The sequence below is a fragment of the Staurois parvus genome, unplaced genomic scaffold, assembly GCF_062004578.1.
Source record: "Staurois parvus isolate SC_StPar_1 unplaced genomic scaffold, SC_StPar_1.0 ptg000151l, whole genome shotgun sequence".
Taxonomy (NCBI): Eukaryota; Metazoa; Chordata; class Amphibia; order Anura; family Ranidae; genus Staurois; species Staurois parvus.
Window position 1 is genome coordinate 13921585 of NW_028317947.1, and position 115916 is coordinate 14037500.

Below are 115916 nucleotides of genomic sequence, written 5' to 3' on the forward strand. Positions count from 1 at the left end.
TCCAGTGTCATTAGCAGAGTATTAGCACTGATCATTGTATTACCAACCGCTCGGTGTCAGATGCCCCTCTCTGCCAATTCCTCTACTGGCTTCCAATTGCCCAGTGAATTAAATTCAAAATGCTAACATACAAAGCTATTCACGACTCTGCCCTGAGTGACATCACCAATCTTGTCTCCAAATATCACCCAACCCGTCCTCTCTGCTACTTTCATGATCTCCCTTTTCTCCTCCTCTCATGCTCATCTCCAGGTCTTCACCAGACTCTCTCCCATCCTCTGGAACTCTCTACCTCAATGTGTCCTACTATTGCAGGCCATAGACAGGTCGAAAATCTGAGGGTTTTTTTTAAAAAAAAAAATCGGTAGTTCGATCAGCCGATGTTACCACCAGCGGTAAAAAAAATTGGCCGATTTTCATCCCGTCTATGGCATTTAACCCCATAATTGCTTCTGTCCCTTGCAGAGACAGGGGAGAAATACATAAGAATAAGAAAAGAAGAATAAAAAGAATTCCAGTCCGCTATTAAATTTTAGATGAAAAGTCTTGTGGTTGCAACAATGTATCCATTTGTATGTTGTAGATGGGTTTATTCGGATACAAATGGATACATTGTTGCAACCGTAAGACTTTTCATATAAAATATAATAGCGGACTGGAATTCTTCTTCTTGCAGGTCACGGCTCATGCGCAGATTTTTTATCGGTAAAACGATCGGCTGATTTGCCCATCATTGCCGGGAAAATCAGGTGATTGTCAAAATCGGCCGCAAATTTTCCAAGATACCCGATACAAAAAATGTGCAAAAAGCCCAAAAAACTGCCAACCAATTAACCCACTAACGGTGCCAAAATCAGCAGATTTTCGACCCGTCTATGGGCGGCATAGCTTCTACTCTGGCTGCCTTTAGGCAAGCCCTGAAAACTGAACTCTTCAGGGAGCCTATCATGCCTCCAATTAAACATTTATTGCTTTAATCAGCTCATCCACAGTTCTAACCTTTTGTACCACTTGCCCCACCCTATTAGATTGTAAGCTCTTTTGAGCAGGGCCCTCTTAATCCTTGTTTTTTTATTGTCTCTCTTTATATTGTAAAGCGCTGTGCAAACTGTTGGCGCTATATAAATCCTGTATAATAACAATAGTGTCACTAGAGACAACAGTGTCAGTTATTATTATTATTATTATTATACAGTATTTATAAAGCGCCAATAGTTCGCTCAGCGCTGTACATTACAAGGGGGGACAGAACATGTGACAGAACAATACCAATACAATGCAAAACATGAGGGGATCGAGGGCCCTGCTCTTTTGAGCTTACAATCTAGGAGGGAGGGGGTGGTGGCACAGGAGGAGATAGCTGTGGGGGATGGAGTGGTAGGAAGAGTGAAGGAGGGAGGCAAGTTAGCAGGGGGTGGGGTAGGCTTCCCTGAAGAGGTGGGTTTTCAGGGTGCGCCTAAAGGAGAGGAGAGTAGGTGATAATCTGATGGGTTGGGGCAGGGAGTTCCAGAGGATGGGTGACACCCTGGAGAAGTCCTGGAGGCGGGCATGGGAGGAGGAGACCAGGGAACTAGAGAGAAGGAGGTCTTGTGAGGAGCGGAGTGTGCGTGTTGGGCGGTACTTGGATATTAGGTCAGTGATGTAGTTTGGGGCAGTATGGTGGACAGCTTTGTACGTCAGCGTTAGGATTTTGAATTTGATCCGTTGCGCAATCGGAAGCCAGTGGAGGGATTGGCAGAGGGGGGTGGCGGAGACAGAGCGGTTGGAAAGGTGAATGAGTCTGGCAGCCGTGTTCAGGATGGACTGAAGAGGGGATAGCCAGCGGCGAGGCAGGCCAGTGAGGAGGGAGTTGCAGTAGTCGAGTCGTGATATGATGAGGGAGTGGATGAGCTGTTTAGTGGTTTCTGGGGTTAGGAACGTGCGGATTTTGGCGATGTTGCGGAGGTGGAGTCTGCACGAGTTTGTTAAAGATTGGACTTGGGGCTGGAAGGATAGGTTGGAGTCCAGAATGACACCCAGTACTCTGGCCTGCAGGGCGGGTTTGATGGTAGCGTTGTTGGATGTGACGGAGAAATCAATGGGGGGTGGTGTCCGGGCTGGGGGGAAGACAAGAAACTCGGTTTTGGAGAGGTTCAATTTAAGGAAGTGGAGCGACATCCAGTCTGATATGTCGCTCAGTAGGTGTGTGATTCGGGCTGAGACCAAGGGGGTGAGGTGGGGGGTTGAGAGATAGATTTGTGTGTCGTCGGCATAGAGGTGGTAGTTGAAGCCGTGAGAGTGTATGAGTTGGCCAAGGGAGGAGGTATAGATGGAGAAGAGAAGGGGCCCGAGGACAGAGCCTTGAGGGACCCCAACAGAGAGGGGGAGTGAGGGGGAGGTGGTAGCATTATAGGTAACGCTGAAAGAGCGTTGTGACAGGTAGGATGAGATCCAGGAGAGAGCAGAATCTCTGAGGCCGAGGGAGTGTAGTTTTTTGAGGAGGAGGGGGTGGTCGACTGTGTCGAAGGCCGCAGAGAGGTCAAGGAGTAGGAGCACTGAATAGTGTCCATTAGCTTTGGCGGTTAGCAGGTCGTTGGAGAGTTTGAGTAAGGCAGTTTCGGTGGAGTGTAGGGGACGGAAGCCGGACTGTAGGGGATCGAGGAGGTTGTTGTCGTTGAGGTGAGAGCATAGGCGGGTGTAGACTAGGCGCTCGAGGAGTTTAGATGTAAATGGGAGCAGGGAGATGGGTCTGAGGTTGTTCGGGTCATTGGGGTCCAGGGAGGGCTTTTTAAGTATGGGGGTGATGTGTGCATGTTTCAGAGGGGAGGGGAAAGTGCCTGAGGAGAGGGAGAGATTGAAGATGTGGGTGAGGGAGCGTAGGATGGAGTTATGAAGTAATTACATAGTCTGGCTGAAAAAAAGACAAAAGTCCATCCAGTTCAACTATAAAAAAGAAAAAAAAGTTATAATCCTACACCCACGGTTGATTCGGAGGAAGGCAAAAAACCCAGCAAAGCATGATCCAATTTGCTCCTGCAGGGGAAAAAATTCCTTCCTGATCCCCCAATAGGCAATTGGATATTCCCTGGATCAACTTTACCTATAAATCACTGTGATTGCCGCTGGTTACCGCCTTTACAGCTGTGGAAATTCCCACATATACTGTATACCATAGTTTGTAGATTCAAACCAATTATTACACACTTATTCAGATTTCTTTTTGTTACCAAAGACGTAGCAGAATACATTTTAGCCTAAATGTATGAAAATATTTGATTTTGTTTTTTTATTTTTTTATTGGATATGGTTTATAAAGTAGAAATTTTTTTTTTTTTTTAAATTTTCAGTATTTTTTTATTTATATACTAAAAAAAACCCAGTGGTGATCAAATGGCACTAAAACTCAATTTTTGTGAAAAAAAAAATTATAAATTTAATTTGGGTACAGCGTTGCATGACTGTGCAATTGCCTGTTAAGCACACCAATGGAAAGTAACACACATCCATTTTTTGAGCATTTTAATGCGTGTTGATGCGTGAACAGACCCTTATCACATGTATGGCTACCGTCAGATAACACCTATTATTAGATTCTGCGATGTATCATTTGATCCGATCGTTACCTGTACGACCACCGTCAGATAACCCCTATTATTCGATTCTGTGACAAATAACACTGTTCAACAAATTTTTATTTTTTGCCAGTTTTGGAAACAAAAGGATCCATTTCTTAATGAATTTCACATTCTGAGTTCAAATATAACAATGAAATTTGTCAATTGGCTCTAGTTTTTCTGTAAACGGAAAGTTTTCTACTATAGGCGTAATGACTACATAATGCACAATAATTATATAGATAGATGTCTTTCCACAAATATAAAGCAAGTGATATTGACTACATAACAAAGCCTAAATGGCATAATATATTGCATAGGATTACCAAGAAAAATTATAGCCATAAGCTAAGTTGAATCATTTTAATACTTAGGATTCTCACTAGTTTTGTCTTCAGTTTGTGTCGGTTTTGCTTCTCTTGGCTTTTCTCTTGTATTCGAGGAAAGGGCTATCTCTTACAACTGCACGTGACTACATGCTTCAGGTTCTTCCTCACTTGACTCAACCACGAAGGATTCTGGTGCTTTAGGAATTGGTAGCCCCTCTCCATGAGGAACTGGACGTATTGCCGATGGAATATTTGGATAGTGCACAGATAACTTTTTCTTCTTATTTAGCCCTTTTACAATTGGAGGCACCATACAAAAGTAACAATTACTAACATGATCTGTTGGCTCTCTCCAAATCATTGGCACAGCGAAAGGGATAGATGCCTTTTTTCCATTCAACCATTGCTCCAGTGCCGTCCCACAAGAATTGTAGCATATATGTGGTGCCCAGCTCTTGTCCTGTCTCCTATCTTGCAGCCAAAATACAAGTTGTAGGCTTTCTTAATCATTCCTGTTATCCTCCTTTTTTGTGAGATAAAAGTTATTTCACCGCAGATATAGCAGAAATTATCTGCTTTATTCACACAAGTTCGAGGCATTACTGAGTAGCCTATATAAGCATAAAACGAAATGTAAAGACGCTGTCGAACTACAATCAGCTACAGATACTGCAGCTTTTATGCAGTGAAGTGATGCAATTAAAGGCTAATATTACATCATCTCAGTATACATGCAATTTTCTATTGGTCACCAGTATCAATTGCGCAATATGCAGCTGAAGTTGCATCATAATTTTGAATGGCTTACGTCATTAGATGGGTGAATATATCATGGAAACTAGAGCCAATCAACATTTTTTAGGGTCATTTTCGTTTTCAGCACCCCAAAATTATGTAAGATTAGCTAATTTTATGCCCAAAACTTTTTACCTGTTGAACAGTGTAATTTGATCCGATCGTTACCTGTACGACCACCATCAGATAATCCCTATTATTCAATTCTGTGATGAATCGTTTGATCTGATTGTTAGCTATACGGCCACCATCAGATAATTCCTATTATTCGATTCTGTGATTAATTGATTTACCCGATCATTACCTGTACGACCACCGTCAGATAATCCCATTATTGGATTCTGTGACAAACCATTTGATCCGATCATTACCTGTACAGTCACCATCAGGTAATTTCTATTATTCGATTCTGTGACAAATCATTTGATCCAATTGTTACCTGTACGACCACCGTCAGATAATCCCTATTATTCGATTCTGTGACGAATCATTTGATCCAATTGTTACCTGTACGACCACCGTCAGATAATCCCTATTATTCGATTCTGTGACAAATCGTTTGAACCGATCGTTACCTGTACGACCATGGTCAGATAATCCCTATTATTCGATTCTGTGATTATTTGATCCGATCGTTATGTGTACGACCACTGTCAGATAATTTATATAATTTGATTCTGTGGCAAATCGTTTGATCAGATCATTACGTGTATGATCACTGTCAGATAATTCCTATTATTTGATTCTGTGATTAATCATTTGATCCGATCGCTACGTGTAAGACGACCGTCAGATAATCCCTATTATTCGATTCTGTGACAAACCATTTGATCCCATTGTTACCTGTAGTCACCATCAGATAATTTCTATTATTCGATTCTGTGATGAATCGTTTGATCCGATCGTTATGTGTACGACCACGGTCAGATAATTTATATAATTTGATTCTGTGATTATTTGATCTGATCGTTACCTGTACGACCACCAGCAGATAATCCCTATTATTCCATTCTGTGATGAATCATTTGATCAGATCGTTACGTATACGGCCACCATCATATAATGCCTATTATTCGATTCTGTGATTATTTGATTCGATCGTTACCTGTACAACCACCATCAGGTAATCCCTATTATTTGATTCTGTGATGAATCGTTTGATCCGATCGTTACCTGTACGACCGTCAGATAATTCCTATTATTCGTTTCTGTGATTATTTGATCCGATCGTTATGTGTACGACCACCATCAGATAACCCCTATTATTCGATTCTGTTATGAATCATTTGATCCAATCGTTACGTAGACGGCCACCATCAGATAACCCCTATTATTAGAATTTGTGACGAATCATTTGATCCGATCGTTACGTATACGGCCACCATCAGATAACCCCTATTATTCGATTCTGTGATTATTTGATCCGATCGTTATGTGTATGACCACAGTCAGATAATTTATATTATTTGATTCTGTGATGAATCATTTGATCCGATCGTTACCTGTACGACCACCATCAGATAATCCCTATTACTCGATTCTGTGATGAGTCATTTGATCCGATCAATTCGTTTGATCCGATCGTTACATGTTTGGCCAGTCTGTAAATATGAATAGATCCTTTTTAACGAGCTCAGAAAAACCACGAGAGCCAGCTTTGGACTGTGCAACAAAAAACGTTAATTTTTACGGCACGCCACGGTCCCAAAATGCACATGGTGATGAGATTTTCTCTCAATTCTGAGTCATTCACATCCGAACGACTCAGAATTGTGATAAAATCGCGTCACGTGTATTTTGGTACCGTGGCGTGCCGTAAAAATGAGCGTTTTGTTGCACGGTCCAAAGCTGGCTCCAAGAGCTACTTTGGCGCGAAGGTTGGCCCATTCAATTAAATGTGCAAAAATATGCGTAAAAAACACAGCGCTTGAGGCCTAGGCGCTCATAATGGAAAAAAGAACTATAACAAAAAAAAAGTAAACAAAATGCGCCCGTCAGGGAGGTTTATCCCGATGATTAACGCGGTTATACATGTTTATTGTCATTATACACCCCATTCCGGCACATCACCGCGGTCTTTTCCTCGGGTGACCTCTCTAACGGTCGCAGCCCTGCTCACACACAAAGCACGCCAACCTGCAGCAAAACAATGCAAAGGGCCAAGCGCCCAGACACAACACAATCGGAAGCTCAGCAGCCCCGCACTGCGCAAGCGCCGCGGCCAGCGCCATGCGTCACATTGGATCGCGAGAGCTGAGGGCGCGCAGGCGCAGTGGGTGGTCCCGGGACGCAGGACATGCGTAGCTGCCGCCGTACGCGGCCCGAGCATGCCCAGTGATTGGCTGTGTGTTGGGCGCGCGTGCGCAGTGCGGCTCCTCAGCAGCTTCTATTGTGGAGGTTTCGGGCGTCGTGTGTTGTTGTGCGGGCCGGCGGTCCATGACGGTATTGTGCGGGCCCCCGGGGGACGGAGGCGAGGCGGTCGTGTGAAGGATGTGTGTGAAGACTTAGTGCGGCGTTCCGCTCCCGGTTTTACCTCAGCAGCCGCCTCTCTCCGTCGCTTCACCTTCACGGAGAGGAGGCCCCCCCCCCCTGCTCCCTTCCCCGCCGCCGGCCATGGAGCCGACCTTCCCCCCCAGCATGCTGATGTTCAGCCACCTCCCGCCCGTCACCACCTTCGCCCGCCTGGGCTCTGACCTGCTGCCTCCTCCTCCGCCGCCCCCCATCCTGCCGTGCCACGGGGACATGATCCTGAAGAAGGAGCCCGGCTCCCCGCCCAACCACGACTTCATGCACGGCCTGGGCGCCATCAAGCAGGAGAAGATCGGGGAGAACGACACCTACCAGTACTACGGGGAGAGGCCGGCCGAGATCCTGGAGGTGACTGTGGGGGGCCCCGGGCTCATCCCAGAGCTGGGCTTCAACCGAGAGGTGAGATCCCACCTACCTGTCTTCCCCCCCCCCCCTCTTTGTGTCCCCACTGGGCACATTCCCCCTCACTTCCTGACCTCAGGATGCAGCAGGAAGTGAGGGGGGTCACCAGGGCAGGTGTCCCCAGTTTTGTTCTGGTGATCACTGTGAGAATCAGGCATTTCCTGGGGCACGGGCTGATTTAGTAAACGCGATAATCTGCATCCCCATTGGGGAGATTTCCCATCTCTTCCTGACCTCAGGATGCAACAGGAAGTGAGGGGGGTCACCAGGACAGGTGTCCCCAATTTTGTTCTGGTGATCACTGTGAGAATCAGGCGTTTCCTGGGGCACGGGCTGATTTAGTAAACGCGATAATCTGCGTCCCCATTGGGGAGATTTCCCATCTCTTCCTGCCCTCAGGATGCAGTAGGAGGTGAGGGGTGTCACCAGGACAGGTGTCCCCAGTGGAGGATTTCTTTTGTCCTGGTGATCACTGTGAGATTCAGCTTTTCCCGGGGCTTGGGCTGATTTACTAAACATGACAATCTGTGGCCCCATTGGGGAGAAAGTGTGGGGAGTCACCAGAACAGGTGGAGATTCCCCTTCACTTCCTGTCCAAGGGCTGCAAGGGGAAGTGTGGGACGTCACCAGGACAATGGTCCCCATTGGAAGATTTTTTTTGTTCTGGCGATCACTGTGAGATTCAGGTTTTCCAGGGGCTCAGGGTCCATTTACTAACCATGACAATCTGTGTCCCCATTGGGGACATTTCTCCTCACTTCCTGTCCAGGGAATGCGACTGGAATTGAGGGGGGTCACCAGGATAGGTGTTCTCATTGGAAAGTTTCTTTTGCTCTGGTGATCACTGTGAGATTCAGGTTTTCCTGGAGCTCTGGTTGACTTACTAAACATGACAATCTTTGTCCCCATTGGGAAGGTTTCCCATCTCCTCCTGCCCTCAGGATTCAGGAGGAGGTGAGGGGAATCACCAGGATAGGTGTCCCCAGTGGAGGATTTCTTTTGTCCTGGTGAGCACCGTGCGATTCAGCTTTTACCGGGGTCGGGCTGATTAACTAAACATTAGAATCTGTGTCCCCATTGGGGAGATGTCTCCTCACTTCCTGTCCAGGGGATGCGACTGGAATTTAGGGGAACACCTCTCTTGGTGACCTCATTGGAAAGTTTATTCTGCTCTGTTGATCACTGAGATTCAGGTTTTCCCGAGGCGATTTACTAAACATGACAATCTGTGTCCCCATTGAAGAAATCCAATCTCACTTCCTGTCCTTTGGATGCAACAGAAAGTGTGGGGAGTCACCAGAAGAGGTGGAGATTTCCCTTCACTTCCTGTCCAAGGGATGCAAAAGGAAGTGTGGAACGTCACCAGGACAAGGGTCACCATTGGAAGATCTCTTTTGTTCTTGTGATCACCGTGAGATTAAGCTTTTCCCGGGGCTCGGGCTGATTAGCTAAACATGAGAATCTGTGTCCCCATTGGGGAGATGTCTCCTCACTTCCTGTCAAAGGAATGTGACTGGAATTGTGGGGGGTCACCAGGATAGGTGTTCTCATTGGAAAGTTTCTTTTGCTCTGGTGATCACTGTGAGATTCAGGTTTTCCCGGGGCTCTGGTCGATTTTACTAAACGTTACAATCTGTGTCCCCATTGGAGAAATTCCCACTCACTTCCTGTCCTTGGGATGCAACAGTGTGGGGAGTCACCAGAACAGGTGGAGATTTCACTTCCTGTCCAAGGGATGCAACAGGAAGTGTGGTGAGTCACCAGGACAGGGATCCCCATTGGAAGATTTCTTTTGTTCTGCTGACCACTAAGATTCAGTTGTTTCCTGGGGTACAAAGTGACTCTTCCTAGAGGGGGCACGGATTGAGTTGTCTCCATTGGGCAAATTCCCCCTCACTTTCTGTCCATAGGATGCAGCAGGAAGTGAGGGGAGTCACCAGAACAGGTGTCCTCAGTGAAGGATTTCTATTGTTCCGGTGATCACTGTGAGATTCAGCATTTCCCAGGGCTGATTTACTAAACGTGACAATCTGTGTCCCCATTGGGCAGATTCCCCCTCACTTCCCATCCTCGGGATGCAGCAGGAAGTAAGGTGAGTCACCAGGACAGGTAACCCATTGGAAGATTTCCTTTGTTCTGCTGACCACTAAGATGATGTGTGGACTTTCCTGGGGCACGAGGTGACTCTATCTACAGGGAACACAGGTTGATTTATAAGATGTAACAATCTGCGTCCCCATAGGAGAGAAATTCCCACTCACTTCCTGTCCTTGGGATGCAACAAAGTGTAGGTAGTCACCAGAACAGGTGTCCCAGTAGAGGATTTCTTTTGTTTTGGCGATCACCGTGAGATTCAGCTTTTCCCGGGACTCGGACTGGTTTACTAAACGTGGCCATCTGTGTCCCTGTTAAGGAGATTTCCCTTCTCTTCCTGTCCAGGGAATACGACAGGAAGTGAGGACAGTCACCAGAACAGAGGTCCCCATTGGAAGATTTATTTTGTTCTGCTGACACCTAAGATTCAGGTGTTTACTGGGGCATGGGGTGACTCTTCCTAGAGGGGACACAGGTTGATTAACAAGATGTAACAATCTGTGTCCCCATTGTGGAGATTTCCTTTCACTTCCTGTCCAGGGAATGTGACGGGGAGTCAACAGAACATGTGTCCCCATTGGAAAATGTCTTTTGTTCTGGTGATTACTGTGAGATTCAGGTTTTCCAGGGGCATGGGCTGATTTACTAAATGGGACAATCTGTGTCCCCGGGAGATTTTCCTTCACGTCCTGTCCAGGAGCTGTGCCAGGAAGTTTAGGGAGTCACCAGAACAGGGGTCCCTATTGGAAGATTTCTTTTATTCTGCTGACCACTAAGATCCAGGTGTTTCCTGGGGCATGGGGTGACTCTTCCTAGAGGGGACACAGGTTGATTTACAAGATGTAACAATCTGCGTCCCCATTGGGGAAATTTCCACTCGCTTCCTGTTCAGGGAATGCAACCGGAAGTGATGGGAGTCACCAGAACAGGTATCCCCATTGGACAGTTTCTCTTATCCTGGTGACACCTGTAAGATTTGGAGTTTTCCTGGAGTACAGGGTGACTCTTCCTAGATGGGCTGCCAACTGCTTTACACAATGTGACCATCTGTGTTCACATTGGGGAGATTTCCCTTCACTTCCTGTGCAGGGGATGCAGCAGGAAGTGAAGGGAAGACTTGCACCAGAGCAGGTGGAAGATTTCTCCCTTTTTCTGCTGACCACTGTAGGATTCTCTTTCCCCCTGGAATACTAGAGAGGACTTGGACTGCTTTGCAAAATATGACCATCATTGTCCCCATTGGGGAGCTTTCTCTTCACTTCCTGGTCAGGGGATGCAACAGGAAGTGAGGGAAGTCATGAGAACAGGTGACCCCATTGAAAGGTTTCTCTTATTCTGGTGACCACTGTAAGATTCAGGTTTTCGCTGGGGCACGTGGTGACTATTTTCCTAGGGGACATGGACTGCTGTCTAAAATATGATGAGCTGTGTCCCTATTGGGCACACCTGTTCTGGTGACTCCTTTTCACTTCCTGTTACATCCCCTGGATAGGAAGTGAGAGGAGTCACCAGTACAGGTGTCCTTATTGGAATATCTTTCTGTTCAGGTTTTTCCCTGGGTCACAGGGTGACTCTTCCTAGAGGGGACACGGGCTGATTTCACAACGTGACCAGGGTTCTAACGGTGTTCTCAAGTGATTAGACATGGAGCAGGGATGTTAGAGCCCTGGGCACATGAAGTGGGGGGGGGGGGGGTACTCCCATCCATTCTCCGCACCTCAGATGTTGATCACGAAGGTACCTGGATGTTGGTGCTCACAGGTGACATCATGGGTAAGGCAGAGAGATGTCCTGCTGTATCATGCATATTGTACACACCTGAGGCCAACTGGGAACTTGTACAGGGCATTGGTTCATGGCATGGTCCGAGCATGCTGTACACAGAACTGGGGTTCAGTTGCATGACCTTGGGAAAATGCTGTAGCACAGGTCATGGGTACCGTTGTATGTTGGGAGGTGGTGTAGCACAAGATTTGGTTTTAGTTGCGTGGTGGTCGGAAAATGCTGTAGCACAGGACATGGGTTCCATTGAATGTTGGGAGAAGGCTGTAGCACAGGACATGGGTTCCATTGAATGTTGGGAGAAGGCTGTAGCACAGGACATGGGTTCCATTGAGTGTTGGGAGAAGGCTGTAGCACAGGACATGGGTTCCATTGAATGTTGGGAGAAGGCTGTAGCACAGGACATGGGTTCCATTGAATGTTGGGAGAAGGCTGTAGCACAGGACATGGGTTCCATTGAATGTTGGGAGAAGGCTGTAGCACAGGACATGGATTCCATTGAATGTTGGGAGAAGGCTGTAGCACAGGACATGGGTTCCATTGAATGCTGGGAGAAGGCTGTAGCACAGGGCATGGGTTCCATTGTATGTTGGGAGAATGCCGTAGCACAGGACATGGGTTCCATTGTATGTTGAGAGAATGCTGTAGCACAGGGCATGGGTTTTATTGTATTCCAGGAGGGTGCCATAGCACAGGACATGAGTTCCATTGTATGTTGGGAGAAGGCTGTAGCACAGGACATGGGTTCCATTGTATGTTGGGAGAAGGCTGTAGCACAGGACATGGGTTCCATTGTATGTTGAGGGAATGCTGTAGGACAGGACATGGGTTCCATTGTATTTTAGGAGAATGCTGTACCACAGGACATGGGTTCTATTGTATTCCGGGAGGGTGCTGTAGCACAGGACATGGGTTCCATTGTATGTTGGGAGAATGCTGTAGCACAGAACATGGGTTCTATTGTATTCTGGGAGGGTGCTGTAACACAGGACATGAGTTCCATTGTATGTTGGGAGAATGCTGTATTACGGGACATGGGTTCCATTGTGTGTTAGGAGAATGCCGTAGCACAGGGCATGGGTTCCATTGTATTTTTGGACGGTGCTGTAGCACAGGGCATGGGTTCCATTGTATATTAGGAGAATGCTGTACCACAGGACATGGGTTCTATTGTATTCCGGGAGGGTGTTGTAGCACAGGACATGGGTTCCATTGTATGTTGGGAGAAGGCTGTAGCACAGGACATGGGTTCCATTGTATGTTGAGAGAATGCTGTAGCACAGGGCATGGGTTCTATTGTATTCCAGGATGGTGCTGTAGCACAGGACAGGAGTTCAACTGTATGTTAGGAGAATGCTGTAGCGCAGGACATGGGTTCCATTGTATGTTAGGAGAATGCTGTAGTGCAGGACATGGGTTCCATTGAATGTTGGGCTGTAGGTTCGTATGGTGGCCATCCACCATAGCACGGAACATAGGTTTGCTGCCACAATACAGGGTATGGATTTTGTCTCCGAGGGTGACTGTTGGTGTACTCAGGTGCTTGGAGTCAGTACAGAAATGTACATCCCAGCATTTGTAGCTTACCTTGTGTCTGTAAACATGGGTTTGCTCACTCCAAATGTAAAGTCACGCCGTTTTGTGTGATTCAACGACGGTTTTCAGAGCCATTACAGTGCAGTGGAGAACGGAGTTTGATTGCCTGTTGTGTGAGTGAGACCTGACTGTACACAATAGAGATGATACATAGTGAGGATTTGGTCCTCTTACAGTCAGCGACTGTGAACTTTTTTTTTTTTAAATAAGAAAACAGGTTTTTACTTGCTCTCTCTGTGCAATGGGATTGGGCAGAACAGCCCTCCACTTTTCAGGTCCCCCACCGGTGCTCCTCTACTTCTTGGCATGCCCCTTCTGTGGGCTCACTCCTGAGCCGTCCTTCTTGCATCTATAGACACAGGCAGTGCAGCTAGACCCTGCCCCCTGCTGCTTCGTCACAGCTGACTGACTGTCAACATCGGAGCCAATGGCCAAGCCTATGCGAGTGGGGAGAAGGGAGAGAGCCGCTACAGAAAGGTACAGTGCTGGATTGAAATGGGACTCGGGTAAGCAGGGTGGATTTGATTTATATCACTAGTGAAACATTTTTAAAGTGCACCTGTCATCTCTGCGGGACACAGTGCCTCCTCCGACCCGCTGTTGACTCACCAACAGTCCTATTCACTTTAATGGGACGGCTGGTGATGCGGCAGTGACACAAGGTGAGGGACATGGCGGCAGCAGGTGAGTGGATGCCCGCTAACAGGCTCTGCCATGATGGATCTAAAATGACAGGTGCTCTTTAAATGTAAGGAATCTGACACATTCTTGCTGGAAGTTAGAATCTTTAATATTTGCAAACCAAATGAAGGTTTCCTTTTTAAAATAAGAAGCTGTCAGGTTAGTAAACCAGCGATCTCAGAAACGATTTTAGGTTCATAGGTTAATCACACATAGTTGAACGACTCAAATTCTTTGATTTCATGTTTTTTTTTTCTCATGGTTACTGTGAAATTGTGTGAATGCATCAATGCAGTGCATGTTATGTCCGCTTGCAGAGCTTGGGCTCATTGAATGAGTTTACTAAAAATGTAAATATTGCAGAATATACAGCCTCATGCTACATAACTAAGCTCCATGTCATGCTGAATAAACTCAATTGTTTATCTTCAATAGAAAACTGTATTTAGATAGATTTTTACTCCAAAAGCATTTTATTAAAATTTAATTTTGATCATTTTAAAAAATCCGATTGAAATTAAAAATCAAATCCAATTAGGTTGGTGAGGGGGCATACTGCTAACTACACCGTGTTCCAAATTATTATGCAAATGATATTTTTCTCATTTACCTAAATAATTGATGTAAATAACAGTCAGCATAATTCTCATGTTATCGACTATTAAGAGTACAATTCACATTTTATTGAACAAACCTCCTAATGATAACAGGATTTTTGTTAAACATAAAACCCTTCCAATGACTGTTCCAAATTATTCCGCACAGTAAGTTTCAAAACACTTTATAGGTTGTAAAGAACTGAAAATTGTCATTTGTTGTGTTTGCAGCATATTTACTGAAATCAAAAGCTATTTCAATCAAACTTTTACCAACATTTTAACTTTTTAAACATTTTAACAGGTCGCGTTACATTGTAACATAGGACCCCTTATTTGATAGCAGATCACAATTCTTGCATCCATTGAACTTGTGAGTTTTTGGACAGTTTCTGCTTGAATTTGTTTGCAAGATGTCAGAATAGCCTCCCAGAGCTGCTGTTTGGATGTAAACTGCCTCCCACCCTCATAGATCTTTTGCTTGAGGATGCTCCAAAGGTTCTCAATAGGATTGAGGTCAGGGGAGGATGGAGGCCACACCATGACTTTCTCTCCTTTTATCCCCATAGCAGCCATTGATGCAGAGGTATTCTTTGCAGCATGAGATGGTGAATTGTCATGCATGAAGAAGATTTTATTACGGAAAGCATAGTTCTTCCTTCTGTACCAGGGAAGAAAGTGGTCAGTCATAAACTCGAAATACTTTGCAGAGGTCATCTTTACACCTTCAGGGCCCCTAAAGGGGCCGACCAGCTCTGTTCCCATGATTCCGGCCCAAAACATGACTCCACCACCGCCTTGCTGACGTCGCAGCCTTGTTGGAACAGGGTGGCCGTCCACCAACCATCCACTACTCCATCCATCTGGACCATCCAGGGTTGCACGGCACTCATCAGTGAACAGGACTGTTTGAAAATTAGTCCTCATGTATTTTTCTGCCCAGTGCAGCCATTTCTGCTTGTGAGCATTGGTTAGTGGTGGCTGAATAGAAGGTTTATGCACAGTTGCAAGACTCTGGAGGACTCTACACCTTGATGTCCGTGGGACTCCAGAGGCACCAGCAGCTTCAAATATCTGTTTGCTGCTATGTAATGGTATTTTAGCAGCTGCTCTCTTGATCCGATGCATGGATCTGGCAGAAATCTTCCTCAATGTGCCTTTATCTGCACCAACCCGTCTGTGCTCTGAATCAGCCACAAATCTCTTAATAGTGCGATGATCACGCTTAAGTTTTCGTGAAATATTGAATGTTTTCATACCTCGTCCAAGGCATTGAACTATTTCACTCTTTTCGGCAGCAGAGAGATCCTTTTTCTTCCCCATATTGCTTGAAAATGGTGCTCTGCTTAATAATGTGGAACACCCTCCTTTAAGTTTTTTCCTTAAATTGGGCTCACTGGCCAATCTAATTATCACAGGTGTCCGAGATTGTTTTCAGTGATCAAAAAAGCCCTAACACACAATGCCATCCATGAGTTACACTGAAAAACAAAATATTTAATTTTTGTGACACTTAAATAGAATTTGCATAATAATTTGGGTCGGTGTATGTACAGATCAAAACTACATAAAGAAGTAAGGTTCATTAACCACTTCCCGACCGGCCGTTGTATATAAACGGCCGGACGGTGGCACTGCAGGGTCGGGTGGCCGTCTATAAACGGCCTCCCCGCACCCTGCTTGTGCGCGCTCCCTGGGAGCGCGCAGCACCGCGATCTGGTGCCCGCTGTGTCCTCCGATCACCGGGCGGGACCTCTGTACGAGGTCCCGATCATGTGATCACTGATTGGCCAATCAGTGATCACATGCAAAGTAGTAAGCAAGATGTCACTTCTGACATCATTGCTTACTATGTGTGAAATCTGTGAATGATCACAGAGGTCACATGGTACAAGGCTATTCACAACAGCCTTGTACCATGTGACAAGCTGTGACCAATCACAGCTCACTCTGTATTTCTCAATGAGTGCAGGAATGCACACAGAGAGAAAGAGAAATGATTGCTTTTACATCCTATATGGGTGTAAAAGCAATCAGTGTAAAAAAAAAAAAAAAAATCTTTATCACCCCTCACAAGTAGTACAGTGTCACCATGGTGACACTGTACTGCTAGGGTGACAGTATGTTAAAAAAAAATAAATAAAAAAAATAATAATATAAAAAAATAAAATAAAAATGTAAAAAAATGTTTAAAAATTATAATTTTTGCTTATAAACTAATTTGGATTTTTTTTTCTTACTAAAAAGATAACGGAATAAATTTTGGCTAAGATTTATGATGAAATATTATTTATTTGCAAAATTTTATTAAAAAAAACACTTTTTTAAAAATTTTTTGGACATTTCATTTACATAGCAAAAAAAATACAAATCCCAGTGGTGAATAAATACCACCAAAATAAAGCTTTATCTATCTAAAAAAAATGGTAAAAAATTCATTTGGGTACAGTGTTGCATGACCGCGCAATTGTCATTCAAAGTGTGATAGCGCTAAAAGCTGAAAATTGCCCTGGTCAGGAAGGGGGTAAAAGTGTCCGGTCTGGAAGTGGTTAAATTCTACAGGGAGTTAATGATGGGACACCAGGTAGTACAGTATCTGATATCAGCAATGCTGTACAAGGGCACATTGATGCCAGTTTAGTTCAACAGATGAACTGGCACAATAGAAGTGACTCTGCTTCCAAGCATTAACACGCTGTATACTGCCTGAAAGTGTTTGTTTTTAGTAGGAAACCCATCCATTTCTATGTTATTAGTTCTATTTGGGCACTGATTGTCAGTGCAGATTTATAGGATAAATTCACCTTTTGGACAAAAAAAATTGCACGTTTTTTTTTGCAGGTAAAATGTGCATTTATTATTTTTGTCCAAAGGAGTCTGTAAATACTGCACTAGCGATCAGTAGATTGCTGATGCCATGCAGGTCTCCTGCAGACCTGTCAGAAGTCACAATATCTGCTTGCTGTACAGGATGTATGGTCAAGCGGGTATTCTGACAGGAATTGTACATCGAGATTTCTATCTATACTATTTCTAGAAGGTGGAGGGTTGGCACGGCGGCTGTGGATATGGGAACATGTTACATGTTCCACCCTAAAAACGGGTGGACATGTAACATGTTTCAAAGGTGAACTTATCCTTTAAATGTATTAAGATTTGTGTCTTTTATATGCGTTAAATGGGTCCTACTTGTGTAAACACACAAAAGAGAATATATGTGATTCATTTTTTGTGCATCTGCACAATGGAATGTGTTCAATTTTTTTTCCCGCTGCTGTGGTCAATGCATTAACAGAGGAGCCTTAAGCCAGCCATACATGGATCGATATTCAGCTGGTTCAGGAGAATCCAAACATATTTTGATCCTTGTATGGGCACCCTGGTTGTACATCTTATCGATCACCTTCTGTACAACTACCTTGTCAGTTTTTTCCAGACGATCAGTGCTGCCAGTTAAAGGCAGCAGCACTGATCATTATGATCTTACAGCTTGGAAGGCTCCCTGCCACGAGGACACTATAAATATACACAGTGGTAGAGATTCCCCTATCCACATCAAATGTGTGTGGACAGGGGAATCAGTACTTTTTTTTTTTTTTTTTTTTTTTGTCGTTCAACCCGCTGGTTGAATGAAAACAAAAAAAATGTATAATATATGGTCTGCCTTAGGATGCATCCACACCTGCGCCTGTGATTGGATGTGAGCTGCAAGTAGGCAGCCCTATTGAAAACAATGGGATAGTGCCGACTCTTGCAGCTAATTGCACCCACTCACATGTACTCTCTGAAGCAGCTATCTCATGCAAGTGATCAGCCCTAGATGCAGGCAGGGTGCATTCACAGGTGTAAATGCACCATTAAAGTGCACTTTCAGAGGTTGGAAGCTCCACAGGATTTAATAAAAGCAGAGTGAATGAACTGAGAAGACTTTGGAAGTGGATGTGCAATCCAGTCAGTGATCTCTTGCTGAATCAGGGACATATGGGTAAAAGACTAGAAGGGAGCATGGGTTTGCCAGAAACTGTTTTAATAAGTGGTTGTGTGGCACAGAGCAGGCGCAAAGCAAACATGTTAGCTGTTTCATGTGTTAAACCCCCTCCAGCTGTTTTTAGGTTAAGTGGGAGGTAAAACTATTGCTCAACCACCTGTTGTCATTCTCCCAGATGCATAGTGTTGGATGAATAAGTTGATGGAAGTTAGAGGCAGAAATGGGATATGCTATGAAACACGTAAGTGTACTTATGCTGTACTTACCTTCAGGCTATATCCTACTTTGCATCCGATTTGCCCCTCCCTGTGACAGAGATCTTCTCCCCGCACTCGCTGTCAGAATATAAAAACAGCCTGGCCGTGCAGGGCTCCACCCACACGGCCACGTCTTTCATTCACAGAGTTCTGTGAATGAACAACATCTACTGTTGGCCTCCGTAGCTGACGGCTTGTAGTTCTCAGTGAACTACAAGGATGCTGGTGAGCATCCTCGTTGTTCATTGATTCTTCCTGCCATTCTGTAAGTGTCTGCCCATATGAGGTACAGGCAGACGGTGCACTGAGAGTCTGCAGGATCCTGGTATTGCACCTGTGATCTGCTGATCATGGGTGCAGTGCTTTAGAGGCTGCAGTGTAGAAAAATATGCACATTTTTTTTTTTTTTTTTTTTTCAACCTGCAAAAAGATATTCATTTAGGGCTCATGTACACAGCAGCTACTAAACTGACGTTCAGGCGCTGTTGAGTGTTTGTTTTTTCAGCAGCCCCTGGACTCCTTTATGTTTTCCTATGTGTCCATCTACACATCGTCGTTTACAGTTGTTTTTTTGAAAGCACCAAAATTGCGTTCTGTTAACCGCGTTTACGAGCATTTGCATTTAAATGCGTTTTGTGACAGGCCCATATCCAGATGCTGTACAGATTCTTTTTTTTTCATCAAGAATGCATGCAAAGCATTTTCAATGTATTCAAATGGACCTGGTACACCAGCGCAGTCAGTTTCAGGTTTCGCGTGAAGGAAAAAATGGTAGAACGTGCCACATTATGCTCATGATGGGATCCATAGTGAATACAACAAGAAAAGACAGGTCATCTCAACACATACTGCTCTCTCTGCTTCTGCTCTCTCTAAATGTCTGAAATGATTAATTATTTACTATTTTTAGTGCATTCTGGGCATTTTGGAAGGTCTCCTGAGGTTATCTTTAAAAACGCACATAAACGGTATGCGGCTAAACCTACTTTTTCTAGCAGTTCGTTTCCATCGTTCAGAAGAGTTTTCCAAACACCCCGTATACATGAGCCCTTATTGTTGTTTTGCAAAAGGTGAACTTTAATCTTTTTTGTGCAGATTTGTTACTACGATCTCATTTTTACCACAGTTAATAAACTTTAGAATTGTGTCCAGGCCCTTATTTTATTGATGCATTGACTGTTTGCATAATTGAACTAAGTGAAAGACACACATTATACAAAGTATTAAGTCCTTAGCAAGCACATGTCAATGTGACGTACCCTTGAAACTACAAATCATGGCATTCTCTGACAGATCTAAGATCCAGCATACCCCACTACGATACATCTATCTATCTGGTGGAGGTTAGGGGTCTACAGTATACACTAGAGAACGGTTTATTAAAAGTGCACATGGCCTTTAATTTTTTACTTTAAACTTGTGTGTGTTTTTGTTTTTTGTTTTTTTTTCTTAAATACCTATACCATCTTTTTTTGCTGTAGGTTGAAGCAGAATTTGTATTAGGCCTTGGGATGCACCAAAATTTCAGCGGTCAAAACATATCGGCCAAAAAAAACCCTATCGGCACTTTGCCGCTAGGAAAAATTTAGCTGATACAGGTGCCAATACCTGTGTGTGTGTGTGTGTGTGGGGGGGGGGGGTGTTATTGTGATTGAAATAAAAAGAAAAATGTTGAGCCCCCCCACTTACACAGACGTTACGGTTTTTGGCCAAGTGCATTCTGAATTTTCCGTATCGGTTTTGGCACCAGAGTCTTCATTTCGGTGCACCACAAATTTAGGCCTCATTCACATGGATGGTGAGACTCGTACACTATGAATTGGCCATTTGTTTACATGGCTGGTGCTATCAGGCAGCCAATATTTTTATTTATTTCAGGTACTTATATAGCGCTGTCAATTTACGCAGCGCTTTACATATATATTATACATTCACATCAGCCCTAACCCTCAAGGGGTGTACAATCTAAGGTCCCTAATTCACATTCATACATACACATACTAGGGACAATTTACACAGGAGCCAATATAAGTCTATGGGGGATGCAGCAGCTGTACGGACATAGCCACCAGTTCTGATTTGACAGGGGTAAGGGGGTGCGGAAAATGCTGAAAGTGTGCAATTCTGGGCTGTACACCTGTGAGGGGCGCAACTGTACCCCCTTAGATTTACATAGGCTACATACATGTGTCACTGGCTGCTCCTGCCGCATAAACAAACAGCCAATTGATGGTGTATGGGCCTCTGTTTCTGTCACCCTTGTTACTGAGGCCATAAAATGTACCGAATGCAAAATTGTGTCTACTCTTGTAAACAGTAACCAGGCCATCAGGTTTGTGGTATACACTAGACAGTGGTTGGGTGTGTCTGCATGATCCAAGCACAATACATCATTTTCCTTTCTAGAAGGGATATCAGATGCCCTCAGGTCATACATACCTGTCTGATCCCTCCTAATGTGCGCCAGCTGATAACTGTCCAGCTAATAGATCTTGTTTAAATGTATCTGTAAACTGTCTGCTGAAGCTCCAAGCTGCACATAGATTTGAATTGTCTGGAGATCAATATAATAAACCTTTGTATTTATTTTAGTAATATATATTGATGGCAAATTTCTGAATTCTTTATATAGGGTACATATTTTGTTCCATTCACTCCCACACTACAAAAGAGAGAACAGTGTAATGTTTCTGCTCCAGGCATACAAACTGACCAATTAGCCCAGTTGTGGTGGAAAATTGTTAGCCTAAGTTTTAGCTAAAATCAGCACAGGGGACATAACTTGGTTACAATGACGTGTCCCTTATGCAGATTATTCTTCTTTGAGAAAAAAATAATCATCTTATATAAAGGCTTCAGTATGGCTTCTGTGACTAACAGATCTGGCAGGAAAGGGCAAGCGTAGTCTTTTAACCCCTTGACCTCTGGAAGATTTTACCCCCTTCATAACCCGGCCATGTTTTGCTATGCGGCACTGGGCTACTTTAACTGGTAATTGCATGATCATGCAACACTATACCCAAATGAAATGTATATAATTTTTTTTCACACAAATAGCTCTCCTTAGGTGGTATTTGATCACCTCCTGTGTTTCTATTCTATAAATGAAATAAACCAAAAACTATTATATTTATATATATATATATATATATATATATATATATACTTTCTGCTACAAAAAATATCCAATAAAAATAGTTTTATTAAATCAAATGTCTTTTGTGTGTGTGTGTGTGTGTGTGTGTGTGTGTGTATATATGTGTGTGTATGTGTATATATATGTGTGTGTGTATGTATATATATATATGTGTGTGTATATATGTGTGTGTGTGTATGTGTATATATATATATATGACATTTGATTTAATAAACTATTTTTATTGGATATTTTCTGTAGCAGAAAGTTTTATATATATATATATATAAATAAAACTTTCTGCTACAAAAAATATCCAATAAAAATAGTTTTATTAAATCAAATGATATATAGAGATAGATATAGATATATATATATATATATATATATATATATATATATATATATATATATATATATATATATTATTAAAATATATATATATTAATGTGTGTATGTATGATTCTGCGCAGCCAGCCCTCACTGTAGCAGTAAAACTGCAGTATGCGGTCAACAAGTGGCTAACATGTTGATTCTAGAATAGAAAGTAATGGGAAATCTCTCCAATGGAGCCCTATATAGCAGTAAAAACTCTACAGGGGTTCTCATATCTAAAACTAAAAAAAAACACATTTTGGGTATAGATCCTGTTATAACTGTTTGAGACGTACAAAAGGTACCTGTTGGGTTTGCCAGAAAAACTGCTATCTCTGCAGCATTATCCTAAGTGATGCTATCAGGAAGTCTGCTATGACTACAGAACACCCCCTCCCCCAGTGATACAGAGGAGAAGGGAAGGTGTTCTTTTGTCTCAATACCTTCCTTGTCCCAGGGTGACACTACTTTTCCATAGATCCAGTAAGTGATTGTTCTCACCTTAGGACAGCAAGGGTTGTTACTAGCAGATTAAGTGGAAGTAAGGGTACATTCACATGTGCTCATGCAATGAGCTCTTCTGAGGTTCTTGCATTTATTGGCATTGGTCCATTTGCAGGTGTGAATGCACCCCAAAGGCATAAAAGCCTAAAAAGAATGGAATACAGTCCCCACCTCTAAGAACTGGCAAGCTTCCATGTGTGTATTTTTTTTTTTCTTATTTAGATACACTTTAAACCTTTGCCCCCATATGGAGTATGTACTTCTGTGCTATTGTTTATTTATTCTGAAGACTGAATCACTCTTTTTAGGAGAAACACTGATAGTAGCAGCAGAGCTGTGTGGGTCAAAGAGCACAGCAGGTGACCGTTTGTGAGCCAAACAATAGGTTTCCTGCCCAGGCCATATCTACTTATCTGAGGTGTTTTCATACAGTCTGTTCAGTGTTGACTAGACAGCTTTGAAATACCATTTTATTACACAGTGTACCCAAACTGACTAGCCACATCCTACACAAATACACATCTGTGAGCTGCTTGTGACTGCACAACGTATATTAATTGTGCTATTGCCATGTAAAAAAGGAGGCAAGTGCTGCACTCCGTAATTGGACAGCAGAACATTCATGTCCTGAGGAGATGGCAGTAGCAGCCAGCCATTGATAAAGATTGAATGTTCTTGGTGAGGTCCATATCCACGGATTGATTTTGTTTCTTCTCTTGTGAACTCCAATGCTCCATAAAGGAGTTGTATATTCACAGCATTCACTTTCATTTTATAACATCGGCATTGTAATAGCAATACAAACAACAATAGTTTTTTGTTTTTTCTAATCCAGTATAAACTTGTTGAAAAATCTTCTTTTCATGTTGTGAGTGCTGGCCATCTTTTTCCACAACTTCCTGGATTCTGTAAATGCCTTGCAGCTCTTTTGTTTATTTTAAATGCATGCACTACATATCCCATGTTACCTTGCTGCAGGCAACCATTGATTCCTGTACTGACTCCTGAAACTACTCCTCTTTGCCACCTCCATAGGACGGTTGGCTTAAAGATGGTTCAGTATATTTAGTTTGGTTAAATTACAAACATTTACAACCACAGATCAGTAAGAGTTTTCACATATTCTAAAGCATTTTAATTTTTTTCTGTACTTTATGCTGGTTTTGCTCAATTAACAGTTGTGCACCTGCCACCCAGACTTGGGGTAGCTGGGCATTTTGTGGGATGAATAGATGTTTGGGGAAAATTAAGTCCATTCATCAAGATAGTGTGACATCACCAAGGCACTGATATTGATATAGATATGTTATATTATCTATCTCTATATATACAGAGAGAGAAAGATCTCTCTCTATATATATATATATATGTATGTATGTATGTATGTATATATATGTATGCATGTATGTATATATGTGTGTGTGTGTATATATATATATATATATATATTATATTATATATATATATATATATATATATATATATATATATATATACACACACAGTGGGGATCGAAAGTTTGGGCACCCCAGCTAAAAGTATGTATTAATGTGCATAAAGAAGCCAAGGAAAGATGGAAAAATCTCCAAAAGGCATCAAATTACAGATTAGACATTCTTATAATATGTCAACAAAAGTTAGATTTTATTTCCATCATTTACACTTTCAAAATAACAGAAAACAATAAAATGGCGTCTGCAAAAGTTTGGGCACCCTGCAGAGTTAATATCTTGTACTGCCCCCTTTGGCAAGTATCACAGCTTGTAAACGCTTTTTGTAGCCAGCCAAGAGTCTTTCAATTCTTGTTTGAGGTATCTTTGCCCATTCTTCCTTACAAAAGTCTTCCAGTTCTTTGAGATTTCTGGGCTGTCTGTCACGCACTGCTCTTTAAGGTCTATCCATAGATTTTCAATTATGTTGAGGTCAGGAGATTGTGAAGGCCATGGCAAAACCTTCAGTTTACGCCTCTTGATGTAATCCCCCGTGGATTTCGAGGTGTGTGTAGGATCATTATGCATTTGTAGAAGCCATCCTCTCTTTAACTTCAGCTTTTTCACAGATGGCATCAAGTTACCATCCAAAATTTGCTGAAATCTTATTGAATCCACTTTTCCTTCTCTCTCTCTCTCTCTCTCTCTCTCTCTCTCTCTCATATTTATATATATATATATATATATCTTTTCTTTAAATATTTAGATCAAATCCTACAAAAGAGAAAAAATCCTTTTTCTTTTTTTTAAAGATAGGATTTGAGATAGAGATATATCTATCTCTCATTACACTTTTTATAGTGTGCTTGTGTTAATGCATGTTTTGAGCTTAAAGCATAACTCTTTTAAACAACTTCTTAGTGCTGCTTCTACCCTCATTAGGCAGCCCATACTTTAGTGGTTTTTTTTTTTTCCTTCAACCAATGGGCTGAATAGAAAAAAAAATCCCTCCTACTGAGCTTTGTATTCTGAGGGAAGACATTTCCCCCCCCCCCCCCCCCCCCCCCCGCTGTCGTCACAATATACTGATCATAGCTATAGCTGGCACACGAATCGAGTGGGAGAAAAAATCCGACAGGGTGGTTGAACAAAAATAATTTTGGTGGATCAACTTCTGTATAACCACCATGTCCACACATGGATCGTAATTCTGCTGGTTCCCTGGTGAACCGGCCAAATTTCTATCCATGTATGGCCAGTTTTAGGGAAATTCCTCCTCTGTTTGCCCTATTAACCATTTATCATTGAAAGTGAAAAAATCCCAAATTTTGATTTGTGCTCAAAACAGTCAGAGGGGAGAGCTTCCAATGGGGACACTAGTTCTGGTGACCTGAGAGGCCCCAAGAGATTCCTTTTATTTTTCAGGGATTCCCCTCCTTCCTATTTTGACTTTGGGACAGGAAGTTAAGGGAAATCTCTCCAATGGGACACAGATGGAAAATCCCTTACAGGGGTTATATCCCTCCTTTTTACTCTATCCAAAATAAATAAAATAAAATGTTTTGCCTATAGTTATGCTTTAAGGATTTGTAAAATACCAGTCAGAGTACACAAAATGCAGCGTTTGTTTTCCCTTAACTTCCTGTCCCAAAGTCAAAATAGGAAGGAGGGGAATCTCTTGGGGCCTCTCAGGTCACCAGAACTAGTGTCCCCATTGGAAGCTCTCCCCTCTGTTTTGGGGACTTTTTCTTGCTGCATTGTTGAAAAATAAATGGCCCCTATTGAAAACAATAAAAATTAAACTATATATTATGATGCATTTGAAATGTACATGATGATCCATCTTGTGTGAACAGATCCTACAGAGGATAGATCTTGATGGTTGAATTTGAGATCAGGAGCTTTTGGCTGGGAATGTCTAAACAACCTTTCTTTACCCCCCACCACATACAAAATTCATCAGCAAGAGGCGTCTGGTGCCCTAAGTGATTACCATAATGTGCCTTTATACAAGCTTTCTGAGCTGACCCTTTTATGGGGAAGAGACAGCTTGATATTCCCGGCTGATTGCTATTTTCCCCAAGAATGGCTTGTATATGTAAAGGTGTCTTCTGAGCCTATTCAAATGTGTATGTTTGTGGAAAGATCATTTGGTGGCCAATTTCCTGCCTATTACAGGTAGATTTGCATCTTAGGAATTGTTTGGTGATTTACTAGTTAGCGGTAGATATGTTAGTTGCATTAACCAGCTAAAGTCAGTGAAGGAGAATTATCCAATGTTGGGCTAGCCAGCCGTCATTTGGAATCAGAGGGTGAACTGTGTTTTTTTTTTTTTGTTTTTTATTGGGTTTTTTGTTTGTTTTTTTTGTTTTTGTTTTTTTACCAGTTTAAAAAAAAAAGGCTTTCTATTGTGCAAATATGTGAAGACTTTCCATTGACCGCTACAGTTGCATCTCATGTGTACTGTACAGTTTTCAGTCATTCTGTTTATTTGGTTATAATTCAAGTGCTATATGATGGACCTGGATATTTCTAAGAAATATGAACAAATCTGAGGGCTCCTGTACACTGCAGCTGATAAACTCACGTTCAGGAGCTGTTGAGTGTTTTTTTTTCAACAGCCCTTGAACTCTCCCTAATGTTTTCTTATGTGTCCATGTACACATTTATTTATTTCATATATGGCGCCGTCAATTTACGCAGTGCTTTAAATATATATATATATATATATATTGTACATTCACATCAGTCTCTAACCCTCAAGGGGTGTACAATCTAAGGTCCCTAACTCACATTCATACATACACATACTAGGACAATTTAGACAGGATCCAATTAACCTTCCAGCATGTCTTTGGAGTACCCGGAGGAAACCCCGCAGGCACAGGAGAACATGCAAACTCCAGGCAGGTGGTGCCGTGGCTGGGATTTGAACCAACGACCCTATTACTGCCAGGCAGAAGTGCTAAACCATTCAATTACGTAGTTGTTTACAGGCAGTTGAGTTTACAGTCGTTTTTTTTTAACCGCACCAAACTTGCGTTCAGGAGTAGATTTTACCGCCGTTTCAAACGCTTGTAAACGCGGTTAACCCTTTGAGGACTAAGGGACGTATTTGTCCCATGTTTTTTTAATTGCCTCTATCATCTTGATTAAGAACTTAAAATACTTTTTTTTTTTTTTTTTGGTTTGAGTCAAAATATTAGTTCTTATCAACAAATGGATCTAGCTTTTTGCCAATTATTTCATGAAATGGCTTAGTTACAGCAACTGAAGTGTACGAACTTTAAAAACAAAAAATTGATTCTTTTGGCGTAATCTTATGGTCCTCAAAGGGTTAACCGCATTTATAAGCGTTTGTATTTAGAAGTGTTTTAACTGTCCCATATCCAGATGCTGTCCAGAGCCTTTTTTCATCATCAGAAATGCATGCAAAGCATTTTCCATGTATTCAAATGGACCTGGTACACCAAGCGAACCTGGAACTGACTGCGCCGAAGGAAAAAATGGTAGAACGTGCCGCATTATGCTCATTATGGGATCCGTAGTGAATACAACCAGAAAAGACAGGTCATCTCAACACATACTGCTCTCCATTCCTCTCAAAATGTCTGAAATAGTTAATTATTTACTATTTTTCAGTGCATTCTGGGCATTTGGAAGGTCTCCTGAGGTTATCTTTTAAAAAGGCTTCTAAATGTAAATGCAGCTAAACCAGTGTTTCTCAACTCCAGTCCTCATGGACCCCCAACAGGTCATGTTTTCAGGATTTCCATTATTTTGCACAGGTGATTTGATCAGTTTCACTGCCTTAGTAATTACCACAGCTGTTTCATCTGAGGGAAATCCTGAAAACATGACCTGTTGGGGGTCCATGAGGACTGGAGTTGAGAAACACTGAGCTAAACTGACATTTTTTTAACCTTCGTTTTCTAGCAGTCAGTTTCCATTGTTCAGAAGAGTTTTCCAAACACCCCGCGTACATGAGCCCTGAGAGGTCTACACATTTGCAGCCTTGCTAGGCACTTGGCTAATCTAGGGACTTTGGGCCACAGTATGAAAGTCACAGATTGTTGGTAAAAGCCGTTACTGGGAAAACATTATGTATATTTAATTTCAAGATAGAACTATTTTTAAGGTGCTTTAGTATCATATGTTTGCACTGACACCAGTGGAGTTCCAAACTAAGCACTGGTTCACACTGGTGTGACTTGCCATGCGATTTGACCATTTCAAACCGCATGACAAGTCGCACACTATTGTCAGCAACGGAATTATTCAAATCTGTGCGACTCCTACTTTGTGGTGCCGCGCAGATTTGAAAAAAAGGTTCCTGCACTATTTTTTTTGTTCTTTTTTTCTTGAAGGTGTGATTTGCATAGACATCTGTGCAATGAAGTCGCATTGACATACAGCTGTGAAATCGTGCGACTTCAAAGTCGGATCCAGTGTGAACCAGGCTAAAGCTGACCATACACTATATAAATCTTGTATAATAATACACTATAGAATTTTGTTTTAAAATTTTGCTTTTAAAAATATTCCGTTAGTGGGGGTCAAATCGACATTCGTTAGTGATAGCAACATTTTGAAGCCGCAGAATGGAAATTGTTTTTTTTTTTCTTGAATGAATTTTCAACACTGAATGTGCTTTTTTGTTCAGGAAAGTTCATTCACTCTAAAATCGAATGTTGAAAGTAAAAGATATTTTGAAGTACTGTTTGATGTCGTTCTTCAGGTCAGTGAATGCCCTGTAAACATTTTCATACAAAAGCTTTCTAGTGTATGGCAATCTTAGGTTTGCTGTTATCTGTATCTTTTTTAGGCAGATTTTCTGTGTCTGCTGGGATTTGTCTGCATTTTTAAAAAATTCCTGTGATCTAGTAACATAACAATGGCCTATTGTAGAAAGTTTGTTCGCGTGGCAGGTGTCACAGCCTCAGAATTACTGGAAGCCACAGACATTGGATGTCTTCCAGCTAATGTAAATTGCCATTCACACATCTCTTGAGGCTTTAAGCAGCACATACAATGGACTCAATGGTTATCTCAGACCAGCCTTTTGTGAGGTTCCAAAGCATTTGTTCAATCAATAAATCTTTTCTTCAATCAGATCCCAAACAGTTGGCAGTCTCCCACTGTGCTATTTACAGCTTCTCAGGCTGTGATGTAGCCCTATGTTGGCTTCTTACTCATGACTTAAAAGAGATGGGCGAGATTCACAAAAATGTATCTCTTATTATATAGGTTAGACATTTTCAAGGGTTATTATGTTGTTTGTTTCAGACATAGAATAGGGATCACTAATTGCATTTTCTTTTGTAAAAGAACTTGCATTGTTAATGGATGCTGTATTTCGGTGGGTGGTCTGTTGTCTGGATTTAAAGGGTGCAATGGTTAAACTCTATCTTCATCTGGCGTATATAACAAATGCAGGTAATCATTGATAAAGGACGTTCTATAAATATATCTGTTGGGGGGGGGGGGGACCAAAGCACACCCCTAAGTGCACTCTTTTTGTGTTGGTGTTTTACACTTGCACGTGTTTTATATATATATATTGTACAGCGCTGAGCAAACCCTTTGGCGCTATATAAACTCCATGTAATGTTCACTTGCGGGTTTTTAATTTTTTCACACCTCCGCGGACTTTAAAAAAAAAAATTCCAGCTTTTTAAATGGTCATTTAGTGCATTAAAGCTGGCCATAGATGGATGAATCTCAGGCAGCTCAGCAGGGAATAGGCAACATTCCATCCCTCTATGGGTAAGCTGGTTGAATTATTGAATGTATTTATCGTATGCCTGGAACTATATTGCAGTGTGGTGCGCTGCGTCGCAGTATAGGGTGAGATGTACCCCGATAACGGTATCATGTTTTTTTATACTTCTGTAATAAAGTATCTTTTTTCAATCAAAAAAATGGGTAAGCTGGTTGTGCTGAAGTTGATCCATCGATCAACTTTGTTACAACCAGCCTGTTGTCGTGATGACGGCCAGAAGTGATTGATTTATTTATTTCAGGTACTTATAAAGCGCTGTCAATTTACGCAGCGCTTTGCATATATATTGTACAGTCACATCAGTCCCTAACCCTCAAGGGGCGTACAATCTAAGGTCCCTAACTCACATTCATACATACACATACTAGGGCCAATTTAGACAGGATCCAGTTAACCTACCAGCATGTCTTTGGAGTGTGGGGAGGAAACCGGAGTACCCGGAGGAAACCCACGCAGGCACAGGGAGAACATCCAAACTCCAGGCAGGTGGTAGATTTGAACCAATGACCCTAGTACTGCCAGGTGGAAGTGCTAAACCATTTAGCCACTGTGCTGCCCATGTTCTGTCGGCAGGGATGCCTCGCGGCCAGCAGAACACAATAGCACTGGGGGAATTGAACAATTTTCTTCCACCCATGGTGGAAAGAAAGAAAATTGTATAATCTATAGGCTGTTAAAGAGATTACTGATGTCCACAATCTGGGGACATGTCTAATGGTGCAAGCTCACTGACTGGATTTTCTGTTTGCACAGTTTTAAAAAACATCTGCAGCGAGATTAGTTTACCATATACAGGCATACCTCGGTTTGCGAATGGGATGTTTCGTATTGCGGAATATTCGTAAATCGAAACACGGTTTCCCATAGGAATGCATTGAAAACCAATTAATCCGTTCCGGAGGTTAGAAAAAAAGTATAAAAAAAAAGTCTTATGTGTTCAAAACTCTTTATAAAGTGCACTTTAAAGGCATTAAATACTGTACAGGGACATGATTAAAATTTAATTTGTAAATGCATCGAAAACCAATTAATCCATTCCGGAGGTCAGAAAAAAGTAAAAAAAAAAGGCTTCTGTTCAAAACTCTATATAAAGTGCACTTTAAAGGCACAGGGCGAGCGCTATAAACTTCCCAGGCGCAATGCATCCTGGGGAAACTGTGTATTGTGAAAAAAAAATTAGTAAACCGAGGCATTAGATTGTAAGCTCCAAGGATCAGGCCCTCCTATCCCTCTTGTATTGATCTGTATTGTTGCTGTATTGTCTCCTGTTATATTGTAAAGTGCTGAGCAAACTGTTGGCGCCATATAAATCCTGTATAATAATAATTTTCAATGGATTTTCATTCGGAAACTGAAAAGTACAATAACTGAGGCGTTCGTAAACCGAGGTACACCTGTACGTTCATGCTCATTGAGTAGTTAACCCTGACACTAGAAACTAGTGCTTTTAGGGCTTGGTAAACTAGCGGTTGGGGGAGCTGTAAAACCCTGTGGGTGAACCACATTTTTACTGCTCCCCCTTTAGCCGCAGAGGTAGCCATGGGAGATGTATACACGCTGTGGCAAGAATTCAGCCATGGCCGCGGCATGCTTCAAAGGGTTAAAACAGGCAGCATGGTGGCAACAGAACCCCTTCTCACTGTCAAATACTCTCTAAAGAGATCCAAATGTAGATCGCTCATCAGAGAGTAAATCTAATGTGAATAAGCCCCAAAAGCAGAATAAGCAAATTTAAAGTGAATCAATGGAAAATGATCAATCTTACCGAGATGCACCCGTTAAGGGTCTGTTCACACCATCATGCTGCAGTAACATGTATTGGTGCTGCGCAGTTCTATTCATTCTGCATGGCGGCCCAGTGTACCTTGCGTTGCAGTTCATTCCACAGCAGAGCATTAACTTGGGGTATACTGCATGTGCGTTTTTTTGGTATGTTGCGGTGCATTTGGCAGTCCATTTAAATGAATAGGCTGCCCTTTTAATAGAATTCATGGAAATGAATAGCATAGGTAGCATTAAAGCAAGTGTGGTAATGCAATGCAAAAGCCCTAAAGCAAAAATGCACAACAACCGTGATATGCTAATCTTTGTTGTCAGGACTCTCTATATTGGTCAGGAAGGTTTCAAAGGAAAGAGAGCAAATAGTTAGCGTGGGTGGATGCCGTTATGTGCCATCAATGTGCTGAAACTGCACTTTAGGAATTTGAGGGTCTCTTTGACCAATCTTGAATAGACCTGCATCCTCTGCTAGTCAAACACTGAAATGATGTATGTGGCTCATGGTACTGTTTATTTGAATCCAATGCAGTATGTGCCTGGAGTGCCAGAATCCCCTTCTAAATGTTCGTTTTTTTTAAGCTGTGGGGGGGGGGGGGGTAAAAGAATCTGATTGGCCCTTAGCCCCAGTTCACACTGCTGCAGCTTATGAGACTTGTGAAACATAACATGACAAGTCAAACACATTCGTTTCCATGAGTGTTATCCTAATCCATGCAACTCAAGTTGCAGCAACAAAAGTAAAAGGTTCCAGCTCTACTTTCCTGCAACTTTGGTACAACGTAAGCGCCATAGATTGCAATGTTAACCACTTCAAGAACGGACACTTTCACCCCCTTCCAGTCCAGGCCCATTTTCAGCTTTCAGTGCTATCACACTTTGACAATTACGCGGTCATGCAACACTGTACCCATACAAATTTTTTAAGCAATTTTTTTTAGACCAATTAAAACTTTATTTTGGTGGTATTCACCGCTGGGATTTTATTTGTTTGCTGTATAAATGAAAAAGTCCAAACATTGTGGGAAAAAAAGTGTTTTTCTTATAAAAATATAAATGTTGCAAATAAATAATCTTTCTTCATAAATCTTGACCAAAATGTGTTCCGCTATCTTTTTAGTAAAAAAAAATGACCCAAATTAGTTTAACCAAAAATTATAATTTTTCTAAAAAATGTTTACTTTTTTTTTTACATACTGTCACCCTAGCAGTACAGTGTCACCATAGTGTGTGTGGGGGTGATGAAGAATTTTTATTTTTTGTTTTTACACTTACCCATAAAGGCTGTAATCATTTCTCCTTCTCTCTGGGTGCATTCTTGCAGCCATTGAGAAATACTGTGAGAGCTGTGATTGGTCATAGCTTGTCACATGGTACAAGGCTGTTGTGAATAGCCCTGTACCATGTGACCTCTGTGATCAATCACAGATTTCACATGTAGTAAGCAATGATGTCAGAAGTGACATCATTGCTTACTACTGTTCATGGGATCACTGATTGGCCAATCAGTGATCACATGATCGGGACCTCACACAGAGGTCCCTGACAGCAATCCGTGTTTCCGCTGTGTCTAGAGGACACAGCGGGCACCGGATCACAGTGCAACTTTTTCCAGGGAGCACGCACAGGCAGGGAAGTGGAGGACGTTTATAAACGGCCACCCACTCCTGCACTGCTCTCGTCCGGCCTATTATGTACATGGGCCGGACGGGAAGTGGTTAATCAATGCAACTCAACTTGCAGCGACAAAAATAAAAGATTCCAGCTTTATTTTCCTGCAGCTTTGGTACACTTAAGCTCCATAGATTGCAATGGTAAATCACAAAGTTGCAAGCAAGTTGCAAGGAAATCTCAAACAAGTCGCACAACTTTGGGGTGCGGCAGTGTAAACTGAGCCTTATGGGAAATGGTTTCTGTTGAGAGAAATTTTGTCTTGGCCACTTTTTTCCCTTATATCCCCCCCATTGTGTGTAACTCATCTAACATCCTTTGATCCTTGTTGGGGGCCATTCAGAAAATTGTTGGTAATCAGTTTTATCACTTTACTGAAAATGTATAATTGTATCTCAGAGGACTGATTAAAAAAAATGCCAATAATTCACATGCATTGTATAGAAATGGCTTAATTTCAGCCAGTGTGAGCTTTTGAATTTCTCCCTTTATTTTCTTTAAATCCGAAAAGTAGTGTTCAATGTACATAGGAAAGTAGGGTCTGTAAGAAAGTTGAAGCTTATCGTCCACCTGTTTTCTCACAGCTGTTCTTAAGAACTGAAAGAAATGGCTTCGATCCAAAACAAACTCCATCCATGAAGAAGACCAGGCGTCCAAGCTCAGAAGCTCAGGAAGCAAAATCCAAACGCAGGCGGAGTGACTCCTCTAAAGTAAGAGCATTTCTGTGCTCAGGGGGATTCTATGTTTTGTGTCTTCTGCTACTGTGGTCATTGCAAATGTCCCGTTCTCAGGCTTCTAACAGAACTCCAGGCAAATAGAATTGCAGCGTTTCAAATATATTCCACAAATATATCCAATTCAAAAGTCATCTGGTAATGGTACCCACCCATCTAGGGACTACTGGAGTAAATGGTTGGTAAAAAGTTTTGCTTCCTTAGCCACATTCTCTTCCCAAGCCTACTCATTGGATAACAAAGGAGCAGCACATGAATGAGATTCTGTGATTTCCCCTCCTATTATCCCTGTACTGTGTTGGACTGCTACACTTTGCAAATCAATAAAAACCCATTTTGGCTCAGACTGCTGACCCTCCCTTTCCCAGTTTTAGAGCTGCTGTATAGGGGATTACGGAAGCTATTATAGAGAAATATATAAGCCATTCATACATGCTGTCTGTATTTAAACTGCATTACATATATAACTGGATTAAGGGCTGTTATTTGCCTGGCATTCCGATTTAAAGCTCAGCTTTACAGTTTTGACCATATCTTCATTCTTTTAGTCATTTTTATTCTTTCTCTTGGCCTTTTTTCATCATTCTGTATTCTGCCCACATTTTAAGTTTTTGTGGATGAGATAGATGATTTGTATTACAGACGTTCATAGATGTGTATAACTAAATGGATGTTAATTGTAACCATATGGTATCTGCTGGACCAGTGTACAGCTCGTTCCACTCTTTGACTACAGGAAGAAATCCAAATAGATTGTGAATAGTCCCACCGACTATACAGCAAAATCTGAGAATGTTAGGTACAAAACTGGGAAAAGCATGATAAAAGTATTTAATGTAAGATCAGGTATTTATACAGATGATTTATGGAAAAATATGAGCAGTATCCATTCATTTTTTTTTCTGGAAAAAAATCCCCTCTTTACTTGTTCTGATCATCGCTGTCACCAGGAATGAAGGTGAGGGTAAATCCAAAATTCTGAGATGCCACCAGTACTGGGATGGAGGTATACAGCAAAATCTGAGAATGTTATTTACTAAACTAGGAAAAGCATGATAAAGTATTTAATGTAAGATCAGATATTTATACAGGTGATTTATGGAAAAATGTATGGGCAGTATCCATTAATTTTTTTCTGGAAAAAATCCCCTCTCTACTTGTTCTGATCATCACTGTCACCAGAAATGAAGTTGAGGGTAAATCCAAAATTCTGAGATGCCACCAGTACAGGGATGGAGGTGAAATCTTCCAATGGGGACATTTGTCCCTATAACTACTGTACAAGAGGAAATTTTCACATTGCACCGATCTTCTCAATTCCTGTCTACAGCATAGGAAGCAACAAGAAATTTCCTGAAGCTTACTTAAACCCCTGTAAAAAGTATATATTTTCTTAAAGCGGAGACCCTAGAGATTACAGAGGTGGTAGTTGCAATTTTTAATATCACATGAATAGACATGTTTATCCAATGCAAATTTTTGGAAAAATACAGTAAAGTTATTAATGCACAAAAGTACAGTATATTGCCCAATTTTTTTAGTAAAACACAAAAGATGAGGTTGCAAGGGCAATCTGATACGCAGCGTATTGAAAATTGTGCATGCCCATGAAACGGCGACAAACTTTAGTGCCCAAAATTGTCCATAGCTGAGACTTTAGCCTTTACAGGTTATCAAACCACGACTGATGGCCTGTTAGAAATTGCTAATCCGACATCATGCTAGTGTCATTTTGTTTGTAGGTTCGCCCACCATATATGCTTATGTGTCTTGGTGGGGTCTTGACCTTTTTTTTATTTACTTTTATTCCATTTTGTTGTTATTGCATAGATCAGTGTTTTTCAACCTTTTTCAGTCAAGGCACCCTTTAAAATTAGGGACAGTCCCGAGGAACCCTTTTAAAATTCTGGACAGTCTTGAGGCACCCCATTCTAAAATGGGGTGCCTCAAGGTTGTCCATAATTTTAAAAGGGCACCCCATTCCAAAATGTGAAAGACTATTCTGATAGTGTTCTATAACGCAGCAATATCCACAAACGTAGGACACCCAACCTTCGAGGTGATTTATTGTTCCAACGCAAATACAATTTTGCACACTGGTACTGACTAGTATTCCAGTGTTTCTCTTCTCCCTCAGTTTTTGTCCATCACTGAGCTAATATGACCCCAGGACTCATGGAGAGGGGCAGGGGAGGGTCAAACTAGGATGCTGTGCAGGCACCTGACATCCTCTTTATTAAATGATGTCATTGGTTGTCAGGATGCCGGTGGCTAGGTCATAATGATGCACAAACCTGTGGTTTTGTGTAACTAAAAAGCTGGCTTGTATATAAGTTTTGGGCAATTTTTAGACATTTTGCCAGGGTACCACTGATAAAACCTCAAGGCAGCCCAGGGTGCCTGGGAACCCTAGTTGAGAAAGGCTGGCATAGAGGACCAATGGTCTATTTCACCAAAGCCCATTCCCTGCTTTACAAATTTAAACACAGTCCTGGCCTGTCAGCCGCCGGGGTTTTATTTTTTTCTTCTATTTTTTTTATTTTGTTGCAGTGGGTGAGAATACTGTTCGAAGCATGGCTGCTTGATTGTGACAGCTTTGGTACTGTGAAGCAGGGCAGTAAAATTAACTCTGGAAATAGTTATCAGGATCTCATTTGCTTCCTTACGTCTGTATACACCCTACTGCTTTATGATTTAGGAAGGTCCCTTTACATTTCTTTACACCTGTCTATCACTTCCATGTGGGTAAGCATAGAAACCTTACATCTAGCCCTAGGGCTCATTTACACTTGCTTCAGCTTTAACATGTTTAAGAGCCTAGCGCTTCAACATGCTTTTTTTAATGTGTTTTAGATACTTCTGTGATGCTACGATGATACTTTTTTGAAGCTTTACTGAAGCTTGCAAAATGCAGTCGGTGTTGTTGATTTTTTTTTAAATTTGTTTTAAATGGGCACAACAGAACCCCAGCTCAGTAGTATGCCCACTCAGCAGTTTCCCAGCTCAGTACCACTGTTCAGATCCCCAGCTCATTGGTAGCCTTGTTTCAGCCGCTCCACCAGCTCATTGGTAGCCTTGTTTCAGCCGCTCCCCAGCTCATTGGTAGCCTTGTTTCAGCCGCTCCCCAGCTCATTGGTAGCCTTGTTTCAGCCGCTCCCCAGCTCATTGGTAGCCTTGTTTCAGCCGCTCTCCAGCTCATTGGTAGCCTTGTTTCAGCCGCTCCCCAGCTCATTGGTAGCCTTGTTTCAGCCGCTCCCCAGCTCATTGGTAGCCTTGTTTCAGCCGCTCCCCAGCTCATTGGTAGCCTTGTTTCAGCCGCTCCCCAGCTCATTGGTAGCCTTGTTTCAGCCGCTCCCCAGCTCATTGGTAGCCTTGTTTCAGCCGCTCCCCAGCTCATTGGTAGCCTTGTTTCAGCCGCTCCCCAGCTCATTGGTAGCCTTGTTTCAGCCGCTCCCCAGCTCATTGGTAGCCTTGTTTCAGCCGCTCCCCAGCTCATTGGTAGCCTTGTTTCAGCCGCTCCCCAGCTCATTGGTAGCCTTGTTTCAGCCGCTCCCTGGTAGCCTTGTTTCAGCCGCTCCCTGGTAGCCTTGTTTCAGCCGCTCATTGGTAGCCTTGTTTCAGCCGCTCATTGGTAGCCTTGTTTCAGCCGCTCATTGGTAGCCTTGTTTCAGCCGCTCATTGGTAGCCTTGTTTCAGCCGCTCATTGGTAGCCTTGTTTCAGCCGCTCATTGGTAGCCTTGTTTCAGCCGCTCATTGGTAGCCTTGTTTCAGCCGCTCATTGGTAGCCTTGTTTCAGCCGCTCATTGGTAGCCTTGTTTCAGCCGCTCATTGGTAGCCTTGTTTCAGCCGCTCATTGGTAGCCTTGTTTCAGCCGCTCATTGGTAGCCTTGTTTCAGCAGCTCATTGGTAGCCTTGTTTCAGCAGCTCATTGGTAGCCTTGTTTCAGCAGCTCCCCGGTACCCTTGTTTCAGCAGCTCCCCGGTACCCTTGTTTCAGCAGCTCCCCGGTACCCTTGTTTCAGCAGCTCCCCGGTACCCTTGTTTCAGCAGCTCCCCAGCTCAGTAGTAACCTTCAGCTCTGTTGATCCTCTGGTTTGCTTATCCTACTCTCTGGTCCCCACTCACATCCTGCTCTATTGCGCTCAGGTTGGGCACCTCGTGATGTTTCTCTTGCTCCAGTTTCCCAGCTCTGCTGATCCTCCTGCCGCTCAGTCCTCTCTCTCCGTTTCCCGCTCACCTTCTGCTATAGCGTTCCCTTGTTGTACACCATGTGTGCCGTCTGCTGGTTGCTCTGCTCCGGTCCAGACCTTGCTCACCTTCCTGCTCATCCTCGCTGCACACCAGATGTGACGTCTGCACCATAGTTCCAGAATATATACACATGATTCGGAAGTGACGTCTTTCTGATTCGCTTATTGGTTTCCCACTACATCCTGGGATATCCCATACCTGCAGTAAAAGCCTCTCAAAAGCTGCAGGTGCTGTTAGCAAAGTTTGACACAGTCTTCTATGGAGGCTTTGGAGACACTTTGAAGCACCAAGACAGCAAAATGGGGTGTAATTTTTTAAGCAAAGCAAACACAATGTATAAACAGGATTGTAAGCTTACTATTTTATTTAGTGACAAGCGGTTTGATTAACATTCCAAGTGCTTTAAAAGAGTTTCCAATGCCATGTTTTGGGGCAAGTGTAAAGGAGCCCTTACAGGACATCTAGAAATATGGGATAAAGTACGTGTAGCTTTTTTTTTTTTTTTTTTCCCATGGGGAAGTGGTAGGTGTTATGAAATGTAAAGTGATACTACCACTTAAAGGTCAGTCCACAACTGTCTTCATTTAGCTCTAAACACAGGATTAAGTCATTTTTACAGTTTGCACATCGCCGAGTGACATTTGAGCATTCTCTAAAGAGCAGTCTGAAAGCTTTAATGCCCTGTACAAACATAATGAAAGTTAAAAATGCCATACACATAGTTGATTATTTTGCTGTCATAATGTAAAATCTCAGTTTCCCCAGAAAAGATGAAACCCAGCAAAGTGAACCCGTGAAGATAGAAATGCATTTGTTGCCTTTTTAACTTGTTTGAAATTTTTTGGATTCTGGGGTATCTTTCTGGGTTGAGGCTTTTCAATTTTTTTTTTTTTTTTTTGAACATGTGAAAGGCTAAATTCACCTTTTTGAACGTTACACCCGTATTTATTTATTTATTCCAGGTACTTATATAGCACTGTCAGTTTACACAGCGCTTTACATATCTATTGTACATTCACATCAGTCCCTAACTCTCAAGGGGTGTACAATCTAAGGTCCCTAACTCACATTCATACATACTAGGGCCAATTTAGACAGGAGCCAATTAACCTACCAGCATGTGTTTTGGAGTACCTGGCGGAAACCCTTGCAGGCACAGAGAGAACATGCAAACTCCAGGCAGGTGGTGCCATGGCTGGGATTTGAACCAGCGTCGTTAGTATTACCATTTACCCACTGTGCTGTAACATGTTCAGCATGCACCTCCTCTCCCCTCGATCCTCCCCTTCCCTGTGCCAGTGGGCAGGGGATCTTCTCCCCGCTCCCACTATCACAATTTGAAAGCTGTGCAGCCTCGTGTGGATCCACCTACATGGCCGCGTCATTTACTCAGCGTTTCCTGTAAATGAATAGAGTACAAATACTGTCAGTTGTTGCAGCTTGTAGTTCTTAATGAATTGTGAGAGTGCTGGTGAGCGCGCTCATAGTTCATTGATCTTCCTGCTTTCAAGTAGCTGCCTGCCTATGGGGCTTGCTGGAGGCACAGGCAGACTGCTCTCCTGGGAGCCTGCAAGAACCTGACATTGCACCCACGATCTGCTGATCGCAGGTGCAATGCTCTGCAGGCTCCTTAGAAAAACAAATAATGCCCTTTACCTTTTTTTTTTTTTTTTTTTTTTTAATGCACTTCATCCTGAACCTGCGTAAGCTGCAGTGCAGCTCAGAATTCAAGCATTTGTGTGGCTGCAACAAGCAGCCCTTCCACATTTTATATAATGCTTGCATTCTGAGCTGCACTTCAGCTTTTTCAAAATCGTACACAATAATGCTTTTATGAACTACACTCAGCACTGCAGAGGAGGTGGCAGTTGTGCATTCTGGCCACCCTTGTATTGGGATTGTCAGTTGTCCATTGTCAGAAGAATTGAACACAGTCTTGCCTGTGGTATCACCCATGGCCTCCCCGCTGCTGATCTTTTCCTTATCACTTACTGACCATGCTTTATTCCAGTCTGCGTCTGTGTGGAGCCTGAAATCTTAGTAGAGGAGTAGGGTTTTGCTTCCTAATGTCAGAGATGCCATGCTGTTGACTGGTAATCTGATGACTGATGGGAAAATATTCAAGCAGCAGCATATGAGATGTAGAATAAATGAATCAAAAGCAGGGTGATGCTTTCTGGAGCAGCAGAGTAGCAGTACCACTAAATCTCACTTTATATCCAAGACTTGCAGTCAGAGGTGTACAGTGGCTTAGATCTCACACTGTAGGTATACAGATAAGAGGTTCAAGACACAGGAGGTGTAATGCCATTTTTTTTTTTTTTCTCCCCCCAGGTACTTCTATAGCGCCGTCAATTTACACAGCGCTTTTCATACATATGTTGTACATTCACATCAGTCCCAAACCCTCAAGGGGCGTACAATCTAAGGTTCCTAACTCACATTCATACATACACATACTAGGGCCAATTTAGACAGGATCCAATTAACCTGCTAGCATGTGTTTGGAGTGTGGGAGTAACTGGAGGAAACCCACGCAGGCACAGGGAGAACATGCAAACTCCAAGCAGGTGGTGCTGTGGTTGGGATTCGAACCAACGACCCGAGTACTGCCAGGAGGAAGTGCTAACCACTTAGCCGCTGTGCTGCCCATACTTGTTAAACAAATAGCATTGCTAAGATGTTCCTTTACAGTCTGGCAAGTCTTTTTTCACTTTTAGGTTCATAACGTTCTGGGGTAGGTAGATTAGAAATACAGATCCTTTTCCTACATTTTGGTAATTTTCAATTAGTTTCCTCTAAGCTGTCTTGCCAGATTCTAGGTTTGTTGTCCCCTGATCCGGTAATGCAGTTGTGCTGATATACTGTGGTGTTTACAAGCCGTGTTTGTGTATCCTAACTGCATGCTTCCCTACTTTCAGTTTTCACTTGTATGGATCCATTCTTGTTTCTGATTGTGTTCCTTTTTTCGTGCAGTCATTAGGTGATGGTGAAGCTGCTAATCTGTCTCCAAATCAGAAACCTCATATATGTGAACATTGCAGTGCTGCTTTTAGGAGTTCCTATCATCTACGCAGGCATGTGCTCATACACACAGGTATGTTAATTGCCGTTTTAAGCTGCTTCAAATGATGACATACAAAGAGATCTTAGACATCTGTGGCTGCTTGTCTAGCCATGTTACTTTTTGTTTGTCCCTTTATATCATTTGTTAAAATGAAACTCCAATAATTAAAAGAAAAAAGGAAGCTATAAAATAATTGATTGTATTAAATAATGCTAGAAGAGTAATCTCATCTCATACCTCCTGCCAACCAGGCAATGTACTCATCTACACATGCATGAGATCGTGCTGTGCTCATAGATTGGTCCCACAGTCTCCTGTCTCCTGGGACATGTTATGTGTCCCGGAGGTGGAGGGCAGGGAGTGTTGGGGCAAATGTCCACAATTCTCACCTAAGTGAGAATTGTGGGAGCGGGTATCTCCTGAAAAGGTCAGTGACTCTTCAGTTTTTGATGGAAGGTCCGCTTGAGATTTGTGTGTTTACTCATATAAACAGAAATAACATGTTTTATCTGTCGTTCTATAATACAGGACGACGGGCAGACATTTACATAAGCCGGGCCTATTGGTGTTTGGTGCATAGCCCACCTTCCCCAGGCTTGTACGCTTACCCATTCATAATTCTCCCGGTCTCTGAACTCACAAGGGTTTAGATACCTAGAGGTCTGGGCAGCAAAGGCTGCGAAGGGAGGACATTGCTTGCGTCTCAAATGACATGACCAGAAGACCAGGAAGTCTGGAACGACTTATAGTCTTGGTACTGATATGTGCTGTACAAAATCTAGTGTAGAGGAGATGTGCTGTTTTCCTTGAGTCTAGAACACGGGTGATGTGGAAAAATGTATTCCATTTAAGGAATGGGGCTTCGAAAGCAATATAGGATTTACTATTGATGTCTTATCTTTAACATAGCAAAAAAATGAAGTAAACGAGCGCTGGGTAAATGAACAAATATATAAACGAAAAAGCTGCTCGCATAAAAGGTAAACCTCTGAAAGCTCCTCATAAAATATATAATAAAAAATAAAAGCGCTGGATATTTTATATTTTTATCTTTAACATAAATTACTGATTTTTAAAAGGTTGAATAATGGATACAAACAGTAAAAGTTATTCCGGACACAACTTCCTTTTGCTTTCTTGTTTGTAGGTGAAAGGCCATTTCAGTGCAGTCAATGCAATATGAGCTTCATTCAGAAGTATTTGCTACAAAGACATGAAAAAATACACAGTGGTATGTATATAACAGGTTTGCAGGTGTTACTTGTTGGAACAATTGCAGTATCACTTAAATGGAAACAAGATTTGACACCCCAGCCTACACATATCAAAAGAATTCCAGTAAACTTCATTTTATACTCATTGCTTTCATCCTGGAGATGTTAAAGAACACATTTCCTGTCTTTTTCTTTGGAATACACATTTCTCTAAAGGAAAGAAATGTCTTTTCTACCCCTTGTGACTCAGCCTTTTAGCATAAACAGGGAAACCTCTTTATTGAGACTTGCTTTTCAGCTGGTGTGAATTGTGTCCATTACACAGTTATTTTTTCTGTGATTTATGCACATACATGTATTATACTAAGCTTTCCTTGTGCAAAACTTGAGTTGTATTCTAAAGAAAATCTATGCTACGATTAACCACTTCAAGTCCGGACACTTTCACCTCCTTCCTGTCCAGGCCAATTTTCAGCTTTCAGCGCTATCTCACTTTGACAAGTGTGCGGTCATGCAACACTGTACCCATATGAATTTTTTAGCATTTTTTTGAGACAGATAAAACTTTATTTTGGTGGTATTTATTCACCACTGGGATTTTTATTTTTTTTGCTATATAAATGAAAAAATCCAAAGATTTTGGAAAAAAAAATGTTTTTAGAATATTTTGCAAAAAAATAATCTTTCTTGGACAAAATTTATTCCGTTATCTTTTTAGCAAAAAAATAAATAATTTTTAGTTATAAACTAATTTAGGTTGTCTAATTTTTTTTATTTTTTTTAAATTTGTTTTTAAATACTGTCACTACTGTATGAAGATTGTTTTTTTTTTTTTTTTTTTTTTTTTTTTTACACTGATTGCTTTTACAGCCTTTATGAGTGTAAAAGCAATCATTTCTCCTTCTCTCTGGCTGCATTCTTGAGAAATACTGTGAGAGCTGTGATTGGTCACAGCTTGTCACTTGGTACAAGGCTGTTGTGAATAGCCTTGTACCATGTGACCTCTGTGATCATTCACAGATTTTACACGTAGTAAGCAATGATGTCAGAAGTGACATCTTGCTTTCTACTCTGCATGTGATCACTGATTGGCCAATCAGTGATCACATGATCGGGACCTCACACAGAGGTCCTGTACAACAATCGGTGTTCCACTGTGTCCGGAGGACACAGCGGGCACTGGATTGCGGTGCTGCACGCTCCCAGGGAGCGCGCACAAGCAGGGGGCGGGGGGGAGGCCGTTTATAAACAGCCACCTACCCCTGCACTGCCACTGTGCGGCCGTTTATATACATGGCCTGGATGGGAAGTGGTTAAGAAAAAAAAAAATTGCAGGTAAAAAGTGCATTTACTGTTTGTTTTTTTTTAGATCAGATCACCGGTGCCATGCAGGACTCCTGCAAACTTGTCAGTGTATCTGCTTGCCTGTACATCCTAATGAACTACCACAACGCTCAACAGTGCTGTGGTAGTTCATTGAGAACTTCAAGCAGACCGCTTCAAAGGCTGTTGGGACTTGTAGTTCATTCACAGAACTCTGTGAATGAATGTTCTGGCCGTGTGGGAAGAGCCCTGCATGGCTGCGCTGTTTCAAAAAGTGACAGCTAGTATGGTGAAATTCTCCCTGTACTGATGTAACAGCAAGAGAAGGCAGCAGCTTCGGCAGTGGGAACATGTTGCATGGTCCCAAAGGTGAACTTATTCTTTAATCGGTACGTTTGTTAAATTTTAAAAGTCACAGATTTGGAAAAGAATGTAGCAAGTGATGCCGCTTTTATTTCACCATGTTGGTGCAGAATCTTGCTGCCTTTTTAGTGTTCGCTTTGATATTGCCACTTTTATGAACTAGCGAAGAGAAAATGTGGGATTTTGGGTGCCTAGACTGAACCGTGTTGACCTAAAACCAATTATAACTTGAAATTTGCTTATTTGATTTTTCTTCCCCTAGGCGAAAAACCTTTTAACTGTGACCAGTGCAACATGAAGTTTATTCAGAAGTATCACATGGAGAGACACAAGAGGACTCATAGTGGGGAAAAGCCATATAAGTGTGACACATGTCTGCAGGTACAAATTTTATTGTATGCCATAGATTAGTGGAAAATTCTGGATGTGTAAACTGAGCTGCATGTGTTTAGAATTTTCCAGCTAATATTTTTCTCATGTTGGCCTAGTGCAGTGGTGGGCAACCTTTTTTTTTCAACTGAGCCAAATCTCGCCAAAACCACGATTGAAATTTATTTTGAGAGCCACATTTTTAAAACTGAAAATACATCCCCCATATAGTAACTCATCCCCCATATAGTAATTCATCCCCCATATAGTAATTCATCCCCCCTATAGTAATTCATCCCCGCTATAGTAATTCATTCCCCATATTGTGTCAATTCACTTACCTTTGCTCCGCGCGTTCCTCTCGCTGTGTTCCCGCGCCGTTCCGGTCTTCAGGGCGGACTGTGAGAGGAGAGGAGTTCGTCAGGCTGCCCCGCCTACATCCTGACAGCCAATGTTTGCCACGCTCCGCGGGCCGGATTAAAAGGTCCGCAGGGCCGTAGTTTGCCCATTGCTGGGCTAGCTGCAGAGTCCTGACTTTTGGGGCGGCCGCCCGAGAGGAGGGAGGGGAGCGGGCACCCGGCACACAGAAGAGCCGCATTAGAGTGTGTAAAGAGCCGCATGTGGCTCGCGAGCCGCGGCTTGCCGACCACTGGCCTAGTGACCTCCTGATGTGCCAGTGCAAATGGCAACCTGCTCATTTCCATAGACATGATACTCTGGTATTTTAAGAGGTTACTCAGGTACTTGGCAATGCATCATGTGGGTAGGTGCAGGGCGCATGCATATACCATTACCAGAAAACAGAAGAGAATGCCGAGGGTGGTACTGAATAGAAATATAGTTGTGTGAGTAGTATGGCCTGAGAGTTTATTCTGTTTTTGCTTGCACAGTCCATTTGCCACAGATTTTAACCTGGTCCTGCTGACGTGGCGCATATACGTGGCCTCTTGGTGGGTGGACTTTAACCTCTTCATGTCGGCAGTCCGCAAATAATCGGCCATGCGGCGGCTGGGCCTTGACGTCGAGAGGTCGCATATTTGCTTACCATTTGTAAACAAACGTGCTGAGAGCCCGCGGCCTGGGTGCTCCCAACACGTGTCTGCGTCCCACGGAAAGGTCTCAATCTCTCCTTGCGATTGGGACCTTTCTAATCATCTGACTGCCATGACGGCCAATCACGGTGGTCAAATGACCCTGAACCCTGCCCTGCCTCCCAGAAACTCCTTAAAGGCACCAGTGTGAAGGGGTTAAGGCTGAGAGGCCACCTATATGCAGCCCTATGTAAACACTCCTCTGTGCTGAAAGTGCACACCCTGCACGTTCCCAGCACAGACACCAGCAGGAACCGGAAAGCTCCCGATGCATACTAGCAATCGGAAGCTTTACAATCATGTAAACGTTGTGGTTAGCAATCACGTGACCCAAATGCCCGCCTCCAGATGGGCGAGAGACTCATTGAACGTAAACCAACTCTGAAGCTAGAATAAATACTTCAAAATATGGTCTCCTTTTAAATGAAAGACACAGTAGTTACCTGTCAAGCTGCACCACTGATCTTCGCTCTCTTGAAGGAGGTATGTAGTCTGAAAAATCATCAGTATTCAAACTCAGTCATGTCAAATGCCTTGTTCCCTGATGTGCTTTGGGGTTCCTTCGGCTGGCCCCTACATCAGTACAAGACATAATAGTGACAGGCCAGATCACTGAGGGAAGCAGGGGACAAGGCACCCAAGAGCATGTTGTATGCAGAAGATTTTTCTCTCCTCAAGAGGGTGAACATCTACGGCTTGGATGGGAGGAGATAAGTATTTTCTTTACATTTAGAATTGATTCCCAACTTCACAAAATCGTAGTAGACATTTGTATGGGATTTTCATTTTGTGTAGAATTTCTGTAAACATGTAAAGAATATTATGAATTCAACAATATTTGCATACCTCCCTCTGTGCCCATTTGCTTTGGGTAAATTATGTTTTAATGTTCCTATCATGTATTGGCTCAGTGAATGATTTTTGGATCGTTTCCTTTTTTTTATATTTTGGTGTGTTTGTTGTTTTTTTCTTTCTATTTGATCACTCCCTAATTTACTTTGCCATTTGTGTTTTGACAGTACTTTTCAAGAACAGATAGGTTGTTGAAGCACAAAAGGACATGTGGCGAATCCATAAACAAAGGACCCTTGGATCCTGGGTCATCACACCCAAGTTTGGATCATTTATCTGGTAACTTTGATTTATCTCAGGGAAGTTCACATTTTTCTGGTCGAAAAAAAGCAAAGTCCAGAAATGGCTCCTCACACAAGGACCTTAAATCAGGCAGCAAGTTGAGCGAGGCACACCTGGCTGCTGGCATTGACATTCAGACTTATGCAGTGAACGTTCCAATTGTGTCTTCCGGTAATGGCCCATCCAGCACTGGTTTGGATCTGGATGCCAAGGTGCCAAAATTGTTGTTTAAGAAGGCGGGCCGGAAGCAAGCAGAAAAGAATGACCTCTCCTTGGATTCCCAATCAGCAAATATGGCCATGCATAAACTTTCAGATAAGGCAAATGGTCCTCTAGATATGGTGAGCACTACCAATGTAGACACCATGAATCTTCTTCACACGGCAGGTAACAAAGGTTCTACTAGTAGCAATTATGACGATGCAATGCAGTTCCTGAAGAAAAGAAGATATCTACAGTCCACTGGCAGCAACAATGCCTATGCTGTGAATGTAGGGCATATGGGGGCACAACAGTCTGTCATTCAGTCTGCAGTTTCCAGTGTTATGGAAGGGGACGGCCCACTAACTCTTATTGATTCCCATGCCTTGAATGTCGAAATAAAGAACTGCCATGATAAATCCGTCATTCCTGATGAGGTGCTTCAGAGTATCTTGGATCACTACACTCATAAATCGGTCGGACACCCTGATGTGTCATTCAGCATAGGCGAACAACATGTAGAACTGCAAACGGCGAACGATAATGATTTGGTCCAGGAGGAACACGTCTGCTCAGATTCTCAGTCCACACCAAATGATAAGGCCAGTATGTTTCAAGAGTATTCAAAATACCTTCAGCAAGCTTTGGAAAGAACAAGCCATACGTCGTCATTCCCTTTGGGTCCGAGTTTACAGTTTGTTAGCCTCTCTTCATCTCTACCCAGCCCTTCTCTCTTTTCCGACAAACATATATACACTACATCTCCTCTTGATTGTGGCTTTAGTCAGTCTGTCACATCAGTATTGCCGTCCACTTTACCAAAGTCGAACTTTGGCATGGTGGTTGGCCCCCAGACTGGCTTTTCCTTATCTCTGGAGACAGCGCAGCAGCAGTTGGCGCAGCAGCAATTGACGGCACAGCAGCAGTTGTCGGCGCAGCAGCATTTGACGGCACAACAGCACTTGTCGGCGCAGCAGCATTTGACAGCACAACAGCACTTGTCGGCGCAGCAGCAGTTGGCGCAGCAGCAGTTGACGGCACAACAGCAGTTGTCGGCGCAGCAGCAGTTGACTCCTTCGCAAGAGTTAGCTGATCAAATCGACACACAGAAACCATTAGACACCTCCTCCAGCTACCAGATCTCATCTCAGGAATTGAATGGGCGGAAAGATCAGCAAAAGAGCCTGGAGACACCTTCGGGCTATCACCTTCAACCTCAGGATTTGGCCAGTTCCTTAGAACAGCAGAAAGACATGAATCAGCAGCCGTGCCAGATCGAGAACTTTGCACAAGCGTTTGGTTCTCAGTTTAAACCTGGCAGCCGGGTGCCAATTTCATATAACACTAGCACTGATGGGGGAGTGGATCACAGGTTGAGGACTTCAACTCCAGAATTCTCAGGGTACACAACTTTGCTATCTGATGTAACCGAAGCAGGTAGCACACGTGTGAAGACTTCAAATAGTCAAAGTTTCAGGTGAGGATTTAAGTTGCCCCCCTCCCCCCCCAACGTTTTGAGGTCTTTTAAAACATGGTGTATTTTTTGTTTGGATAACACTGCCATCAAAATGTTTCTACACAATCGTTAATAAGAATTATGTAATCTATGCCCTGTCAATGCAATTTTTTTTTTCTTTTTACTCTAAAGTGTTGTGATAGTTCAGATTGTACCTAATTTTTAAACTGAAATTAGTTAGTTTGGGGGGGAGGGTGCGTGAACAGGGTAGCCAAACCTAATTTGGGAGATCACTGCTCAGTAGTCAGTTTGATTTCTTGATTACGAAATCCAGAAGGACAAAAAGAAAGATGCCCATTGTATCAATTTTTGAAAATACAGTTAACGAATTTAAAAAAAAAAAAAAATTTTGGACTCAGGAATGGAATTTTGAGCTGAAGGCACATAAATATATGAAGATTTCCTTTTAAACCATGACATTTTGTGTTTTCACTCGTCCCAGCGACATATTGTCTTCAAAGTAGGTCACGTCTGTAGCCTGTATTCCGTCATATATTTAATATTCTTGGCAATAGCTTTAAATTAACAAAACGTAAAATTTACTATCAAGATTTTTTGACAAATTTATGTATGTACAGTGTTCTTTTTATTATTTTTTTTTTTTTTCCTTTTGATATACCTCATTTTTACTGTTCATGCAGCATTCAGGAACATGTATTTTGCAATATCTTTCAAAAATAAAAAAGAAAAAGTTGTGTTCAAATGATTTTATAGGGGTGTATAGACAGCAGTGCCGTTGACTGGTATACATGCCGTTTTTCTGTTCTATTCTATTGCCTATGTAAAAAAAAAACAAACCTATTATTGGCTCAGTCGTATAGTAGTGATCATGTGTGTATCTTTCTGAGGATGGATTCTTCGAAGTGTAAATGGAGTTAAATGAGCCACGGTGATTGGCAGATTCCCATGAAATGCTAAAATTCTATTTTTTTTTTCTTCAATGTATCAATAGTTACTACCATAGACTGGTATCCTAATTGGGCTCAGTCGCAATTACGAGTTGTGTATACAGACCTTATCTCGCCATCCCCCCCTCTTCTCCATTTAGTATTCAACTTCCTTCTATTAAGTCATCACTGCATATACTGTACAGTGATCCAGTAACAATTGTGGCTGTTGGGGCCTGTGCCCGACAGACCTTGAGCTGGTGTTGATTGCTTCCGTTTGGCATCAGATTGAGGAGCTTCTGAGATCAATCAGAATGCAATGACTGTTGCAATTGACCTGCTTCAAGTGTGTTTTGCATTCTCATAGACGTGTATGGGAATGCTAAATATACCGGATGTAAACAAAAGCCCTTTGACACAGGACCTTTTAGTAATTTTTCTTTTACAGGGAGTCTGCACTAATTGCAAGGCAGTAAGAAGTGTTCTTTTGCTCTACGTTTTTTTTTGATGCTGACGCATGAAACCTGACAGGTATATTCGCTGAAATGATTGGTGACCATTGAGCAGTGCAGATCTACAAGGAACGGAACTAGGTACACATGTGGATGCTTGGGTCTGCACGAATAACTCCTAAGGATTCGTTCAGATGGTGCTGGCACATGTACTGCATGCAGGCTGCCGGCTGCCTTTGTTTTGACGTCTGCATCCACTCCAAGCTGCCTATGGAAGGGGATACAGCGGCTGCACGGAGACAGCCGCATGTCAAAATTGACAGCCATTGCAGGAGTGTCTCGTCACACCTGAACGAAACTAAAAATATTACTGACACTCCTTGAGGCCTCATACAGTATAAAATTAGTAAAAGGATTTTTTTTTTTTTTAGTTTCAAAAGCGCTATATGCCTGGCTGTGTACCGGCCCACTGGATTCAGTACTCTTGAGTCGCAGATCAGGTGCAAGTATGCAGACTAGTAGCCGACATCCTCTGCCTTTATCGCATGCCTGTACTAGAATAGCTACTGAAAGTATTGAAGCCAGAGGCATCCAGGCAGTTAGCATTTTCAGGTTAGCAGCGGTTGTTTTCTTTTGTGGGACAATTCCCTAGAAAGCAGGATGATTCTATAAAGGACTGCTGAAAATAATTTACTGTACAATGGTGTCAAGAAAGATTTCACACTGACTCGGCAAATGTTTTAATGTAACAGGCCGAGCTGCCAGGCGGTGTGATTTTTTTTTGGGGAGTTGAACTTTTTTGACTACTGGCTCGAACTTTGAGCAGAAGTCTTTAATTGCCTAAATCTGTTAATAAACAACAGCGTAAGACTGTTCATTCGCTAAAAAAGACATGCTGTGCAAGATTTGCAGCTGATCTTCATGTAATTGTCTAATGCTCAAAACTGAAGGGAGCTGCCCTTTAAGTCTTATTTGGATGAAACGATTTGTTGAGATGTGACGTTAAGGTGACCAATCCGTTTTCCCTGTCATGTAGCACTGAAATCCTGTTTGTTGATGTATATGAGTAGTGTGACATACGTAAAATTTGCTGCCTGATGGGTCATATAAATGCAAGTAAAGAGAGGGTGCAAGTGGAGCTTGTATGTATGCAGCTGTTCCCCATGCAGCTTTGATGTCTCAGAAATGCTTTATGTCCCGTGTGTGTTGTCTGTAGTTCGGTGTTTTTTTTGTTTTTATTTTTTTTAATAATGTGTGGAGAGCAGAAACTTTTTATAGGGCTTTTTTCCTGGCTGATTCAAACTGCAAGCCGACAAGGCAACGTAGCACACACGCAAGGTTAGTTCTTGGCCTCACCTTGGCCTCAGGACCAGTATTTTATAGAATAACAGTTAAATGAACCTAAAACAAAACACAGGTTAAATCAGAAGGAAAAAGCTATGTGTGGATTTGTATATGTGAGTGTTAGGTCTAACAGTGTGGATTTTTCAGTGCCTGTGAACACAGCGGTGTCAGTGCTTAGAAGCACTTTGGTCTTCTGTTGGTGACACAGCACAGTGCAAGTCATCACTGAGCATGTGCGGTTCAGGCTAGCTAACTCCCAAGGATGTGAACCAAATGCTGTAAATGTGAAGGAGATTTAAAAGATTGAGGAGCTTGCCAGAGTGGGATTCTGTGTAGGCCGTACTTTCCATTTGTGCCATCCATTTTTGTTCTGATACCACTGTCGGCTTTTTGTTACCCTAAAATTGCCAAAAGTATCAAGCAGGCTGTGTTTGGTTGTGTTAAATGTTAAAGCAATACTAAAGGTTCATTGTTATTTTAAAAAAAAACGTTATACTTCTACTATGTGCAGTGGTTTTACACAGAGCAGCCTGTATCCTCCTCTTTTCGGTTCTCTTGCCAGCGCTCCTGGTTCCTCCTTTTCTGTCAGGTGCCCCCACAGCAAGCAGCTTGCTATGGGGGCACCCGAGCAGGCATGTTCGCAAGCCGCTGCTCCGTGTGTCTACTCACACATGGAGCCGCATCTTGGCCCGCCCCTTCTCATTGGCTGACTGGCTGTGATTGATAGCAGCAGGAGCCAATTAGCTTTTACAACCACTTTAAAGAGTTACTAAATCCAGGTCCCTATCTCCACTATATCCGGTACCCCACAGCACATGGAAATGCAGTTTTTTTAGTAAATATAAAGTGCTAAATACCTTTTCTCATCAGCAGTATAGAGCAGTCTTGTGATTTTTATCAGTTCAAAAAGAAAGTAAAAGCGATCGCTGTAAATCAGAAGAGCAGCCAATGCACCAAAGGATACCAAACAACCTTTCAAAACATGAATATATATAGGGTGCGGCGCTCAAGCAATAATCAATACATCAAAGATATAAATAAAACATGAATTGTATAAAATACATAAAGTGACTTGTGACAAGGTGCCAACATATAAAGTGACCTCAGTGATATCATGTATTCCGTCACTGTAGGAGTGACTCGTGGTGAACAAGGTTGATGGAATAGCCAGGGAGCACACAGAGTGGAGTGCCCGGGGAGGATCGGTATCCTGCACACAGTCATCAACAACCCACAGAGCCATAGTTCAAATGTGGGTATAGGAGATCGGATTATCTCCAGCAATAGGTGCTCCGTTCAAACCAGATGGTGAGGTGTCCGGTATATATCATAAGGCTGTGCACTCACCAGATGCACAGATAATCTGCACATGTAGAGACAATGCTCTTGTAGGGCACGCTCCAGGCTCCCGTATAAATCTGGTCTGGTCAGGTGTTCCCCTCACTGCTCTCCTCTGCTGGCAATATGGCCTCACTTCCTCCTCAATACGGCTCTGTGGGTTGTTGATGACTGTGTGCAGGATACCGATCCTCCCCGAGCACTCCACTCTGTGTGCTCCCTGGCTATTCCATCATCCTTGTTCACCACGAGTCACTCCTACAGTGACGGAATACATGATATCACTGAGGTCACTTTATATGTTGGCACCTTGTCACAAGTCACTTTATGTATTTTATATAATTCATGTTTTATTTATATCTTTGATGTATTGATTATTGCTTGAGCGCTGCACCCTATATATAGTCATGATTTTTATCAGTGTCTGGCCGAGCACTGGTTAAAGCTTGTAGTTTTCATTCTCTGACTGTCCTATGGGACTGTATGACCCTTGACCCTCTGTCTGGACAGTGCTGATTCACCATGTGCTGATCACATGGGGGAAAAAAAAACTCTAGCAGTACATACCAACCTGAGCATGTGCAGAGTGCCTGCTACGGCTCTGTACAATCAGCGGATGGATTGGGGACTGTGGAAGAAGATTAAACCGACTTTTTACACAATGTGGAGGATTAACCCCTTAGGCTCCACACAGAGTATAACGAGCACACTTTACTGCATATACAGACTGATTTTGCTGTTGTGGGTTTAGTAACACTTTAACATGCAGTCTGGCACTCTAGTTTTTTAAGATCGCGCCTTGATTTAAGTTATGTTTTTACGGTTTTAATGATCTTTACTGGCCATAGCTTACTAATGGGGGGACCTCTTTCCATGTGGCCCTCTTTACACCCAGATTTAAATCGCAGCCTACTTTGTGTTCATGTCACAGCAAAAACCAAAATAGATGAGCACAGGCACTGGCCAATAATTCTTGTGATCCTTTTAGGTCTCCAGTGAGATCTTATGTTGCCAATCCAGATGAGGAACTTTCAGATTTGTTCCCTAGTCTAAATGCAAAACATTGAGAACCCTTTGACAAGGTTTTTCATAGTCGCCTTTTGCAAGTAGTTTGAGCCAATAACTCGCATACCTAAAAGCCGGTCATGGATCGAATCTTGGCCAGACTGTACCCAAGTCGATCTTTTCGGCCTGTTGGATTTTTAGAATTTGATTACTGCCTGTGGGTATAGCCACTAGCAGCAATGAGTGTGTTTTCCCAGCAGGGATTGCTCCAAACCAGTAGAACACAATAGCTTTGTGGGAGGGATTCCCCCATCAACATGGACTGTGTTAAGGGGGAATTGAGCAATTTTCTTTTCTTCAACCTGTGGTTGCAGGAAAAAAAAATTGCCTAATGCATGGCTTACCTTAATCCTGAAATATTAAAAGCCAGCATTTTTTTTAAACTGATCAGTTGGTTCTGTATGCACTGACATTAGAAAGTAACACAAGACAGCAGGCTGCATGAGGTACTAGTTAAACTAGAGGTACTAGTAAAACTAGTTTAACTGGCTATTTGCTTTGGTGTTCCAGTGTCCTCATAAAACATCGGCTTTCTGAGTTGATCCATGGGGCTTCTGCGCCCCCTCCCCCCCCTTCCTTTTCAATGGGCCTGCCCATAGGCTAGTCTGGCACTAGGCATTTTATGCATGCCTTTTTATTTTGTGGTTTTCTAATTCCTGTTCTTTTAAATGTTTGGGTCACCATCTTTAGTATTGCTTTTGACCAAGCTTATGATTTCACTGGTCCGAATCAATTCACACAAATATATTTTATAAGGAGAATCTGACTAGTGAATTTTCCATAGAATGATATGGAACAAGCCCAGTGGTGGCCTGGCTGTACATTTAACCTCATCACGCCAACCGTACGCAAACATGCGTCCTCTCGGCGGCTGGGCCTTGATGCTGAGCGGCCGCATATTTGTGTACCATTTGTAAACAAACGTGCTAAGAGCACGCATTCCCGTCACATGTGTCGGTGTCTCCTTGCGATCAGGACCTTTCCGATTATGTGACAGCCAATCACGGCGGTCGTATGACCCTAAAACCTGCCCTGCCTCCCGGCATCAGAAACCCCTTAACCACTTGAGCTCCAGAGGATTTACCCCCCTTAATGACCAGGCCTCTTTTTGCTACTCGGCGATGCACTAATTCAACTGATAATTGCGCGGTCATGCAATGCTGCACCCAAACGAAATTTACGTCCTTTTTTTCACACAAATAGAGCTTTCTTTCGGTGTAATTTGATCACCTGTGTGCTTTTTATTTTTCACGCTATAAACAAAAAAAGGCCAAAAATTTGGAAGAAAAACAATATTTTTTAATTTCAGCTATAAAAAATATATAGTAAACTCAAAGTTGGTTATAAATTTAGGCCAAAATGTATTCTGCTCCATGTTTTTGGTAAAAAGAATCCCAATGAGTGTATATTGATTACTTTGTGTGGAAGTTATAGCGTCTACAAACTATGGTATAGATACTGCAATTTACGCCATTTTTCTGCTATACAGCGCTGCGCTAGTTTAACGGACAATTGCGCGGTCATGCAATATGGTACATAAATGAAATTTACATCCTTTTTTTCCCACAAATTGAGCTTTCTTTCGGTGGTATTTGATCGCCTGTGTGGTTTTTATTTTTTTGCGCTATAAAAAAAAGGCTGACAATTTTGAGGAAAAAAAACAATATTTTGGACTTTTTGCTATAAAACATGTCCAGTAAAAAAAATGCAAAAATCAAATTTTAGTCATAAATTTCTGCCAAAATGCATTCTGCGACATGTCTTTGCTAAAAGAAAAAAAACAATACATATAAATTAATTGGTTTACGTGAAAGTTATAGCGTTTACAAATGGCGGGAAAGATACTGGGATTTTTAGGGTTTTTCTTTATACTAATAATGGCGGAGATCAGCGAATTATGGCGGCGACTTATGGTGGGACTGCGGCGGACATTCTGACATTGGGGGGTACTGACTTGGGGTCACTGACATCCCCAAAAACACTAATACAGTGATCAGTGCAAAAAAAAGAAAAAAAACTGACACTGTACTAATGGCAATGGGGAGGAAAGGGTTAACTTTATTTTGCAGGGAAGGGTTATAGGAGTGAGGGGGAGTGTTTTACTAGGGGGCGGGGGTGTGTACTGGATGGGACAAGGCTGATCGAGAAAGAGAAACTGTTCTTTCTCGATCAGCTCATCCTCGAGCTGACAGGGAAGTGACAGACAGCACAGTTACTGCAGCTGTGCTGTCTGTCACTGTTTGCCGCCGATCGCCGGGAGATAGCCGCTAAGGACCGGCTGTGACCCGGCGACTGACATCTGCGGCGGTGATCCGCGGGACAGATAGGGTGGCAGCGCGCCTCGCATTTGTTTACAAAACACACGGTTTAAAACGTGGTTTTGCCTGCGAGTGCCGCCCTGCCGCCGTATATGTACAGTGGCAGGGCGGCAAGTGGTTAAAGGGCTGGGAGGCGCTGGCTTGAAGGGGTTAAAGGTCTTCTAGGTATAGCTGTAGAAGGGATAGAGAAGACTCCCAGTCAGGATGCTGCACAGGGCTAAATACCAAGTGGAGATGAGTCTGCAGTCTCTACCAAAACAGATTCTATACTAGTAATCGGTTCTGTAGTCACCTGTTTGCTAACCTCAAGCACACAGTTGACCCTGACCCCCCCCCCCCCCCCCCCCCAGTACAGACATATTCTTTGTCCTTTCATAAGTATCGTTCAACATGAATAATATAAAAAGATCTATATACTTTTTTTTTTCTACAGTTAGGACTGTACAGTCAATCGTAGCTAGTCACCTTTTAACCTGTTTCACCACTTACCCCCAGTTCACATATATGCGGCCGTGTGGGCCGCTTTTTGCACGGGCACGAGAGCCCATTCATTTGAATGGACTCCCGTGCCCCTGACACACAGGGAAGAAGTCCCTGCGCTTCTTTGGAAAACGCAGCCCACATGTGAACCTCGGTTCCCAGTACGGTTGTGTTTTCCAGTGTGGACGGCATTCCATTAGAACTAATGGAATCGCGGGTCCGCACTTCTGCTTGCGGGTGGTGCAGCTGCATGGATTTTCGTGCTGATCCGCAGCGGCACCACCCGCACAGATGTGAACCTAGGGTTAAACTGGCCACACATGGAATGAAATGGGGCCGATTCAGCAGGGACCAGCTGTGATTTGATCCATCTATAGGCAGACTGATTGTACCTAAGTCGAGTTGGGTACAACCAGCCTACCTGATTTTTTTTATCTTGCGATTACTACTGGTGGCTATAGTCGCTAGCAATAATCATCGTATTCTGCCAGCCGGGAAGGCTCAACGCCCGACACCCTGGTTGTTCAGAAGTCGATCCACCGATTTTTGACTTCTATGCAACCACTCTGTCAGGTTTTCCCTGATTGATCAGTGCCCTCTAATTTGTGAATTCTGGTGGCAGGGAAGTCTCCATGCTGTCAGAATACAATACCTCAGCGGGAGTGGTTCTTCCATCCATGTGGAGTATGTGAATGAGGGAATATGTTTTCTTTTTTGTTGTTTTTTTATGTGCAACCCGCTCGTTGAACAAAAAAAAAATGACATGGGCTGCTTTAAGAGGTTCATGCTCATTGCCCCTGAATTAGTTTACAATTTCTGGGATTGGGAATGGTAGCCTACATCAGAGTCTTCCTAATCATAATTTTCTTTTAATACCTCACACCAGCATGTGCTTTCATGGAAGGGAGGTTCTTGCTGGCAGAGCAACAGAAGATCCTGTGTAAAATATTCTCCTAAAGTAAGCGTGTACAATTCTTTTCATGGCTTATGCATGGACATGTGTAACGTGTACAGCCCTTAAAGCAGCTGTGTTCTACTTTTTTTTTTTTTTTTTTCACCGCTAAACACAGCACACATTTTCACTTGTTAGTCCCAACTGTGTGTACGGCCTCATTGATTGCTATGGTCCTGCATTTTTACACGTATTAATCTCTAATCCGTATGCACCTAAATGTGACTTTTAGATTCCCATGTGAATGAGCCCTAACAGTCCCTTTAAAGTGGAGTTCCACTCACTCTGTAAAAAAAAATAAGTCAGGAGCTACAAAAACTGTAGCTACTGACTGTTAAAAAAACAGCCACTTACTTGTCCCACGATCTCACGTTGCCCCCGCCGAAGCCCGTTTCACCAGCCGTCCTGTATTCCAGGCGCTGTCATTTTAAGTGTGGGCACCCGGCTGTGACAGCTTGCGGCTGCACAGCCCATTGCGCTTGCGCAAATAGTGCTGAGCTTTCCGAATGGTCCTGTCGTCTTCTGGGACCTGTCACGTGTCCCACAATACTACGGGTAGGGAGGGTAGGAGGACAACTTCCACTTCCAATCACCTAGGCAATCGCAGTGGAAGTGGGAGCAGGTACCTGTCAAATTCGGGCCCCGCCCCCCCAAAGGTGTCAATCCTTAATGGGGAGCAATCGTTAAAGGGGAACTTTCTCTTTTGGGTGGAACTCTGCTTTAAATGCAGAATATGTAAAGTCTGAGATGTCTTTTAGCTCTCCCACTGTTTAGGCAACTCTTGTCTTGCAAAAATAGCGCCATTGCTTTCTTCTGTAGAGATGTAGATTTCAAGCTGTCACTAGATGGTGCTGTGTGCATAGAAACGGATTTGCATCACCCGCTCTGACTCGGAAGGCAGAAATTTGATTCTGGTTGTCCGGCTTGCTGGCGAGCATTTGCAAATTGCATCGGTTACCCAAAAAAAAAAAACCCCAATAGTATTAACCCACAGGACAACAACCCTTTCTGCTTAGAAATGTTCAGAAACGCATGCCTTTTTTTTTTTGCTTGTTTTTTTTGTTTTTTTTTACTGGCACATCCGCCAGCTTCCAATGCACAGCTTCCCCAAGCTGGGAAGTGTGCATAACTTCCCTTCCAGTCACCAGGCCAAATGCTTCAGGACTGTCACTGAATAAACGTGTGCATAGCCCAGCTAGTATTGCGTAGATGTGAGCACTCTGGTGTCTTCTTGGGATCCTGTGCAGGCAAAGAAGAGCGCTGGAAACACTGGACTTCCCTTGAAGGAGTAGTGGGGTGTCTTCTATGTAATGTCTTCTTGGATTGCCAGTGCTTATCGGCACAGCCAGTGTCCTCACACCAGCATGTAGTCTTGTTGCTATGAGCGCTCAAGAAAGGGTGGCCTTCATAGGACCCTGCCAGCCAAAGAACTGTCCAGCTTCTAGCGCGCAGCTCCCCCAAAATTCCAGCTGGAGAGCTTGCAATCGGGAAAATGGGGCAAAATCTGTTAGGGAATTGGGTCAAACTGCAAGAAAAGGAAAACTTTTAAACCTGCAGGAGTCTATATCACAAGTCTGGAAATCAGCTTCTGTAATTCATAAATTAACAAACGGGGATTAATGTTAAGAAAAAAAAAATAGGTTTCCCTTGCCAACTACTTTCTGAAAATGCCAGGTGGCCTGTCTGTGGCTTTAATACTTTTTTAAGGCCACTGATCTGAAGCCAGTGCATAGTAAGTCATATATTGGTGTGGATCTGTCACTCAAAGCATCAATGCCATCGGGTCAGTCTACTAGCTAACAGTAATATTGAAGTCTGCATTGGCCGGCTATATTTTTCTCTGCACTTCTTTTTAAAGATCCCCTTTAGACGTGTGTTCCAGTAGCTCTCAAGTATTGCTGCATGTTACCTTAACACACTGCTCTTTGTACATTGCCATTGCTTTCAAATGGCACCCTAATGCACAAGAACGTTCCAACAGGCTAGCACTACAATGAACCCACAACACTCGTACTAAACCCCCAAAAATAGTAGCTTTTGTTTTATTGCTGAGCAGTGGGAACCCATTAAAATAAACGGTCTACCATAACGAGTACGCTAATGGACCTCATTGGACTTCAGAGATCTGAAATGGCCTTAATAAAAAAAAAAAGCTCTACTTAGTACTAGCAGCATTTTGACTCAAGTGCATTATCAAGAAGCAGCCTTTGTGGTATTAAGAACAAACGGTATAGTCTCCTTGCTTCTAAGAGTCGCATGCTTGTCATCGGTGTGAGCAAGTAGAGAAGCTGATCTTTTTTGTAATTTTTTTAAGATGTGCTGCCATGAGGGTATAGTGGACTAGGGTGGATGTACAGACCGAGATATCTGGATGTATGAGATTGAGTTGTGGGGTGTTTGTTTTTTTTTTCTTTAACCCCCTAATGCCGACACCTCTCAGCCTTTTAACCCCTTTGCGACGGCACCTCCCAGCCCTTTAAGGGTTTCAGAAGCTGGGGGGGTGGGGTTTAGGGTCATGTGACACGCCGTCACGGCGGTCACATTATTGGGAAAGGTCCCGATCAAAAGAGGAGATCGGGAAAGGTCCCGATCAAAAGAGGAGATTGGGACCTTTCCGTGAGTACCAGACATGTGCTGGGATCGCTCAGGGTGCGCGCTCTCAGCACATGTCTTTTTTTAATAGAACGCAAATATGCGGCCGCTCGGCGTTCAGGCCCAGATGCCGGGAGGCCACACATTTGCGTTCAGCTGGCGTGAAGAGGTTTCTTATACCGGGAGGCAGGGTTTCTGATCATGTGACCGCCGTGAATGGCCGTCACTGCGGTCACATGATCGGAAAGCTCCCGCTCTCAAGTAAAGATCGGGAATTTTGTTAACCGCCGGCATGTGTGTCAGGTGCGCGCAGGGCGGTTTCTCGGCACAGCTCTGTTTACATTCTGGTACGCATATATGCGGTCTCTCTGTGTTAAGGTCCACCCACTCAGAGGCTTCATATACGCGTACCGTCGGCATCAAGAGGTTAAGGTCCCCAAGACTCTTCAGCCAGTTACAAGTTCATTTCTTGGATATTTTCCTTATTACTGGCCACTGTTTGGGCAAGACCTAATTGGATAGGTGTGTGCTAGAAAAGAAAACCTCCATTAATATATACTGGTCATTTTCCCCGTTCTGCTTCTGTATGCGCCATACTATGATGCATCGTCCGCACATGAACCTAGTTGGTGAGCATGCCAGGTACTGAAAAGCTGCTAATTTGGATGCTCAGTCATGGCACGGAAAGTAGGTCAAAATGTTTTCTATGATTTTGCTAGCTCCTCCTTTTAAATTATCCTGAAGCCTGGAGATTTTCTTTGAATTGTTAAAGCCCTTTTAGGTCACCGTTCCCATGTGTGCAGCTTGAATTCTTCAAGTGTACTTTAATACAAATGTGTTTCTTCCTTTAGCTCCTTTTCTTGACTGAACCCATACTTCACAGTTGCATGCATATCTTGGTCTGGTGGCCAACCCTCTGGCGAATGTTTATATCTCTGGCCGCGCCTGTGCATTGCAGTGTTCTAGGCTGCTGTGGTCTGCGTCTTGACATCCCCATAGTCTATCAGGCTGTCCTCTGGCGACTGTTTATATCTCTGGCCGCGCCTGTGCATTGCAGTGTTCTAGGCTGCATCTTGATATCCCCATAGTCTATCAGGCTGTCCTCTGGCGACTGTTTATATCTCTGGCCACGCCTGTGCATTGCAGTGTTCTAGGCTGCTGTGGTCTGCGTCTTGACATCCCCATAGTCTATCAGGCTGTCCTCTGGCGACTGTTTATATCTCTGGCCGCGCCTGTGCATTGCAGTGTTCTAGGCTGCGTCTTGACATCCCCATAGCACATGTGTGGCCAGGATGTAAACAAACCCTAAAGGGCACATCTGACATGTCGCCAACCATGCATCCGTGGAGGGAGTGTGGCTTTATTTAGGTCAGGACAAAGGGGCAAAAAATTGTGTCTTAAAGTACATTTTATCTTTTTAAACGTAGGCTGGAAATAGGAATTCCTTTACAAGATACTGTTACATTTTGCTTTGGATGATTTTTATCTAGTTGTCTGATCCTGTGGCTACTTCTGTATGTATTACATATTATGTCGTACTCGTCAACTGCTGAAATTGTAGAGCTTACTTTTGGACAGTAATCCATATGGAAGAGACTGCATTTCATCTGTTGTGCTGAACCAGCAAAGTACAAGGTATTTGTGATGTCCCTGGTTGTTATTGAGGCTATATATTGCATTCATACCAATATTCAGGCCCACAAGTTGGCTGCTCCACACTGACTTAAATGCATTGTCCATTTCTGAACGAGTACATGCTATGAAATCAGTATTAAGGGGAATGTCTGTTCTGTGGTGTGTGTGTGTGTGTGTATGGGTTGATTGTGCAATAAAACATTTCAGATTTTCGTAACCCCCAAGCAACTGTATGCACATTTTTATAAATTGCTTTTTTATTTTCTTGTTTCTCTGCGTAAAATTGCCATTTTTTTAGTATAGTAATGCAAGGGTTTGTCCTTCATGTGGACCTCTTATTTTGGAGGAGAATTCATTCTGCAGAGGAGGTAAAAGATGGGAAGGCTGGTGAATGGTGGGGTCAGATGAAGTGTTTTATTGGGCTTTATCCATTTTGTGATGCCTGTTCTAGTTGAGGTGGTAGGGGGTTATGGATTCAGGAGCCAGATGCTAATGTACTGAGAAGCTGGCCTGATGGGGGATTTGAGCTTCATACGGACTGAAGAATGTGATTTTATCCATATTATGTTAAATTACTGTCACTTTTTTTTTTTTTCCTAATCTGCGATGCTGTTGCCGAAGGAAGCAGACTGCACGGAGAACACATTTTACCAAAGGCAGTGGATGTCTTTTCCACTTCCACGTTCCATCTCAGCACACTGGCATCTCTGGACAGTAGTGGCTCCCCATTAACATAACCCCGTAGCACTGGTCTAGTAACAGGCGTAACTTATTGGAAGTTTTGTCATATTCAAAAAAAAAAAAAAAAAAGTTTGGGGTGTCAATTTCTACCTTTTTTATCTCCTCCTTTTTTTTGGAGTTTTAGTGCTATTGCAGAACGACAGGTCCACTTTAAAGACCAGCATCACTCAAAACTGAAATATCTCTGTTGGGTTGACTCCAGGGAGCTGAATCAGATGCTGGCTTTTATGTCTCTGAGATTTACGGCAAAAACTACTTGATTCCTCAGTTTGTTAAGCCTGGTTTATGCTAGTTATTGGGGGGCAGTAAAATATCATTAGTTTTTACCACTTCCCCTTTAGCTGCAAAGACAGCAGGGTGTGCACATGTCATGGCGGGAATGACACCCTTGTTGCATTTGGTAGACACTACTGCCTACCGAATGTGGTCCATTCAAGTAAATACGGCAGCATTGCAACTGCCCCACAATTGTCATTTAGGGGGTTAAAACGGGCAGTGAGGAGGGGACCTATCGCTTCATTACCACTGATAAGTTCTCCAGTCGTGGATCACTTTTCAGAGGAGGGGTATTTGTTACCGCCAGTGTAAATGAGCCCTTACACATTATGTATGAGGAGTGTAACCATCAATTTGGCTTAGAACTTCTAAATACATTGTACAAGAAAGGCGTGAAAAGTCTAGTTTATTTTCTTTAAAAAGCTGCTGCAACCAGCTTAGAAAAGTGTCTGTTTCCTGCATGCTGAAGACGGGACCTTTTTTGTCCTTTTTGGGAAAACGGCAGTCTCTCTGCAGAGGTTCGACCACCCCATGTTAAGCCAAAGGTAGTGTGAGCTTTGCCAATTAGAGATCGACAGGTCTGTTTCAGCCAGGGGCATGACCGTATTTCTGCAGAGAGACCACTGCTTCCACACAGAGAACAAGGATTATTCTGTAGAGCGTGCTGGTAGAGGACAGGCTTTTCTTCTCAGGCTGTGGCTGCTTTCTAAAGAAAATAGAATGCCAGACTTTGCTCACCTTTTTGTTCCAATGTATCTGGAAAGTGTTTAGTGGATTTAAAGTGTAAATTCACCTTTTCACAGAAAATATAAAGGTAAACAAACAGTTGGCACCCTTCTCATCCTCCCGGGTTCCTGCTGCACTTACCTCTGTGGATGATTAGTTGATGAGGCGGTTCCAGGATTTGAAAGCCCCACTCTTCTTCCTTGTCTTTCCTTGGGGCTTTCGGGACGGATCAGAGCAGTTCCGATTGATCAGAGTGCCAGCACAGGACCAATCAGAATTGCTCTGATCTGTCCTGGAAGCCCCAAGGATATATGGGAAAGAAGTGCTAGGCTTTCAAATCTTCAGCAGCTGCAGTGATAGGTAATCACCCACTGAGGTAAGTGCAGCGGGGACCAGGTGGGTGGAGAGGGTGTAAGGTGGTAGTTCATTGTTTCATTTTTAGTGAAAAGGTGAAATTAGACTTTAAACTAAAAATTGAGGGTTTTTTATAAGTCTGGGACATAGTCGGAAATTCTGATGGGGACATCTTGCCATTGCAGTCTCCGGGATCAAAAGCCAGCTTGTGGTCCAGCTTGCTAGGCGCTTTGCATGATTGAAATGTCAGTTTTGTGCTGAGTTGGCCTTTAATATTTTTTGCTGCTGCTGCAACCATAATCATTAAAACTATGTAAAGAACTGTTAAAATTTGGTAGCCAGACGACTTGGCGTGAAACTCAAGTCAGTAGCTGGTGTCGAGCTGGGACTGTTTCACTGACAATTCAGATCTGCTGTGGTAGTGTTTCTTAAACCATTGGGGATGAATTTGTATTCCTCGGAGAACATACTTTAAAAACTTGGAAGTATTATTTACTTTTTAACATGATCATATTTTCCTGTGTAATTTCATAATGTCCCTTTTTTTTTGTATGTACTGTTAATGGTCTATTTATACACTACAGCAATGCAATGTGTGTTTTAAAATGATCAAGTCACAAGTGTATAAGATGTCTGCAATTTATCTCATCGGCCCGGTTTTTGTTTTGTTTTTTTGTTTTTTTATATATATATATGGATATAAATAAATAAATATATATATAGAGATGAAGTTTACTATTGTTTAAAAAAATTTCCAGAACTTTTGTCCAGACACGCCAAATTCCAGAAGTATTTTGAATCTATGTAGCTTTCGGCAGAAAAACAGCATGGACAAGCAATATGTTACATTTTTTTTAACGTTTTGGACAAAAATAGAGAATATGAATTTATCTTCTGCTGATGGGATTCCACGTTTACAGAATGTTGTTTTTTTTTTTTGGGGGGGGGGGGGGTAATCCGTGAAACTTTTTTTAAATAATTTTTTTGAGGGGGGAGGGATTTTGTGGATCCTAAATTAAAATAAAAATTGTTTACATTAAACCTGGCTCTTGTGGTTTATTATATTTGACTGTTTTATTACAGTGCCCTCTTGTATAAGCATGGCTTAAAGTGCAAGATAACTATTGCAAAATGCTGCCCCCTCCTATGTACCCTGTATAAAAAAAAAAATCTGTGCTGTTACCTATTTTATTATTTTTTTTTACGCCGGGCTGATCAAGTGATCTTGCAGCTGCGGCTCCCCTGTGCCAGCTGCTGCAGGGGAGAGGCAGCGAGTGATGACCATTTCTGGGATAATACCACAGCTCTGGGAATTTCACAGCTGTTATTGAGCACTGGCTTACACAGGGGAGCCAGAGCTGTGGGATCATGTGATTGAAGCAGATGAACAATGGGTAAGTACACAGATCCTTTTTTTGTGGTGTTTTTTGCAGGCTGTGTCCATTTGGGGAGGTTTCCCTTCACTTCCTGTCTCAAAGTGAGAGGAAATCCATAGTGAGGCACCAGGGTTAGCAGAACTCGTGACCCCATTGGATGATCTTCCCTCATATTACTGTTCTGAGGACAACCCACAATTTGGGAATTTCCTCTACTTTCAGTGATAATGGTAAACACAAGAAATAGAGAGTGTTTACCTAGCGGGGCACAGATGGCAAAAAAAAAAAAAAAGCCTGGATAAAAAGTTGCCTTGTTATATTTTTGGCATGAAATGGGGCAGGTGCAGGACCTTAACAGTTATCTCGATCTTGCTGTTTGGAGATTTCCTGACCTTGGATCAATGATGTAGGTCTGAGGTTCCGACACTTCTCTGGCTGAATACAAGTGCAATGTCAGGAAGTCAGTATGTAATACAGGGATAAGGATGACAACACTAGATATGTATCAAAGAAAATGTTCTCTGCCCACTCTTTCTCCTGCAGTTGGCATGTTCCTTTTTGGTCACATGAGCACTACAACACACATTGAAGTGCTTCTTTGTGCTGTTCCTCCTCCCAGTCTGAATGCTGACATTCAAGGGATTGCAAGAGGCTGATACCAAATCAAATTAAGGTACTTACTAGTTGCATTGAAAAAGTGTGGTTTTTTTTTTTTTTATATTTTGTTTTTTTATTTTTTTTGTTTTTGTTTTTTTTGTGTTTTGTTTTTTTTGTGTTTTGTTTTTTTTGTGTTTTGTTTTTTTTTGTGTTTTTTGTTTTTTTTGTGTTTTTTGTTTTTTTTGTGTTTTTTGTTTTTTTTGTGTTTTTTGTTTTTTTTGTGTTTTTTGTTTTTTTTTGTGTTTTTGTTTTTTTTTTTTTTTTTTAAATATATGATTGTGTTAATTGGGGTTTTGACATCTGCCTGAGTTTGGCTTTACATTTTGCTGTGTTCTATGATCACCTTCCCACACGGCCTGGAATTCAATTCACTTCTGTGTATTACAGTAAAGAAAACAGCCAAGTATCTACTAAAGAAGGAACTCTAACAGAAACGTTATGCCAGATTATAATTCAAGCAGATTATAAAATGCCTCCTATTATTATTTTACATCATTCTGGCAACTGCCAAAGATATTTTAGGTAGGTATTGGGAGTACAACTGCATGCCTACTAACAAGCTTTGTCCAAAAACAGACCTGTGCTGAATATGTAGCAATCTGCTCCCTTTAGAGGTGAACAGAGGCTCACATGCATGTCAAAAGTGTTGATTATAGGCAATTGAATTCTTATGGCTCTGTAGTATAACCATTTTAGTACTAATACCCTGTTGATGATCAGGATAGTTGTCAGTGCACTGATGGTTTGATGGACAGTTACTCATGTAACATTTAATTCTCATCACTGTTTTGGGGAGAGCGCTTTCTTTTGGTGGTAGTAACCACTTTTTGTGCTTTTGCTATATAAAGCTTAAAAGGCCAAAAATGTAAGGAAAAAAAAAATTAAGTGTGCCTTAATTTTTGTTTTAAAATATACAAATAAAATGCCAGGACAGTAAAAAAGAACCCCAAATGACCCCTTTTTGGAAAGTAGGCACTCCAAGGTAACCTCATTATTTGGTAAATTATTCATAAATGAAGAAACATGCTCAGCCCTGCCTGCAGACCTACAGAACACCTCCCTTTACCTTGTCCCTCTGTCTTGCTTGCCCTGCAAAAATTGTACAAGCCTGGTGATAAAAGCGGTTTTTAGTACAGTACATGGACACAGACAGAGTCTTCGATAACATGGTTGTATCAAAAAAATTTACCATAAAAAATGGACTTAACGCTATACCTCAACCCTAAAAAAAAAAACTATTTGCTTGACTAATGTGAATAGGTTATGTATCCAAAAATGCACTAATATTGGACAGATATTTTGAGCATTCAACTATTTGATTAAAAAGACCAAAACATAACTAAACACAAAATTACACCCATTAAAACCTAATAGGACATGTCTCAAGACACGTGATGTATCCCTACATTCTAAATGTCTGATAATTGTGTGTTCTGGTGTTGCATTATTATTATAATACAGGATTTATATAGCGCCAACAGTTTGCTCAGCACTTCACAATATAACTGGAGACAATACAGTTCAGCACAAGAGGGAAAGGAGGGCCCTGATCCTTGGAGCTTACATCTACTATTGTATGTTCAATTCAAAAATTACTTTTGATAACCAGTCAACACTGAGAGCTTTCAGAAAGGAAAGGGACAGTTGAAAGGAAATAGAAAAGAGAAAGTGGCCACAAATTAGATTGGCAGCATGCTAGATATTTGTTCACACAGTCCATCCTCAGAGTTATCAATCAAATATATGAATGACGAAGACTTAGTTCGACTTCTTAACCTATTATACGTTGCTGACTGCAGTGTTTCTTGCACTCAAAATAACTGCATTTGCAACTATGTTGGAAGCTTTGTGTATAGATGAAGCCGAATGTAGACACTGATCACAAAAGTCTATACATTTTGGACAACGGAATTTGGTACAAGTGACAGAATTTTTATAAAGGTATTCGAAAAATGTATACTGACATGGATCAACTCCGCATGTCCATCATCCTCCCTCACACAATTAACTGCTGTTATGGAAGCCTCCACAGAAACCCAAGCCAGGCTGGCAAACACGTGATAAGTTGTGGATCCAAAACTCAAGGCAAATATTCAATATGATGATCCATAGGAATTCAAGCTTGACTTGCCTGTACCACGTGTCTCCTTTAACCCAATCCTCAGAGCAGAAGCTTGGAAATGAGGCTTCAGTTCAAAGGTGGTGGCCTTATTAGATCATTCAAAGGTTGTCCCTTTTCCACATGCCTCTGATGCAGCCAGGTGGGTCCGGCGAAACCAGTCAAGCGGATTGTTAGCCATGTCAGGACCAGAGCTGGACTAACTCGTAGATCGATAAGTATACCATCACACTATGGAAAAGGGACAGCCTTTGAACTGAAGCCTCATTCCAAGCTTCTGCTTTGAGGGTTGGGTTAAAGGAGACACATGGCATATGTACAGGCAAATCAAGCTTGAATTCCTATGGATCATCATATTGAAAATTTGCCTTGAGTTTTGGATCCACCACTCATCACGTGTTTGCCAGCCTGGCTTGGGCTTGTGTGGAGGCTTCCATAATGGCAATTAATTGTGTGAGGGAGGTTGATGGGCATGTGCAGTTGATTTGTGTCAGTATACATTTTTCTTTTCTATTTCCTTTCAACCATCCCTTTCCTTTCTGAGAGCTCTGTGGATTTTGTTATCAAAAGTAATTTTTGAATTGAATATACAATACTAGATGTAATACCAAAATACACACTTATCAGACATTTAGAATTTGGGGATCCATCATTGATCTTCAGACATGTCCTATTAAATTTTTTATTGGGTGTAATTTTGTGTTTAGTATGTTTTGTTCTTTTTAATCAATAAATAGAAGTTGTATGTTCAAAGTATCTGTTGGTATAAGTACATTTTTGGATACTTAATCTATTCACATTAGTTAAGCATAGATAATTTTGGTTGGGGTATAGAGCAAAGCCAATTTTTTTTATGGTAAATTTTTTGATACTGTGGTTTTATGGTGTGCTCCATCCACTTTGTGTATATAAATACGGGACCTGGCAGGATCAATATATTTTAACTTTTTCTTGTTAACCTGGTTGTATGCAGCTTCCTTCAGGTGATTGGACATTGGCAAAGCAGAGCTGTAAGGACACCCATATAACCACTCTCCACAATCTTCAGTTGTTTGCTTGTGTCTTTAGGTGATGGATGTCTCATCTCCACTAAGGGATAAATTGGACTTATTTATCGAGTTTATATAGCGCCAAAGGGTTTGCTCAGCGCTGTACAACAGAGGGGGGGACAATACATGAAACAGTACAGTAACATCAAACAGCACACAAGGGGTAAGAGGGCCCTACTCTTTCGAGCTTACAATCTAGGAGGGAGGGGGTAGAGGTACAGGAAGAAATGGCTGTGGGGGATGGAGTGGTAGGAGGAGGGAAGGGCAGCGGCTGTTAGGTGAGGGTGGGGTAGGCTTCCCTGAAGAGGTGGGTTTTCAGGGAGCGCCTGAAGGTGAGGAGGGAAGGTGACAGTCTGATGGATTGGGGTAGTGAGTTCCAGAGGATGGGGGAGGACCTGGAGAAGTCTTGCAGTCGTGCGTGGGAGGAGGAGACCAGGGAGCAAGATAGGAGGTCCTGTGAAGAGCGAAGGGTACGGGTAGGGTGGTACCTGGGAATCAGGTCGGTGAGGTAGTTAGGGGCAGTGTTGTGAATGGCCTTATAGGTCAGAGTGAGCAGTTTGAATTTAATGCGTTGGGCAATGGGGAGCCAGTGGAGGGAGAGGCAGAGGGGGGTGGCAGAGATGGAGCGGCTGGTGAGGTGGATGAGTCTGGCAGCTGAGTTCAGGATGGTCTGAAGCGGGGAGAGTTTGCACTGGGGTAGGCCGGTGAGGAGGGAGTTGCAGTAGTCAAGGCGTGAGATAATCAGGGAGTGTACGAGTAGTTTAGTGGTGTCTGGGGTAAGGAAGGAGCGTATCTTGGCGATGTTCCGGAGGTGGAGCCTGCATGTGTTTGTAAGTGATTTGACAGGAGGTTGAAAGGAAAGGTTTGAGTCCAGAATGACGCCAAGGACTTTGGCTTGCTGGGCGGGATTGATGGTGGTGGACTTATTGGAATGTTTTTCCTTTCTGGATTCCTGCTATGATTTCCCAGATGCGTACTGGCAACATAGCCTAATGGCAGAGCTTCCAGATTGATACTTTTTTTTTTGGCATGCCACTGCAACCATATCCGAAACCCGCCATAGGTGGAAGATGCGAGGCTGGCATGTAAAGTCCCTACCCTTATATTTGGTACTCCTCTTTGGCACATAGTGGAAAATGTGGAGTTAACCTGGGTGCTGTTCAAGTCCAGGACAGTGGCAATACACACTGTGACCCAGTCCCTTAAGACCCCAAGGCATATGCCTTTCCGAAGGGGGTATACCTTGTCCTCACTGTGATGGCAATCACCTGCAGTGGTGAGTCGGGCCTGGTCTTTTAAACACCTGATGGGTGTCCCTGTGCTGCTGTTTTTTCCCCTACAGGTGCATTGCCTAGAGCAGCCTTTATCAACCAGGGTGGCCTGAGGTTTCTTCATGGATACCTTGGAAAAATGTCTAAAAATTGCCCAAAAACTGTATACAAGCCAGCAGGTGAAACAAGCCTGCCTTTTAATTGCACAAAGCCACAGGTTTTCATTGTGCACCTTTATGACCTAGCCACCTGCGTCCTGACAACCAGTAACATCATTTTCCTATGGAAAAGATCCTATCCTTTTGCACTCAGTGCAGACTCTTCTGTACAAGAAAATTGCCCCTCATTTGTCTTTTGTATTATAGTACTGGTATTGATGGTAGCGTCCTTCAAGGCCATGCCTTTTGCCCAGTTTCACTCCAATGCACCACAGCGCAACTTCCTACGAGCAAAGGAAGTTCCGTACTAGATGATACTCCTTTGGGACATGTCCTGGCCTTTTTCCAGTCTGGTCTGGATCAGTGTTTGGTCTTAGGCACCATCAAGGTACAAAACTTGGCCCTAGCTATCCTTTTTTTAGTGATCCATGGTCCTGATGAAAGCCTTTAAACAGAGGGTTGCTCACTTAGCTCCTCCCAGACTCTTCATTAACACTGTAGGATCTGCACCTAGGCCTGTCAGGTCTCCAGGGGCTTACCTTCAAGCATGTCAGGGACATCTCTTAGCTGACCTAACATGCAAGGTGGTTTTCCTTGATGCAATCACCTGTGCTAGGTGGGTGTTTGAATTGGCAGCTTTGTCATGTAAGGAACCATTGTTGGAGTTACAAGAAGTCCTTCCAATTGCCCAAGGTGGTCTCTTCTTTTCACCTCAACCAGTGTGTCCTGTCCTGCTATCATTTTTTTTTTTTTCTTCCCCCATGTGCTAAGCATCCTAAAGTGGTTTCTCTGCACTGTTTAGACATGGTTCATGCTGTATGGGTTTACCTCTCGGCTACAGCTTTATTCAGGCAACCTGACTGTCTTTGTGCTCCTTGAAGGTTCTCGCAGGGGTTTTCCTGTTTCTCATTCCACCATTGCCAGGTGGATTAGATGGGTTAAGAGATTGAACCTATACTTTGCGGTCTGAGGTTCTACCCTTTTCCATCAAGGCACACTTCACCAGGTTGTTGGGTGCCTCCTCTACTACCAGTATCTGTTTCACTTATATGCAAGGCTGAAACCTGGAGTTCTGTTCACTTGTTTGATTTACCAGATGGATGTTCAGGCCTCTGCTGATGCTGGCTTTGGCCCCAGAGTGCTCATGGCTGCTGTCTAACATTAGGTCCCTTGACCCTTGGTTTTGTGTTGGCCTGTTTAGTATTTGCTGTGTTGTCCACCCCTCGTGTTGTTATGCTTTTAGAGGTCCCAGTCATTTAAGGCTCTGGCTGTGTCTTGTACTGTACTAGGAAGAAAACCAGATTTTTTTTTTACTTGCTAGTAAAATCTGTTTCTTGGAGTAATGTACAGGACACAGAATTAATGTGTCCAATAACACAGTTGTCCTAAGACTATGCCTGTGTCTTTTACTCCAAGAAATAGATTTTATCGGTAAGACAAAAGTCCTGTTTTCCTGCTGTCTGAAGACGGTAAAACAAGAAAAAAAAATGCTGATTCATGATCTAGAGAACTGGAGGTAAATGTATTTTTTAATATATATATATATATATTGTGCTAATATACTAAATAACACAAATAAATACTACTGTCCAAAAATTATATTGTCCACAATAAAAAAAATACAGCCTATTGTGGACAATATAATTTTTGGACAGTAGTATTAGTTTTATTTAGTATATTAGCAATATAGGTATATAGATGATACACTTTTTGAGGTGAAAAGTGTTTAGGTCCAATTGGGGAATTATTTAAAGGGTACACCGTTCATTTTTTGTTAATAAATGTATTTTTTTATTTTACAATACACCTCCTTATGAAATAAAGTAAACATATTGGACATGAGCTTGTTCAAGTAGTCATACTAATCTTAAAAGCTAGTGATAGTCAAATAATTGGATTCATGCACCTGGAGTAAAATCAACAGACTGGTTTTGAAATACATAATTTATTATAATTCTGTACAATGTAAAGTCATGAAAAGGTTTACATCTAATAACGAATGAACACTGAAGATGCAACATTAAAGTAAAACCAAACAATAGAATTGGAAATTACATAAAAGAACAAATAACCAACATCCAAAGGAAAACACTTAAAGCAAAGTAAATGAAAACAAAGTGTTCTACCTTATTCATTAAGCAAACCTGAAGTGCTGTAGTTACTAATATTGTGAAATATTTACAAGTAGATGTCTCTACATCAATTCAACGCTATTTAAAAGTGCACCCAGTAGTTTTGGGTCTGCTTTTGAAAAGTGGACAAAAGGAACAAAAATTACAAAGGCTTCTTATTGTGCAGCTCTATTCAATCTGGATCCTGACTTGAGTCCAACTCTCAAGTGGTTTTTGTCTTTTTTTTTTTTTTTTTTTTTTCCTTTTGTGAGTGCAGGGAGCTCTTCACTCGCTGTATGTGCTCAGTCTTCTGGCCTAGTGGTGAAAAGGAATTCCTGCAAGTGTCCTTTGAGCGAAGTGGTACAGACAGGCAGCTGAGTGGTCCTGCTTCTTGGAGCACCTGACCCAACTTTGATTTATGGTAGTGGGGAAAATATGCAACCCTCCTGCATGAACGGTTTATTCTAATGACCATCACCCATCAAAGTTGTTTTTTTACATATTCTTTGGTTTACTTCTTGAGGTGGTACAGGAGAGCAGAATATTATTAAAAGTGGTATGGGCTAACAGCATTACCTGTCAGCTGTCTACTCTTCTTAACCCCAAAGTTCACCTTAATCTCCATTTAAAACTTAAGTTTTGAGAAGAATAGGTAAGGGTTAGAACTTATGTCTGGGCAGCTGCACCTTAAAGAGGAGCTCCTGTCTACAACTACTGTTACACCCATTTTTAGGGTGTTACCAGCCCAGGGATCTATTGATGTCACTTGAGCTGATTTTTCAATCTGCCTTGGGTGCGGGTGCCAACATTTTTGGTAAGGGAAGTCGACAGTGAAGCAGCTGGTTTCCTACTTCGCTTTGTGAATGAACCTGCATGCATCCCAGAAGTTTGTGGGGGGGGGGATGTTTTGAGGAGGGGCTGAACATCCTCACAGATTGCAATCTGACCTGGAAGTGGGAGCAGATACCTGTCAAAAGCAGGTACCTGCTCCCCCCCCCCCCTTCAAATAAAAAGTGCCAAATGAGGCAGTGGAGGAGAGAATGCAAACAAGCAGAACTTCCCCTTTTGGCTGAAGTTCAGCTTTACCGTACTGTTGTCACTTGGACAGGCATAGGTGGCACAATATCAAATGGGGTCCTAGCAATTCTATCCTTTTTGTTAGTACACAGGAAGTGTCAAAACCCTCTCATGGTTTTTGAGATCAGTTACTCTATTACAGTTTTCTAATTCCCTGCTGTATCATCAGGATAGAAAGTGGAGGGTGATCTCCCTAATAAAATTAGAAATCTCAGAGGTTGTACACTTTCCCACCTCTATGCAAAATCTAAAAGAATGTTTTGCCTTTTTAGAAATTAGAATTCCAGAATCGGGACCCAAAGCCTAGGCTACCACAAAATGACTCGTACTATGTGGAATTGGCATAGACACTGACCAGAACAATTTGCAACAAATCCCATAGGTAAACAAAATTACGAGTAAAAAATGTAAATAAAAGGTTTGGTGAATCTCAAATACAAATATCTTTTGTGTGCTTGGTTCCATCTGATGTCAGCAGGAATATTATCATATGTCATATTGTAGACTGCTCTTGCAGAAAGTTTTCTGTTCCTGGGATGATTCTTTCTGGTTCTGTTGCCATAGCGGCTTCTCGAAGAACTTGCATGTGTTCCTCTGCAGCTGACAATGACTGGTCTATCCAGTCCAAACCAACTTTTAAGTGACATGCATTTTTGGTCACCAATACAAGATGGCTGACAGACAAGAGGAGAGCAGTGGTTCTGCAAAAAGAAAATGAAATATTACACACTGCACATTTGTGCTTTCTGGTCATAGCAGTGTTTTCCCCCATCCATGTCAAGTCCCATCAAAAGTTATCTACACTATATTGCCAAAAGTATTGGTCGGCCTGCCTTTGCACGCATATGAACTTTAATGGCATCCCAGTCTTAGTCTGTAGGGTTCAATATTGAGTTGGCCCCGCCCTTTGCAGCTATAACTGCTTCAACTCTTCTGGGAAGGCCGTCCACAAGGTTTAGGAGGGTGTCTATGGGAAGGTTTGACCATTCTTTCAGAAGCACATTTGTGAGGTCAGGCACTGATGTCAGATGAGAAGGTCTGGCTCACAGTCTCCACTCTAATTCATCTCAAAGGTGTTTTCTTGGGTTGAGGTCAGGATTCAGACAAGTTCCTCCACCCCAAACTTATCCATGTTTTTATGTACCTTGCTTTGTGCACTGGTGTGCAGTCATGTTGGAACAGGAAGGGGCCATCCCCAAACTGTTCCCACAAAGTTGGGAGCATGAAATTGTCCAACATTTCTTGATATGCTGACGCCTTAAGAGTTCCCTTCACTGGAACTAAGGCTCCAATAATCCCCCTCCACCAAACTTTTCACAATGCAGTCAGGCAAGTACCGTTCTCCTGGCAACTATCAAACCCAGGCACTTCCATCAGATTGGCAGACAGGAGAAGCGTGATTGGAGACTCCAGAGAACACGTCTCCACTGTTCTAGAGTCCAGTGGTGACGTGCTTTACACCACTGCATCTGATGCTTTGCATTGCAGTTGGTGATGTAAGGCTTGGATGAAGTTGCTCGGCCATGGAAACCCATTCCATGAAGCTCTCTATGCACTCTTGTGCTAATCTGAAGGCCACATGAAGTTTGGAGGTCTTTAGCTATTGACTCTGCAGACAGTTGGCGACTTCTGCACACTGTGCGCTTTAGCATGCGCTGACCTCACTCTGCCATTTTACGTGGCCTACCACTTGGTGGCTGAGTTGCTGTTGTTCCCAGTTGCTTCCACTTTGTTATAATACCACGAACAGTTGAGCGTGGAATATTTAGTAGCCAGGAAACGTCACGGATGGACTTATTACAAAGGTGGCAACCTATCACGGCACCACTCTTAAATTTACTGAGCTTCTGAGAGCGACCCATTCTTTCACCAATGTTTATAGAAGCAGTCTGCATGCCTAGGTGATGATTTTATACACCTGTGTCCATGGAGGTGATTGGAACACCCGAATCCAATGATTTGGAGGGCTGGCCTAATACCTTTTGGCAATATAGTGTATCTCAAGAAGATGATTTTGCTACCTTTATGGATATCCACATTGGCATGAACTGTTAGGGAAATTACAGGTCCGGGAAATACTGAACTAGAGGTTTAATGCTTGATAGGACAGTCACTTGGCCGGGTTAAAAATTGGTGAAAAGGCCTTTCTGATATTGCACTACTTACTAGACTTTTGGATTGCGGGACAACAGGCTAGACACCAATGGTAGTCCCAAAGTTGAACCCTTAGTAGCAAATTTAGTTCTTTGCTATGAGACTGGGTTTTTAGTTGTAGGATTTAGAAGATGACAAAGTCCCTGCTGATGGTTTTTTTTTTTTTTTTTTTGTGCAGAATTGGAGTTACAACATTTTCTTGATTGTACAATACAGGACACTGGCCTAGTCCTAGATGACTGGGCTATATGTTTCTACCTTTAGGTGATTGGATGCTGGCAAACAGAACTATTGGGACCCCCATATAATCACTCCCATTGACTGTTAACCTCAGTATCCCTCTTCTTTTTTTTTTTTTCTCATTGGCCCAGCCAAATTATTAACATATACAGTACTTGTTTAGGGAATTGGCCCGCTGTCATACGTACCTTGCATCAAGCAGTTTTGGATCTAAAGGAGGGTACATAGAACGGACCACATCATCGACTCTAAATATAAAAAAAAAATCAGGCAAAAGTCATTTGCACTAGCCCTGCAGAATAAAAAGTGTTTGCAATTTTTTATGTCACATGATATGCACAACTATTTTATTAAATCTATATTTTCAGTGAAAAGAAATTTTAGTTCACACAAACAATGGGAGTAATGACTGGCGCAACACTATTTTAGGTTTGTCTGAGCAACCCACACCAGTTTTGGTTTCAGAGTGAAATAGAAACTGGCATAGGGTCTACACATAAAAAACAAAGGGATTGTGGCAGTTTTCAGTATAGAAAACTGCTCTGCATCCCTCCAGATTGGTCCTGGTGTACCAGATATGAACTGGCAGCTCGCATGCCTCTGTCGATGCAGTGAACAGGGTTAACAGCCTTCCACTCTTGGCTGTGGGGGAGGGGGTGCGCAGGCAGAAGGATCTAGAGCAGGGGTCTCCAAACTATGGCCCTCCAGCTGTTGAGGAACTGCAAGTCCCATGAGGCCTTGCTAGACTTTGACAGCCACAGGCAAGACTCCCAAAGGCAGAGGCATGATGGGACTTGTAGTACTTCAACAGCTGGAGGGCCATAGTTTGGAGACCCCTGATGCATGCATTTCCACCTGAACAGGTATTGGATCCCTGCTAATTAAAGTGGTTCTGAAGCCTTAACCCTTTGAGGACCGTAAGATTTTGGAACGCCAAAAGAATCAATTTTTTTGTTTTTAAAGTTCGTACACTACAGTTGCTGTAACTAAGCCATTTCATGAAATAATTGGCAAAAAGCTAGATCCATTTGTTGTTTGTTGATAAGAACTAATATTTTGACTCAAACCAAAAAAAAAAAAAGAGTTTTAAGTTCGTAATCAGATGATACAGGCAATTAAAAACATGGGACAAATACGTCCCTTGGTCCTCAAAGGGTTAAAGGATAAGTTCACCTTTTGCACAAAAATAACAAATGCACATTTTTTTTTTGCAGGTAAAATAATATATATATATATATATATATATATATATATATATATATATATATATATATATATATATATAATTTTTGTCTGCTAGTGCCTGTAAAGCACTGCACCAGTGTTCAGTAGATCACTGATGCCATGCAGGTCTCCTGTAGATCTGTCAGTATATCTGCTTGCCCGTATGGGATGTACAAGCAAGCAGATATACTGACAGGAAGATTCAATGAACTACCACGTTGCTCCATGTTAGTTCGTTGAAAACTTCAAGTCGACAGCCGCTAAGGCTGTTGGGACTTGCAGTTCATTCATTCACGTAACTCTGAATGACGCAACCGTGCGGGCGGAGCCCCTCATGTCCGCTCTGTTTTCAAATCTGACAGGTTGGGGAATTTCTCCCCTGTTGCAGGGTGGGGGGGGAGGACGTGGCGGCTGCAGCATTGGGAACATGTTACATGGTCCACCCAAAAAATGGGTGGACCATGTAACATGTTCCCAAAGGTGAACTTATCCTTTTAAGGTTTTTCATCTTAATGCATAAAATGCATTAGGGTGAAAAACCTTCTGTGCTGCAGTGCCCCCATCCCCGCTCCCCTTTTTCTTACCTGAGGCCGCTTCGATCCAGCAAAGTGCACAAGAGTAGTAGCTCTAGTTGTTGTATCTGCCTCATTGGGCAGATTGATAGCAGTGGGAGCCATTGTCAATTAAAAGCTGTGACATGGGGGTTTGGTTGAGCCAGAAATAGAGCGAGCCCATATGTGCGCCCTAATGGAAAGCTTTCCATGGGGGCACCTGCTGAAGAGGAGGGGCCAAGTGCGCCAGGGGGGGGACCCCAGAAGAGCAGGATCGGGGCTGTTCTGTGCAAAAGTTTTGCAAGATATAAAAAAAAAATGAGATTGTTTAAAGTAAACAGATAACAAATGTCATGCCACATAGCTGCACCCACAAAATAACGAGGGTACCCGAAATTATCCATGGGTGAAATCCTGGGACCTAGAATTGGGCGACGTCCTATATGTGCGTTTGCATGCGAATGTAGATGCTCAGGGCGGTAGGAATTTTTTTTTTTAATATTTTTGCTATTTTTTAGTAATTTGTTTTACTTTTTTTTGCCATGTTCCTCCATGTAGAATAAATTCCAGCATTTTTTTACCCCCATCCTTGAATCTGGAGGAGGAATGGGGGCTTTAGCAGTCATGTGACTGAAAGAAAACCGTAGGCAAAATGCGTTGTTAAGGCTTTTTAAGAGAGATTTTGTTTGGCATGCTTAAGGAAACCTTGTTACTGTTAATTTGCCTTTTTAGAGACTAAACTTTTTACATCGACTTTAATGTGGAGAAAGACTCCCAATAGAGACACAGACGGTGCTGAAAATCGGAAAGAATCCCTAACACCTTCTGAAAGGTTTGGTTGTTGGCCACTTTATGTATGCCAAAGTAAATTAAGGTACCTGTGTAAAAATATAATTACGGTATATGAAAACTTTTCCTAATACATCATACCCAAGATCTTTGGGGTATGATATTAGACCCTCACCCACCCTAACTTTACTCTACTCTTCTTGATTCAGTGTCCAGTCACATGGTGATGAGGAGACCTATAAGTAAAAGTGAGGCTGCAGCAGAGAAAAAAGTCCCCTTCTCTTCCAGGCCGAACGATACTGTGTGGCAGAGTTGTATAAATCTCAGGATTGGATGGATAGGAATACAGATTCTTTGATATCTTTTGACCTTTAAAATTGTATCTTCAGCCTATCACGACTCCTTTAAAGTAAGGAGGCAACTTAGGATATTTTTTATAAATCAAATGCTCAGAGAGACTCACCGGGGGCTGATCCTCTTGGCAACAATAATGATTTCACTAAGACTGGATGGAGATTTCATTTTAGCGCCAGATCCCATTGTCATAGCCACCAGTTTTTCTGTCAGGGTATGGCAGATCTACAAACAAATAGAATGAAAAGCTTGTAAATGTGGTGGTATAAGATCATTTGGGTATGGGAAGGGGGTATGGAAGAAAAAGGTCAGAATTGCACTGTGCAAGGTTCTGATAGGTCAGAGTTTTAATTGGGACACAATTAACCAGGTCAGATGGTTGCAAGGCTGTAAATAACTAAAAAATAGGTCACTAGCTTATTTATTACAGGTACTTGTATAGCGCCATCAATTTATGCAGCACTTTACATATATATTGTACATTCACATCAGTCCCTAACCCTCAAGGGGCGTACAATCTAAGGTCCCTAACATTTATACATACACATACTAGGACCAATTTAGACAGGTTCCAATTAACCTACCAACATGTCTTTGGAGGGTGGGAGGAAACTGGAAGAAACCCACGCAGGCACAGGCAGAACATGCAAACTCCAGGCAGGTGGTGGTTGGGATTCGAACCAACGACCCTAGTACTGCCAAGCAGAAATGCTAACAATCTAGCTGCTGTGCTGCCTTATAATTTCATTGTTTTATTGCCTTATTTATTCTAAAACTTTTACAATATGTTTAGCATTTATGTGTTGCTTTAAAATAATGACTCAAGCTGGGGGTTCCATTTTAAGTCGGGCGCTGAACCTTTTGAAGAACAAGGGCATTTGAAGTGATTTGGCAACTGGTTGTGGGCCCCAATGAACTATGGCGTTTGGACTGCCTCCACAAACCGCATATTTAAACAAGCCCTTACTGTCCTGAGCCCCCTATAAGGCTGCTTTCACACTGATGTGCTGCGGATTACCCACACCACAGGTGCAGCGCAGTGCACCTGCTGCTTTCATAAGGGTTAGCTGCACTTTGCAGTAGACTTCTAGTATACAGGGGAAACTCAAAAAATTAGAATATCGTGCAAACGTTCATTTATTTCGCTAATGCAACTTAAAAGGTGAAACTAATATATGAGACTCATTACATGCAAAGCAAGATAGTTCAAGCCGTGATTTGTCATAATTGTGATGATTATGGCTTACAGCTCATGAAAACCCCAAATCCACAATCTCAGAAATTGAGAATATTACATGCAATCAATAAAACAAGGATTGTACATAGAACAATATCGGACCTCTGAAAAGTATAAGCATGCATATGTACTCAGTACTTGGTTTGCGACATGTCTTTGCTAAAAAAAAAAAAAAAAATCCCAATACGTGTAAATTAATTGGTTTGCGTGAAAGTTATAGCGTTTACAAATAGAGGTATAGATACTGGATTTTTTTTTTTTAATTAGTAATGGTGGTGATCAGCAACTTATAGCGGGACTGCAGACATTCTGACACTGGGGGGAACTGGAACTGACTTGGTGTCACTGACATTCCCAGAGACACCAATACAGTGGTCAGTGTTAAAAAAAGCACTGACACTGTACTAATGGCACTGGGCGATCAAAAGGTTAACTGTGTGCTGGGAGTGTTTTACTAGGGAGCCATGTCTGTGTGCTTCACTGTAAGCACACTGCTTTAGTTGGCTGTGCTGCGTGCAGCCATCCAAAGTAGCGTGCCCGAGCTGACAGGGAGGAGAACTGTTAGTAAACAAAACAGTCCTCCTCCCCGTCAGAGATGCTCAGTAATCACTGGGCGCCGCGGCCGCAAATGGTGGCGCGTGCCCCCTACCCGGAAATGCAAAATCATGTGTATATAAATATGATTTTGCGCACCCATGTCGCCCTGTACCAGTATATCTGCTATAGGGTGGTGGGAAATCGGTTATACTGCATTTAAAACAACACACCTAGGTCACCTCCTATGTTAGCCTTGGACAGTGGAGAAACAGGAACAGACTGCTGGGGTCATCTGTCCACTCTCTCCTCCTCTCAGCATGTTCCATGGCATGCTGAGGCATGAGCCAACACCTCATTGGTCAAGTCAGATCCAGGTATTTACAGCAGATGCATTTAATTTTTTTTGTTATAAATAGCTACATTCATTGGTGTGTTTTATGTGCTTAGAGCTCAGCTTTAATAGGTCCCATATATACATACCTTTAGAATTGAAATGCAGTGAGACACAAGGCCACTACAAAATGAGAAAAAAAAGGGTTGTTTTAATTTAAATTACTTTTGTTAAAATCATAGTTTGCTTGTTTTTAATACAATATTTGTCTAAAAATATGCAATTACAGAAACTGTTTTTAGGCTGCACCCACAAGCTGTTAGCATTTTTTTCTGCTCATAGTGTTATCCTATGTGTCCATGTACACTATTTTATGTTAGAAGCATGTTTCAAGCTTCAGCGTTTAGGAGCAAAAAAACATTTTTTTGTAGAGTTTTTGAGAGTTTTCCTGGCACAATAAAAACACTAAATACTCCTAACAATAACTTTTTTCAAGGGTTTTCTCTCTTTTTTCGTGTACTGTAAAACACTCCTAAAATTCTACTACAAGCCGACACAAAAAATCTATCATAAGCAATTTTCATCCAACATTTTTTTTGAGGGGGGCATTTTTTGAGCTTATAATAAAAAGCTAGTGTGCATGGAGCCTTGGGAAAAAATATATATATTTTCATAATTGTGCTTTTAAACTGACTGTAGGTAGCAGTGCATGATTTCATCAACAATAATTCAAAGAATGTACAAGGCCATTAACGGTGAGGACCGGGCTGGATGGTATGGCAGGCGAGGTGGCAGTCTGGTACTTTTAATTATTCATGGAATGTGTTACTGGCCATCGGCAACATCATATGCAGCTGGTTGTATGCTGGCACTGAGAGACCTTCCAACCTTGGCCATGGCGTAAGTTGGCTACACAAAATCCAGTACTGACAATGGGAACGTGGAGTCTCAAAGATATGCAGGACGCCGTGGGTAATTGTAGGGATCGAACCCATCCACAACCAAAATTGTTAGTTTTGGTGGACTGATCCTTTAATTCACTTCTCCGCCCTCATCCCACTTTCCTTCCTCCCTCCATCACATCCATTGCTTATTGGCAATGTTTTGAAATGATTTTTCTTTGTATGGTTTATGCTGCGGTGCCATGTAGTATGTGTGGGACAGGGGTCTAACCCAGGCACTACACGTCTGACATCGTGTTGCTAGGTACTCTGGTGGAACCTTAGGGGGCCATAATGCGGTTTTGGAGTAAGCGGTGTAATGCATGATGTGATGGATCAGAGGACTTTTTCTCTGCACAGCACATTAGGCATCATATCGCAGGGTGAATGTATTTATTGTATGATTGTGACTGTGTTGATTCAAGGACACTTTATGGTGCGCCAGGAAGCGCCTCATCCACCAGCAGGAGAGGATGTCCATTGAGGACTGTCGCAGACTGGTCCACGGTCTGCTCAGAAACTACAACCTGATGGACTTCATGGAGGAAGAGGATGTCTGCAGATTTCCCCTTCCCCCACTCTTTCTCGCATGTCTTTGCCCTTTCAATAAAGCTTCGGGCCTGTGAACTCTTTTTCCCCTCCCTCATCCTGCTTTCCTACCTCCCCCCCATCACACCCGTTGCGTTTTAAATTATTTATTGCCAATGTTTTGAAACAATTTTTCTTTGCATGGTTTATTCTGCGGTGCCATGTAGGATATGTGGGACAGGGGTCTAACCCTGCAAGTATATGATCCAAACGCACACGTTCCTGCGTTAAAAAATGGCTGTGTGTATGAGTGGGTGCTGCAGTGACCGTCGGCTGGAACCGAACAAAATCAGCAAGGAAAAAATGTCACCAGCACACCGAGGATCACCAATATGGGTCCAAAGGTTTTAATAAACCATCACATAGTTACAGCAAGGCAACGTTTCGGAGTCTCGCAGGACCCCTTCATCAGGCATGTGACAAATCGTGATAGAAACTGGAGAACTATTTAAAAAAAACCATCCACCAATCAGAGTGAAGTGAAATGAGCTTGGCCCCACCCCATGATGTCATGTTCCCTCCAAAAATGTATTCAAATCAATGTAAACAGAAACAATACAAACTGCAAAAATAAATAAACAATAATCAGATGTACATAAACTGCATTCCTGGGGATATAAACATTGTGGTCACATGTGTATCATGGTACTCCCCGGATTGTAATAAAGGTGTCAGCTGAAAGCAGCGCTGGGTTCTGGAATCAACAACCAGCAGCATATATGTCCATGACAGAAGATAAAGACTGTTACCTAGAAATATGGGAGGGTTGTCTCCGATTGCCAAGTTAGCTGCAATGGGGACACACCTACAGTGGTCCTATTAGTGCAGCGGCCGACAGTTTCATAGCGACGCATGTCACCTGCATGCACCATGAGAGTTTACTACTCACACATGCGCTCAAAGACATTCCTGCACCGGTCGCCATCATCATGGAAACCCATGATGTTGGCGCCGGGAAGGACAAGGCGGAGGCAAATCGCCGGCGTCATAGAAACATATGGCGCCGACGCCACACAAACCAATGGGTGGGCGGGGTTGCAGAGATGAGCTGTGAAGAAAAAAGAACACAAAGAAAACAGATTGAGGGCTAGTTCACACCACATGCATTTCAGTTACTTTTCATCTGCATCCAAAGATAAAGTAGTATACTATACATGGTTGCCAATGTCATAGTTCACATCAGTGTTCGTAGTTCCAGTGCGTTCCAGCTGCAGATAAAAAGCAGAACAAGCCGCATCTCACTCGTACAGAGTTGCACTAGAATACTGCAAAACGCATCAAAGCGCACCGGAGTGCACCAAAAATATGCCAATTACACATATCCCCATCTCAAATGAAAAAAGAGAGGGGAAACAAATGGACTAGAATGTATAAAAAATACTTTGGAATGCATAACAAACGCACAAGATATGCCAAAAACCGTGTCAAAACGCACAGGCAAAGACGCATCTGGAACGCATCTCGACTACGTATTTATAGTGCGAACCAGCCCTGAGAATGATGATAATCAGTCCATGAATGGAGCTGGGGAAAAGTGAAAGAGAAGGGAGTGATAAAATGGAAAAGAGGCAAAAAAAAAAAAAAAAAAAAAAAAAAAAAGGAATGTAAAGGGGTGACACAGCTCGCCTACTTGCAAGAAGAAAGAGAGAGACCACTGTGAATAGTGCAAATGTGAAAAATCTAAACCAAAAGTTATCTACAAAACTATATACACTTCAATCATGAGGAATCATTATAACCAAAGTTCATCTGCGATCCAAAAAGCACAAATATGATGTGTTAGTATTAAGTCCCCTCGGTTGTGTTGTGTCAAGGGTATGGATCCAATAAGCTTCACGACGGAGGAGGAAGTTGTCACGATCTCCTCCTCTCGCCAATCGACTGACGTGTTCAATGATCATGCCCCTCAATTCATGTACCTGGTGTCCTGCCGAAATAAAATGGACCGCTACGGGTTTACTCAAATCAATGGGTTCACCTTTGGTACTCTTGACTAGAGCTGTCCTAATGTCACTCCTATGTTTCTGAAATCTTCGCTTAAAGGGACCTTTTGTTTTGCCCACATAAACTAGTGAGCATGGGCATTTCAGAATATAAACGCAGTGATCCGTGTTACAGTTCAGGTAACCCTGTATCTGGTAACGTTTCCCACTGTGGGGATGTGTGAAATATTCCCCACAGATCAATGAGTTGCATACATTACAATTGTAACACTTATAGCAACCCTGTCTTTCTGAGAACTTAAATACTGCCTTAGCGTATTTGGTCCTAGGGTCCGCTTGAACTAATAAGTCACGTAGGGATCTACCTCGCTTATGCGCCATCAATGGTGGATTCTTTAAGTTGGGTGATAGAGTGTCATCAGCTCTAAGGATGTTCATGTTATGCATGACCGCTTGTTTAATACGCTCAGATGCCTGATTGAAGCCGTGTATAAAGAGCGGCCTGTTGACTGCCCTAGGGCTGCCTTCAGAATCTGCCATAGCTCTGGCTAATGCCTGATCAAGTACTCGAGTAGGATAACCTCTTTCCACAAATTTTCTATACATGGCCTCAAGTTGTTCTCTCCTGTCACTCATACAGGAACAAATGCGTAACACCCTCTTGAACTGTGAGATAGGCAGGCTATCACGGAGATGCTTGGGATGTGCACTCTGGTAATGTAGTAGGGTGTTCTTGTCCGTTGGTTTTGAGAACACAGATGTCTGGAGTGTACCCTGATTGTTAGTGATCCTCACATCAAGATATGTAATGCTGTTGGGGGATATCTCGGGGTTGAAAATGATACCAGGAAAGATGCCATTAAGCTGGTCAACAAACTCATAAAAAATAGATGTTTCCCCTTTCCAGATAAGGAAGATATCATCTATATATCTTAGCCAGCATTTGACATGATCAATGAACAAAGGCATGACATAAATGTTGTGCTCCTCCATATACCCAACAAACAGATTTGCAAAGGAGGGGGCAGCAGAACTGCCCATGGCAGTGCCGCGTATTTGGGCATAGATGGTCCCCTCAAATGCAAAAAAATTGCTTTCAAGTACAAAACGTAAACAATCAATAAGATATTCACATGGGAGATTCTGGGCATTTGATCCGGACCAGAAATGTCTAACCGCCACCAAACCTGCTTCATTAGGTATACTTGTATACAAGGACGAAATGTCCATTGTTGCTAATTTCCAATTTTCATCAAATGCCGAGAATCCCCCAAGTTTATCCAAAAAATCCCCTGTGTCCCTGACATATGCCGGCAGGTTCTGAACCAATGGTTGAAGATGGAAGTCCAGTAGCTGAGCCAAAGGTTGAGTGATTGACCCTGTGCCAGAAACAATTGGCCTAAATTTTAAAGGGTTTGTGCCCTTGTGGATTTTAGGTAACCCATATATCACAGGTAGTCTTGGATGGTCATCGATCAAGAATTCAGCTGTCTCATTAGAGATCCAACCGTTGGCTTGGCCAATGTTGATGAGAGAATTCAAAGTATTCATGATGCCTTGAGTAGGATCCACAGTAAGTTGTAGGTAACTGTTAGTATCAGCTAACATTGATAACATGCCCTCCCTATAGTTTTTATAATCCATGATCACAATAGCACCGCCCTTATCCGCGGGCTTGATGATAATATTTTTATCATCCCTGAGTGTCCTTAGGGCTTTCAATTCCTCAGGGCTAAGATTAGTGCATCTCCTCATGGGCATGTCAGAGAGAACATCGTGTTTCAAAGTGCGTATGTAGCAATCAATGGATTGGTATTGTCCAGGGGGCATGAATTTGCTTTTAAGTTTGAACGAATGACCTGTGGACAAAGGCATAGTTCGTGGTTGTGTATAAAAGAACTGTTTGATTTTCAATGCCCTCTCAAACTTGAACATTTCAATTTCAAAACTGAAGTCATTAAACCGTGACACAGGACAGAATGACAGACCTTTAGATAAGAGACAAGACTCACCCTTTGTGATGTGTCGGGATGATAGATTAACTACCGGACTGGTCTGCCCGTGCGTTGGCGGTTGCTGCGTGTTTGGTATCCGCGACCTCTTATTGCCCCTCCTGGTTCTGCGCCGTCTCCGACCCTTTGAAAAAGGGGTGTGCTACTATCAGCAACAAGGGCTGTGGAGCGACCAGATGTGCCGACTTCGCTGTCCGTAGAAGGATTCTCGGTTAGTCGCTCACTCTCAGACGAAATCTGGGGGCTTCCTTTTGTTGGCTTCTGGGGTAGAGGTCGAGTACGTAGTCTCCTCCTGGGCCTAGAGATCCCGGTTAGCCATGGGTAAACTCTACCTTCTTGGTAATCCTGGTTTACCTGTTTAAATTTGTCCCTTTTGGACTGCTTCTGTTTTATGGTGTATGTGGTAATCTCGTTGTCAATCTCCTGCAAGGCAGAGGTCTGATTTTCTGTATCTTGTGTTGGTAATTCCAACACTGCAAGTTCACGTTTCACTTGGCACAGCTGAACCTTGACCTCTTCAATAACTAGTAACATATAGTTCAGTGAGTTCTGAGTGGAAACCTCACACCATTTTTCACAGAAATCTCGTTTATGACGTCCGATGGTGGGCTGATTTCTAATCCGGAAACCCCTCGGGATTAATTTTGCTCGGTAGTACTCAGACAGAGTCTGGCCATGCAGCTCCAGATCAACCTGTCTTTTCTTCAAGCGTTTGATTTCCCTTAATCGATCAGTAGCTGTATCCGATCCAAATGCTTTTTCAGTGTCAGGTGGGAAGAGGATTGCATCAATCTCTTCCTGATTGTAAATGCATCCAAAATTGCTGGATGATGCAATATCCTCAGATGCCATTTGGTTATAGACAATCCTCACGATTGGATCAATCGGTGAATGTGATGTCCTGGTTATCTACAGGTACATCTAGTACATACCCTCGTGGTGGGCAGCCAGCAGGGGTGCTGTATGGGAAGCCAGTCTAGAATGCAAGTATATGATCCAAACGCACACGTTCCTGCGTTAAAAAATGGCTGTGTGTATGAGTGGGTGCTGCAGTGACCGTCGGCTGGAACCGAACAAAATCAGCAAGGAAAAAATGTCACCAGCACACCGAGGATCACCAATATGGGTCCAAAGGTTTTAATAAACCATCACATAGTTACAGCAAGGCAACGTTTCGGAGTCTCGCAGGACCCCTTCATCAGGCATGTGACAAATCGTGATAGAAACTGGAGAACTATTTAAAAAAAACCATCCACCAATCAGAGTGAAGTGAAATGAGCTTGGCCCCACCCCATGATGTCATGTTCCCTCCAAAAATGTATTCAAATCAATGTAAACAGAAACAATACAAACTGCAAAAATAAATAAACAATAATCAGATGTACATAAACTGCATTCCTGGGGATATAAACATTGTGGTCACATGTGTATCATGGTACTCCCCGGATTGTAATAAAGGTGTCAGCTGAAAGCAGCGCTGGGTTCTGGAATCAACAACCAGCAGCATATATGTCCATGACAGAAGATAAAGACTGTTACCTAGAAATATGGGAGGGTTGTCTCCGATTGCCAAGTTAGCTGCAATGGGGACACACCTACAGTGGTCCTATTAGTGCAGCGGCCGACAGTTTCATAGCGACGCATGTCACCTGCATGCACCATGAGAGTTTACTACTCACACATGCGCTCAAAGACATTCCTAGCATTGTGTGGCGTCGGCGCCATATGTTTCTATGACGCCGGCGATTTGCCTCCGCCTTGTCCTTCCCGGCGCCAACATCATGGGTTTCCATGATGATGGCGACCGGTGCAGGAATGTCTTTGAGCGCATGTGTGAGTAGTAAACTCTCATGGTGCATGCAGGTGACATGCGTCGCTATGAAACTGTCGGCCGCTGCACTAATAGGACCACTGTAGGTGTGTCCCCATTGCAGCTAACTTGGCAATCGGAGACAACCCTCCCATATTTCTAGGTAACAGTCTTTATCTTCTGTCATGGACATATATGCTGCTGGTTGTTGATTCCAGAACCCAGCGCTGCTTTCAGCTGACACCTTTATTACAATCCGGGGAGTACCATGATACACATGTGACCACAATGTTTATATCCCCAGGAATGCAGTTTATGTACATCTGATTATTGTTTATTTATTTTTGCAGTTTGTATTGTTTCTGTTTACATTGATTTGAATACATTTTTGGAGGGAACATGACATCATGGGGTGGGGCCAAGCTCATTTCACTTCACTCTGATTGGTGGATGGTTTTTTTTAAATAGTTCTCCAGTTTCTATCACGATTTGTCACATGCCTGATGAAGGGGTCCTGCGAGACTCCGAAACGTTGCCTTGCTGTAACTATGTGATGGTTTATTAAAACCTTTGGACCCATATTGGTGATCCTCGGTGTGCTGGTGACATTTTTTCCTTGCTGATTTTGTTCGGTTCCAGCCGACGGTCACTGCAGCACCCACTCATACACACAGCCATTTTTTAACGCAGGAACGTGTGCGTTTGGATCATATACTTGCATTCTAGACTGGCTTCCCATACAGCACCCCTGCTGGCTGCCCACCACGAGGGTATGTACTAGATGTACCTGTAGATAACCAGGACATCACATTCACCGATTGATCCAATCGTGAGGATTGTCTATAACCAAATGGCATCTGAGGATATTGCATCATCCAGCAATTTTGGATGCATTTACAATCAGGAAGAGATTGATGCAATCCTCTTCCCACCTGACACTGAAAAAGCATTTGGATCGGATACAGCTACTGATCGATTAAGGGAAATCAAACGCTTGAAGAAAAGACAGGTTGATCTGGAGCTGCATGGCCAGACTCTGTCTGAGTACTACCGAGCAAAATTAATCCCGAGGGGTTTCCGGATTAGAAATCAGCCCACCATCGGACGTCATAAACGAGATTTCTGTGAAAAATGGTGTGAGGTTTCCACTCAGAACTCACTGAACTATATGTTACTAGTTATTGAAGAGGTCAAGGTTCAGCTGTGCCAAGTGAAACGTGAACTTGCAGTGTTGGAATTACCAACACAAGATACAGAAAATCAGACCTCTGCCTTGCAGGAGATTGACAACGAGATTACCACATACACCATAAAACAGAAGCAGTCCAAAAGGGACAAATTTAAACAGGTAAACCAGGATTACCAAGAAGGTAGAGTTTACCCATGGCTAACCGGGATCTCTAGGCCCAGGAGGAGACTACGTACTCGACCTCTACCCCAGAAGCCAACAAAAGGAAGCCCCCAGATTTCGTCTGAGAGTGAGCGACTAACCGAGAATCCTTCTACGGACAGCGAAGTCGGCACATCTGGTCGCTCCACAGCCCTTGTTGCTGATAGTAGCACACCCCTTTTTCAAAGGGTCGGAGACGGCGCAGAACCAGGAGGGGCAATAAGAGGTCGCGGATACCAAACACGCAGCAACCGCCAACGCACGGGCAGACCAGTCCGGTAGTTAATCTATCATCCCGACACATCACAAAGGGTGAGTCTTGTCTCTTATCTAAAGGTCTGTCATTCTGTCCTGTGTCACGGTTTAATGACTTCAGTTTTGAAATTGAAATGTTCAAGTTTGAGAGGGCATTGAAAATCAAACAGTTCTTTTATACACAACCACGAACTATGCCTTTGTCCACAGGTCATTCGTTCAAACTTAAAAGCAAATTCATGCCCCCTGGACAATACCAATCCATTGATTGCTACATACGCACTTTGAAACACGATGTTCTCTCTGACATGCCCATGAGGAGATGCACTAATCTTAGCCCTGAGGAATTGAAAGCCCTAAGGACACTCAGGGATGATAAAAATATTATCATCAAGCCCGCGGATAAGGGCGGTGCTATTGTGATCATGGATTATAAAAACTATAGGGAGGGCATGTTATCAATGTTAGCTGATACTAACAGTTACCTACAACTTACTGTGGATCCTACTCAAGGCATCATGAATACTTTGAATTCTCTCATCAACATTGGCCAAGCCAACGGTTGGATCTCTAATGAGACAGCTGAATTCTTGATCGATGACCATCCAAGACTACCTGTGATATATGGGTTACCTAAAATCCACAAGGGCACAAACCCTTTAAAATTTAGGCCAATTGTTTCTGGCACAGGGTCAATCACTCAACCTTTGGCTCAGCTACTGGACTTCCATCTTCAACCATTGGTTCAGAACCTGCCGGCATATGTCAGGGACACAGGGGATTTTTTGGATAAACTTGGGGGATTCTCGGCATTTGATGAAAATTGGAAATTAGCAACAATGGACATTTCGTCCTTGTATACAAGTATACCTAATGAAGCAGGTTTGGTGGCGGTTAGACATTTCTGGTCCGGATCAAATGCCCAGAATCTCCCATGTGAATATCTTATTGATTGTTTACGTTTTGTACTTGAAAGCAATTTTTTTGCATTTGAGGGGACCATCTATGCCCAAATACGCGGCACTGCCATGGGCAGTTCTGCTGCCCCCTCCTTTGCAAATCTGTTTGTTGGGTATATGGAGGAGCACAACATTTATGTCATGCCTTTGTTCATTGATCATGTCAAATGCTGGCTAAGATATATAGATGATATCTTCCTTATCTGGAAAGGGGAAACATCTATTTTTTATGAGTTTGTTGACCAGCTTAATGGCATCTTTCCTGGTATCATTTTCAACCCCGAGATATCCCCCAACAGCATTACATATCTTGATGTGAGGATCACTAACAATCAGGGTACACTCCAGACATCTGTGTTCTCAAAACCAACGGACAAGAACACCCTACTACATTACCAGAGTGCACATCCCAAGCATCTCCGTGATAGCCTGCCTATCTCACAGTTCAAGAGGGTGTTACGCATTTGTTCCTGTATGAGTGACAGGAGAGAACAACTTGAGGCCATGTATAGAAAATTTGTGGAAAGAGGTTATCCTACTCGAGTACTTGATCAGGCATTAGCCAGAGCTATGGCAGATTCTGAAGGCAGCCCTAGGGCAGTCAACAGGCCGCTCTTTATACACGGCTTCAATCAGGCATCTGAGCGTATTAAACAAGCGGTCATGCATAACATGAACATCCTTAGAGCTGATGACACTCTATCACCCAACTTAAAGAATCCACCATTGATGGCGCATAAGCGAGGTAGATCCCTACGTGACTTATTAGTTCAAGCGGACCCTAGGACCAAATACGCTAAGGCAGTATTTAAGTTCTCAGAAAGACAGGGTTGCTATAAGTGTTACAATTGTAATGTATGCAACTCATTGATCTGTGGGGAATATTTCACACATCCCCACAGTGGGAAACGTTACCAGATACAGGGTTACCTGAACTGTAACACGGATCACTGCGTTTATATTCTGAAATGCCCATGCTCACTAGTTTATGTGGGCAAAACAAAAGGTCCCTTTAAGCGAAGATTTCAGAAACATAGGAGTGACATTAGGACAGCTCTAGTCAAGAGTACCAAAGGTGAACCCATTGATTTGAGTAAACCCGTAGCGGTCCATTTTATTTCGGCAGGACACCAGGTACATGAATTGAGGGGCATGATCATTGAACACGTCAGTCGATTGGCGAGAGGAGGAGATCGTGACAACTTCCTCCTCCGTCGTGAAGCTTATTGGATCCATACCCTTGACACAACACAACCGAGGGGACTTAATACTAACACATCATATTTGTGCTTTTTGGATCGCAGATGAACTTTGGTTATAATGATTCCTCATGATTGAAGTGTATATAGTTTTGTAGATAACTTTTGGTTTAGATTTTTCACATTTGCACTATTCACAGTGGTCTCTCTCTTTCTTCTTGCAAGTAGGCGAGCTGTGTCACCCCTTTACATTCCTTTTTTTTTTTTTTTTTTTTTTTTTTTTTTGCCTCTTTTCCATTTTATCACTCCCTTCTCTTTCACTTTTCCCCAGCTCCATTCATGGACTGATTATCATCATTCTCAGGGCTGGTTCGCACTATAAATACGTAGTCGAGATGCGTTCCAGATGCGTCTTTGCCTGTGCGTTTTGACACGGTTTTTGGCATATCTTGTGCGTTTGTTATGCATTCCAAAGTATTTTTTATACATTCTAGTCCATTTGTTTCCCCTCTCTTTTTTCATTTGAGATGGGGATATGTGTAATTGGCATATTTTTGGTGCACTCCGGTGCGCTTTGATGCGTTTTGCAGTATTCTAGTGCAACTCTGTACGAGTGAGATGCGGCTTGTTCTGCTTTTTATCTGCAGCTGGAACGCACTGGAACTACGAACACTGATGTGAACTATGACATTGGCAACCATGTATAGTATACTACTTTATCTTTGGATGCAGATGAAAAGTAACTGAAATGCATGTGGTGTGAACTAGCCCTCAATCTGTTTTCTTTGTGTTCTTTTTTCTTCACAGCTCATCTCTGCAACCCCGCCCACCCATTGGTTTGTGTGGCGTCGGCGCCATATGTTTCTATGACGCCGGCGATTTGCCTCCGCCTTGTCCTTCCCGGCGCCAACATCATGGGTTTCCATGATGATGGCGACCGGTGCAGGAATGTCTTTGAGCGCATGTGTGAGTAGTAAACTCTCATGGTGCATGCAGGTGACATGCGTCGCTATGAAACTGTCGGCCGCTGCACTAATAGGACCACTGTAGGTGTGTCCCCATTGCAGCTAACTTGGCAATCGGAGACAACCCTCCCATATTTCTAGGTAACAGTCTTTATCTTCTGTCATGGACATATATGCTGCTGGTTGTTGATTCCAGAACCCAGCGCTGCTTTCAGCTGACACCTTTATTACAATCCGGGGAGTACCATGATACACATGTGACCACAATGTTTATATCCCCAGGAATGCAGTTTATGTACATCTGATTATTGTTTATTTATTTTTGCAGTTTGTATTGTTTCTGTTTACATTGATTTGAATACATTTTTGGAGGGAACATGACATCATGGGGTGGGGCCAAGCTCATTTCACTTCACTCTGATTGGTGGATGGTTTTTTTTAAATAGTTCTCCAGTTTCTATCACGATTTGTCACATGCCTGATGAAGGGGTCCTGCGAGACTCCGAAACGTTGCCTTGCTGTAACTATGTGATGGTTTATTAAAACCTTTGGACCCATATTGGTGATCCTCGGTGTGCTGGTGACATTTTTTCCTTAGGGGTCTAACCCTGGCACTACACATCTGACATTGTTTCGCTAGGTACTCTGGTGGAACCTTAGGGGGCCACAATACGATTTCTGGGTAAGCGACGTCATGCATGACGTGATGAATCGGAGAACTTTTGCTCCTAACACCACCTTAGGTATCATACCGCTGGGCGAATGTATTGTATGATTGTGACTGTATTGGTATGTGGTGTATTCATGTGCTGCTTTGCAGTACAGGGAGGAATGTACCCCAATTAGGTATCTTGTTTTTTTCATACTTATATAAAAAATAAAGTATATTTAAAAAAAAAAAGTTTGTCTTTAAAATACTGGTTAATACTACAAACTTACGAGGCATCTTCAATCCAGTCTTCATCTTCCAGAATTGCTTCAATCTGGGGGTTTGTGATGACAACATCATCCAGTTCTAGGTCTGATGGCTCGGATTGGGTTTCCATTGCTCCAATTAAATCCACGGTTGGCCTTTTAACAAATTGAGCATTATAAATATTTGGTAGAATGTACCAGTGACTCTATTTGTACCTTAAAATCTTTTTATGTAAGACCAGGTTTGTGACCATAGTGCATAATAGGATGAAGTATATCTGCTGTATAAGCCATGAGAACTACATTAAGTGAATCACAAAGTAGAACAAGACACTGGGGTTAATTTACTAAAACTGGGGAGTGCAAACTTTGGTGCAACTGTACATAGCAGCCAATCAGTTTCTAACTTCAGCTTGTTCAATTAAGCTTTGAAAAAAAAAAACTGGGAGTTGATTGGTTTCTATTCAGAGCTGCGCCAGATTTTGCACTCTCCAGCTTTAGTAAATGAACCCTGCTGTGTAAGATAGGGTTTTGTGATGAACTAATCGGTTCCATATTTTCAACATTAAAATCATACTAGATCCCATTTTGGCCCCACTCATGGTGCATATAGATGGGTTTGGCTAAGCCAAAAAGTCAAGGAAGTTAAGACTCTACAAATAAGGTGGATGTAATGCCAAATTTTCAGCAGAAGGAAGAATACAGTAACATTGAATGTACCAAAGTTGCATGGCACAGGTGCATGCATATCAGCACTTGCAAGAATTAGCATGGGTTTGGTGCCCAGCGGTCTATATGAACTGATGATCAGCAGAGAGAAATTGCTGAATGGTCTTCAACTTGTTCCTGTGACCTTGAAACCTGATCTGTTGATAGTGCTTTCCTGTGTATGAGGACCTCAACTACTGCCTTCTGTCTCATTAGTTACTTGCTTGGCTACTACAGATCTCCGCTTGTTTACTGGACTTGTCTCTGCTTCCTGATTTATTCTTACCTTGCTGCCTGGCTGGTCCTGACCCCAGCCCGCTTCCTGGACTTTTCCTTGCCCTCTGTTTCTGCTGCCACACTTTCTCAGACTACTGCTGACCCTGGCTTGTTCCTTGGACTCTGCTTCTGTCTCTTGTCCTGGTGTCAAGAAGTTCCTGTGTCCAAATCTACTCATTTGGATTCTACTTGGATCCAATGCAGCCTGCAGAACATGGCACTCATGCCACCCTTTGCCCTCATGCTGTCTCTACCTTCAGGAGTGTTGGGCAGGAGGTACAAAAGAGGTCCCCTCAGCCATTCCGTGTCCATCAGGTACATGTTAGTGAAAATATCATGCATACTTTTTTTAGTGTTTTATGATCATGTTTTGGCCTGCCAACATGGATATAGGAAATGATCTCCTACTTGTGATGATATCGCTGCTACTTTCAGGTAACATTGGGTTTGCAATGGCATTTGGTGAACAAAATGTGGATTTATATCTTTTTTGGCTATTGAGCAATATATTTGAATGAAAGTTCTTGTGCCTGGTGTTCAGCTTTAACCTCTAGCTATATACATTATTCCCACCTCCTAGGATAGGTTTCCTGTTCTGAAATCATACATTAAGATACCAGCATCATAACAAACTGCAATGGTAAAACTAAATCATAGAGGCACACACAGACTTTCAAAACCTAACAAAAGTGATGAGACATCTTGTGGTACCCAGGGCTGGATTAATACTTGATTAATGTATTTGATGGCCTTTATGTAAAGTACAGTGCTTGTATGATTTTCTCTGAACTCTGAAATCCACTTTGCCAGACCATTTTGCCTTCTTTAACATAGCGCAGGCTGAGACTGTGCACACTTGATAGTTAAAAAAATGTACTGTAGGTTGGGTTAAGTAATTTTTAATTGTATGGAGGGGTGCAGCCATATTTTCTCTGCTCTAGGGCTCAGCTGATGTGACATCATACCACCTGTCTGCTGTTCTTGTGACTATCACTTACTGCTGGCCTGGTATCTGTGTCCAGTCTCCAGTCTCCAGTCCATCTACCATGAGGAACCTACTCTGTGCTAACCAATTCAGATGTGCCCATCTACCTGTACCAGATGAAGGCAAGAACTTCGAGATACTCGTGCCCCTCTGTGCTCTCATGCCACCTGTTTGCTTTACCATGACCCTGAGCCAAAGGTGTATGAGAGGGCGTCCTCATCACTTCAGGCTCCTCTAACGGGTACGTGCTAGTACATGATAGATCATACAGAATTGTTAATGGGATTTCTAAGGTGCCAATATAAATGTATAACAAACAATTATATGAAATCCTTATAGCTTTAAGTTTCTTAAAATTGATCTCTTGATCCATAAAATACATTATTTTCAAGCCTCCAGAAGGATGTTGGTAATATAATACAGTATCCACAAAACACACCTTCAGAGTCTGCCCTGGTTACCCTAACCCTTAATTTTTACTTTTATTACTGGTGAGATTTAAATAATCCCATTTTATATTGCATGCTAATTGAATGGTCGGGTCATGGCAGGTGCAAAACATGTTTTGTGGGTCAGTAAACCCACTTCCTCAGGTTCTGTGAAACTATATACGTGAAAAATAAAAGATATGTTTCCCATGTTATAGTTTCATAGTGCAAGATTCCTTGGAAAATGTGATTTACCTGGGTATCCACAATGATTGGTGAAAGAATGCAGGATGGAGAGGTCCACCAGTCAACCCCATCCTATGTGGATGTGGCTAAGGTCTCTGGCCCCACCAAGGCTTGTTTAACCACACCGATTTCTGAAGCACCAACATCGATGCACTTAGGCCTAATTCACCCTTCAGAAGAGCACCAACGCCAGAGGCAGAACATACTCATTGTGGAGAAGTGGGCCATTACGTGTGGACCTGTCCTGCCATGCTCCGTAAGTGCCTAATCATTTGTTTTGTTAACCGGTCACTTGTGTCAGTCAACTCCACTCACCTGGATCTCCCTATCTCATTATAGCTTCCAGGAAGAGTTTTCCAGATGTCTGCCATGATTCCTTCCAGAGCCTGCAACTGCTTCTTAGCAACTAATACCATTACAACCTAAATCTCTGGCAGATGAATCTAGTATTAAATCTGGATAAGTCAAGCAAGAAACTGCTCCTCTGCTAGGTATTATACTTTCCAGTTATAAAACACTGCTACGCATGGATACCATTGCATTACCGCTATTCCCCATTTTTGGACATGCAATTGTTACAGGCCCACAACTCACATAAAATATCCTTCCAGTCCTCCTATTGGCAGCAGTACTGTTTTCAAGAGTCATCTACCGAATCCTCAGCCTTACTATGTATGGACTCGGATACCAATTAACACCAATGCAATCCTGTGATTGCTCAGGTGCCCCCATAGAAAGCTGCTTGCTGTGGGGGCACTTGGCTGGAGAGGAAGGCTCAAGAGTGCCTTCAGGGCACCCAAGAAGAGAAGGATTGAGGCTGCTGTGTGCAAAACCATTGAACAGAGCAGATAAGTAAGACATGTTTGTTATTTTTTTTAAATCTGCCTTTGATATCACTTTAAAAGAATCCATTAATCCATTGATGGCAGTCTCAGAAAGGATATAGGTGTCCTTTTATCATGGAGCGGTAAATGACCGCTGCTCAGTTCTCCGGCATTCTCAGAGGAGAGAGTTCTCCATCTGAATGCCTTTTTATGAAGCGGTGTATATCAGTTCTTCGAATGAAGGGAGAAGCAATCTACAAATGCTTTGAATGCTGGAAAACGGCTGCTGTTACTATAATCTTGCGAGAATACAGTAAGAGATCAGTCAAACACCGTCTACTAAGCAGCGATAAATTACGCTGCTTCGTTTGCGGTGCCTCCGATTCTCCACCTCTGGGCTGGTGGGAGAACACATATCGCCAGTGAAGGGCTGACATCGCTCCTTCATACACTGGCCATCTGTGTGCTGAGATGATCAGCGGAGAACATGTTCCCCGCTGATCATCTCTGTTTCCTAAACCACTAATGATCGGAGATCAGCAACGATCCTTAGGATCGCTGCTGATCTCTGTTTCATAAAAGGACACCATAATATCCATCCTTTCACTTCTCATGCTGGGGCAGGAATCTTTTTTCTTTCTTTTTTCTTTTTCACCATTTGTAGATTACCAGGAGCTTAACTGTTAAAAATATTATCCTCTCCTGTTGGTACCTGAACTGTTTTAAAGACTCAGGTCTGCTACCTTGGTTGTGTGGATGAATCTGTTCATTATTGCTGAAAAAAAAAAAAAAATCCATGGCCAGGTATTGACTAATTGCCCTGATCTACTGATAGCTCCCACTAGTGTCCATAATATAAATGTATTTAGTACAGTTAAGAATGTATGGACTTTGTTAAATATGGAAGCAATATCTCAAAACGTGCTTATGGAAAATACACTATCATTTGTCTTTAAAGTCTATGACCATCTAAAAGGAAACCTCAACTTCTACACAGCTGTTGTAGGAGAGCAAATGATCTGACTTCATAATAAAAATGTTTCCTCTGCACTCTTGCATATCTACGTATGCTATGTGCTCTAAGTATACCTCTGATGGCTATGACCCCTCTTGTTCCGAAGAAGCCAAAGTCCAGACTAGATGGTTTACTTTCCCCTTCAAGAGTGGTCTGTTGGAAGTTTTGGCAGAGGTTTGTAATAGTTCATAGACATGCCTATTGGTCTCTTTCTGACAAGTAAGCCGACCAGGTGATCATTATATAATTATAATCCCCTTCAGTATAAAGTTTCTCACTCTAGAAACATTGCACTAATGAAACACCTGCAAAAATATCATGGTTTGTTAAGGGGAGAATCCCTTTAAATTTGTGGCATGACAACAGTTCACACCTTTTTTGTCCCCGACAACCTGTTCTTACTTGTTGTTGTAGTGTGTCAGAAGATTCTTGGTCCGGCAATACCGTTGTCGGCATACCACAATCAAAGCCACAAAGGAAGCCAGGAAGATAGTGGCTAGGACACCAATGGCCACAATGACCACAGTCTCCATTTCTTTACTGGGTCGGCAGGCCTCTTACATGGAGTGAGGTTAAATCATCTGAAACATGAGCACAAACAGGATAGATTATTTATTGGTAGGATTCGTTGATTAGCAAGCATCCTAGCTATTTTTGTAATCTTTTCATAAGCAGCAAGTTACACAAGAAGCAGTGGAGCAGGGACCATCAGAGTTCCAGGAGAGAAGGGAGTGAGGTTTGTTCTATTAACAGACCCCCCCCCCCCCCAAAAAAAAAAAATAAAATTGGTAGTAAAATATTGGGGTGATTTACAAACCAAACCAGCCATGGATGGTTCGAATCTCGGCCAGTTCAGCATGTCGAATTTTTAGCATGCGATTATTGCTAGCGACTAATCGCTTTGCTCTCCCACCAGGATTGGCTACTGTGTGTGACAGGTGTATATTATTATTATATATATAGCTCCAAGGGTTTGCTCAGCACTTTACAAAACGAAGGAAGACATAACAGTTACAATACAATTTTGTACAAGAGGAAACAGAGGGCCCGGCTCGTTAGAGCTTACAATCTAGGAGGAAGGGTTGAGTGATACAAAAGGTAATAGCTGTGGGGGGAGGAGCTGATGGAGGAAATAAATGGCGGTTTACTAGGTAGAAGCAGGATAAGCTTCTTTTAAAGAGAACGGTTTACAGGGATCGTCTAAAGGTGGATAGATTAGGAGATAGTCGTACAGATTGGGGTAGGGAGTTCCATAGGATGGGAGAAGCTCGGGAAAAGTCCTGGAGGTGAGCATGGTGACATGGGAACTAGAGAGCAGAAGGTCTTGGGAGGATCGAGGTTTGGTTGATGTTTTGAGGCCAGGTTGGTGATATAGCTGGGGGAAGAGTTGTGGATGGCTTTGTAAGTTGTTGTTAGTATTTTGAATTTTATTCATTGGGCGAGTGGCAGCCAGTGAAGGGATTGGCAGAGAGGGGTAGCAGACACTGAACGGTTGGTAAGGTGGATGAGTCTGGCAGCAGTATTCATGATAGACTGCAGGGGGGGATAGCCTATGTAAAGATAAGTCAATGAGGAGGGAGTTGCAGTTGTCAAGGCGAGAGATAACCAAGGAGTGAATTAGGAGCTTTGTGGTATCATTGGTTAAAAAGGGGCGTATTCTTGAGATGTTGGGGAGGTTGAGGCGGTATGATTTGGCCAGGGATTGGATGTGGGCCTGAAAGGATAGTTCAGAATCCAGGGTTACCCCCAGCACCCTGGCATGCAAATATGGGTTGATAGTGGTGCTATTGATCCTGATTGAGAAATCAGGGGAAGAGGCACGTGGGGGAGGAAATATTATGAGCTCAATTTTGGATAGATTGAGTTTTAGGAAGTGGGGTGACATCCAGTTTGATATGACAAATGGCCCATTCACAGTCTACTCTACAGCAAGCCTTTTCTGAAGTTCCGAAGATGGTTGGGCAGGTGGTGGAAATGTAAGCAGGGATGCAAAAATCCCTTATTGATGTGCAACAGCCTGTGGTTTCTTGAAAAAGAAGGCATCAGGGCATGGTGAATTAGGCGATGCCACACCACCCTCTGGAAAGAGATCATACAGTCCTCAAGAACAAGAATTACACACCACTACACACAGTGCAAGGCTTATCTGTAAGCTGGGGTAGTACCCTAATGTTGGACTGTCACAGGAATGCAGTACCTGCCTGGTCCTGGGCACGTGCACAGCAAAAGTTACCTCCACGTGCAGGATGAGTAGGCTCCACCCACAAGTGGAGAGCCAAAATATCAATATGTTCTCCAAAGAGGCTGATGACTCTTTAAGCCATAGTTTGGAAGAGACTGAAGGTCTTCAAAGATGTTAGGTCAAGGCCAGTGCCAGGGTTAGTGTTGAGGTCAGAGGTTATGATTAGTACATTTTGGGAAGGACTTTTTTTTTAAAAAGCATTTTTAAAAGTAGTATCAGGGTAGGGGTGTTTTAGTTGGGATAACAAAAAGGCATAATGTGCACTATTGTTTCTGGGCCTTACTACGGGTACAAACAACAAATAACACACAGACAGCTGGTAATATAAGTATTGAACACATCACCATTTTTCTAGGTAAATCAAAAGTCAAGTCAAACTCCTGGGATATTGATCTGGTCAGGTAAGTTGCAGAGGGGGTTGTTAATCAGTTTCAGCTGCTTTGGTGTTAATTAAATTAACAACCTGTGCACTAGATGGGCAACAATGAGATGACCCCCAAAACAGGAATGGTTTTACAGGTGGAGCCACGGACATTTTTTTTCCCCACTCATCTTTTCTGACTGGTTTTCACTAGTTTTGCATTTGGCTAGGGTCAGTGTCACTACTGGTAGCATGAGGCCATACCTGGACCTTCTGCACAATATTATAACAATCAACAACCTGCACCCATTACAAAAGTTATATATCTCATGAGCACAAAAAAAAAACCAATAGTATAGCACTAGCTGACATAAAGTGGTTCTATAAATACACACACAGGCCCCTGTAGTAGGTACTCCCGTTCAATTGCTTGGTAACACAAATTACTAATCAGCCAATCACATGGCAGAAACTCAATGCATTTAGGCATCTAGATGTGGTGAAGACGACTTGCTGAAGTTCAAAACAAGCATCAGAATGGGGAAGAAAGGGGATTTCAGTAACTTTGAACGTAGCATGGTTGATGGTGCCAGACGGGGCTGGTCTGAGTATTTTAAAAACTGCTGATCTACTGGGATTTTCACGCACAACCATCTCTAGGGTTTACAGAGAATGGTCCAAAAAAGAGAAAATATCCAGTGAGTGGCAGTTGTGTGGAGGAAAATGTTTTGTTGATGTCAGAGGTCAGAGGAGAATGGGCAGACTGGTTGCTGCGACATTCAGTGGGTAGGGTCAGAATTTGGCATAAACATCACAAAAGCATGGATCCATACTGCCTTGTATCAACGGTTCAGGCTGGTGGTGTAATGGCGTGCAGAATACCATCTCGGAATGCACAACATGTCAAACCTTGAAGCAGATGGGCTACAGCAGCAGCAGATCACACCGGGTGCCACTTCTGCCAGCTAAGAACAGGAAACAGAGGCTACAATTTGCACAGGCTCACCTAAATTGGAGAATAGAAGATTGGAAAAACGTTACCTGCTCTGATGAGTCTTGATTTCAGCTGCGACATTCAGATGGTAGGGTCAAAATTTGGCATAAACAACATGAAAGCATGGATCCATCCCGCCTTGTATCCACGGTTCATGGATGTGCAGCCAACAAATCTGAAGCAACTGCATGATGCTATCATGTCACAATGGACCAAAATCTGAAGAATGTTTCCAACACCTTGTTGAGTCTATGCCACGAAGAATTAACCCTTTGATGACAACGTCACACAAATATGAGGCCTCACAGAACTGGACTTTTTTCCTTGGGGACGCATATTTGCGTACCTGTCTTTGTGCTGGGAGTGTGCCGCACAGCGCGCTCTCAGTACAAAGACCGCAGTGTCACTGAGCGCCCCAGGTCCCCGTTCTAACGATCGGGACCCGGGACTCCCGATTCCGGGTCACATGATTGCTGTGATACCCTCTGATTGGCTATCACAGTGATCAGTCACTGTGCAGGCACTGAGAGCACTGTGTCCCGTTCTAACGATCAGGACCCGGGACTCCCGATTCTGGGTCACATGATCGCTGTGATAGCCTCTGATTGGCTAGCACAGTGATCAGTCACTGTACAGCCCGGCCCCCTTGTTTTTCTCTCTATGAATGGAGGAGAGAGATACAGTGTCTCTCTCTAACTCCTGGCATAGTTAGGGGAAAAAAATGTTTGTAAAAATAAATAAATATTAAAAAATAAAAGAAAAAATACCTAGACCAAGGTTTGATCTAGTTCAGTGCCAGGGTTAGTGTTTGGGTCAAGGTGCGGCTCAAGAGTTCAGGGTCAAAGGTCAGGATTAAAAAAAAAAATTAGTATCAGTGTCAGTGTGTTTTAGGTAAAAAAAAAAAAGACCAAAACAAAATGCGCACTATTGTTTCTGGGCTGTACTACGGGTACAAACAACAAATAACATACACATATATGGTATCGCTGCGATCGGCAAGAGCTGGAGAATTTATTTTGGGTTGTTCTTTGGTGGTAGGGTATGGTAGTAACAAGAAACACTCAGCTAAATAAAAAAAAATGATTTTTTTTTTTACTATTTTGGGCCAGTTTTCCTTTGATGATAGAAAAAAAAAAATCAGGAGATATCCTTTACCATTTACCACCAATTGTCCTGAAAAAAACGCAGTATAATTCATCTGGATGTACAAAGTAGTTGTGATGATATGTATGGTTTTACTAACACATGCCAACGTTGCAAAATTGTGCTTGTGCATTACTATTATTATTATACAGGATTTACCGTATTTTTCCCCGTATAAGACGCACCTGATCATAAGACGCACCTAGGTTTTAGAGGCAGAAAACAGGAAAAAAAAATTCTGAACTAATGGACTGCAGACATAGTACAGGAGATGACCAGAGACTGCGGACAGCACAGGGATGACCAGAGACTGCGGACAGCACAGGGATGACCAGAGACTGCGGACAGCACAGGGATGACCAGAGACTGCGGACAGCACAGGGATGACCAGAGACTTCGGACAGCACAGGGATGACCAGAGACTGCGGACAGCACAGGGATGACCAGAGACTGAGGACAGCACAGGGATGACCAGAGACTGAGGACAGCACAGGGATGACCAGAGACTGCGGACAGTACAGATGACTGCTGACCTTTGGGGAGGTGGGGAGCGGGTACCTGAATTTGACAGGTACCCGATCTTACCTGTTCCTCGATCCAGCCGCGCGCTGTCTTCCCGGCTTCTGTAATGGCGCTCGGCATGACAGCCGGGTGCCCAGTGCGCATGAGCGAGAAGCACTTGCGCTTTGTGATTGGTCCGGCGGCTTCTGGGATCTGTCATGTGTCCCAGGTACCGCCTTACCATTCACAAAAAGCACCGCTTCTTGCGCATGCGCACTTGGCACCCGGCTCTCATGCCCACACTACAGAAGCCGGGAAGACAGCACGCTGCTGGATAGAGGAACAGGTAAGGTCCCGCTGCAGAGCTGAGCGGCCGGCCCGGTATTCTGACACGGCCGCGGTGGAAATACCGGACCGGCCGCTCCATATTCGCCTTATAAGACGCACTGACATTTCCCCCCCAGTTTTGGGGAAGAAAAAGTGCGTCTTATACGGCGAAAAATACGGTATATAGCGCCAACAGTTTGCTCAGCGCTTTACAATATAACCGGAGACAACAACAACAGCAACAACAACTGGGCAGCACAGTGGCTCAGTGGTTAGCGCTTCCGCCTGGCAGTACCAGCGTCGTTGGTTTGAATCCCAACCATGGCATCACCTGCCTGGAATTTGCTGCTTGGGTTTCCTCCGGGTACTCTGGTTTCCTCCCACACTCCAACAAAATGCTGGTAGGTGAATTGGATCCTGTCTAAATTGTCCTTTGTATGTGTATGTATGAATGTAAATTAGGGACCTTAGATTGTACACCCCTTGAGGGTTAGGGACTGATGTGAATGTACAATATATATGTAAAAAGCACTGTGCAAATTGATGGTGCTATACAAGTACCATAAATAAATAAAATACCCTTAGGCATGAAAGGGTTAAGGTAGTTCTGAAGGCAAACGGGGGTCCAACCTGGTACTAGCAAGGTGTACCTAATAAAGTGGTCAGTGAATGTATGTTCTTCATTAATAATTCCAAACTAGGGGTGGACTGACCATTCAAGCACTGCCCGAGGGCCCAGGGTCAGTAGGGGGTCCCATGAGATGCCCTTAATACCTTTCATAGGCTTTTTTGAGTGTGGGTGAAGACACAGGGGCCCCCATGAGTTGTCAGTCCGCCCCTGTTCCAAACACAGACATATTCATAATAAAACTAACAATGTAAAACTCTCTTTGTATATGGGATTCTTTTGCAAGAGTCCATTTGATCAAATATCCAGTCCAGTTTTCATATTCAATACATACAACCATCACACTTTTACAAGATTATGACAGCTGCTGCTAAACAAAAAGACAACATAGTATACATAAAACAGCACATAAATTTCCAAAAGTTTTATCACTGCTGCATCATACCTGTCCGTTAATATATTAAAATTTGCCCTGTATACGGCAATATCTGTGTTTAATTAGTATGTTCTTACCGAGATTTAGACATGGAGATTCGTCTGTCTTGATAATTACTTCCGTGTAGGCCTCACACTGATACATAAGAGGGTAAACATTCCTTGCCTACGTTTGCCTTCCTTTTGAATCATTAACAGAAATGGATGAAGGGGCGTGAGCGATGTTTTATGTCGGCTTCATGACGTGAATTGACCGGTCGTACACTCCACCTGCCTCTGTCCAGGGTGCCGCAACGTGATTGTAGGGAGTCACTGTTCTAGGATACAGTCATGGCCGAAATTGTTGGCACCCTTGATATTTCTCCAGGAAATCATGTATTTCTCACGAAACGTATTGCATTAACACATGTTTTGCTATACACATGTTTATTCCCTTTGTGTGTATTGGGACAAAACAAAAAAAGGGAGGAAAGAAAGCAAATTCGACATAATGTCACACAAACCTCCAAAAATGGGCTGGACAAAAGTATTGGCACCCTTTCACAACTGCGGATAAATAAGAATGTTACAAGCATGTGATGCTCCTGTAAACTCACCTGGGGCAAGTAACAGGTGTGGGCAATATAGAAATCACACCTGAAAGCAGATAAAAAGGAGAGACGTTCACTTAACCTTTGCATTGTGTGTCTGTCTGTGCCACACTAAGCATGGACAACAGAAAGAGGAGACGAGAACTGTCTGAGGACCTGAGAACCAAAATTGTGGCAAAATATCAACAATCTCAAGGTTACAAGTCCATCTCCAGAGAACTAGATTTGCCTTTGTCCACAGTGCGCAACATTATCAAGAAGTTTGCAACCCATGGCACTGTAGCTAATCTCCCTGGTCGTGGACGGATGAGGAAAATTGATGAAAGATTGCAACGCAGAATAGTCCGGATGGTGGATAAGCAGCCCCAAACATGTTCCAAAGACATTCAAGCTGTCCTGCAGGCTCAGGGAGCATCAGTGTCAGCGCGAACTATCCGTCGACATTTAAATGAAATGAAACGCTATGGCAGGAGACCCAGGAGGACCCCACTGCTGACACAGAGACATAAAAAAGCAAGACTACAGTTTGCCAAAATGTACTTGAGTAAGCCAAAAGCCTTCTGGGAAAACGTCTTGTGGACAGATGAGACCAAGATAGAGCTTTTCGGTAAAGCACATCATTCTACTGTTTACCGAAAACGGAATGAGGCCTACAAAGAACAAAACACAGTACCTACGGTAAAATATGGTGGAGGTTCAATGATGTTTTGGGGTTGTTTTGCTGCCTCTGGCACTGGGTGCCTTGACTGTGTGCAAGGCATCATGAAATCTGAGGATTACCAAAGGATTTTGGGTCGCACTGTAGGGCCCAGTGTCAGAAAGCTGGGTTTGCGTCCAAGATCCTGGGTCTTCCAGCAGGACAATGACCCCAAACATACGTCAAAAAGCACTCAGAAATGGATGGCAAAGAAGCGCTGGAGAGTTCTGAAGTGGCCAGCAATGAGCCCAGATCTAAATCCCATTGAACACCTGTGGAGAGATCTTAAAATTGCTGTTGGGAAAAGGTGTCCTTCCAATAAGAGAGACCTGGAGCTGTTTGCAAAGGAAGAGTGGTCCAAAATTCCGGGTGAGAGGTGTCAGAAGCTTATTGATGGTTATAGGAAGCGACTGATTTCAGTTATGTTTTCCAAAGGGTGTGCAACCAAATATTAAGTTAAGGGTGCCAATACTTTTGTCCAGCCCATTTTTGGGGTTTTGTGTGACATTATGTCATATTTGCTTTTCTGCCTCTGTTTTATATTTGTTCCAATACATACAAAGGGAATAAACATGTGTATAGCAAAACATGTGTTAATGCAATACCTTTTTTGTGTGAAATACTTGATTTTCAGGAAAAATATCAAGGGTGCCAACAATTTCGGCCATGACTGTATGTTGACTTCTAAGAACCAGGGTACTAAAAGGCTCCATAAAGGAGGCGCTGCGGTCCGAGAACTAGATCCATACTTGTGTACAGATGTGAACTTTCAATGTATCCAGCCAAGGACATAAACCATATTGCCTTCATTTTCATTTTGTAACAACCTATTACGGGTCAAGATAAAGATCAATTCGACTAAAAAAATAAATAAAAATGAAGCAACTTGCTAACAAAATTGATCTTGTGTGCAATAATTTGTTTACTTCACAAAAATGAAAAACAAAATACAACCCGGATAACACAAAAGTATAACAATTTATAGAGAACATTACAGAGCCACACAAGGGATTTAAGTTAAATGCACCCCACAGAGCCCCCCAACCAGGGGTGGACTGACAACTCATGGGGCCCCCGGGCAATAGGGGATCATAGGGCCCCTGTGTCCTTGCCCAAACTCAAAAAAGCCTATGAAAAAGGTACCAGGGGCATCTCATGGGGCCCCCTACTGACCCCGGGCCCTCGGGCAGTGCCCAAGTTTCCAAATGGTCAGTCCGCCCCTGCTCCCAACCTTCCCTCCTTCATACCACCACCAAATGGGCAACACAGTAGCAAAATGGTTAGCACTTTTGCCTGGCAGTATTAGGGTCGTTGGTTCAAATCCCAACCATGGCACCACCTGCCTGGAGTTTGCATGTTCTCCCTGTGCCTGTGTGGGTTTCTTCCAGGTACTCCGGTTTCTTCCAGGTACTCTGGATTCCTCCCACACTCCAAAGACATGCTGGTAGGTAAACTGGCTCCTGTCTAAATTGTCCCATGAATGTAAGTTAGGAACCTTAGATTGTTTAAATCCCAACCATGGCACCACCTGCCTGGAGTTTGCATGTTCTCCCTGTGCCTGTGTGGGTTTCCTCCGGGTACTCTGGTTTCCTCCCACACTCCAAAGACATGCTGGTAGGTAAATTGGCTCCTGTCTAAATTGTCCCATGAATGTAAGTTAGGGACCTTAGATGGTTTAAATCCCAACCATGGCACCACCTGCCTGGAGTTTGCATGTTCTCCCTGTGCCTGCGTGGGTTTCTTCCAGGTACTCCGGTTTCCTCCAACACTCCAAAGACATGCTGGTAGGTGAATTGACTCCTCTCTAAATTGTCCCGTGTATGTATGAATGTAAGTTAGGGACCTTAGATGGTTTAAATCCCAACCATGGCACCACCTGCCTGGAGTTTGCATGTTCTCCCTGTGCCTGTGTGGGTTTCTTCCAGGTACTCCGGTTTCCTCCCATACTCCAAAGACATGCTGGTAGGTAAATTGGCTCCTGTCTAAATTGTCCCATGAATGTAAGTTAGGGACCTTAGATTGTTTAAATACCAACCATGGCACCACCTGCCTAGAGTTTGCATGTTCTCCCTGTGCCTGTGTGGGTTTCTTACAGGTACTCCGGTTTCCTCCCACACTCCAAAGACATGCTGGTAGGTAAATTGGCTCCTGTCTAAATTGTCCCGTGTATGTATGAATGTGAGTTAGGGACCTTAGATGGTTTAAATCCCAACCATGGCACCACCTGCCTGGAGTTTGCATGTTCTTCCTGTGCCTGTGTGGGTTTCCTCTCACACTCCAAAGACATTCTAGTAGGTTAACTGGCTCCTGTCTAAATTGGCCCTAGTATGTGTATGTATGAATGTAAGTTAGGGATCTTAGATTGTACACCCCTTGAGGGTTAGGGACTGATGTGAATGTACAATATATATGTAAAGCGCTGCGTAAATTGATGGCGCTATATAAGTACCTGAAATAAATAATAAATCAGTCCTCCTCAGACTGAACCACCAACTCAGTGCCACCACCAATGCAGGAACAATATTTTCTGTCAGTGACACCACAGACACAGGAGCATTTTTCCTTCTATTGACACCACAAATGCAAGGATATTTTCCCTTGCAGTGTCACCACAGACATAGGAGCATTTGGTCCCTTCCAATGACTCCTCAGAAGCAGGAACATGTTTCTTTTCAGTACCACCAAAAACGCAGGGACATTTTCCTTCCAGCGACACCACAGACACAGGGATGTTTTTTCTTCTGATGATACCACGGACACAGGAGCATTTTTCCTTCCAGTGATACCACAGATGCTGGTCATTGGATGGAAAAACCCCTGTGTCCATGATGTCACTGGAAGAAAAGAAAAATGTTCCTGAGGCAGTTGATGGTGGTGATACTGGAAGGAAAAATGTCCCTGTTCATTGGTGCTATCACTGGAAGGAATAATGTCCCAGTTTCAGTGGTGTTACTAGTGGGAAAATAGCTCCTGCATCAGTCATGTCCCTGGAAGTAAAAATGTCTCTGTACCCTTGGTGTCCCTGGAATGAAAAATGTCCCTGCGTCAATGGTGTCACTGGAAAGAACAATGCCCCTGCACTGGTGGTGTCTGGATGGAAAAATGACCAGCATCTGTGGTATCACTGGAAGGAAAAATGCTCCTGTGTCCGTGATATCACCAGAAGAAAAACATCCCTGTGTCTGTGGTGTTGCTGGAAGGAAAATGTCCTTGTGTTTGTGGTGGTACTGAAAAGAAAAATGTTCCTTCTTCTGGGGAGTCATTGGAAGGGACCAAATGTTCCTATGTCTGTGGTGACACTGCAAGGGAAAATATCCTTGCTTTTATGGTGTCACTACAAGGAAAAATGTCTCTGTACCCTTGGTGTCCCTGGAATGAAAAATGTCCATGCGGCAATGGTGTCACTGGAAAGAAAAATGCCCCTGCACTGGTGGTGTCACTGGATGGAAAAATGACCAGCATCTGTGGTATCACTGGAAGGAAAAATGCTCCTGTGTCTGTGGTGTCACCAGAAGAAAAATGTCCCTGTGTCCGTGGTGTCGCTGGAAGGAAAATGTCCCTGTGTCTGTGGTGTCACCAGAAGAAAAATGTCCCTGTGTCCATGGTGTCGCTGGAAGGAAAATGTCCCTGCGTTTGTGGTGGTACTGAAAAGAAAAATGTTTTTGCTTCTGTGGAGTCATTGGAAGGGACCAAATGTTCCTATGTCTGTGGTGACACTGCAAGGGAAAATATCCTTGCTTTTATGGTGTCACTAGAAGGAAAAATGCTCCTGTGTCCGTGGTATCACCAGAAGAAAAACGTCCCTGTGTCCGTGGTGTCGCTGGAAGGAAAATGTCCCTGCATTTGTGGTGGTACTGAAAAGAAAAATGTTCCTGCTTCTGGGGAGTCATTGGAAGGGACCAAATGCTCCTATGTCTGTGGTGACACTTCAAGGGAAAATATCCTTGCATTAGTGGTGTCACTAGAAGGAAAAATGTCTCTGTACCCTTGGTGTCCCTAGAATGAAAAATGTCCCTGCATCAATGGTGTCACTGGAAAGAAAAATGCCCATGCACTGGTGGTGTCACTGGATGGAAAAATGACCAGCATCTGTGGTTTCACTGTAATGAAAAATGCTCCTGTGTCCGTGATATCACCAGAAGAAAAACATCCCTGTGTCTGTGGTGTCGCTGGAAGGAACATGTCCCTGCGTTTGTGGTGGTACTGAAAAGAAAAATGTTCCTGCTTCTGGGGAGTCATTGGAAGGGACCAAATGCTCCTATGTCTGTGGTGACACTGCAAGGGAAAATAGCCTTACATTTGTGGTGTCACTAGAAGGAAAAAATGCTCCTGTGTCTGTGGTGTCACTGACAGACAATATTGTCCCTGCATTGGTGGTGGCACTGGAATGGCCCTGAGTTGGTGGTTCAGTCTGAGGCCTGATTTGGTGGTGGTATGAAGGAGGGGAGGTTGGGGGGCTCTGTGGGGTGCATTTAACTTAAAGCCCTTGTGTGGCTCTGTAATGCTTTCTATAAATTGTAATACTTTTGTGTTATCAGGGTTGTATTTTGTTTTTCATTTTTGTGAACTAAACAAATTATTGCACACAAGATCAATTTTTTTAGCAAGTTGCTTCATTTTCATTATTTTTTTTTAGTTGATTTGATCTTCATCTTGACCTGTAATAGGTTGTTGCAGAATTAAAATGAATGCAGTATGTTTGATGACGTCTGTTCCGGAACATCTTGTTCTGTAGTTGGCCTGCAGTATTCTACATTTGTGCCGTTACCTTTCTGAAACTTTAAACTAGCTGTATATAAAGCTGATGTAGTCTGCAATTTCCAGCCCATGAATCTGTAATAGGATTAAAATTCCTGCAATTTTAGATTAACTGATTTGCCAAGAAGAAAGAAAACGTTTAAAGAGGTAATTGTATATACATATACACTATACTGCCGAAAGTACTGGGCCCGCCCTCCAAATCATGTGATTCAGGTGTTCCAATCACCTCCATGGTCACAGGTGTATAAAATCATCACCTAGGCATGCAGACGGCTTCTACAAACATTGGTGAAAGAATGGGTCGCTGTCAGGAGCTCAGTGACACCAAGCGTGGCCCGTGATAGGTTGTCACCTGTGCAATAAGTCCATCCGTGACATTTCCTGGCTACTAAATATTCCACGCTCAACTGTTAGTGGGATTATAACAAAGTGGAAGCAACTGGGAACAACAGCAACTCAGCCACCAAGTGGTAGGCCACGTCACATGACAGAGCGGGGTCAGCGCATGATGAAGCGCACAGAAGTCGCCAACTGTCTGCAGAGTCAATAGCTAAAGACCTCCAAACTTGGTGTGGCCTTCTGATTAGCACAACAACAGTGCGTAGAGAGCTTCATGGAATGGGTTTCCATGGCCGAGCAGCTGCATCCAGGACTTATATCACCAAGTGCAAAGCGTCGGATGTCGTGGTGTAAAGCACGCCACCACTGGACTCTAGAGCAGTGGAGACGTGTTCTCTGGAGTGACCAATCACACTTCTCTGTCTGGCAATCTGATGGACCTGTCTGGGTTTGGCAGTTGCCAGGAGAATGGTACTTGCCTGACTGCATTGTGCCAAGTGTAAAGTTTGGTGGAGGGGGGATTATTGTGTGGGGTTGTTTTTCAGGGGTTGGGCTTGGCCCCCTAGTTCCAGTGAAGGGAACTCTTAAGGTGTCAGCATACCAAGACATTTTGGACAATTTCATGCTCCAAACTTTGTGGGAACAGTTTGGGGATGGCCCCTTCCTGTTCCAACATGACTGCACACCAGTGCTCAAAGCAAGGTCCATAAAGACATGGAGGAGCCAGTTTGGGGTGGAGGAACTTGACTGGCCTGCACAGAGTCCTGACCTCAACCCCATAGAACACCTTTGGGATGAATTAGAGTGGAGACTTGCAGGCCTCCTCCCCCGACATCAGTGCCTGACCTCACAAATGTGCTTCTAGAAGAATGGTCAAACCTTCCCATAGACACCCTCCTAAACCTTGTGGACAGCCTTCCCAGAAGAGTTGAAGCTGTTATAGCTGCAAAGGGCGGGGCCAACTCAATATTGAACCCTACGGACTAAGACTAGGGGGCCATTAAAGTTCATGTGCGTGGAAAGGCAGGCCGACCAATACTTTTGGCAATATAATGTATATATATGCATGTGACATTTTGGCATTGATATTAAAAATATGACTGATCATGCCAGAAAACTCTTTTATTTAAGGATAGTGATCATATGAAGCCATTTATTATCAAGCAGTTGTTTGGGTCCTTCTTAAATCATACTGATAACAGAACTCACCCAAATGGCCCGGATCAAAAGAATGTTTGGCCTTGGTACAGACAAACAAGGTGACACACACAGGTTAAAATGGCAATTAAAGGTCTGTGGCTTTTTAAATTGCAATTAGTGCTTGAGTTTAAATAGTCAATGAGTTTGTTAGCTCTAATGTGGGTGCACTGAGTAGGCTAGATACTGAGCCATGGGGAGCAAAAAAGAACTGTCCAAAGACCTGCGTTACAAGGTACTGGAACTTTATAAAGACAGAAAAGGATAGCAAATAATATCCAAAACCTTGAATATGCTAGTCAGTACTGTTCAATCACTTATTAAGAAGTGGAAAATTCAGGGATTTCTTGATACCATGCCAAGGTAGAGCAAGAAAGATTGCAGCCACAACTCGCTGAAGAATTTGTTGGAATACAAAGTGTAATGGAACCGACCCCAGACTGCGCTTGGGTACTTCTGTTAGACTACCGCTTCCCTGTCCGAACACCAACAACAGACACCACAGCAGACCATACAAGACTAGACGACACCAATCTTGAAGTAATCCAGGAGGTATACTAGTTTATCTGAACACAGATACAAGATATATACACTCAGGGGACAATCCCCACCCCCCTGCATAATGACACAGGGTGGGGCAATCTACATTTAGTAACAAGAGACACACGCGGCAAATCGCATTTATAAACTTTTGCGTTTTAAATTTTTTTTATTCCAGTTCCCGATGCTGTCCATAGCCTTTTTTCATCATGAGAAATGCATGCAAAGAGTTTTCAAGGTACTCAAATGGACAAAACACTGAACACAGGATGTTCCTACCAAGCTTGTGACACATTGTAATGACCAATTCACACCTCAGACTTCTCCCACCCTTGGAAACAAAAAATATGTTAATGACTATTCACACCTCAAATTCCTCATGAAGACCCCCTGCAAGGTGGCCTAATTACTTCCCCCACCAGACACCTTTCCCACCCTTGGAAACAAAAGATATGTTAATGACCATTCACACCTCAAATTCCTCAGGAAAACCCCCTGCCAGGTGACCTTAATGACTCCCACTACCAGACACCTTTCCCACCCTTGGAAACAAAAGATATGTTAATGAGCAACTCACACCTAAGCTAATCTCAACACATACTGCTGGCTCTGCTTCTACTCTCTGTATTTCTCTGAAACAGGCTGTAATAGTTAATTATTTACCACTTTTCAGTGCATTCTGTGCATTTGGGAGGTTCTCCTGTGCTTATCTTTACAAAACGCTTCTAAACGCAAACGGCATAAATGCGTTATGCAAACACAGCCAAACAGACATTTTTGACCTACGTTTTCCAGCAATTAGTTTCCATCGTTCAGAAGTGTCCCGTGTACATGGGGCCTTACTGCTTCTTAAAAATTATCCCATCAGCTATCAAATCCCAAGTCATTAAGGTGGCAGGTGTGATATCAGGAAACAAAGCCTCGCCTCTACCAAGATGGCCACCTCCACAAAGACACAGAACAAGGCATGGTAAGCTAGCAATGTGGAGATCAGATGTAGGGGGTCAAAATGACCATATTAAGTCAATGTTCTTACAAGCATTCCTACCACTTTGTATACGTCTAGCTGCAGGGTGGGGACACTTCCACTTGTAGGTCAATTATGGCTAACTTCCAGGTTTGGACCAAACCAAGATAATCCTCGGTAATAACCAACGGCAAGCATAACTAAAAGCAAAACTTTTTTTTTTTTTAAGGGAGATTCACCCTCTCTATTCGTCCTGCTTACTAATATCACAGAGTGAAAATGAAAGAAAATGCCAAATTTTGAGAGGTCACCAGAACAGGTACAGAGGAGATACCTTTCAGTGGGGACATTAGTTCTGTGACCTGGTGACAACCAGGGATTTCCTCATTTTGGAGGGATGTTCTCTCACTTCCTGTTATGGTTATGGGACAGGAAATGAAAGGAAATCTCTCCAATGGACACAAATTGCAAAAAAAAAAACCCAAAACACCTGTTAGGGGTATAATCCCACTTTATCCAAAATGAAAAATTTTTTGGTTTTAGTTCTATTTAACCATTTGCCAACCATCCACAGCACTTTTACTATGGGTGGCCGGCATGTACAGGCAAAGTGATGTACCGGTATGTCATTTTGCCTTTATACTGACACTAGGGCCCCTACCCCCTTCCCGGGACTGCTGTGTCCACCAGACACAATGGAATGCAGATCCGGGTACTCAAGACCCGTAGTGATCATGTGATCATTCACGTCATTGCAATCACATGATCACAATGTCAACAAAGCTGTTATGATTGAATTTCATTCATAAAAGCTTTGCTTCTGGTACTAGTAAGCTGTGATTGGTCCAAAGCTATCATATGGTACCTGGACCAATCATATCACCCTGTACCATGTAATTAGCTGTACCAATCAAAGATCACTAGTATTTTGAACTGTCATGAACTTAAAGTGTTTATTAAACCCACAACAGTAAAATCAGCAATAAAGCATGCTTGTAATACTCACTGTGGAACCTAAGGGGTTAATCCTCTGCATTGTGTAAAAAGGCTGTTTGATCCTTTCTTCTCTGTTCCTCCCCTTTGTCAAGCAACCACCTCTTATCTCCAGACTGCACCGTAGACATGCACATTCTCAGCTTAGTGTGTATTGCTAGAGAGGTTTTTTTTTCTTGGGAGAGTGCATGTGATCAGCACAGGGCCAAACAGCACTGTCCAGACAGAGGTCAGGGGCCCTGCATCCTCCTAGAGCAGAAAGAAAACTCCTCCTACAAGCTTTAGCTATTTTTGGGCTGGGCACAGATAGAAGTCACAAGACTGCTCTAACTTCTGATGATAGGTATTTAGCAGTTTATATTTCCTAAAATCATTGCACTTCCATGTTCTGTGTACTGTGTTAGACCAAATATAGTGGATGCAAGGTTCGGGGTTTAGTAACACTTAAACCATTCATGGCAGTTCAAAGGATTGCTGGTTCAACGATTTTCGTTGTACCGGCAATCAAAGTATATATAAAGAAAAAAAATTCCCCCTCCCCCCCAGAGTAGTATGTGATGTACTCTAAAAATAGTAAAAAAAAGTTAAAAAATAAATAAAATATTCAATAAATAATTATTTAAAGGATTTATTTATTTTTAACACACCGTCACAAATAAGTGTCCCTGATCACCGCCAGACCACTGATATGAAGCTGTACTGCGCTGGTGACAGTATGTAAAAAACAAGAAACGTGTAAAAAAAGCAAATTTTATTTAATTTCCTCATT

At 42.8% G+C, this 115916-nt stretch overlaps 2 protein-coding genes across 3 annotated transcripts in view; one reads left to right on the forward strand and one right to left on the reverse strand.

Moving 5' to 3' along the window:
* Positions 1–7098: 7098 nt before the first annotated feature.
* On the forward strand, positions 7099–49281 carry ZNF281 (zinc finger protein 281). Its single transcript, XM_089674480.1, has 6 exons — positions 7099–7645; positions 33901–34026; positions 41277–41397; positions 42515–42598; positions 44530–44648; positions 46747–49281. The coding sequence occupies exons 1-6, from the start codon at positions 7331–7333 to the stop codon at positions 48541–48543; spliced, it is 2562 nt and encodes an 853-aa protein (XP_089530606.1). The 5' UTR covers positions 7099–7330; the 3' UTR covers positions 48544–49281.
* A 23016-nt stretch (positions 49282–72297) lies between these two features.
* The window catches only part of TMEM98 (transmembrane protein 98), a 47508-nt gene continuing 3889 nt past the window's right edge, over positions 72298–115916 (reverse strand). Inside the window, exons 1-7 of one of the 2 annotated variants that reach the window (XM_089674482.1) lie at positions 105142–105244; positions 98835–99013; positions 93975–94106; positions 81123–81156; positions 78978–79093; positions 76139–76198; positions 72298–74257 (exon numbers count right to left, since the gene is read on the reverse strand). In XM_089674482.1, coding sequence (XP_089530608.1) covers positions 74050–74257; positions 76139–76198; positions 78978–79093; positions 81123–81156; positions 93975–94106; positions 98835–98965 — 681 coding nt within the window. In that variant the 5' untranslated portion in view covers positions 98966–99013; positions 105142–105244 and the 3' untranslated portion in view covers positions 72298–74049. Of the gene's footprint in view, positions 74258–76138; positions 76199–78977; positions 79094–81122; positions 81157–93974; positions 94107–98834; positions 99014–105141; positions 105245–115916 lie in introns of those variants that run through there. The other variant, XM_089674481.1, reaches the window with a different exon arrangement.

What these genes read in the sequence shown, in the direction of transcription:
- ZNF281 (XM_089674480.1), top strand. Translation starts at nt 7,331, where the DNA reads ATGGAGCCGACCTTCCCCCCCAGCATGCTGATGTTCAGCCACCTCCCG. An exon ending in GGCGGAGTGACTCCTCTAAA is followed by an intron (nt 34,027 to 41,276) that starts GTAAGAGCATTT and finishes TTTTTCGTGCAG; the next exon opens with TCATTAGGTGATGGTGAAGC. An exon ending in ACATGAAAAAATACACAGTG is followed by an intron (nt 42,599 to 44,529) that starts GTATGTATATAA and finishes TTCTTCCCCTAG; the next exon opens with GCGAAAAACCTTTTAACTGT.